This window comes from Elephas maximus, chromosome 7 (assembly GCF_024166365.1).
Source record: "Elephas maximus indicus isolate mEleMax1 chromosome 7, mEleMax1 primary haplotype, whole genome shotgun sequence".
Lineage (NCBI taxonomy): Eukaryota > Metazoa > Chordata > Mammalia > Proboscidea > Elephantidae > Elephas > Elephas maximus.
Genome location: NC_064825.1, coordinates 63,293,193 through 63,437,371, shown reverse-complemented (window position 1 = coordinate 63,437,371; position 144,179 = coordinate 63,293,193). Strand labels below are relative to the sequence as shown.

The 144,179-nt window shown below is 44.8% G+C and overlaps 2 protein-coding genes across 7 annotated transcripts; one reads left to right on the top strand and one right to left on the bottom strand.

The window, feature by feature from the left end:
- The first annotated feature begins 56,687 nt into the window (after positions 1–56,687).
- Positions 56,688–99,768, top strand: RIC3 (RIC3 acetylcholine receptor chaperone). 6 transcript variants are annotated; one of them, XR_007518200.1, is made up of 6 exons: positions 56,688–56,838; positions 75,020–75,246; positions 76,267–76,342; positions 80,131–80,224; positions 81,017–81,097; positions 85,487–87,730. XR_007518200.1 is itself a non-coding variant. In XM_049890298.1 (6 exons), the coding sequence occupies exons 1-6, from the start codon at positions 56,715–56,717 to the stop codon at positions 94,948–94,950; spliced, it is 1,104 nt and encodes a 367-aa protein (XP_049746255.1). In that variant the 5' UTR covers positions 56,688–56,714; the 3' UTR covers positions 94,951–99,768. The 6 variants fall into 6 exon arrangements, 5 of the variants coding, with proteins under 5 accessions (XP_049746255.1, XP_049746254.1, XP_049746258.1 ...); XM_049890298.1 differs by lacking the exons at positions 81,017–81,097; positions 85,487–87,730 and adding exons at positions 88,316–88,461; positions 94,514–99,768; XM_049890297.1 differs by lacking the exons at positions 81,017–81,097; positions 85,487–87,730 and adding exons at positions 88,313–88,461; positions 94,514–99,768.
- A 4,108-nt stretch (positions 99,769–103,876) lies between these two features.
- Positions 103,877–126,335, bottom strand: TUB (TUB bipartite transcription factor). Its single transcript, XM_049890296.1, has 12 exons — positions 125,993–126,335; positions 116,178–116,229; positions 115,542–115,704; positions 111,892–112,035; positions 110,450–110,617; positions 109,259–109,380; positions 108,650–108,847; positions 108,247–108,359; positions 107,219–107,336; positions 105,388–105,486; positions 104,994–105,165; positions 103,877–104,517 (listed from the first exon to the last, which is right to left on the bottom strand). The coding sequence occupies exons 1-12, from the start codon at positions 126,028–126,030 to the stop codon at positions 104,384–104,386; spliced, it is 1,521 nt and encodes a 506-aa protein (XP_049746253.1). The 5' UTR covers positions 126,031–126,335; the 3' UTR covers positions 103,877–104,383.
- Between the last annotated feature and the right edge of the window lie 17,844 nt (positions 126,336–144,179).

Below are 144,179 nucleotides of genomic sequence, written 5' to 3'. Positions count from 1 at the left end.
TCACAGGCTCTCCCCACTCTGTGCAGACCTCCCAGAGAGCTTAGGGAGGCTGAGCCTGGAGGAAGCTGCAGCAGGACGGGCCCAGGCTGGCAGGGCTGGGCTGCGACAAGCATTGAGGAGGAAGGAGAAAGGGAAAACTAGTCCGGAGTGGTGAGCACCAGCCCTATAATCCCACCCCACCCCCAAGTCCTAAGAGAGGTCATTGCCTCTCCTTGAGGTTTGAACTCTCCCTGTGGAAAGGAAAAACCAGGCCAAGGCTGCCTTCCAGAGCAGGGCTCTCAGAGCTCTCCGTGGTCCTAAAGTTTCTGAGCCGGAGACCTTTCTGCTCATGATCAGAGGCACAAAGTGGAAGGGACGGTGAAAGGTCCCTCCAAGTATAACAATTGGCCTCTCCGGACAATGGGAGTGACCTTCTCACTACCTCCAGAAGCAGTTCAACTCTACAAAGTAAAGTCTTTGCCCAGACCCTTCTATCTGACTCCTGGGAATGACGCTTGACACTGCCCACCAAAAACACACACAGAAAGAAGGGGAGCCAGTAGCTAGCCTGTTAGTCATAACTCAGTGTCTTAGTTAGAAGTACAAATTCATGGTGCCAGCTCCAGAGGAAGGCTTTCTGGCTCTGTCAGCTCTGGGGGAAGGTCTTTGTCATCAACCTTCCTCTGATCTAGGAGCTTCTCAGCCCAGGAACCCCAAGTCCAAAGGATGCACTCTGCTCCTAGCTCTTCTTGCTTGGTGGTGCTGAGGTCCCTCTCCTGTCTACATCTCTCTTTTATATCTCAAAAGAGATTGACTCAAGATACAACCTAATCCTGTAGATTGTGTAATGCCTCTAACCTTGCCTCATTAACATAACAGAGGTTAGGATTTACAACACATAGGAAAATTACATCAGATCACAAAATGGAGGACAACCACACAATACTGGGAATCATGGCTTAGCCAAATTGACACATATTTTGGGGAGATGCAGTTCAAGTCATAACACGCAGTGTGGTCAGTGTTATGACAGAGCTCCAAACAGGGTTTTCAGGGAGGAGGAAGAGAAGATGATTGTCATGGATTGAATTGTGTCCCCCAAAAATATGTGTCAACTTGGTTAGGCCACAATTCCCAGTATTGTGTGGTTGTCCTCCATTTTGTGATTGTAATTTTATGTTAAAGAGGATTAGGGTGGGACTGTAACACCCTTACTAAGGTCATATCCCAAAGGGAGTTTCCCTGAGGTATGGACTGCACCACCTTTTATCTTACAAGAGATAAAAAGAAAGGGAAGCAAGCAGAGAGTGGGCGACCTCATACTACCAAGAAAGCAGTGCCAGGAGCAGAGCATGTCCTTTGGACCAGGAGTCCCTGCATGGAGAAGCTCCTAGTCCAGGGGAAGATTGATGAGAAGGCACAGAGAGAGAAAGCCTTCCCCTGGAGCTGACACTCTGAATCTGGAGTTTTAGCCTACTTCATTGTGAAGAAACAAATTTCTCTTTGTTAAAACCATCCACTTGTGGTATTTCTGTTACAGCAGCCCTACATGACCAAGACAGTGACTAACCTGCCTGAGTGAGAAGGGAAAACTTTCAGAGAGAAGAGGACACTTGAGCATGTCAAGAAGTTGGGACCGAATGGGAAAAGGCCCAGAAATGGGGAAGAGTGGGGCTTGGTTGGTGAGTGGCCTCATAGCTCCATGTGCCCAAAACACAGAAAGCAAAGGCCCTGGCGGAGAGCCTGTTGGCAGAGGCTCTTGTGTAGGCTTGGGAGACTGGCCTTTATCCTCAAGGCAACAGGGAAATGTCAAAGCTTTGTAAGTGGAATAAGGACATGATCAGATCTGCACTTTTTGAAGGACCACTCTGGGATTATATAAAGGGTGAATCAGAGGGAGTAGACACCAGGGGCGGGAACAGATCAGACGCCAGGGGTGGAGACACCTGCAGTTCCAATTGCCCAGGTGAGGAATGATTTTGGCCTGACTTGCTTTTCATGAGCCCCTGCTGGACATTTTTCATTTTTATATCCATTCAAAAAGCATATACTAGACCCTCCTGGGGATACAGAGATGAAATGTTCCTACTCAGCCATAGCTTCCAAGGTCTACTTTTTCCCTTTTCAGAAAATCCAGCCTGCCAGATCTTCTAGGAACTTTTACCCATTCTCTGCTCCTAGGGGATTTCTAGAGAAGAAAATGGTTGAAGAAAAGGTGCTTACATTGGGTAAATAATTTCTTAGGAGATTAGATGAATTGTGGCCACCTCCTCGGCACCCCCACTACTAGGGAAGATATTTGGGGATTTGGGGCTCATACAGAAATGAATTGAGAACAACACCAACATCCCTGATGGCTCAGATGGGGGAATTTTCTGTGAATGGAGTCCCCTCTGTAATGAAAATAGGTGTCTTGGTTATCTAGTGCCACTATAACAGAAGTACCACAAGTGGATGGTTTCAACAAACAGAAGTTTATTTTCTCACAGTCTAGCAGGCTAGAAGTTCAAATTCAGGGCGTCAGCTACAGGGACATGCTTTCTCTCTCTGTTGGATCTGGTGGAAGGTCCTTGTCATCAATCTTTCCCTGGTCAAGGAGCTTCTCAGTGCAGGGACCTCAGGTCCAAATGATGTGCTTTGCTCCTGGCGCTGCTTTCTTGGTGGCATGAGGTCCACATGTCTCTTTGGTGGCTTCTCTCATTTATATCTCAAAAAGATTGGTTTAAGACACCATCTAATCTTGTAGATTGAGTCCTGCCTCATTAATATAACTGCTGCTAATCCCATTTCATCACATCATGGAGACAGGATTTACAACACATAGGAAAATCACATCAGATGACAAAATGGTGGACAATTCACACAATACTGGAAATCACGGCCCAGCCAAGTTAACAGATATTTTGGGGAGACACAATTCAACCTGTAACAATAGGATCTGGAATGAGGCAAGCACTTCCTTAGCATAAAAATTCCAGGTCATAATTACTAAAAAGAAGCAAAAATCATGTTAGTAGGAGAGATGTGTATTCCTCTGGTGACAGTCAGCTTTGAGGCAGTGGTGAAGTTCTCTTAGGTAAATTCAGGAGAAAGTATTGCATCTATGTCTCATTGAGAAATAGAGTCAAAGCATGAACATCTTCCTCTCACAGGAACTAGGGAATATCTACTGAGACACCCTCTGTGGTGATCATTTGGTTGACACCCCAATCACCATTCCACCAGATGATTAATCTAACTCAAAACGGTGTATTCTGGCACCTACTATTGGTATGGGGTAAGTACATAGCCAAGTTGTCCTGGTCATACTAAGGAAAGGACTAATATTGTATGCCTGGAGAAGAGGTTTTCTGGATATGAATAAGGAAATATGTAGCCCCATTTGCCATTTATAGTCATCTTATGACCACAAGTGGAAAGCAGCCTTAGAATGAAGTTGATGCCAAGAAAGGCAGAATGGAGGAATGGAGAAGCCTGGGTTCTTTTTTTTTTTTTTAACTGTACTTTAGATGAAGGTTTACAAAACAAACCAATTTCTCATTAAACAGTACACATTTTGTTTTATGACATTGGTTAACAACCCCACAACATGTCAACACTCTCCCTTCTCAGCCTCGGGTTCCGCATTACCAGCTTTTCTGTTACCTCCTGCCTTCTAGTCCTTGCCCCAGGGCTGGTGTGCCCCTTTAGTCTTGTTTTGTGTTTTGGACCTGTCTAATCTTTGGCTGAAGGGTGAAACTCAGGAGTGACTTCATTACTCAGCTGAAAGGGTGTCCAGGGGCCATATTTTCAGGGTTTCTCCAGTCTCTGTCAGGCCAGCAAGTCTAGTCGTTCTTTCTGAGTTAGAATTTTGTTCTTCATTTTTTTCCAGCTCTGTCTGGGGCCGTCTATTGTGATCTCTGTCAGAGCAGTCAGTGGTGGTAGGTGGGCACCATCTAGTTGTACTGGACTCAGTCTGCTGGAGGAAGCCTGGGTTCTTGATGGCTTCATTAATATGCTGCCAATACATGCTTAGGCCTCACCCTACCTCTGGACATCTTTATTGTTTAAGTCACTTTGAGTTAGATGTTTCTGTCACTTGCAGCTCAAAGAATATTAATACACCCTCCAAAGGCCTAAATGGTTAAGTCTTATGCCCCTTGGTGTGGTACAAGTGAATGTCTTGGCTACATAAAATCACACTCCTTGATCTTACAATTCTCTGTATTGATTTGGGGTGTTTGGTTGAACCCCTCAGTAGAAGAACTGCTTACATCCCCATCTGTTGGAGTTGATCATGTATTAGGCCTAGGGAAGACAGGCATGGTGGCACACAGATAAAGGGGCAGTGCTTTCTCTTTCATCCTCAGACGGGGCCCTGGACCTGCCTTTGGGTAACACTGCCCAGAAAGGATTCTGGACAACAGACAGCTCCTCAACCTGGGGAGACCAAGGGCCAATTACTTGATTTTCCTCTCAAGAGAATACATGACCCTGCACTCACCTCACCTGATGGCCAGAAAGGAGGGCCTTACACAGCACAGGAGGAGTGGCTATTCTCTCCACATCTAGCACAATATTCATGCCCATCTGTGGCTGCATCTTCACCCCCTCCCTGACCATGTTGCTTGAGAGGAGGAGCCATGCACATATAGGTAGTAACTGGGGGTGCTGGGGCTAGAGACTGGGTGAGGCCCAAGGGCAATGCCCCAAGGGACCAACTGGCTGGGAGGCAAAAGCTGGAAGCCACCATTTTCTAGAAAAACGGTAGTGTGTAGAGTGCAACCTGCCCTAGTTCCAAGGCACAGACTGGCCAGGACTGCAGGAGCCATCAAAGCTGTTCTCCCTCCCTTCCCCTGTCTTGGACACATGAAAAGGGCTTTGATGCCCCACGCTGGTTGCTTTGATATCCAGCTTTGCCCACTAAAAGTTCTTTTCCTGTCAATGCTCTGTTTCTCCCCTGTGACCCTTTCCTTGTCTTCCTATTTCTCTGCCTACCCCTCTCCCTACTTTTCAGTCTCTTTCTCCCTTTGGCCTCTCCCTCTCTCTTTCCTTCCCAGGCTCTAAGTAGCTAAGATACTTTTCTCAAGAAAAATCTGAGTCACCCTGTGTGAGATGGTTGGGCTCAGTAGAGAGGCTGCCCATCCCACACTCTCGTTTTTCAGAAAGGACATGGGCCTTTTGCTACTTGGATGTTCACAGGTGGTCCTGCCTACAGGTAAAATGGGAGCCTATATCTGTGACCTGGGGGACTCACTCAGGCCCCAATATATCACCCAACCCATCTGCCTGGAGTGTGAAATGCTGCATTTATTAGTCAAGCCACTGGGAGCCACATGTGCCAGCTACTTCATATGTATCAGTGAGCCTCACACATTTCCTTGGAAGGACCCTGATTATCCAAGAAGAGGGAGCCTTGGAAGAGTGTGATCTGCCATAGACACAAGAATTTTCTTAAGTCTCATGTTTTGTCTTAGAAATTCACATGCATCTTTGTATTCCAGTCCATAATATCTTTTTAAAGTGTGCTTCTTATTGAAGTATAACATATACAAAAGTGCTCAAATCATAAACATTCAGCTCAATGAATTTTCAGAGAACACATCTCATAACCAGCACCCAGACAAAGAAAAGGAATATTGTCAACATCACAGAAGCTTCCCAGTGCCCCCTTCCAATCAATAACCCCCATCGAGAACTTCTATCCTGCCAGCCCATCATATGTTCTTTTCAAAATATGTGTTTTGAATTCCTTTTTACTTAGTTGAACTGTTGCTTGAAGAAACCCCAGCACACCAATGGGTACCCAAGTTGGGGAAGAACGAGAGCTCTCCTTGCTTAATCTTCCCAACAACCTCATGAGATGAGGACTAACGTGATTATTACCACTTTACAGTTAAGGAATCCGATGTTCAGGGGGATGTGACTTGTCCAAGGCCCCAGACCCATGATGAATCATGGTGAATCATGGATTTGAGACCCCTGAAGCTCTGTCCATGGTGGGATTCCCTGGGGGATAGGGACTTGCTTGCTGGAGCCTGAGTTGTTCCATCTGATGAAGGGATTCCTGTTGGGATTCCTGAGAGCACCCTCTTGCCACAGTGGAGTAGGAAGGTACAGAGGACAAGGAGATAGGCCTTAAGCAATACTAACTCCCAGAAGTGGGCCATGGGAATGAGGGCAGGATTCCAGGCAGCCTGGCTGAGCTGGCTGAGCTAGCCAGTGGGCCAGTGGTACCCTGAGAAGAGGTGAGCTTAATCCATTAAACCAAGTATAACCTTTGTCTTCCCAGATCCCTAAGCAAACACGCGTTTGGTCCCTTCCTGTGGGCAGAGGTGAGCAGGGCATGCTGTGGCTCCTGAGTGTGGCTGAGTGACCTTGAGCAGGTCTCTTCCTCTCTGCAAGTCCCCTTCCTCTTTGCAAAATAAGAAACTGGAAGGGATGTCCCCAAAAGACCCAAGGTGCAGTTCTGAACTCCCCCCCACCCCACAGGAAGACCAGCAGGAAGCACTCTGCCAGTGCTGGGTCACACCTGTAGAGCAGGACTCACGTGGTCTAGCAGGGTAGAGCCAGGTCTGTGAAGCCTCACTGACCTGTTGGCTTGAGGCCTCCCTCTCTCACACCCTTAAACCCTCAAGGAGGGCTCCAGTTATCAGCTCACTCAGTGGGATCAGAGGCTGAGTGACCCCTCAGCTCACTTTCATAGCTTTTTCACCTGGTGGGGATGCCCATGACAGTCTGTCTGTCTGCTGGGACTTTATTCCATCCCAGAGGAAAGATGATGTGCTCCCAGCCGGTGTCTACAGAGGAAAACACAAAAACTCCTTCCTGTCTCATCTGCGTGCTCAGAAAAGGCCTCAGAATTCTTCTTTTTGAGCACAAGCAGCAGGATAGGGACAGGGAAGAGGGCAGGAAGAGGTGGCTTAATAAAAAATCCCAATAAAGCTGTGCAGCCCCTGGTGACCAGGGGCAGGTCCTGGGCAAAAGCCTTTCCTAGACCCACCCACTGTGGGGCCCTGACTAATATTTCTGGAGCCTCAGCCTGCCCCTGGCTTCATTAGCAATGCTGAAGGGGCTGAGGGGGCCAACCGGCTCCCCAGTGCTGTCTGATAATATTGCTGAGCGGCCCATGCTGACCCCACCCCAACACACACTCCCCCCGTTCCAAGCCCTCTGCTTAGGAATGGGTTTGATTCAATCAGCCATTTGCCTGTGGGACCGTCTGGGTCAACTTATTATGGGCAGATGCCAACTCCAGGGAGCCAGGAAGCCCTGGCATGGAATTTGGAGCAACGACTTATTAAAGAGCAGCAGAGAGGTACTGCAAGGGGAGTTCTGGTCCCCCTGAGCAACCCAGACCCTGGGTAGGCTCCAGGTAGGGAAGGCCAAGGTTAGGTAGTAGAGGATGGGACCCCAGGCAGAGCCAGCAGAGAGGGCCCCTCTACTGGTCAGAGCTCCTCCTAGGTAGCTCAGAGCTGGCCTCCCTCCATCGAGAGCTCTGGGTAAGACAAGCTCAGGCCTTGTTCTCTCTACCTACCCTCAACATAAAGCACAATGTGTGAAAGAGTTTGGGCTGAGAAAAGCTAAGTCTGACCAGTTTAAAGACAGCTGGACAAAGGCTGGTGTGGGCTGCCCGGAGTGCCTGGGCCCTCAGCTGCCTACAAAAGCAAGGAAAAAGGAGTGCGGACTTTGCAGTTTAGCTTAAAAAACAAACCTGTGAAACAGAGCCAGCCCCCCTCCTTCCTCCTCACTCCAGCATCAGCAGGAGGGGCTGAAAACATTTGTTCAGAGAGAAGGGAGGGGGGAAACCCTAAGTGCTTCTGCTTCCCTTTTTTTGCCAAATCATGCAGAAGATGCTGGCAGCTGCAAAGATTCAATTATGCACAATGCGAAAAATCATTTACAAAAATAATGGCACTCGAAAAAAATGGCCTCTCCAGAAATGGCGTGGAACAATAAATCCGTTAATTAGCTAATTAATATTCAATTGGGGTCAGTGGGCTTAATAGAACCTTTCTTGGAGACCCAAGAAATTCTAAACTGCCGCGAGGCGCCTGCCCACTGCCATTATCTGGGGCGAGCAGGCCCTTATCGGGCTGCCAGCTGTCCCCGAACAATGAGGGCCCTTATCAGCTAGGGCAGCAGCCCTCGCCACTTGCTCAGGCTCCCCTCCGCCCAGAGAAGCACACAGCCTCTTGGTAATTGATATATGGCGCAGCTTTGTCTGGGGCTGTTTGCTCTGCTGGTATTTAAGGTACTGCAGGCCCCCTGATTGATTGCCATTGGCCAAGTTGCTGCCGTCAATGACAACCTGTCAAGGAGGGGCCAGCCAATGGCAAGTGAACACTCTGGATGCTCTGGCCTTCTGGGCCAGGCTGGATGCCCAACATGTGGCAACATTGCCACCTTGGGTTTGGCTTGAGTTTTGTTGCCCCCGCCCCCAAGTGGAAACTTGAGCCCTCATAGGCTTGGGCATTTGAGCGGATGGCCAGGGTCCCCTGTCCTGCTTTGCTCTCCGTTAGGTCTTTTTCTTAGGAAAAGTGCAGTCCATGGACTTGAAGCATCCTTCACCTGGGAGCTTGTTAGAAACATAAATTCTTGGGTCCTACCTTCGCTCTTTTGAATTTGAATCTCTGAGGATGGGGCCCAGGAATCTATGTTTTCTCAAGTTCTCTAGATGATTCTGGTGCATACTAAAGTTTGAAAAGTGGTTAAGAATATCAGGGTTCTCACCCTTGGCTGTCTTAGAATTGCTTGGGAATGCAGGAGAATTAAATATATAAATTCCTGGGTCTTGCGGTATAGAGTCACTTTTTCCTCACCCACTGAAGTGTGCAAGGCACTCTGGAGACACTAGAAATGGATAAGAAAGAGGTAGGGAAATAGGCTGCCTCAGTCATGGCCCATAGGGGATCCCATTAAGTATGCAACAAGGCTGCACATGTCCTACAGTGTAGACAAGCTTTGGTTATATGTGGTGTAGACTCCAGAAATCCATTTTGGAGCCACTCGGTGTTCATAATGTATTTTCAATAAAAACAGTGTTTCACATGGGGGAGATGGGTTCCCAGGCTAGCCCCTAGAAACTGTGAGACCCAAAACAAAGATGAGTCTCAGTACATTTCCTTAGCTCTTGGCCCTGCCATGATGAGGTAAGGAGGAGAAGGAAATAGAGAAGGGCAAGGAAGAAGAGGATAGAGGGGTACCTTTGCTATTTTCTTTCCAGGGCTCGAAGCACAGGTTAGGCTTGGCCAGTTTCTGAGTGAACAAAGTTTCTTTGGTATTCTGCATTCCTGTCTTGCCTCTATATTCTCTTTTCACCTCCCGCCCCATCCCATTCCCTATCAGGTAGGGCTCAGAGTCCCGTAGCTCTGCCTTTTCCCTGCTTTCCCCTAACCCAGACCCACCTGTCCAGAGTTGCAAGTACTCAGGGACCAGCTCGGTCACGTCCTCACATGTGAGTGAGCAACCCTGATTCACTGAGGTAGAAGGGCTCTTGTGGGGTCTGGACTTGGAGTTAGCCTAGGATGAGGCAGGTAGGGAGAGACCCCCCCTTCTCTCAGGTGTTTCTCTCAGGTGCTGGGTGGGAGTTAGTCAAGCAATAAGAACAAGGAGGACATAGGTTAGGGGGCAAATGATGGCATAACTCAACCCAACCTCAGTACCCCTGATCCAACACAGTAGTGGGAAGGACTCTGCAGATCATGGAGCTTGGTGATAGGGACCCAGGGCTGTGCTCCTACTAGAGTCAGGGCCAGGTTCAGGGAGGTCTGGGCATCAGCAGGCAGCAGAACCCAAGCCACAGGTGCCATGGGAAGAGCTGGCAGGGCAAAGCTGGTCTAAACAAGCAGCAGCTCTAAGCTTAGGAGGTTGGTGTCCTGGGCAGGTGAACCAGCAGGGCCTTGTACTCCATAAACAAGTTAAGATGAAGTCGTTAGCCCTGGGATCCAAGGCAAAGGCCAGAAGTGATACTAAGTGAGACCAGAGTGAGGGGCTAGAGCTATTAAAGTTCTTCCTGCCTCCTGGACCACATTGAGGTCAAAGGTGGGGTCAAGTGGCCTGCAAGAAAAGAGGGAAACAAGGCCAGGGAAGCAATAACTGGATGATGGGATCAGTTCTTTTGTTTCTGCTTCAATAAGCAGCAAAAGCTCAATGTACTGCTCCTCCTGGGCCATTTACTTCATTGGGAACTGGGGCCTTCAGTGCCCTAATGTGTGCATGGGGGGATAAGCAGGCATTTGTAGAGCTACCCTGGGCTTCAGTAGTCCTAGTGGTGCAGCAGTTAAGAGCTTGGCTGCTAACCAAAAGTCAGCAGTTCGAATCCACTAGCTGCTCCTTGGAAAGCCTATGTGACAATTCTACTCTGTCCTATAGGGTCACTATGAGTCGGAATCAACTTGGTGGCAATGGGTTTGGTTTTTGATTTGGTCCTGGGCTTCAGGGGAGGCTTAGCCACATGGTCCAACTGGTGTGGGCTGTTGAAATCAGCAACAATCAGCATGAGAAGGAGCATAGGTGATGCTACTGGGTCTCAACCAGGATCCTTTCATCTGCGCCCTTCCTGGGGTTCTCGGTGCATCAAAGGCAAGTATCCATAATGTGTCACTCTGCTAATTAAATAACTGCCATTTTGATGTGTTAACAAGCCCTAATGAAAAAAATGACCTGTCAATATGCAAAACTATTGACTTGTGAACCCATGGGTTAGCCCAGGCTGTAAGCAGTTAGCTTCTCAAGCTGCCTAAGCATCAAAAATATTCCCTTCCGTCTCCCACATGTGTGCATGCATGTGATTTTTGCCCTCATGATGTTTCTTGATCCCTCAAAGAGCAGATCTACTCCTTTAGACAACTTGGGTTTGGCTTATCTCACAGAACCTCAGGACTGGAGGGCAAAGATTTTGTCATCTGGACTAGAGTTCCCTTTGGGCTGTGATTGTGTGACCCCATGTTGGGGGTACAGCCCCACACAAGCTGGTGCAAGAGGAAGATACCCCAGTCTTCCTTTCCCAGATCAGATCTGCTCTGGTTATGTTTTAGGATGCCATGAGATGTTGGCACTCCTTGAAGTAGCTTCCCCAGCTGGCTGTTGGTGGAGAGATAGAGAGACAGTGAGAGGGAGCAACAACAGAGAGAGACATTGAGAGGCAGAGCCAGACTTAGGAGAAAGAACCTTGAGAGAAGGAGAGCTCTAATCATTGGTCGAATTATTGGGAACTCTCCTTTAGCCGCCACAGAGACATCCTGTGTCTATGACAACAGTTGCCGGGGTAGGGGTGGAAGCAGGCTGGAGCCCTGGAGGTCTCTCTAACTCCAAATCCCCATTCTGACCATTCTGTCTCTGGTTTGCTGTGAGCCCGAAGTAGGCTCTCCCTTGGACAGGGAAAGGGTTGAACTTACTCCCAATTCTCTTTGCCACTTTAGCTTGAAACACCGGCCTGTTGGAACACTCAGACCAGTGTCCATTCCAATTTTATAGATAAGGAAACCAAGATTTGGAGTGTAACAGCTACCCAAGTACACACTCCACACGAGTCCAGTGCTGGGCCAGGTCCACAAACCTAGGACCGGCCTGGCCCTCGCTTTTTCATCTTAGCTGTCTGCTCACTACCCACCCCTCTCATGCCCTACACCTGACTGCTTCCATTTTATGGGGTCCAGGCCCTCTCACCAAGGGAAAGAAAGTTTCTGCTAACCTGAAAACATGCCATAGGAACAGGAGGCCCCAAGTACGCCTGTGGAGTTTGGAGCTCCTTCAACTTCACGACTAATTGCAGAGAGGCAGTGGGCGGGCTCTTGGCAAGCGATTAGCTGTCCCACTGCATGAATAATTTGCATAGAAAATGCTTTATTTTGGCAATCTATTAAAGGGCCCACAGTGCTGCGGCTTATCTCAGTCTCACAGCAAGGAGAAGGGTTGGCTATCTCGTTAAGTTCTGTTGATGCATAACAATTTGAAATGGGCACAAGCTAGTATGACATTTAAAGATGCCTTCACTTAATTATATTACACAAACATGGGGTTGTTTATCCTTGGGAATAAAGTCTTTTTGAAGTCAAAGTTGGCATGTGCATAAAGGAGGGCATTTTAACTGATTTTTCAAAAGGGGACTTCCTCACTTCAAACTTGGGGGAGGGAGTTGCATTTCTCTAGGGCCTCGTAACACAGAGGTTCTGTGGCTGAGATGCTGGCTTTGAGATTGGTTCTCTTGTTCTTTTTCTTTGGGGGTGGCCCACAGTTTGGCACTTAATACAAAACCGTGGAGAGAAAAGCTTATTAGAGCAAGGAAAAGAGCCTCGCTGTGTGACCTTGGGTGAGCCCCTCCCCTTCTCTGGGCTTCCATTGCCTCAGGTGCAACATGTGGGGGTGGCGCTTTCTTGCCATAAGGTAATGACTGTCAATCCACATCGTATCTTTGCTTTCTCTTTGCCACTGGTTTCATTGACTCTGTAAATAAAAATACAGCCTCTTTGTTAAAAGCCAAAGAGAATTCAGGGTCTCCATCCCACTCTAAGGACCGGAAGGATGCTGGAGGAGGGAGATGAGGAAAAATAGGTGCAGGTGCACCAAGTGTTGGTATCTTTTTGCTCTGCCAAGTGAGGAGGTTCAGGAGACTGCAGATCTAGCAGTCTTGGCTCACTTTCTTGAAAACTGGGAACTGGGTCCTGGCTGGACGAAATGCAAAGAGAGCCCCAGGTGCATTAAGGAAACCCAGGAAGCCCTGAGAAACCTACTTTTCCCATAAGGTGCTCATGGAAAAGCTGACAAATGCTAGCTAGCTCTTCACCTGGGCTTTGCAGCAGAGGCCAATGCTGTCATGGGAGGAGCTCTAGACACAGGGTCAGGCCGCCTGGGTTCTGGCAAGGCCTTTGATGTTTCCTGTGAAAGAGCTACCATTCACAGAAAAACATACAGCTGGAAGGAGGGCTTTGTCCAATACCCTGGATTCCAGGCTCTGTTCTTCTGGATTAAAGTTTTCTGGTAAACAAACTCTCATCCCACCTCTCACTCCCCTTCCTGACCCTGGAGGGCTGAGGACTGCACTCTCTTCAGCCTATAAGTCATGTATTCCTGCTTCTACCTCTTCTTGGCACTTACAAAAACATCTGTGATTAATGGATACATTATCTGTGATTAATAACAGAGACCATTCTCATTCTATTATGATTTCTTATAAATAAAACTCTCTATTAAAATAATTGAAAGAATATTAATTAGTATTAATGATTAACTTTAACACCACTTTGAATAAGACCTAAAGAAATGCCAACTCCTAGACACAATTAAGTAGCTCCTTGACTAGTCTTTAATGGTTATCAGTCACTGCCTGCTCTGCATGGCTAAAACTAATGCACTGAGAAAATCCAACACCTCTACAACAAAAAGACAAATAATTCAATTACAAAACGGGCAAAGAAAATGAACAGACACTTCAGCAAAGAAGACATTCTAGTGGCCAAAAGACACATGAGGAAACGCTCGCAATCACTAGCCATTAGAGAAATGCAAACCAAAACCACAATGAGATACCATCTCACCCCAGCATTACTGGCACGAATCAAAAAAAAGAGGAAATAACAAATGTTGACGAGAATGTGGGGAGATTAGCGCTCTTATGCACTGCTGGTGGGAATGCAAAATGATACAACCATTTTGGAAAATGATATGGCACTTCCTTAGAAAGCTAGAAATAGGAATACCATATGATCTAGAAATCCCACTCCTAGGAATATATTGTAGAGAAATAAGAGTCATCATATGAATAGACATATGCACACCCGTGTTCACTGCAGCATTGTTCACAATAGCAAAAAGATGGAAACAACCTAGATGCTCATCAACAGAGGAATGGATAAACAAACTGTGGTATATACACACAATGGGGTCTTACACAACAATAAAGAACAACGACAAATCTGTGAAGCATCTCATAACATGGATGAATCTGGAGGGCATTATGCTGAGTGAAATAAGTCAATCACAAAAGGATAAATATTGTATAAGACCACTACTGCAAAAACTCATGTAAAGGTTTACACACAAAAAGAAACAATCTTTGATGGTTATGAGGGAGGAGAGGGATGGGGATGGAAAAACACTAAGTAGACAGTAGATAAATGGTAACTTTGGTGAAGGGTAAGATGGTACACAATACTGGGGATGCGAGCACAGCTTGTATAAGGCAAGGTCATGGAGGCTCAACAAACATATCCAAACTCCCTGAGGGGCCAAATTGCTGGGCTGAGGGCTGCGGGTACCATGGCCTCAGGGAACGTCTAGCTCAACTGGCATAACATAGTTTATAAAGAAAATATTCTACTCTGTACTTTGGTGAGTAGTGTCTGGGGTCTTAAAAGCCTGTGAGCGCAATCATTGGCCATTAAAGAAATGCAAATAAAAACTACAATGAGATTCCATCGCACACCAACAAGGCTGGCATTAATCCAAAAAACACAAAATAGTCAATGCTGTAGAGGTTGTGGAGAGACTGGAACCTAGTACACTGTTGGTGGGAATGTAAAATGGTACAGCCACTTTGGAAATTGATTTGGTGCTTCCTTAAAAAGCTAGAAATAGAACTACCATACAATCCAGGAATCCCACTCCTTAGAATATATCCTAGAGAAATAAGAGCCTTTACACGAACAGATATATGCACATCCATGTTCATTGCAGCACTGTTTACAATAGCAAAAAGGTGGAAGCAACCATCAATGAATGAATGGATAAATAAATTATGGTATATTCACACAACGGAATACTACGCGTAGATAAAGAACAATAATGAATCTGTGAAACATTTCATAACAAGGAGGAATCTGGAAGGCATTATGCTGAGTGAAATTAGTCACAAAAGGACTAACATTGTATGAGACCACCATTATAAGAACTTGAGAAATAGTTTAAACAGAGAAGAAAATATTCTTTGATGGTTACGAGAGTGGGGAAGGAAGGTGGGAGGGGGTATTCACTACTTAGGTAGTAGAAAAGAACTATTTTAGGTGAAGGGAAAGACAACACACAATAAAGGAGAGGTCAGCACAACTGGACTAAACCAAAAGCAAATAAGTTTCCTGAATAAACTGAATGCTTCGAAGGCCAGCATAGCAGGGGCGGGTGTTTGGGGACCATGGTTTCAGGGAACATCTAGGTCAATTGGCATAATAAAATCTATTAAGAAAACATTCAGCATCCCACTTTGGAGAGAGTGGTGTCTGGGGTCTTAAATGATAGCAAGCGGCTATCTGAGATGCATCAATTGGCCTGAACTCACCTGGAGCAAAGGTGAATGAAGAACACCAAAGACACAAGGTAATTATGAGCTCAAGAGACAGAAAGGGCCACATAAACCAGAGACTAATTCAGCCTGAGAACAGAAGAACTAGATGGTACCCGGCTACAACCATGACTGCCCTGACAGGGAACACAACAGAGAACCCCTGAGGGAGCAGGAGAGCAATGGGGTGCAGACCTCAAATTCTCATGAAAAGACCAGACTTAATGGTTTGACTGAGACTAGAAGGACCCCGGAGGTCATGGTGCCCAGACCTGTTAGCCCAAGACAGGAACTATTCCCAAAGCCAACTCTTCAGACAGGGATTGGACTGGACTATGGGACAGAAAATGATATTGGTGAGGAGTGAGGTTCTTGGATCAAGCAGACACATGCGACTATGTGGGCATCTCCATTCTGGAGGGGAGATGAGAGAGTAAAGGGGATAAGAAGCTGGCTGAATGGACATGAAAATAGAGAGTGGAGAGGAGTGTGCTGTCTCATTGGGGGAGAGCAATTAGAGTATATAGCAACGTGTATATAAATTTTTGTACGAGAGACTGACTTGATTTGTAAACTTTCACTTAAAGCACAATAAAACTTAATAAAAGAAAAAAGCCTGTGAGCGGTCGTCTAGGATATTCTACTGGTCTTACCCCTTGGGGATCAAGGAAGAATGAAGGAAACTAAAGATACAAGGGAAAGATTAGTCCAAAGGACTAATGGACCACATCTACCACGATCTCCACCAGACTGAGCCCAGTACAACTAGATGGTGCCCGGCTACCACCACTGACTGCTCTGACAGGGATCACAATAGACAGTACCAGACAGAGCTGGAGAAAAATGTAGAACCAAATTCTAACTCAAAAAGAAAGACAAGACTTGCTGGCCTGACAGAGTCTGGAGAAACCCTGAAAGTATGGCCCCTGGGCACCCTTTCAGCTCAGTAATGAAGCTATTCCTGAGGTTCACCCTTCAGCCAAAGAGTAGACAGGCCCATGAAACAAAAGGAGACCAGAGGGGCACTGGGGCAAGGACTAGAAGGCAGGAGGGGATAGGAAAGAGGGTAATAGGGAACCCACGGTTGAGAAGGGAGAGTGTTACATGTCGTGGGGTTGTTAACCAATATCATAAAACAGTATGTGAACTAACTGTTTAATAAGAAACTAGTTCTGTAAACCTTCATCTAAAGTACAATAAAAAAAATAAATAAATAAAACTAACCCACTGAGTATGAGAACCTTGAATCAAAACCTTCCCAGTGGTGCTTGAAGGAGGTTCCTTTCCAAATGTGAGCACTCAACAAACAGTTGAGGTGAGAGAACTCACTGTTAGGCTTGTGCCACCTGGATAATAAGAAGCAAAGCCACCACTTACCAAGCAGATGTTCTGTACCAGGCCATGTTAAGTTAACCATATTAAAATTGGTGGCTTTGTAGTTAAAAAAAATGGCCAAATGGCGGCAATTTCATTTAGTTTAAAGTAAGATTATCTCATTTAATCCTTACCATATACCTTTACTGGTGTCACTCCTTCTATATTATGGACGAGGAAAATGAGGCACAGATAAATTAAGTAATTTATCCAAATTACAGAGCAAGTAAGTGGGGCCAGGTGCTATCTTTTGAATACCAGGAGCTCTGACTCCATAGCTATCCAGCCCTGACACTTTACTTTTTACCAAAATGTTCCCATAAGTATTTTACCTGTTTGAATCAATAAACGTGGTTAAACTGAACCTGAACAATCACGCACTAAATTAAAGTTTATTAAATAAATGGGTGAATAAGTGATTGGTTACAGAGGGACCGGAGGCTCCGCAGTATCAGAATGGTGTATAGAAAGAGGCTGACTGGACATTGCTGAGCCATTGAACACCTGGCTCAAGGCTTTTCCCGTTCTCCCCTCCCAATCTGACTCCCCAACACACTAGGTTAGTTCTCAGAGACAAAGGTGGGGGCCACACATAGTTAGGAGGGGTATGCGGAGAAAAAAGACATCATTCCAGAAGCAACATGGCTGCTAAGGCAGAGCACTAGGATAGTAGGTCATTTTAGAGGAGGAAGAGCAGAACCACTGTGCCATGAACTACCATTGCTCAGCTGGGAGAAGTAGAATGTTCCTGGCTCTGGAATTCCACCCTCCAGTCCAGCTGCAAACAGGCTGTAAAATGTCCATCAAGATCAGAGTCCTCATGCCACATCCATTACTTCCTGAGCTCTTGGTGTTCTTTCCCTCTGATCCCCAGGGCTGTTCTCCAGGTCCACACCAAATCTGCCCTCTCACAACCACCCGATTCTGCAGCTTCTTCTCTTCCCTGTAACACTGTCCTATAAAGATGCCCAGGAGAATGAGGTTGGGCATCCTCTATGGCCAGCTGTGGAGGGAAGGAAACACCAAGTAGGCACTGGGACATCAGTATATCAGTTCAACAGCTCCCCTCTCCTCATAGTTTCGTTCATGGTATGAGTTAGTGGGTTGGACTTTAATTTATGTATTTATCAATTGCTTGTCAAACATAACTAAGAAATTGAAAACTATAAAATGATACATAGAGAGACAATAATTATAGCTGCCCTACTGAATAACTTCCAATAACAAGAAATGGATGTTGTTAGCATAATTGCTGCTTTCAGCTTTGCATTAAGTAGTTTTTCCAAGAGGGAGTGATTGATTAGCAGATGCTGATGCTGCACATCTGCCTCCCTTTGGGTAGCCAGCCACACTGCACACACTAATGGGAACAGCAGCTCAAAGTGACAGGAGTACGTAGGCGCTTGGTAAGGTTGGAGACTTCAGATTCCAGGCTCTTTCTTTTCTTAGGCCCAGAGGGATGGGTGGATGGGTGCAGATGAAGGAGCAGCTTGAAGCTTCTGGGGGACAGTAGGTGATGAAGAATCTCACCCTCTTCAGGCCTAAGACCACCAGATCTGGATCACTACCAAGGGCCTTCCATTCAATGACTTACTTAACTATGTACTGCTTTTGCTGGAACCATGGAGCTACAGAGAATAATCCCACACACACATTGCCCTCAAGGAGCTTGCATGTTTTGCCTGGTTAAGATCTTATCTTGGATGCCACGTTTGAGGTCACTGTCATCACAGTTCTATCCCCACACACCAAACTGTATGGTCTGAAAGGCTCTTTCAACTCATTAGCTCATTTAATCCTTGCAACAATTCTAAGGGTGTTGCTGAGAGAAGAAGTGAGGCTATTGAGGACTTCTGCCTTCCTTCCTGGCCCTATCCGGCTCGTTGACACATGCACTGAGCTGTCCATGGTGCCAAGGCTCTGCTTTCTCTTTCTGGGTTGTGACAGCCAGACTGGGGATGGAAGGGAGGGAGAGAGGGCAGAGCCTGGTTATTATGACAGGGTGCCTTCCACATCCAGGATTTCCTGCAGGACAGTGCTTGGCACACAGTAGAATCTCAGTGAACATTTGTTGAATGAACGGTGAATGATTCAGGATATTTATATAGGTCTGGGACTATCTAGAAGATGACTTTCTAATTGTTGGTTTCTTCTATCAAGATGAGGCTATTTTTCCCCAGCTTCATGAAGACTCATGACCTTTGAGTGGGCCCCAAAGATCAGGAATGTACTCTGTTTTTTTGTACCACACTGCCTCAATCCTGGCAGAACTAGAGTTCTCTTCTCCCTCCAGCCCATTCCAGGAGGTAAAGAGCTTACATGGGAGTGGCTGTGGACTAGGAATTAAACACCTGTATCCAGGTCTCTTCATCATCACTACTTGTTGAGCTATGAAAGGTCACCTATCCTTGGGGCCTCAGTTTTCCTTATCTGGAAAGTGGGAAAGTTAGGGTGCTGAGTGGGCCCTCTTTATAGATATTGAAGGCTCCCAACCACTATGATGGCTAAAAGAGTATATTCTGGAGGTCATAAGTTTCAGAGAGGCATTGACAACTAAGAATTTCATGTCATACAAATTGTAAGTATAAAAACAAGGACACTTAGTGAAAAAGAAGCTCCAGGTTTTTTTTTTTTCTCCCACTCTACACCCAGTTGAGCACATATCTAAGAGCATTAGATCTGTATACGAAGCTTAAAGAGCAGTTTCACATGTTTCTGCCCCCAAGAGTTCCCTTGGACTGTGCTCAGGTCCCTTCCCTGGTCACATTTTCCCTGGCTGCAGTGGAACCTCATTACCAGAGTTGGTGGTGTATGATAGATTGAAAAGTGGCTGCAAATTATTCTTCCCCTACTATCTGCCCTTTTGCAATGTGACTTGCAGCATTTCCCATCAAGAGCCTTTTGCTCACCCCTTGAATCTAGGCTGCTGTTGTGACTTGCTGGCTGGTATGATATGGCAGAAGAGGTATGCAAATTCTGAACCTGGGCCAAAAGAGGCCTTGCACACTTCCATTCACTTTCTTCAAAACTTCAGCTGCCATGTGAACAAATCTGGGCTAGCTTGCTGGCTGATCAGAGACATGTAGTTCAGTTGCCCTTATTCTCCCAACAACCTTACGAGGGTTGACAGCCAGTCGATCTCCAGAAGCAGAACTGTCAGCCATGAGAGTGATGCCATACTGGATTATCCAGCCCTCAGCTGAGCCTCCAGCTGAAGGCAGACATATGAACAAGCTTAACCCAGGTCAATTAAACCAGGCTCAGATCAGCAGAACCACCCAAGCAACCCATGGACTCATGAGCAATAACAACTGCTTGTTGTTTTAAGCCACTAATTTGAGGGAAGGTTGGTGTGTTATGCACCATAAGCTAACTGATACAGGGTAGAGTGGAGAAGAAATAAGAAATGTGTTGTCCTAAGCACTAAAAATATGTGCTAGACTTGTTAACCATGGTACTTGACACACCACAATGCCACTGCTATCCTGACAAAGTCACCAGCCCTTTCTCCCTTCCTCTGGGATGATGCAGCCCTGCACCAGGTGCCAAGGAGAGTAGATGTGGTTTCAGCCCCTTCTTCCCCCCCGCAAAGCCAGGCGCCCTTGTGCAGAACAAAACTTCTTCAACTGTTAGTAGCCTACTTGAAGATCCAGAGTGTCTGAAACTACTCCCTCTAGGCATCAAGGTGTTGGACTATGCAATTTCCTAACACAGCTAGTTGGGCAAGAACTTGGTATCTGACCAGGAGATGGCAAATCACAATTCTTGCTTTTAGAAATTTGAATGATAAAATTTGGGTGAAATCAGTTAATAGCAGGAGGTGAAAGTAAAAAGATGCATCCAGAAAGGCCTTGCAGCAGAGTATGGGGTCCTGATGAGCAATAGAGGGTGAACCTATGCAGACATACCATGCCATCCCTCTGTGGCAAAGACTCGAAAAAACTAAGTAAAACAGATACAAATGGCAATTCTGGAACCCTAAACATCAAATGAAGGAATAAAGAACTAGATAAAACACTGAATGGAAAAAGAAAGTAACATGCTACAACATCACCATCATGAAGCACAGCCAGCAATGATCCTGGACAGGGAGTATGGGAAGGAATTTCACAGAGCTCCCAACAAGAGACAGAGCACCCAAAAGCAAGAAAAACATGCTTCCCCCCCCCTTCTAGTGAGTTAAAGCAAGAACCCCCCTCATCCTGGTAGCCCCCACCTCTGGGGTCCACAATATGAGCCCCCCCAGACCTACCCCAACCCCCCCACCATGTTTTTTTTCTTTCCTTTCTTCCTTTTCTTTCTCCATCCTACCTAGCCTCATACATCACCTACCCCCTTCCCATCAGCTCCCAAAGCACTGATGCAGCTAGAGAGCCACCAAACTGCCACCACCACAGGTCTGCCCCACCCCTACCTGCCAGCTACCCTGTTATTTTTCTTCTTTCTCTCTTTTCTTTTCTTTCTCCCTCCCACCTAGCCCTGTACACCACCTCCCCTCTTTCCCATCATCCCCCACCACACTGCTACAGTTAGAACATCCTCAGTACTCAGGCCCACCACCACACTGAGCCCACACTATCCCTTCCCTCCTGCCACTCAACCAGCTGCTGGATGATAGGAAGTGAGCCCATAACACTTCTCATCAACACTCCTACCCATCTGGTAAGGGGCTATGAATGCTCCCACACTGCTGGACCACCATCAGGAGGCAGACAGCACCCATCCAGCCTGCCTCAGCCACCTCACCAAACCAGTGTACAGTGAAGCAGGCTCACCTTGCCTGCTGCTGCCCGGCCCACCTGGACAAGGTGGTGATAGCTATTGTTCCCATAGATGAGCAAGCAGCCCTGACATATCAAACCAAAACAAAAAATCAGGACAAAACAAACAAAAATACAATCAATAAATAAAGAAAATTCCTTAATGTCTCAGAGACAGCAGACAATATCAAAACATACAAAAAGCAGGGCAAGACAGCTCCAGTCAGTGACCAAAATAAAGGATCAGCTAACCTTTTGGTAGAAGAAAAGGCAGTGGGACCACCTGATAAGGATTTCAAAAAACTAATCTTTAGGGCTTTCCAAGAGATTAGGAAAGAGATCAAGGAAAACACAAACAAAACCACGGAAAAAATAGATAAAATCATGGAAAGCACAGACAAAACCAAAACACAGACAAGATCAAGGAAGACACAGAGAAAGGAATAGAAAAATTCAGGAAAATAATACAAGAACAAAATGTCAAAATAAATAATTAGAAATCATAGACAAACAGCAACTAGAAATCCAAAAGACAAATAACAAAATTCTGAGAAATGGACAACTCAATAGGTTTTAAGAGAAAATTTGAAACAATGGAAGACAGTATCAGCAAGATTGAAGACAAATCCATGGATGCCACTTTGAGGAAAAAATCAGATAAAAGAATGAAGAAAACCCAAGAATTGTGTGGGACACAGTCAAAAGCAAAAATTTGTGCATGACTGGAGCTCCAGAACGGGGGGAGGGGGGAGGATGGAAAACACAGAGAAGATTTGCTAGCAGAAAACTTCCCAAATATCATGCAAGACAAAAAGCTGACCATCTAAGAAGCTCAACAAAACCCATATAGGATGGACCCCAAAAGAAAGTCGCCAATGCATATTCATAATCACATTTCCAAAACCAAAGACAAAGAAAGAATCTGAGAGTAGCTCAAGAAAAACAAAAGTCATTTACAAAGGGGAAATAATAAGACTAAACTCTGATTACTCAGCAAAAACTATGTAGGTAAAAAGGCAATGAGATGACATACATAGAACCTTGAAAGAAAAAAAGATGCCAACCAAGAATAATACTTCCTGCAAATACAATGGCAAAATTAGGACATTTCCCAACAAACAGAAATTAAAGGAATTCATAAAAACCAAACCAAACTTACAAGAAATATTAAAGGGAGTCCTTCAGTTACTGAACCAACAAAATCAGACAACTGGAGTTTAGGACACAGGACAACATCAGCCAGATGCCAACCTAGGTAAACCAAAACCAAACCTGTTGCTATTGAGTCAGTTCTGACTCATGGAAACCCTATACGACAGAGTAGAACTGCCCTATAGGTTTCCAAGGAGCTGCTGGTAGATTTGAACTGCTGATCTTCTGGTTAGCAGATGAATGCTTAACCACTGGGCCACCAGGGCTCCAACCTAGGGAAAGAACTCTTGATAACAAAACAAAGCTAAAAGACTTAAAACAGGGAAACAGAAATGTTAATGTGTAAATAACAACAATGTCAAAACAATCAAAGGGGAATAAACAGTGTAGGTATAAAACTTTCAAATGGAGAGGAAGTCAAGGCGATATCAGGTAACACAAAAGACTGGTTCAAACTTAGGAAGATAAGGGTAAATTTCAAGATAACCACAAAGAAACTTAACAAACCTACTCATAAGAATAAAAAAGAAGAGAAACAAAGTCTCAGAAAACAAAAAATCTATAATCAGGAAAGAAATGAAAAGAAAAGCCACTAACAAAAGGAACTCAGTACAGGAAAGTAAGAGGAACAAAGAAAATGTCAGCACCACAAAAAAGAACATAACAGTATGAAGGCAATAAACTCATACCTATCGATAATCATACTGAATATAACTGTCTTAAGAGCTCCCATAAAGAGACAGAGAGTGGCAGAATGGATTAAAAAAAGATACGATCCATCAATATGCTATTTACAAGAGACACACCTTAGATACAAAGACTTAAATAAATTAAAAATCAAAGGATGGAAAAATATATATCAAGCAAAGCATAACCAAAAAAGAGAAGTGGCAATATTAATCTTAGATAAAAGAGACTTTAAGTTAAACTTCACCATGGAACACAAAGAAGGACATTATATAATGATTAAAGGGACAATCCACCAAGAACACACAACCTTAATAAATATATACACACCCAATGACAAGGCTCCAAAATATATAAAACAATATAGACGGTCCCACAATAATACTAGGAGAGTTCAACACACCACTCTCAGTAAAGGGCAGAGCATTTAGAAAGAAGCTCAACAAAGATACAGAAGATCTAAAGGCCAAAATCAACTAACTTGACCTCATAGAAATATATAGAACACTCCACCCAACAGCAGCAAAATACACATTCTTTTCCAATGCACATGGAACATTCTCCAGAAAAGACCACATTTTAGTCCACAAAGCAACCCTCAATAAAACCCAAAACATCAAAGTAATACAAAGCATTCTCTCTGATCACAATGGCATAAAAGTAGAAATCAATAACACGAAGAGCAAGGAAAAGAATCAAATACATGGAAACTGAATAATACCTTGTTTAAAAACTGGGAAATAGAAGAAATCAAAGAGGAAATAAAAAAAAGTTTTTAGAATCAAATGAGAATGAAAACACATCATAACAAAACCTTTAGGACACAGCAAAGGCAGTGCTCTGAGGTCAATTTATAGCAATCAATGCACACATAAAAAAAGAAAAATAGACCAAAATTTCCATTACAACTCAAACAAATAGAAAGAGAACAGCAAAAGAAGCCCACAGGCATCAAAGGAAGGAAATAATAACGATTAGACCAGAAATAAATGAAATAGAGAACAGAAAAACAACAGAAAGAGTCAACGAGACCAAAATTTGGTTCTTTGAAGAGATAACAAAACTGAAAAACTATTGGCCAAACTGACAAAAGAAAAACATGAGAGGTAGTAAATAACCCAAATAAGAAATGAAATGGGGGCCATTACAACAGACTCAACTGAAATAAAAAGAATCATAACAGAATACTACGAAAAATTGTACTCCAACAAATTTGAGAAACTGGAGGAAATGGACAAACTTCTAGAAACATATTATCTACCTAAACTAACACAAACTGAGATAGAAAATCTGAACAGACCCATAACAAGAGAAGAGATTTAAGAAGTAGTAAAAAAAAAAAAAACTTACAACAACAACAACAACAACGCCCTAGCCTGGACGGTTTCACGGGAGAATTCTACCAAACATTCATTTGAACATTCACACCAGTACTACTCAAACTATTTCAGAACAAAGAAAAGAAAAGAATACTCCCGAATTAATTTTATGAAGCCAGCATAACCCTGATACCAAAGCTAGGCAGAGACACCACAAAAAAAGAGAAAATTACAGACCAATCTCTCTTATGAATACAGATGCAAAAATTCTCACCAAAATTCCAGCCAACAGAATTCAGCATCATATCAAAAAAATAATACGCCACAACCAAGTAGGATTCATACTAGGTATGCGACGATAGTTCAACATTAGAAAATCAATCAACATAATCCACCACATAAATAGAACAAAAGGAAAGAATCTCATGATCATTTCAATTGATACAGAAAAGACATTCGACAAAGTCCAGCACTGATTCCTGATAAAAACTCCCAGTAAAATAGGAATAGAAGGGAAATTCCTCAACATAATAAAGGGCATCTACACAAAACCAATATCCAACATCATTCTCAATGGAGAGAGGCTGAAAGCATTCTCCCTGAGAATGGGAACATGACAAGAATGCCTTTTCTCACCACTCCTATTTAATACTGTGGTGGAAATTCTAGCTAAAGCAACAAGACAAGAAAAAGAAATAAAGGGTATCCAAATTGGAAAGGAAGAAGTAAAACTATTCTTATTCACAGATGATATGATTCTATATGTAGAGAACCCCAAAGATTCCACAAGAAAACTACTGGAACTAATAGAAAGATTCAGCAGCGTAGCAGGATACAAGGTCAACATACAAAAATCAGTTGGATTCCCATATGCCAACAAAGGGAACTTCAGGAAGGAAATCAGGAAAACAATACCGTTTATAACAGCCCTTAAAAAGAGAAAATATTCAGGAATAAATCTAACCAGTGACATAAAAGATCTATACAAAGAAAACTGCAAAACACTATTACAAGAAACCCAAAAAGACCTACACAAATGGAAAAACATACCCTGCTCATGAATAGGAAGATTCAGCATTGTAAAAAGCTCAGTTCTACCCAAAGTGATCTATATATATAATGCAATCCTAATCCAAATACCAACAGCATTCTTTAACGAGATGGGAAAACTAATCACCAACTTTGTATGGCAAGGAAGGAGGCCCCAGATAAACAAAGAAAAAGAACCAAGAAAGAGGCCTCATACTACCTGATCTCAGAAACTACTATACAGCCACAGTAGTTACAACAGCCTGGTACTGGTACAACAATAGACACATAGACCAGTGGAATAGAATCGAGAACCCAGATGTAAATCCATCCACCTATGGTCAGCTGATCTTTGACAAAGGACCAAAGTCCACTAAACCATTAAATGGGGAAAAGACAGTCTTTTTAATAAATGGTGCTGGCAAAACTGGATGTCCACTTGTAAAAAAAAAAAAAAAATGGACCCATACCTCACACCATACACAAAAACTAACTCAAAATAGATCAAAGAGCTAAATATAAAATCTAAAACTATAATGATCATGGAAAGAAAAATAGGAACACTAGGGACCCTAATACATTCATAAATACAATACAAACCAAAACTAACACCAGAAGATAAACTAAATCACTGGGACTTCCTAAAAATTAGTACTTATGCTCATCAAAAGACTTCACCAAAAGAGTAAAAAAAGAACCTTCAGACTGGGAAAAAAATTGGTCTAATCTCTAAAACATATAAAATACTTCAACACTTCAACTGCAAAAGGACAAATAATCCAATTAAAAAATGGGCAAAGGATATGCACAGACACTTCACCAAAGAAGACATTCAGGCAGCTAACAAACACTTGAGGAAATGCTCAAGATCATTAGCCATTAGAGAAATGCAAATCAAAACTATAATGAGATACCATCTCACCCTACATTACAGGCACTATCAAAAAAACAGAAAATAACAAATGTTGGAGAGGTTGCAGGGAGATTGGAACTCTTATGCACTGCTGGTGGGAATGAAAAATGGGACAACCACTGTAGAAAACAATATGGTGCTTCCTTAAAAATTTAGAAAGAGAAATGCCATATGATTCGGCACTCCCACTCCTAGGAATATATCCTAGAGAAATAAGAGCCATCACAAGAATAGACATGTGCACACTCATGTTCATTGCAGCATTATTCACAATAGCAAAAAGATGGAAATAACCTAAGTGCCCATTGACAGACGAATGGATAAATTATGATACATACACACAGTGGAACGCTACTCAACTATAAAGAACAATGATGAATCCGTGATCCATCTCACAACATAGATGAAGGGCATTATGCTGAGTGAAATAAGTCAATCACAAAAGAACAAATACTGTATGAGATCAAGAAAAGGCTTACGCACAGAAAAAAACAATCTTTGATGGTTATGGGCAGGGGGCGGGGGAGTCACTAACTAATTAGTCCAAAAAAGCCAAACTAAACCTGTTGCCGTCGATTCTATTTCGGCTCATAGCGACCCTATAGGACAGAGCGGAACTGCCCCACAGGGTTTCCAAGGAGTGCCTGGTGGATTTGAACTGCTGACCTTTAGGTTGGCAGCCGTAACTTTTAACCACTATGCCATAGTAGACAAGTGTTAACTTTAGTGAAGGGAAAGGAAACACACAATATTCTTTGTGGATCAACCCAACACAGGCAGAACTTATCCTTGGAGCCCAGAGTCCAGCTCAGAACCAATTTCAGAGCCGGAATCCAGCAGTCACAAAAGCTAGTCTCCCCGGAGCCCCGCGGGGCAGTGGCCACTATGAGACACTGCATGACCAACCTTCTACCTCCCACCTCAGCAGTGCAGGCAGAAGGCTGCCCTTTTCCCTCAGCCTTGGTCCCACAGTCTTGGCCTCAGGAGGCCTTACACCTGCCCTGGAACCAAGGGTCCGACCCCAGCCAGGCCTATGTCTGAACCCAATCCTCTAATGTGCTACCCTTTCCACCCCCTTCCTCCATATTTACCAGGCAGTATCCACCAAGAGCAGAGCAGCTTCTGTCTGGTGGGGCTCATCCAATTCTCCCACAACTGATAAGTAACCAGTTACCGTCAAATTGATTCCATAGGTCCTACTAAAATTCTCATTCTACAGAAGAAGATACTGAGGTTCACGAAAGAAATAATATACCCCAAGTCAAGTCTGTTTCCACAGCCCAGACTGTTTATGTTATGCTGCTGAAGGAAAAAGGAGGTCTGGAGGCTTCCCCAGAGGAGCAGTGCCTGGTGGCCGCTGAGGGCAGGTAGAGGTTGGAGTGACTCTTCTCGGCCACGCTAGCCCATTGGTATCAGGTGTCCTGTCTGCTGCTTCCCCTCCATGCTAACTAGTGCAGATAACGCAGCTCAAACCAGACGTCCTGAATCCCAGACTGGAAAGGGGCCAGACTACACCTCTGGAATTCATACTCCAGGCTGGGGACCAGCCCAGGGCTCTGGGTGGTGAAGCCACAAGGGCTCGGCTGTCTGCTGCTCTGGGCGCAATTCTTCGGGGCACTGAGACAGACATATGGAGTTTTGCCTAGCAGAGGGAACCCAGCCAGTTGAGGCTGAACTGGGTGAGGGGCTGCAGAGAACAGGCTCAGGGCCCACATGACCCACCCTTGCTGCTGACCTACTGTTGCTGCAGAGACAGGGTGCAGCAGAATGGAGAAAGCTACCCAAAGTTGGGAACAGCCCTACAGCAACAGAGCTGGCTACACAGGAGCGGGCTTCCCCTGTGTGGCCAATCCTGACACTTCCCAGGCCCACAGAAAGCCTAAGCCTTGAATGAGGGCACAGTGGACCCTGGGAGAAGTCACCACGGGCCCCAGCCTCCCCTTAGCAGTTCATGAGAGCAGTCGGTGATTCTTCAGCAGGATAGATGATTGCTTATCTGGTCATCAGCAACTTTTATAAGAAGGACAGTTGTCCCCTGCCTGCTCTCCAGCCTTCAAACTCTCCCAGTGGTTTCCATACGTACACTGCCATCTGCTGGGCAGACGGGGGAATGATAAAGAGGCTGCACTGAGTTTAGGCCCCAGCCAATAGTCATGTCCTCAGCCCCAGCTAGAAAGCGCCTACCCTCCCTCCTTGTCTTCCTGCTTCCTCTGCCTTCCAAGACTTCCTGTACATCACCTTGGGGTACCAAATCTCTCTCTGCCTTGGGTTCCTCTCTCCCAACACCCCACTTTAGATGGTGCTCTTTGAGGGCAGACCCAGGCCCACCCTGCCCTAGGTATTCAGCACAGGGGCTCGAGATGTGTTTGCTAAGGGCTGGAGCAGGAGGGATGTGGGGTACATGGGTCCTCTAGCAGGAGATGATGCCTGTACCCTCTGTCATGCAGGGCCAGGCCAAGGAGGAGAAAGGTGGTCACAGGGCCCAACCCATTATAGGTCTGGAGGGGACACTACGTGGATACGCTGCTCCCAATCTGCCCAAGCTGCCAGCCCAGGAAGCCAGGCCCACTCCTGAGCTAGGTGCACTGAGGCAGGGGGATTCTCATTTGTCTCTAAACAATAGCAAGACTGGGCCACAAGAGCTCCTACTTGCAAGCTCCGGGAGCAAGTCGGGGAAGTCAGAGCCACCTAGCAAAGCATCAGAGAGAAAAGAGCTCTTTGAGATCTCCTGTCAAAACCTCCACTTTGTACATGAGAATACTGAGGCCCCAAAACGGTGCATTTCATTGACCCTTCTGATGAAGAGGAATGATGAAAGCACATTCTAGAAGGACCTAGAGGACATCTAGTCTAACCCCTTCACTTATAGATGGGGAAACCAAGGCCTGGAAGGTAGCAGGAGAGAGGGAGGGATGCTGACCTGCTAGAGGTTATAATACCTGTCCTGTGCTGATTCTGTGTACTCAACTGCCCCAGTGTGAAGAGGTCAGCTCCTAATATAGGTTCTACTTGAAGACAGGAGGGCTCCAGGGAAGCGGGGAGGCTGCCCAGCCTTTGGTGTGGAAAATCGCTGAGACAGCAGCTACTGGCTGCTCTGTCCTGCTGTGATGTTTCTTCCATTTCCCTCACCGCTCAGAGCAGGGCCAAGGTAGGAGGCTTATTTATTCCTGCGCTTTTATTTACTCATCTTTTATTCATTCACATCCTGACAATGTATATCACTTATGTTATAAATCATATGTATTCCCATACTCCCTCTTAAGCAAAAGGCCTAAGAATACAGATTGCTCCAAAGCTGTGAAAACGGTGGCGGTGGTGGTGGCACTGTGTCTCCATCCTCCCATGGAGCTCACAATAGGCCACAGACAGCCCTCATTATGCCAAGCTGAGGGCTGAGACCACCTAAAGACACTCCCCCCAAACTGCTCCTCAGCGCAACATGTACTGCTGATCCTCAATAGAGGAGGCATGGGAAGGTAGGGAGGCTGTGCAGGGAAACCTGAGGATGGCAGTCTTCCCACAACCCCTCCCTCAGCTGGCCAGGTAGAGCTAGGTTGGGGCACCAGCTGCCTGAAGTCATCTGAAGGAGGGCAGCCAAATCCAAGCTAGTCTACAGGAAAATCTCAAGCTAGAAACCAGAGAGAAAGATTGCCAATACCAAGACCAAAGGAGAGGAAGCAGATTCATGAATGAAGGATGGAACCAAGAATCGGTAACCGGGTGTGGCATGGCACTCAAGAAGAAGTAAGTCAGGGACAAATGTGGCAGGCCCGGGAGGCACTTGGTGGGCAGTCACAGTTTGCATTTATAGACTTATAGGCTGACTTAAGTGGGGTGGAAACGCCTGGAGTTCTGGACAGACTGTGATTTCAAGAACTGGGCTGAGCAGATGTATCCTGTAGCTGTGAGACTCAGCAAAGGGAAACCAGTACATATATCTCTGAGAAGGAAAAAAGGACATTTTTAAACTTCTGGATATGTCTAAAGCTATACTTAAGGGAAGAGTCATAGCCTCAAATGTGAGATAGTAACTAATAGCTGCCATAACAAACAAACCCCCAAATCTCAGTGGCTGAACACAATAAAGATTACTTCTTGTTCTTGTTAAATGCCTACTTAAGTTACTCAGAGATGCAGGCTGTTGGAGGCTCTACCACCTTATAGTTGTGCCATCTAGAACACATGGCCCACAAAACTGCAGCAAAAAGGGAAGGAACTGAATGGAGGAAATATACTAGCATTTCGCATTCCCAGAAGAGAGGTATATCATTTCTTTTGACAGTCCACTGGCTAGAATTAGTCACATGGCCAAAGCGATACATGAGATATAGAGAAGCAGCACACGTGCATCCAGTCAGCACTACCTATCTCGGCTGCACGTTGAAGATTAGACAAGAAGTAATGAAATAAATCACTTAAGCACCTATCTGGACAACAAACAAATAACAAAAACCTCCTAAGAAAGGCAGTAATAATGAGTTAATAATGAAAATAGGAATTAATTCATTAAGAAATGCTTATTAATTAGCTGATCCAATTGATAAAAATTCTAAAATAAGATGGATAAATTGCTAGTTAATCTAGTTAAGAAAAGAGGAAAGACGCACAAATACATAAAACAGGAGTCTGAAAGGGGAAATAACCTACATTAACTTTTTTATTTTATTGTGTTTTAGGTCAGAGTTTACAGCTCAAGTTAATTTCTCATTCAAAAGTTTATACACACGTTGTTCTGAGACATTGGTTGCAATCCCTATAGTGTGACAACATGTTCCCCCTTTCTACCCTGGGTTCCCTGTGTCCATTTGTCTGATTCCTGTCCCTCCCTGCCTTCTAGTGTTGCTTTTGGACATCATAAATATGTAGAAGTTAAAATAATTAAAAAAATTTTACAACTCCATGTGAAATTATTTCTTGGAAAGTATTATCACTAAAATTGACTAAAATGTTAATAATCATGGAAGATACTGAGAAAGTGGTCAAAGAGATGATTCTCTGGTCCATACACAGATGCACACACAAAGTTGCACAAGTAAATTCTTTCGGACCTCTCAGGAACAAATATTTCTGGGGTTGAACTATTGCAGTACATAAAAAAGGGAAATTTCGAGGTTATTTCTTACAAAGATAGTAAAATATTGATAGCAAAGCTTGACAAGGTACACAAATACACTTGTGAATAACAAGGCAAAAATCCTAAATATTAGCAAATGGAATTTAGCAGCACATTTTTAGATACTACATAAATAGCAAATGAAATTCACACTAGAACTTCAAGAGTGATTCAGAATTAGGACAGGTATGAATATAATTTACCATATTAATATGATTAGATAAACATGCTCAAGCTGAAAGTTAGCAACATACTTAACAGTGAAACATTAAAATCATTTCTACCAACAGCAGGCATAAGATCAGGATATACTCCAACACTACTATTATTTAACTGTTGTGTAGTTATTGATCAATACAAGTAGCCAAGAGAAATAAACACAAGATATAAAACTGGAAAGCGAGAACAAAATTATGATTATCTATAAGTGGTATGAAAAATCCAAACAATTCAATGGAAAAAAAAGTATGGTAAATGACAATTTAGAAAACTGATATGCAAAATCAGACTTTTCTTGTGTAAAAAATAACAAGTTATAGACGGTACCTGCCTACCACCAACGACCACTCTGACAGGGACCACAGCAGAGGGTTCCGGACAGAATGGAAGAAAAATGTAGAACAGAAGTCGAATACACAAAAAAAGACCAGAATTACTGGTCTGACAGAGACTAGAGGAACCCCTGAGACTATGGCCCCCGAACACCCTGCTAACTCAAAACCAAAGCCACTCCCAAAGTCCATCTTTCAGCCAAAGCTTAGACAGACCTACATAACAAAAAATAGGACACATGAGGAACATGCTTCTTAGTTCAATCAAATATACAAGACCAAGTGGACAACTCCCGCCCAAAAGCAACACTAGAAGGCAGAAGCGGACAGGAACCAAACAAATGGACACAGGGAGCCCAGGGTGAAAAGGGGGGACATGCTGTCACATTGTAGGGATTGCAACCAATATCACAAAACAACATGTGTATAAATTTTTGAATGAGAAATTAATGAGCTATAAACTTTGACCTAAAACAATAAAATAAAATTAAAAGTTAAAAAAATAGCGAGTTAGAAAATAATATGGGAAAAAAATCACATTCACAATAGCAACAACAGAAATACATTTAGGAAAAAGTGTTCAGAACCTATAAATTTCAAGAGGCAGAACAAGGGGTTACTGCGTGGTTTAAAATCAGGAAAGCTGCGTGCCAGGGTTGTATCCTTTCACTATAATTGTACAATCTGTATGCTGAGCAAACAATGTAAGAACCTGGACTATGTGAAGCACTCAGCACCAGAATTGGAGGAAGACTCATTAACAACATGTGATGTGCAGATGACACAACTTTGCTTGCTGAAAGGAAAGGTTACTTCTTGTTCAACGAGAACTTAAAGCACTTACTGATGATGGCTAAAGACTACAGCCTTCAGTATGGAATACACCTCAACATAAAGAAAACAAAAATCCTCACAACTGGAACAATAAGCAACATCCCGATAAAGGGAGAAAACATTGAAGTTGTCAAGGATTTCATTTTACTTGGATCCATGGTCAACACCCATGGAAACAGAAGTCAAGAAGTCAAACAACGTATTGCATTGGGCAAATTTGCTGCAAAACACCATTTTAAATTACTAAAAAGCAAAAATGTCACTTTGAGGACTAAGGTGTACCTGACCTAAGCCATGGTAATTTTAGTTGCCTTATATCCATGCATAAACATGGACAATGAATAAGGAAGACCAAAGAAGAATTGATGCATATGAATTATGGTGTTGGCAAAGAATATTGAATATACCATGGACTGCCAGAAGAATGAACAAATCTGTTTTGGAATAAGAACAACCAGAATGCTCCTTAGAAGGCAGGATGGTAAGACTTAATGTCACATAACTTGGACATGTTATCATGAAGGACCACATAATGGTTAAGATTGCGTGTCAACTTGGCTGGGCCATGATTCTCAGTGTTTATATGTGATAACCCCCACGATGGGATCTGCTGTGAGTAGCCAATCAGTTGAAAGGGACTTTCTTTGGGCATATGGCCTGCATCCGAATATAAGTGGATGTTCTGGCTTTTGCCTGCCCTGGATCCTGCAGCTGCCTCCTGTTTGTCTGACCTCTGGTTCTTGGGACTTGAGCTAGCAGCTTACCTGCCGATCTTGGGATTTGTCGATCTTCACAGCCTGTGAACAAGAGCATTGCTCTCTGACCGGCCAATCTTAGATTCGCCAGCCCCTGCAGCTACATCAATTAGGAGAAGCCTCTATCCTGATCCACCAACTAGAGATGTTCCAGCTTCTACAATCCTATGAGCTGTTTCCTTGATATAAATCTCTCTTTATATATATTTACGCACTTTACTGGTTTTGCTTCTCTAGAGAACCCAGCCTAATACAGACCAGTACCTGGAGAAGGACATCATGCTTGGTAAAGCAGAGGGTCAGCGAAAAAGAGAAAGAGCTTCAACGAGATGGATTGACACAGTAGCTGCAAAAATGGGCTCAGACATAGCACTGCTCGCGAGGTTGGTGCAGAACTGGGCAGCATTTCATTCTGTTGTACATAGGGTCTCTATGAGTCAGAACTGACTCAACAGCACCTCTCCGCTCTCTTGATTCCTTCCACCTTCTCTCCTTCCTCTTGCTCTTCTGTCTTGCATCCTCCTCTCATCCTTCTTCCTGTTCTCCTGTTCCTCTCCTTCCATGGAACTAAGGGTGGTACCTTATTTGACTGTCAAGTGTGTGGCAAATACTTTTCCTTAGTTTCTCTTTTGTCTTCAGTTATGGTGGATTTTTACAGAGGAGATTTTGCCTTGTATGTAGCTTAATTTATAAGCCTTTTCCTTTAGATTTTGGGGTTCTATTTTATGTTATGATTCTATTTCTGCATTTATGTCTGATCCGGCTGGAATTTACTTTGCTAAATGAATGAGGCAGAAATCCTGCTTCCTTTTTTTCATGCCTTCTCCTAACTCCCCCTTTTCCCCCCACCAAAAAAAAAAAAAAAGACTAGCTAGTGACCTGGCACCACTGTTGTTGTTGGTTGTCAGGCGCTGTTGAGTTGGTTCTGACTCATAGCTATGTACAATAGAACAAAACACTGCCGGGTCCTGAGCCATCGTCACAAATATTGTTATGCTTGAGCCCATCTCAGTTGGTATTCTGTTAATTCCCAGAGCCTTGTTTTCCATCAGTGCCTTCAGTGCAGCTTGGACTTCTTCCTTCAATACCATCAGTTCATAATCATATGCTGCCTCTGAAATGGCTGAACGTTGACCAATTCTTTTTGGTACAGTGTCTCTGTGTATTCTTTCTGTCTTCTTTTGATGCTTCCTGTGTTGTTAAATATTTTGCTCATAGAATCCTTCAATATTGCAACCAGAGGCTTGAATTTTTTCTTCAGTTCCTTCAGCTTGAGGAACACTGAGTGTGTTCTTCCCTTTGGTTTTCTAACTCCAGGTTTTTGCACATTTCATTGTTATATTTTAGCTTGTCTTTTTGAGCCACCATTTGAAATCTTCTGTTTACCTCTTTTACTTCATAATTTCTTCCATTCACTTTAGCTACTCTGTATTTAACAGCCAGTCTCACAGTCTCTTCTGACATCTATTTTGGTCTTTTCTTTCTTTCCTATCTTTTTAATGACCTTTTACTTTCTTCATGTATGATGTCCTTGATGTCATCTCACAGCTTGTCTGGTCTTCAGTAATTCGTGTTCAATGCATCAAATCTATTCTTGAGATGGTCCCTAAATTCAGGTGAGATATAGTCAAGTTTGTACTTTGGCTCTCTTGGACTTGTTTAAATTTTGTTCAGCTTCAACTTAATCCTGCCTATGAGCAATTGATGGTCTGTTCTGCAGTCAGCCCTTGGCATTGTTCTGACTAATGATATTGAACTTCTCTATCATCTCTTTCCACAGATGTAGTCAATATGATTCTTGCCTCCTCAAAGTAGGAAAAAAAAAAAAAAACATTGCCGTGGAGTCGATTCCGACTCATAGTGACCCTATAGGACAGAGTAGACCTCCCCCACAGGGTTTCCAAGGGACAGTTGGTGAATTTGAACTGTCGGGGTTTTAGTTAGCAGCTGAGCTCTTAACCACTGCACCACCAGGGTCAACCCTAATGACATGAATGGAGTAAAACTTTCAAGACTTTCATTTGCTGATGTAGTATGACTCAAAATGAGAAGAAACAGCTGCAAACATCCATTGGTAATTGAAACATGGACTGTATGAAGTATGAATGAGGGAAGATTGGAAGTTGTTAAAAATGACACGGAACATTTGAAGATCAATATCCTAGGCATTAGTGAACTGAAATGGACTGGCTTTGGCCATTTTGAATCGGAAAATCATATGGTCTACTATGCTATGTAACAGTGCCATAGGGGTGGTATCTGACCTCCTGTAGTTTCACAAAGGGGAAGGAGAATCAAGAGCAACAGTCCAAGACTGATTCTGATGAGGCGGAGGTCAGGCATGCCTCCTCTCTGCAGCATCTTTACCAGTTCTGACACCAACTGTCCCCCCCACAGCACTCTCTACTTCTCTGCTGGGTTCAATAATTCATTGCAATGGCCACACAAAACTCACAGATAATACTCACGATTATGGGGTTTGTTAGGAGAGTAACAGGTTATAATTCAGGTTCAGGAACACTCAGGATACAGTTCTTCCATCAGGACAGCATCTTTTCGGCCATGCTCACAGGCACACCTCTCTCTGGCCCCTCGACCTCTGCGCCTGGTCAGACAAGTGTTACAAAGCTCTTTTAGCTCTGCCAATACGTGCCCTGAGGTACCCCACTCCGCCAGTAAGCTTTGGCCTGGAGGTGCTTACCTCTAGCTCCATGGGTCAGCAAAACTAGCTCCACCGAGTCCCTGGAGACACCTTGCTCCTCCAGCAGGTCTTCTGCCCAAAGGAACTCAGCTTTTTCACTCCTTGGGCTGTGAAGCCCATTGCACTGTCTCCTGCCAGTCTCTCCTGTCACCATTTCTCTGCCAACATTTCTTGCCATCTTCAGTGTTACAGCTGTCTCTGGTCTCCTTGTTCCAGGAGCTTCTCAGCGCAGGGACCCCAGTTCCAAAGGGCACACTCTGCTCTTGGCTGTTATTCCTTGATGGTGGTGAGATCCTCTCTCTGCTTTGAATTGGCTCTCTTTTAAACCCAGGGGGATGACAAAACTGACCAATCCCCTTGATAGGCCACAACTGCCTTATTTGCACAGTCCCACCCAATCACTTAGGTGGGAGTTATAAGAGTGTGGCGAGAAAGGCCACACAAAAGCGATCCATTGCACGGTGGCCAGGAATGACAAATTGTAGAGGAATGGCATCACATTAATCATCAAAAAGAACATTTCAAGATCTATCAAGGCATTAGCATTTGTTAAAGCCCCCAGATGATTCTAATGTGCAGCCAGGGTATGATAGCAACCAGAACTCAGGACAGAAAAAAGCCACAGGCATAGAGAGGACTCTTCCTTTAGATATGTAGTTTGACATGGAAGAAGAGCAGGGCAGATAGGCTTGAAATAGAGATGATACCAACACACCATTTTAACTGTCTACCACCTAGAATCCTAGTCAGAGATGAGGTAGTATGAAGGAGGAGCATAAATGAAGGTCACAAGATCATAATACGAGGAACCTGTGAATTTAAGAACCTTGCTGTGATCCTTACAGGTCTCTTGAAAGCTGAAGAGTGATGAAGGATAAGCAACCATGGCAGGTGAAATAGCAGATTGGTTCAGAGGCTGTTTGCAACTACTAGCTTGAATTGAAGCTGTGAACCGTCTTAGCTCGCTCTTCTCCCTTCTCCCCACACTATTCTTCCAGGAACAGCCCATTCCATTTAAACATGAGAACCAATCAGCTGGAAGCTGCCTAGGACCTTAGCAAAGGGCATGGAGGGGTAGGGGACATAAGCCAAAGACTGATGAAGAATGTACATTTCAAGAGGAATTATGCAAGCAGACAAAGGAAGGATTCAGACAAAAAAATTTCCACAGCATTTATTAAATTACAGATCATACAATCTCTTTCTAAAGAAAAGTATAGAAAAGAGATACAAGGGCATAGAGAAGAGCAAAATAAAGCAAAAAAAAAAAAAAAGAGAGAGAGAGAATATTATAGAGATTAACCTTACGTTAGAAGCTGCATATAAAAACATAGCCAGGATCTTCACAGTCAGAATTAAGGAAATCATACAAGAGAAAATGAGAGAAAAATGAAAGTATATACATGATTATGAAGAAGTTAATAGATAAAGAAGACTAAGGAATTCAATATCTATAACTGGTGTTTCTTAATAAAAGAATACCCCCAATGAAAATAAATACTATCTACCTATCTATATTTCAGTGATTTATCTTTTTTCTTTTTAGGTCTACCTGTACATATGCACAAAGATATCTGAAATAATGCAAATCAAGAGTTAGAGATGGTTGTTTCTGGGTAGTAGAGCTTGTATCCTGCATTGTTTTTAATAATAAACATGTATTTGTTTTATAAAAAACAAAATTGTTTTTTATAAAAAAGAAAGTAAAACAATTTAAACTATCAATGGTTTTGAAAAACCAAAAGTTAAAAGTAACTGTATACAAAAATTAACTTAAAATGGATCACAGATCTGAATGTAAAATGTAAAACTATGAAACTCATAGGAGAGACTCTTCTTGACCCTGGGTTAGGAAAAGAGTTCCTAGACATGATAGCAAATGCACAATTCATAAAAGAAAATATTGATAAATTGGACATCATCAAAATCAAGTTTTTCTCTACAAAAGACACTGTTAAGAGAATAAAAGATAAGCCACAGATTAGGAAAAAATATTTATAAATCATATACCAAACAAGTGATCTGCATCCAGGATATACAAAGAACTCTCAAAACTCAACCATTAAAAAAAAAAAAAAAACTAATTTTTAAACAGTGGGCAAAAGTTTTAAAAAAGTGCTTCATCAAAGAAAATATACTGATGATAAGTACATGAAAAGATGCTTGACATCATTAGTCATTAGATAAATGCAAACTAAAACCGCAAATGAGATACCAGTAAACACATATAAGAATGGCTAAAATTTAAAATAACAACCAAACCTGACAGTACCAAGTACTGCTGAGGATGTGGAGCAACTAGAACGCTCTTAACTCCTGGTAGGAATGCAAAATGACACAACCACTCTGGAAAACAGTGTGGAAATTTCTTAAAGAGCAAAACATACCTTTACCTATGTTCAGAAATCCCACTTCTTTGTATTTACCCCAGAGAAATGAAAACTTATGTCCACACAAAAAACTCTACACAAATGTTTATAACAATAATACCCAAAACTGGAAACAACCCAAAAGTCCTTCAATGCATGAATAGATAAATAAACTGTGCTATAACTACATAACTACATAATAGAATACCACTGAGAAATAAAAAGCAATTAACTATTGCTACACACAACAACTTGGATGAATCTCAAATGCATTACACTAAATTAAAGAATCTGGTCTCAAAAGATTAAACATGTATGATTCCATTTTATAAGACATTCTGGAAAAGGCAAACATATAGGAACAGATAGAGCCGTAGTTACCACAAATTGTGAAGAGACGGGCAGAATACCATGCTGCAGCAGATGGAAATTCTTTGGAATGTTGGAATTTTTCTGCATCCTGTCTGTAGTGATGATTATAAGAAGTGTAAAAACTCAGAAAAAAAATAAATTTTAGTATTGCAAGTTTAAAACCTTTTAAAAAAAAACTACACATTAATTCTGAATAAACTGAATGCTTTGAAGGCCAGTGTAGCAGGGGCAGGGGTCCGGGGACCATGGTTTCAGGGGACATCTAAGTCAATTGGCATAATAAAATCTATTAAGAAAACATTCTGCACCCCACTGGCGTCTGGGGTCTTAAACGCTAGCAAGCAGCCATCTAAGATGCATCAATTTGTCTCAACCCACCTGGATCAAAGGAGAATGAAGAACACAAAGGATACAAGGTGATTACGAGCCCAAGAGACAGAAAGGGCCACATGAACCAGAGACTACATCATCCTGAGACCAGAAGAACTAGATGGTGCCTGGCTACAACCGATGACTGCCCTGACAGGGAACACAACAGAGAACCCCTGAGGAAGCAGGAGACCAGTGGGATGCAGACCCCAGATTCTTGTAAAAAGACCAGACTTAATGGTCTGACTGAGACTGGAAGGACCCCGGTGGTCATGGCCCCCAGACCTTCTGTTGCCCCAGGACAGGAACCATTCCTAAAGCCAACTCTTCAGACATGGATTGGACTGGACAATGGGTTGCAGAGGGATGCTGGTGAGGAGTGAGCTTCTTGGATCAGGTGGACACTTGAGACTATGTTGGCATCTCCTGCCTGGAGGGGAGATGAGAAGGTGGAGGGGGTTAGAAGCTGGCGAAATGGACATGAAAAGAGAGAGTGGAGGGAGAGAGCGGGCTGTCTCATTATGGGGAGAGTAATTGGGAGTGCGTAGCAAGGTGTATATGGGTTTTTGTGTGAGAGACTGACTTGATTTGTAAACTTTCACTTAAAGCACAATAAAAATTATAAAAAAAACAAAACTACACATTAAGCTTTCCACACTAAAAAGTTTCTTGGTGCAAACGGAAATTTATAATAACTCACAAAGTGGGGTTAAAAAAAAAAACACACAGTTGCAATGGAGGCGACCCTATATGACACAGTAGACCGCCCCATAGGGTTCCAAGGCTGTAGCGTAAACTCTTTACAGAAGCAGACTGCCACATCTTTCTCCCATGGAGAAGTCAGTGGGTTCAAACCCCTGACCTTTCAGTTAGCAGCTGAGTGCTTAACCACTGCACCACCAGGGATCCTTAGGAAGTGGGGGAGAAGAGACAGGATATAGAAAGATGCTTGAGTCTACAGGTTGCCAAGACTTCATAAAGACATGAGACTGTATCCTTGTGGTGATACCAGTTTATTCATTTGTGTAGCCGATTTAGTTTTGATAAGAAAAACAACAACAACAAAATTAAAACAAGACTATCCAAAGTATCACAATTCTTAAACTTAACTTGCAAATAAATACAAAATAATTACCATTTCAAAAAAAAAAAAAACACTGAAAGCCAGGCTATTGAGGGGAGTTTCTGCTACTTATCAGCTTTGGCACTCAACTCATTTCTGCCGTTTGTTTTCGACACATACTGTTGAGAAAATCCAGATACCCAGAGATATGCAGTGAAAATGGTAACATTTTAAGTTCACCTTGCAACCTCAGGATAACCTTCAATTAATCTATTTCAGAAGCTTGAAAGAGAACAGTAGAAAAGTTTTTTTTTTCCAATAGTGAATCACCGAAATGATCTAATTGCTTATCCTAAGTGTCATATATTCCTTACTATAAGTAAAGAATCACAAATGAAGAACTCCTAATTTATAATACCCTTTTATGGATACATTTATAAGAAATGCAAATATATTCACAGAAATGGCAGAAGAATCTTTATTCTCGAATTGTATTTAAAAATGAGTTAATCTAACAGTACTAGTTAACATATCAGGAATTGCCAATATATTAAAATTTAAGATATACTGCATTTGAGTGTCTGTTTTATTCTTGAAATAGTTTAAGAAACTGAAAACAAGATTCAAAACAGATATTGAAGGAAGCTCTGCAGCATCTAAGTTTCTACAGAACACCATTTAAAAACCACCCAGTGACAGCACCATAAACACCATCTAAGCCTAACATGAGAACGTGGATGATCAATCGTCCAATGTAAACCTGTTCCCACTTAATTTGTCATTTGTGGTTTTCAACTACTACATAGTATACACGTAAACTTATTTCCAATCATTTGAGGAGCTTTTTCAAAGCACTTTGTCTGTAGAATCTAGACATTGTCAGCTTCATTCATCCGCTCAATGAATATTTATTGAAGCCCATCATGTGCCAGGTACTGTTCTAGGCACTGGAGATGCAGAAGGGTGCGAAACAGACAAAAATCCCTGTCCTCATGCAGTTTATATTCTAAAAGGAAGAGACAGGCAATAAACAAAAGTAAGCTTTAACCAGAAAAACAAACCCGTTGCTGTCAAGTTGATTCGGACTCTTAGTGACCCTAAAGGATAGAGCAGAACTGCCCCATAGAGTTTCTGAGGAGTGCCTGGTGAATTCGAACTGCTAACCTTCTCGTTAGCAGCCGTAGCTCTTAACCACTACGCCACCAAGTTTTCCAAAGTAAGCTTTAAAAAAAAAAAAATTTTTTTTTTTCTTTAGAAGGTGATAAATGCAATGGAAGAAAATAAAGCAGGACAGGAGGATAAGAGATGTTATATCTTACATAGGTTGGTCAGTGAAAGTCTGAACTGAGAAAGGTGATATTTGAGCAAAGACTTGAATGAGTTGAGCGATGAGCCATACAGATATTTGAGGCAAGAGCATCCCTGGCAGAAGACACAAGTGTAAATGCTTAGGATGCTTCCCAGGCATGTCTGAGTGACAGTAAAGAGGCCAATGGGGCTGGAGCTGGAAGCAAAGAGATAGTAACAGGAGATGAGCTCAGTAAGGTAAGGATAGTTACAAGCCTTGGCTGCTTTGGGACCCCCGGCTCAATGACAGCTAACAACAGGGACCGTATAATAGCAGGATTGTCATGGATTGAATTGTGTCCCCTTAAAATACCTGTCAATTTGGCTAGGTCATGATTCCCAGTATTGTATGATTATCTACCATTTTGTTATCTGATGTGATTTTCCTATGTGTTGTAAATCCTATCACTATGTTGTAATGAGATGGATTAGTGGCAGTGATATTGATGATATCTACAAGATTAGATAGTGTCTTAAGCCAATCTCCTTTGAGATATAAAAGAGAGAAGCAAGCAGAGACATGGGGACCTCATACCACCAAGAAAGCAGTGCTAGGAACAGAGTGTGTCCTTTGGACCTGAGGTTTCTGGGCTGAGATGCTCCCAGACCAGGAAAAGATTGATGAGAAGGACCTTCCTCCAGAGCCAACAGAGAGAGAAAGCCTTCCCCTGGAGGTGACACCCTAAATTTGGACTTGTAGCCTACTAGACTGTGCGGGAATAAATTCCTCTTTGTTAAAGCCATCCACTTGTGGTATTTCTGTTATAGCAGCACCAGCTGACTAAGACAAGGCTCTAAGCTCTCTTCTTGCTCCTTTCCTTTCAAGGATCACTTTCTTCCAGTGTATTTGGGAAAAGCAGCCTTTGTCTCAAGAGCATCCTTGACCTGGACACGCTTTACCTCTCCGCTTTCATTGTTTCTAGTGGCCCTGGCAGTAGGGATTAGCGTTCTCTACTGATTCCATGCTGCTACTACCACCCTGACCTTATAAGAGGGGAGCTCCTTGCTCCAAGCAGGGGCATAGTCCCCTCTCTTACTCCTTTGCACCACTGACTCAGCCCACTGTACGTTAGACTTTTCTAAAGACTGGAAGAAACCATAAGGGGAATACAGTACAGGAGGAACCCTTCACTGAAAGTCATTTCCAACCAGCCGTCTCCCATCATGGGAAGTTCTTTCCTGCCTGACTCTCTATTGGGCTCAGCTCCTCCACAAACCACAGGTCTTCAAACCCTGTCCTCCCTTTCCCAGGCCCTAGGCTGACAGATTCCTATCTCTAGGCCACCAGAGGAAGTCCCCAAATGTAACAACATAACAACCTCTCATTGCAGGAAAATATCATTTTATTTATTCCGGAAGGCCCCTTAGTCTTCTTTGTCTCAACCCCTGCTCAGTCCAGAAGACCCTCTGGGCCTTGCCTTTTTATAACCAAAAGGTTCATGGAGGCCTTTTCCTTTTGCCAAGATGAAGTCCTCTGCTATCCTAGAATGCAGAACACCTGCTGGCAACTTCTCTAAAAACAGCAACATTTTGCTCCTATATTTAATACAATTAAAAACTACTATGTGATATGGAAAACATAAACTAGGAGTCACATGACTTCTTCACTGCACACTAGGCTTCCTGGAGTGTGACTCACGGACCAAACAGCAGGCTCCAATTCAGCCAAGGAGGGCCTATGTAGCTATTAGGAATCCTGGGTACAGTGCCTAGAGCATACCATACTTTCAGGGCCCCACAAAAAAGTTTTGAAGTCTTTTAAAATCAGAAGGAAAAATGAATTTTTAGATCAAGGAAATGTTTTAACATATAATGTTAACATATTTGCCTTTTTGCAGTCATAATATATAATTTTAATTTTTGTTTGTTTGTTATGGATGCTGAGGTCCATGAAGGCAAAAGTCCCGACTCTTGGAAGTCCTTATGTGGCCCTTCAGCCAGGCAGAGCCTGCCATGACTTGAATCTACTGGCTCATTCCCACTGGCAGTCTGTTTATGTCACTTGCTAACAAAATCATAGCAGAATCAAGGTGACCTTTAAGCAACATAGAATAATTTTTAATTGCCCATTTTTAGTGATCAGTAAGAAGAAAGGAGATAGTAAGGCTATAGTTATTATGTAAATATCTCTAAGAGAGAAGGTGGACATCAACTGAAACAAGTTTTGAAAAAGACAAAATGGGAGACCTAAAATAGATTTAAACTGACTTCTTTTGTGACTTTTTTCTAGGCCCTAAGTCCTTGCTCTACAACCCCTTCTGGAAACAGGTTAAATGTTGAATAATAATTATATGTCCTTAATAATAATCTTAAAAAACTTGTTGCTATCGAGTCAATTCTGACTCATAGCTACCCTCTAGGACAGAGTAGAACTGCCGCATAGTGTTTCCAAGGAGCACCTGATGGATTCGAACTGACAACCTTTATGTTTAGCAGGTGCAGCTCTTAATCACTATGCCACCAAGGCTTCCAAATAATAATATTAGTAGCATTTAATATGAGGCAGGCTCTATTCTAACTTCTTTGTACACAAACTCAATTTTCGTAAGAGTAATACTTTCATTTGCAAGAGGTAGAAATCCAGTTCAAACTAGCTTCACACACACAAAAATGGGAGGAATTTATTGAGTCACATAGCTGGGAAGGATTTGAGGCAGCTCAGAGATTCTGAGGATGAGAAGGAGCAAGGAGAGTCTTGGGGTCAAAACCAGGATTCAGCACCATCAGAACCACTCACCATTCATCTCTGCATCAACATCTCTGCTGGTTGCTGCTGGTCTATAGAAAGGCCTTCTCAATATGGTGGAAAAAATAAAAAAATAGTAACCTAGAAACCCCAACTTGCATCTATCTTAGTTTGGGCTCCCACCAAAGCAGATTCTGAGGCAAGAATTTGGGTGTTCTACATTATTTGGACCAACCCCTGTCTCTCAGTTTTTTTATACCACGATAGCTTGCATGTTGCTATGATGTTAGAAGCTATGCTACCAGTATTTCAAATACCAAGGGGGTCACTCATGGTGTACAGATTTCAGTGGAGCTTCCAGACTAAGATAGACTAGGAAGAAAGACCCAGCAATCTACTTTCAAAAATTAACTAATGAAAATCCTATAGATCACAACAGAACATTGTCCGATTTAGTGCTGGAAAATGAGTCCCCTAGGTTGGAAGGCACTCAAAATACACATTAACCTCTACAAAGGACTACAGTATACCAATAATTGTGAAGATGGTGCAGGACCAGGCAATGTTTCGTTTGTTGTAGATGGGGTCACCATGAGTTGGAGCCAACCTGATGGCAGCTAACAACAACAACAATAAACATTATTTGGAAGGTGATCCCAAGAAGCATCAAGGGAGTGAGGTTATGAGAGAAGAAAGGAAAGGGAAGTCGAAAGGGGTGTGTTAGTGAGTGGGTTACAGCTGTAACAACTAAAGCTCAATCCCACTAATCTGCCTCTGAAAGGATGTGTGGAGCACTCCTCAGCACTGTCATCCCAAAAGCAAGGAAGCTGAAGTATTTATCTACCAACTCCCTACCTCACTGTTTGAGAGTTGCTCTGGGTGCAGTAACTGTTGGATACTTCTGGACTGTCCCCAGGGTAAGCCTAGCTTGCTCCCAAGGCCAGAGAAGGGCCTAGACAGAGAGACACAGGAGCCCAACTTGTGACAGGAACTGTCTGCAGATGACCTCCAGGGTGGACGAGAGGGCACTAACAGCACCCACTACAACTCTATCCAGCATCATGAGCCACAAAGCAGCATGGAGCTGCTTCTCCTCCAGTTCCAGATCCAGGAAGCCCAGCCAAGGACCCTGCTCTAGCAGGCTTAGGTCAATGCCAGTCTTAGTCATCTAGTGCTGCTATAACAGAAATACCACAAGTGGATGGCTTTAACAAAGAGAAATTAGTTTTCTCACAGTCTAGTAGGCTAGAAGTCCAAATTCAGGGAGTCAGCTCCAGGGGAAGGCTTTCTCTCTATCGGCTATGGAGGAAGGTCCTTGTCATCAATTTTCCCCCGGGACTAGGAGCATCTCTGCACAGGAACCCTGGGTCCAAAGGACGCGCTCTGCTCCCGACACTGCTTTCTTGGTGGTGTGAGGTCCTCAACTCTCTGCTTGCTTTCCTTTCCTTTTATCTCTTGTAAAATAAGAGGCAGTGCAGGCCACACTCCAGGGAAACTCCCTTTACATTGGATCAGGGATGTGACCTTAGTAAGGGTGTTACGATCCCACCCTAATCCTCTTTAACATAAAATTACAATCAGAAAATGGAGGACAACCACACGATACTGGGAATCACGGCCTAACCAAGTTGACACATATTCTGGGGGGATACAATTCAATCCATGACACCCACCATGGACTAATCATAGGTCCAGAGGAGTTGTTAGAAGAAAGAAGGTGCCTCTAGTCTTTTCCTCCTCTCTCTTCAGTAACTAAAACCCACTTTCCCCACTGAAGTACTGAGTCTTAAGGAGAAGGGGAAAGACTGGCCTTGCTCTGCTCAGCAATGAGGACACTGGCAGACACAAAGCTGCCTGGTTTTCCAAGTTTCCACCAACTTGATCCCCCTGCAGAAAGAAAACAGTCATTATCAAAAAGCCAATTGTCATTCCGCCTCTTTAGAAAAATTCCCATTAAAGATAAAACAAATTTTAATTAGATTAAGTATCCAATTACTGTAATTACATTTTTTAAAAATTCACATCATGAAGATGACCCTTTTAAAAAGGGTTACAGGAATAATTAGTGTATTCATATTAACCAAAATGTATTGGATAATATTTATACCCAGAAGACAAAGTACATTACACACATTTCACCTTTGGGGAAAGCTTGCAAATGTTTTGGCAGTGGCATGAATATTTATAGGCAACAGTGTGCTTTAGCAAGATTATGTGAGGAAGCATTTAAATGCTCACCAATTTTAACCCAGGGGTAAAGTATACAGAAAATGTAGTGCAGAGATTATGGATATGCAAAATGTGACTTAAGCGGGGAATTTCTATCAGTTTGCTTAATTAATTGGAGCTGAACACTATTTCCTCATTCAAAGCAGAAAGGCCCAAGGTATCCAACTGTGACTTCTCTCTGCTCTCTGTCCGCCAGGGGCAAGCGAAGAGAGGCGGGTAGGAAAGCCACTGTAAGGACGTTCTCACCTTGCTAATCACCACCAGGAAGCCTCCGTCCCTATACTCCCTACCCCTTGCCCATCCAGCCCCAGTTGGATAAAGTTTTAGGATGAGGAATATAGGCCTTCCAGAGGCTTCCTCCCTAAAGGCTTTCTTCTGAAACTATCTTTTCTTTTCTGATTCCAGGTTTCTTTCTGCAGGCGGACCTTTGAGCTGTGTGCAGTTACTGCTGCTATTTCTTTCTCACACATGATTGCCTTCCAGGCTTCACCACATTTGCTAGCTCAGTGGGAGGAAAACAGCATGGAGTTCGCAGTCTCCATTTCACAGATGAGAAAACTGGGGCCCTGAGAGGCAAAAGGCTTTGTGTAAGACCGCAAAGTGGCAGACGTAAGACTTCATTGTTGTTAGTTACTGTCAAGTCAGCTCTGACTCATGGTGACCTTATGTACAACAGAATGAAACGCTGCCCAGTCCTGTGCCATCTTTACAATTATTGGTATGTTTAAGTCCATTGTTGAGGCTATTACGTCAATCCATTTGAGAGTTTCCCTCATTTTCACTGACCCTCTACTTTACTAAGCATGATGTCCTTCTCTAACGATTGGTCTTTTCTGATGACATGTCCAAAGTAAGCAAGAAAAAATCACACCATTCTTGCTTCTAAGGATGTAAGACTAGAACTCAGTTATTTGTAAAGAATTCTTATCTGGGATGAGGCCCAAAGACCTATGTTGGGTTAGTCTGGGGACTGGTAGGGTGCAAACTGCCCGTTTAGGGCCAGTGGGACTCTCTGTAATTCTATTCATATCCCCTTTTCTGGCATAAGGATGTATTTTGATGACCTGTGGGCATTCATGGGCAAAGTGTCTACCCAATGTCCATCAGAACAAGGACTGCGGTAGATGAGCTGTATTCTTGGGAATAAAGCAGAAGTGGGAGAACAGCAGGAGGCACGCTGGGCTTCAGGCACCACCCAGAGGTTGCTGGAAGACAAAGACTGGACTTTGAATCTGTTGTGACGGTGGGACCTTTGTTTTGCCAGGGCAAGATTTCTGTTCCCCATTTGCATTTCTACAGATGGATAAGCAGGCAAATTTGACGGTAGGCAGGACTGAAGGGTGCGTCTTGTAGGGAAAGCAGGTGTTTAATTCTGCAACTGTATCATGGGATGGGAGGGAGGTGAGGAACATGCCCAGAGACAAAGCACCCTGTGGGTGTAGGGAACAGACATGTGGCTGAGCGCCTGGGGCAAAGTGAGAGAGGAAACAGTGGAGTGAGGGTAAGCCAAGCAGGAGCCTGGGGCTGGGCACTAAACCTGTTGCCATTGGGTCAATTGCAAGTCATAGCAACACTATAGGACAGAATAGAACTGCCCCCATAGAGTTTCCAAGGAGCAGCTATTGGATTCAAATTGCCAACCTTTTGGTTAGCAGCTCAATGCTTAACCACTGCGCCACGAGGGCTGGGTACAGGAAGACCATATGTCCTAACTCTCCACTTCACAGTTCAAAGGGTAGCAGTCTTGCCTTTCAGTCTCCTCTGCTGCAGCCTTATCACTCCTCACCAGGACTATTGTATGAACCCCTAATTAGCCTCACCTTCTCCTGTCCTCCCTGCTGCCCCAGAGTAACCTTTTCTCAACACACATCTGACATTCCTCTCTTCTGCTTACAACTCTTTGATGTTTCCTCATTACCTTCAGGATAAAAATTCACCAGTTCTGCCTGGCTTCCTACCCATTCTTCCTCTTTCTGGGCTGCAGTAGCATTCCCCAAATGAACTGTGACTATTAAGCCTTTGCTCAATCTGTGCCCTCAGCCTGAATACAGGCACATGAGGAACTGAAGGAAGAAGGAGAGGAAAGACAAAGGAGAACTCAGGCAAGTTATCTGGAAGAGGAAGAAGGCCATCCATACAGGAAATGAAAATAAGGTAGGAGAGAAGGAGGAAAAAGGAGAAAGCAGAGGAAAGAGAGAGAGGATCATGAAGAGAGCAGACATGAAACAGTAGCCGTCTCATAAACTGTCCTGCCTGCAGGCTCCCAGGTCCTACCTCCCAAGGAGATCTCATATTTAGAAGGAATTAAAGAAACAGCTGTTGATTCAACCCTAGGAGAAGTTTACTCCATAATTATTCATAAGTACATGCCCTGGAATTTTCTTTTCCTCAGCCTTCATTCCATCCCACAAGAATTCAGTCAGTGCCCTAATAAAGAAATTTTGATTTATGGTTGATTTCATGGTCAGACCAAGTCTCTCAACTCACAATGATAAATGCTCTGGGGCACTTCCCCACAGGCTATCAGGTGGGAAAAGGACATCTAACCAAAAGGAAGCAACAGATTTTTTAAACCCAGCAAACAGAGGCTCTAGCTGTTAACTTTTAAAGACTATGTCCTCATTACTGCTCAAAGAAGGGGCAGACTGGCAGGGACAGTGTAAGGCGATGGAGAGAATCCTGGTCTGGGTGTCAGGAGATCTCCTGGTGCAGCCACTAATTATCAATGTGATCCAGGGCAAGTCCCTTCCCCTCTGCAGGCCTCGGTTTTCCCTTTGGTCCAATAAGAAGAGGGCTGAGCTAACTGATCTCTAAGGGCCTCTCCACTCTAACTTCCCCACCCACCTTCAGTCTTCTAGCAGTCTTGTACGCTGCCAGGCTTGGGGGATGCTTTGTGGGGGGAGGGGGGGAGGGCGGGCAGGAATGCGTTCCTTGGAGGACGTTCCTATCTTCATGGAGAGAATAGGTGGGCCCTGGTTATCTTTAAGCCCAAAAGGGAGCACCTTTGCCAAGCCGGAGTGGTTTACGAGCAGCAATTTTTCCCTTTCCAAACCTTCACCACACTTAAGAAGTCATCCTCCATTCTGCCCTTTCTTAGAAAATGGTGTGACCATATCCCTTACCAAGAAGACTGAGGCAATGAGAAATGAGCTCTCTTAATTTGCTGTCCCTACATGACTCCTTTTATGTGTGCCTGAATTTACTCCTATCTCCTTTAATCCAAGCTGATCCTTAGCCTTGTGTCCCAGATGTCTGTCCTTCATGTCTGCTCTGGAATCTGGGACCTGATCCAACACTGGTCCCCACTGATCCCATAGTTCCCAGCTCCCCCTTTCTGGTGTTTAACCCCTAAATGCATAAACATGCTCAAGCTCTTCCTTGTTTAGAAAAGAACAACTGCCCACTCAACCCTCAGACATCTTCAAGTTATCACGGTACATTTTGTCATTTCTTTACATGCAAGCTCCATATAGAATGGATTGTATTTGCCATCTCTACTTCCTTGTCGTTTTCTCCTTTTCTACACTAAACTCATCAGACTTCAGATCTCAGTTCTCCACTGATATCTTCTTGGAAAACTGAGCCTTCACTTCAGAGATAGGATCTGAGTTTTTCAAGAGGTCTTGAATCATAGTGTGCTCTCGGCTCCACAACATTACCAGCCAACAGAGAGAGTAGCCATCCCAGGAACCACCCAAGCTTCCCTAGCTCCTTGAGCTGCCTAATAGCTCTGTCCCCCTGAGGAGGCCCCTGTCTCCTCCAGGCTCACACCCCCCCGGGCTACAATATTGAATATACTGCCAGAAAAATACTCCGGACTATAACTTTGCATTTTCACCTTTCCTTATGCTATTTCCAGGACTAATGTGATCATGATCCCTACCGTGATGTGACTGATTACTTGTGTGTGGCCTTTCTAGCCATGGCATTGTAACTCCTACCTAAGTGACTGGGCGGGACCATGTGATAGGGTAATTGTGGCCCACCAAAGGGATTGGTCAATTTTGCCATTCCACTGCATTTGAAATAAGCAAGCCAGCATGTCCTTTGTACCAGGGATCCCTGTACTGAGAAGCTCCTGGAAGCAGAGACAGAGAGAAATAGAACAGTAACTCTGAAGATAGTGAGAAGCGGTGGCAGGAGAGACCCGGCAGCAGGAGATGGTGTGGTGGGCTTCCTGACCCACAGAGAGAGAAAACTGAATGCCTTTGGGGAGAGGCCTAAGGCCAGGGAGAAGTATGCCTTCAAGCACTGCTTGGAAGCAGCTGCCCTTATGGAAGACCTGTATCCTGAGTGTTCCTGAGCCTGAATTGTAACTGTGAACTCTGTGTGACCATTGCAATGAATTATCAAACCCAGTAGAGAAGTAGAGAGTGCTGTGGGAGGGAAGGATGGTGTCAGAATTGGTAAAGATGGTGAAGAGAGGAAGCTTGTCTGACCTCCACCTCATGGGGGTCAGCCTTGCATGGTTGATCTTGGTTCTCTTTCCCCCTTGTAGGGTAGGAGGAGGTCAGACACCACCCCCATGCTGTTTTTACACCTACCTAAAAAAGAAAAAAACTTTTTTTTTTTATTTACCTTGGTCGCCATCAGATGTTTTCAAGCCTCCCAAATCTTCCATCTTCACGTATCCACTCACCCCCATACTGCTCAGTAGATATTTTAATTTTACTCCATCTCCTATCCCTTCCTGACTCCCCAAGCCTTACACTTACTGTGCCCTCTGGACTCAAGGTCTGTCATCAGAAAAACTCCTACAACCTCTACTTCTTTGAAGTTTCTCTTACTTTCTTATTCTAATAGAAATTGAGTTGTCCCCTCAGGGCCCTGCTTCCCTTGCAGTTCTCCCTTGCACTATCTAGTACTGTAACCGCTAGCCATATGTGGCTATTTAGCCCTTGAAATTCGACTAGTGCTACTCATACTGAGATAATAATGTTTTTAATATATTTGACTAAATAAAATATATTGTAGGAATTTTAAAATATTATCTCTCCATTGCAGAGATCAGTTAGCTCAGCCCTCTTATTATTGGACCAAAGGAAAAACTGAGGCCTGCAGAAGGAAAGGGACTTGCCCTGGATCACCCTGACAATTACTGGCTGCACCTGGATTGAAACCCAGATCTCCCTACTCCCAGACCAAGATTCTCTCCACCACCTCACACTTTCCCTGTTCACCACCTCTTCCCTTGCAGAGGTGTCTGGAGAAAGTAAATAAGAGTTATTTTTCTTCCCACAGCTCAAGGCCTGTGGATGGGGTAAATCTCCAACTTGTTACCCATTGCAACTTTCAAATTGTTTCTTCCTCCTCTTCCTTTAAAAACCACAGATCCTTAGAAGTGCTTATTGTGTGCTGCTCATTACACCCTTTGTTTATGTCACCTCACACCTTCCAGTAACTTCTCACTTATTGAAGATTTTAACACCTGGATTATTATTTTCCTTTCCATCCCATTTCTGTTCTGATACTTGGCAAATTCAACATATTGGTGTAACCTAGATTTCCACTGTGGCCTCTTAGCACTTTACAGCAGCACTCTTGTAAATGCCATCTTCTCCCAGAATTCACTTATTGTTGATGGGTTGATGACTTCCACATCTATTTCCAGCCCGAATATCTCTCCTGGGCTCCAAACCCTCATATCCAACTGGATATCTCCACATGGATATTTCATAGAACCTTAAACTCAACTAATCTAAGTCTGAACTCATCATTTTCCCCACAAACCTGATTCTTCTCTTATCAGAATCTTGGTATATGGCACAGTGTTTACCTGGTCACCAAGCAAGAATTCTGGGAGTCATCCAGATTCTTCTGCATCTCTCAGAGGCCCAATCCCATCAGTCACCACCTTCCCAAGCTGTGCCTGTTGTCCATGAGTCCAGACCTTCTCTGATTCAACCCTTCCAAAGAGTAAAAGTGGTAGTTACAAGGGCATATTCTAAGGTAACCATGCCTAGGTTTAAATCATAGCTTCCAGTTTATGTTATGTTGGCAAATTACTTAAGCTTTCTGTGCTTTAGCTTTCTCCTCTGTAAAACAGGGCTATAATAATAGTGCTTACCTTGTAAAGTTGTTGGGAGAATCAACTGAGTTAAAATATGTAAGATGCCTGACAGAGCTGTTGTTATTACGTACCATTGAGTTGATTCCAACTCATAGTGACCCCATATTGACGCCATGTGACAGAGCAGAACTGCCTCATAAGATTTTCTTGTCATAATCTTTATGGAAGCAGATCACCAGGTCTTTCTCCCACAGAGCAACCAGATGGGTTTGAACTACCAACTTTTTGGTCAGCAGCAGAACACTTAACCATTTCCGCCATCAGGGCTCCTTTTGGCACATAGTGAGGACTCAATAATTTTTAGTGATGCCCATGATGTCAATCTATATTTATGCCTTTTCCCAAGAAAGGTGATCCCATCAAATTCAGAAATTATCAAACAACGTCATTAACATCGCACTCAAGTAAAATATTGCTGCAGATCATTCAAAAGCGGCTGCAGCATCATGTCAACAGGGAACTGCCAGAAATTCAAGCCAGATTCAGAAGAGGACATGCAACTAGGAATATCATTGCTGATGTCATGTGGATCCTGGCTGAAAGCAGAGAATACCAGAAAGATGTTTACCTGTGTTTTACTGACTATGCAAAGGCACTCGACTGTGTGGATCATAACAAATTATGGATAACATTGCAAAGAAAGGGAATTCCAGAACACTTAATTGTGCTCATGAGGAACCTGTTCATAGATCAAGAGGCAGTTGTTCAAACAGAACACGGGGATACTGCGTGGTTTAAACTCAGGAAAGGTGTTGTATTCTTTAACCATCCCTATTCAAACTGTTTTTTTTTTTTTTTATTCAAACTGTATGCTGAGCAAATAATACCAGAAGCTGGACTATATGTAGAAGAACAGGACTTCAGCATTGGCGGGAGACTCATTAACAACCTGTGTTATGCAGATGACACATCCTTGCTTGCTGAAAGTGAAGAGGACTTGAAACATTTACTGATGAAGATCAAAGACCACAGCCTTCAGTATGGATTACATCTCAAGATAAAGAAAACAAAAATCCTCCCAACTGGACCAGTAAGCAACATCATGATAAATGGAGAAAAAATTGAAGTTGTCAAGGATTTCATTTTACTTGGATCCACAATCAGTACCCATGGAAGCAGATTTCAAGAAATCAAGACACATTGCATTGGGCAAACCTGCTGCAAAAGATCTCTTTAAAGTGTTGAAAAGCAAAGATGTCACCTTGAAGACCAAGGTCGCCTGACCCACATCATAGTGTTTTCAATCACCTCCTATGCATGTGAAAGCTGGATGATGAATAAAGAAGACCGAAGAAGAATTGACGCTTTTGAACTGTGGTGTTGGAGAATACTGAATATACCATGGACCGCCAAAAGAATGAACAAATCTGTCTTGGAAGAAGTAAAACCAGAATGCTCCTCTGAAGCAAGGATGGTGAGACTACATCTCACATACTTTGGACATGTTGTCGGGAGGGATCAATCCCTGGAGAAGGACATCATGCTTGGCAAAGTAGAGGGCCAGCGAAAAAGAGGAAGACCTTCAATGAGATGGATTGACACAGTGGCTGCAACAATGGGCTTAAGCATAGCAACGATTGGGAAGATGGTGCAGAACCAGGCAGTGTTTCATTCTGTTGTACACAGGGTGGCTATGAGTTGGAACTGACTTGATGGCACCTAACAACAACAAATGAGATCGATGATGATGATGCCTGAGTAATGTCAGTAGGGGCAAGCTGGATGCATGAATTGATGAATGAGATTTGGAGAATATCCAACTCTTTCTTAACCAGAATTTCAACCAGTCCTTTTTTGACCTCACTCCACACCCCTGACTTTAAAGAGACCAATTGCCTCCAATTACAGGTGGTCCCCAACTTACAACAGGGTTCCATTCCAACAACTCCATCATAAGTCAGTTCTGATGTAAGTCGAATACCTCTTTCTGTTTTTTAATTTTCATTATTATTGTCCTTTATTATCAGTATTTTTATAAATCTGACTTTTGTCTTTGGTGGTTGACATGAGAATGATAACATCAGCAAATTACACGCTGCAGTATTGTATGCAGTACATGTTACTAACAATAATATGTACAACAGAAAAAGGATGGTTCTAAGTGTGGTTCGCTGTAAACTTGAAAACGTTGTAAGTTGAGGACTACCTGTAGTTTGTTTCTTATAGGCTTTTCGTATGTAGGCACTTTGCTTTCTCTACTGTACATCTGCACTGTCCAATATGGTAGCCACTAGCCAAATGTGGCTACTGAACCCTTGAAATGTGACTAGTGCTATACATGTTGAATTGATAATATTTTGGATATATTGGGCAAAATGAAGTGCATTATTAAAATTAACATCACCTGTTTCTTTCTACTTTCTAAGAAAGAAACTACTAAAATTCTTAGATTACATGTAGCTGACATTATATTTCTTTTGGACGTTGGTGCTATGCATCTTACAAAATTCTGACATTTCTTGTCTGCTGTCATGTTTCTCCCATTCTCTTTAATCTTGTGGCTTATACACTTTAACTGTTTTTCCACTTTCGTAAGGTGTCAGGAGAAAGCAAAGATAAATGCATGTGCCTCATTTTTTTTTTTTTCATCTGTCATAGCTAAGCTTTTCACAATCTAGCTACAGCTCTTCTTTGTAGTCTCATCACTTTGTGTCCTGTCACCAACTACATGGCCCAGCCAAAGTGAATTACTGATGGTTTTCTGAACACACCAAGAAGCTTCAAGTTTTCATGCTCTTGCTTTGTTTCCTTTTTCTTGAATACCCTTTAACCCCTCACACCTGTCTGCCTCATAAGTTACTCATTCTTCAAAAACTAACTCAAATTTCACCTCCTGTAAGGAGCTTTTTTCTGACTCCTCCTTTCAGTTGAGCTGACTACTCCAGAGTCTAGTGTATGTCCTGCATTTTCTTGCTTGGATACCTCTCTACCCCATAAATGAACCCATCTGATTGATTAGGCCCTCTAGTGCCAAGTTTGTTAAATGAATGAATAAAGTCAGTAACAAAGAACTGTGAGGATACACAGGAACGAGAGGCTGACTGAAAAAGTTTCATGAGGGTAGTATTTTTAAGCTGTTCGTCAGAGACATTTCTGACAGGTGGAGATAGTGTCAAGAATTTTCCAGGCAGAGGGAACAGGACGAGATAAGTTTCTCTGAAAGCCAGGAATACACTAGGGAAATAGCAAATGATCCAGCATGGGTAGAGCACTGGTTAGGCCAGATTATGTAGGGCCTTGAGGTCATGGGAATGATTTTGACCCTTGTTCTGAGGACAATGAAGAGTTATTGACGGAATTTATGCAGAGGAGAGCGATAATTCTGCTGGAGTTTTAAAATTATCCCCTCTGACTGCAGATGGAGAATGGATGTGAGAGGCAAGAATGGAAGCTGGAAGACCAGTGAGTTGGTTGCAGCCATCAGGCAATTGCTGGCGGCGGTCTAGGGGTGGGCCTAGGAGTAGATGTTGATACGGTGGCTGTTAGGTGGGGATGGAGAGAAGAGGTTGGCGGTAGGCTGCACAGGACAGATGGAGGTGGAGAGTAAAGCAGGAGGAGTTTCTAGTTTGTGCAAACTGGAAGACGAGAGTACCACTTCCTGTGACCAGTAACGAGAGAGGACCAGGTCAAATCCCGACGCGAGCTGAAGTGCGGACGCCTCGCGCAGCTTGTCCCTCGCGCGGCGCCGTCGCGCGCCCCGCGGTTCTGTCGGCGGCAGCCGCCGGCGCCGAGGTTCCAGTTCCGCTTCCGGCTGGAGCCTGCCACCTGCGGCGACGGCGAGCGGCCATGGCGTACTCCACAGTACAGAGGGTGGCCCTGGCCTCGGGGCTCGTCCTGGCTGTGTCGCTGCTGCTGCCTAAGGCTTTCTTGTCCCGCGGAAAGCGGCAGGAGCCGCCGCCGGCGCCCGAAGGTAAGAGCGGGCGGCCCGGCCGGGGCCATCTCGAGGTGGGGCCACCCACTTGGGAGCTGCCCGGCGTGGCCTCCCAGGGCTGCGCATCTAACCCCGGCGAGGAGAACGAAGGACGCTGCTGAGGGACGGGGACTCTGGGCTCTCCGGTCCCCACCTAGGTATCCGCCAAACGGGCAAGAGTGCGGACGGGACGTTTGGGTGCTGCCAAGGCCCACGGGTTCCCTGGGCATCGGCGGGCGGCGGGCAGCTCCGCCGGGCACCGGGTCCCTCCTGAGGTCCTGCCGCAGGCAAGGACCAGGAATCTAGACCTACGTGCCTGGGTAGCCTTGCACAGACCCATTTGAGTTTTGCTCGCAGTCCCTTCCTTTTCTGGTTTAACTCATCTTGTTCAGCAGCTGTTGAAGTGCTTTGAGTCAGGAAGCCTCCCAGTTGGGTTCCTCTCTTAGGATTTCCGTGTGCTTTCTGTCGTGCGTTAGTATGAAATAAGATCAGTTTGAATTGGTATTTTTAACCTGAATCCGTTGTGTACTTTCAGCTTGGTGTAGGGCACTCACTGCTCTGGGCTGTTTTTGTAGCTTTTAAAATATAACTTGAAGGTTTTGGATACCCAAATTTTAGTTACTGAGGTCGAGATGAACAAATTGTTCTGTTCCCCTTACTTAAGCTGTATCACTTTGTTAATCCTTTATTAGTGGTATGATGTATGTGGTGTTTAAAATTCTAATCTGTCACTGCATGGAGCGGGGGGAGGGGAGGGAGTTACAGAAAGAGTGAGTGTAAAGGCCTGGGTGCCAAAGGCTGGGAGAAGGAACTAGAAGAATTTTCTAGAGATCATGAAGTTCTATTGGTAATTTTCTCCTGTAAATTCCGTCTGTAATATCCTTGAGACATTGCCTTAGAGTCTCTGAAACCTTCTACTGGCGTTCAGCACGTTGCTTGCTGGACAGCTCCTTTTGAACTTTTACTTCTCTCTAACTTTTGCATACTGGCTGTACTTTTACTCTCTTTTGCATTATAGATTGTAAGTACCATAAATGCAAAGTACTAAGCTCTAGGGGTGGAGGGAAGATTGAACACAAAATTCTGTTTACAGAATTTGCATCTAATCTTTAAGCTTGTAAAACTATCAACCTGGAAGAGACTTCTAAAAAATCTTTGCGTGTTTGGTCTCTCTCTCTCTCTTTTTTAATTTTTGTCTTATTACAAAATCCAAAAGTCTTTACTCCCTTTGTCTAATGATATTGTCTGCCTTGAAGAAGAGTAAATTAATGATGACCCTAAGCAGTGAAGATTCTTCTAAAAGGTTTTTATGGAGTTGAATTTCCATTATGCTGAATTCTCCTGAACTAGTGCTATTGAATGTGAGTGGGAGACACTCTTCTGGATGTTGTAGAGAGTACAGAGTGGAGATTGGACATGGTTCTTTCCCTTGAAGACTCAAGTGCTGGTATTCAGTGTTCTCATCTTAGGATCTTTGCACATCCTGTACTCTTTATTCCTGAAGTGCTCTTCCCTCAGCTTCCTTCTCATGGTTCAAATTTCAGCTCAAATGTAACCTCAGCAGACTTTCCCTGCTGACTCCACGGAAAATAACCCTCTTTCCACTCCCATCATTATCTGTTCCATCATGTTACTTTATTTTCTCCATTGCAGGTATCACTACATGAAATTTTCTTATTTGTTTACTTGTTTATTTTTTGTCTTGACTTTCTAGAATGCAAGCTCTACGAGGGCAGGGGCTTTGTCTTTCTAGATTACCACTGTATTTCCACCTGGCATATAATAGGCAATAGATACTTTTGAATTAATTGATTAAAATTATGAAGCTACTAATATCAGTGTATATTTTCTTTTTGGATTACAAGTTATTGAAGTGGTATATTCTAAGCAAACACTTACCTTAAACAATATATCACAGTAATTGAAATTTGCTAACTTTTTTTTCCATCTTCTTGCGTACAATTTAATGATTTCTGTGTACAGTTCCCACAGCTTGTATTCTCTCCTTGTAAAACAAATTATGTTAACAAAACTTTGTATTTGTATAATATTTTAACATTTCCCTTGTACTTTTAATCTGTAGATCTTTTTTTATTTTTTAAAATTGTGGTAAATGTGTATGTAACAAAACATTTGCCATTTCAACATTCTTTGCACGTACAATTCAGTGACATTAATTATGTTTGTCATGCTATTCAACTATCACCTTTATCTGTTTCCAGGTTTTTCCAAAATTTAAAAAAAATTTTTCTTGTGGTGTAAGTGAAAGTTTACAAATCAAGTCAGCCTCTTATACAAAAATTTGTACGCATCTTGCCATATACTCCTAATTGCTCTCCCCCTAATGGGATAGTGCATCCCTTTCCTCCACTCTCTTTTCGTGTACATTTGGCCAGCTTCTGACCCCCTCTGCCCTCCCATCTCCCCTCCAGACAGGAGATGCCAACATAGGCTCATGTGTCTACTTAATGCAAGAAGCTCACTCTTCACCAGTATCATTTTCTATCCCATTGTCCAGTCCAATCCCTGTCTGAAGAGTTGGCTTTGGGAATGGCTCCTGTCCTGGGCCAACAGAAGGTCTGGGGGCCATGACCACCAGTGTCCTTCTAGCCTCAGTCTGACCATTAAGTCTGGTCTTTTTATGAGGATTTGGGGTCTGCATCCCACTGCTCTCCTGCTCCCTTAGGGGTTCTCTTTGCGTTCCCTGTCAGTACAGTCATTGGTTGTAGCCTGGCACCATCTAGCTCTTCTGGTCTCAGGCTGATGTAGTCTCTGGCTTTTGTGGCCCTTCCTGTCTCTTGGGCTCGTAATTACCTTGTGTCCTTGGTGTTCTTCATTCTCCTTTGCTCCAGGTGGGCAGAGACCAATTGATGAATCTTAGATGGCTGTTTGCTAGTGTTTAAGACCCCAGACGCCTCTCTCTAAGGTGGGATGCAGAATGTTTTCTTAATAGATTTTACTATGCCAGTTGACTTATATGTCCCGTGCTCCCCAAACATCTGCCCCCGCTACACTGGCCTTTGAAGCATTCAGTTTATTCCAGAAGCTTCTTTGCCTTTTGTTTAGTCCAGTTGTGCTGACCTCGCCTGTAATGTGTGTTGTCTTTCTCGTCACCTAAAGTAGTTCTTATCTACCATGTAATTAGTGAACACCCTTCTTCCACCCTCCCTTCCTCCCCCCTCTCGTGACCATCAAAGAATATTTTCTGCTCTGTTTAAACTATTTCTTGAGTTTTTATAATAGTGATCTTTTACAATATTTGTCCTTTTGCAACTGACTAATTTCGCTCAGCATAATGCCTTCCAGATTCCTCCACGTTATGAAATGTTTCACAGATTCATCATTGTTCTTTATTGATGCGTAGTATTCCATTGTGTGAATATATCATAATTTATTTATCCATTCAGCTGTTGGTGGGCACCTTGGTTGCTTCCATCTTTTTGCTATTGCAAACAGCGCTGCAGTGAACATGGGTGTGAGTATATCTGTTCGTGTAAAGGTCGAGCACTTTTTTAGTCTTAATTTATTTTTGTGATTTTCCTGTCTGGATTGACCTCCGATTGCTCTGTCCAATGTTCTAGTCTTGGGTTGATAGCTGTTATTACTGATTTTCTAACCAAAGAACTCCCTTAGTATTTCTTATCATTTTGGTTTAGTTTTTACGAATTCTCTAAGCTTCTGTTTGTCTGGAAATGTCCTAATTTCACCTTCATATTTGAGAGACAGTTTTGCTGGTTATATGATTCTTGGCTGGCAATTTTTTTCCTTCAATGCTTTATATAAGTCATCACGTTGCCTTCTTGCCTGCATGGTTTCTGCCGAGCAGTCCGAGGTTATTCTTACTGACTCTCCTTTATAGGTGACTTTTTGTTTATCCCTAGCTGCTCTTAAAATTCTCTCTTTATCTTTGGTTTTGGCAAGTTTGATTATAATATGTCTTGGTGACTTTCTTTTAAAATCTACCTCATGTGGAGTTGGATGAGCATCTTGGATAGATCTCTTCTCATCTTTCACTGTATCTGGTAAGTTTTCTGCCAACAAATCTTCAACAATTCTGTCTGTATTTTCTGTTATACCTCCCTGTTCTGATACTCCGATCACTTGTAGGTTATTTCTCTTGATAGAGTTCCACATGATTCTTAAGGTTTCTTCACTTTTTAAAATTCTTTAATCTGATTTTTTTTCAAATATATTGGTGCCAAGTGCTTTATCTTCAAGTTCACAAATTCTGCCTTCCAATTGCTCAATTCTGCTCCTCTGACTTTCTATTGAGTTGTCTAATTCTGTAATTTTATTGTTATTCTTCTGAATTTCTGATTGCTGTCCATCTATGGATTTTTCCAGCTTATTAAATTTTTCATTATGTTCCTGAATAACCTTTTTAATTTCTTCAACTGTTTTATCTTTGTGTTCCTTGGCTTGTTCTGCGTATTGCCTGATTTCCTTCCTGATGTCTTGGAGCATTCTGTATATTAATATTTTGTATTCTGCATCTGATAATTCCAGGAATGCACTTGCATCTAGAAGATCCCTGGATTCTTTGTTTTGAGAGCATGTTGAAGTGACCATGTCTGTTTCTTTATGTGATTTGGTATTGACTGTTGTCTCCGAGCCATCTATAAGTTATTATATTAGTTTATTTTATGTTTGTTTACTGTATCCTAGCTTCTTGCTTTGTTTCATTTTGATATGCCCAAATGGGTTGCTTGAATGAGCTAGCTTGATTTTTTTCACTTTTGAAGCTCTGACTTCTATCACCAAATGGTTAGAGCTGTTATAAGGTATATCAGTCTAGGAGTCCATTCACTTTTCTTGTATGGATTCAACTCAGGTGTCCAGGTAGCTGGTCATCAAGTGTGTGGTACAGGCTCTGTCCTACAGAGTTAGAGGGGCAGGGGTGATTGGTGTATCTGATTGCAGCAGGGGGTAACACTCTGAACAAGGCAGGAGGCTGAGAATCGTCCCCCAAGTGACTCTGGGGGAAGCGTGTTCATCTTCCCTAGAGCATACAGGTGGGTGAGTTCTACAGATGGACCTTGGGCACCCAGTGCTTTTGGTTGTGAGGACTGGGAGGTACCAGTTATCCCTGGACTCCTGTTGTGGGTAGCTGGGTGACCTGAGTGGAGCCACCAGTCCTTAGGCCCCTGGTGTCGGTAGGTGAGGACCCTGTTTAATAGGCAAAGTGGTGTCCATCATCAAACACCAACCTCTTCACCACACAGCTGAAACAGTTGCAGTCTGCCAACAAGGGCCTATTCTGATGAAATAGGCCCACACAGGTCCACGCAGGGGGGAAATGTCTTCAAAGTCCACGGACCATTTATGCCTGGACAGGAGCCTCTTCTGTCCTGAGCTCCCGAGGTTAGTGGAGCTGGCAAATTATCTCTTCCCGCAATTGCAAATTTATTCCTTCTCCAAGGCCGGGAGAATGGCTCTAAGCACTCAGTTGGGACTATCCCAGCCCCAGGGAAATCAACAGCCTCTGAAGCTGGCTTGGGGGTGGCTGTGTGGTAAAATATACGCAAGTACTTAGCTTTTGCTGAGAGCACTGTTCTTCTCTGGTTCTAGAGGTGTAAGTAGGCTGTGTGGCTGGCGCCTTCTGCCTCAGGAAACTGCGGCTGAATGCTACCACCAGCCCACTGCAGCTGCTCCCGGGAATGGTGCCTGAGGGATCCTGGCAATTCAGGTCCAGCAACTCTTCTCCGCTTCTGAACCGACTCCCCCACCCTCTGCCTCTCAGTCCATTTTCCAACTTTGCCTTTGATGTTCAGGGCTCCTAGCTTGTCATAAATATAATCATTTCACTTGTTTGTTTGGGTCTTTGTTGGAAGAGGGATCGCCGGAAGCATCTGGTTCTTCTGCCATCTTGGCCCTGCCTCTGAAATTTCCTAACTTTTTAAAGCAGTGAATGGATCCAAACCATTTTTGGGTTACATATCCCTTGAGCTTCTGATGAAGGTTATGGATTTGCTCCCTAGGAATATGTACATGTTATTTATTTATACACCCAAAATTTGAGTATCACTTCAGAGGATTCACAGAACCAGAAACCTCTGCTTTGAAGAAAATGGCAGCCCTAATTACCTGAAAATTCTTAAAATTGTGTGTCATTGTAGGTTCCATTTCTGCCCGTTGAAGAGTGTAAAACGAGCACAATCATTTTGCTACATGACAGTCTATAAGATTGTCTTTTAACAAATATTTATGATGTACCTTTTTATATAGTCTATACAAAGTGTACAGACACTGTAGATTCCAAGAAAAATGAGCCATATTCCTGCTTTGACACACCCACAGTGTAGTTGAGAGAAAAAAGACATATCAACAAATAAATGTTAGTCGCAAGTACTGATCTACTTGCGGAATGAGGAGACACACGGGTAAAATGGTCAGCTTTATTGGGGGCTCAAGAATGGTCTCACAGAGAAAGTACCTCTTTTTTTGGTAACAGCTTTATTGACATTTAGTTCACATATCATACAATTTACCCATTTAAAGTTTACTTTTGGTGGTTTTTAGCATATTCATGGATTTTTGCAGTCATCACTACAGTCAATTTTAGAACAATTTCACCATCCAGAAAAGAGACACTGTACCCTTACCTATCACTCACCAACCCCCCCTCCACTCCTGGGCAACTGCTTATCTATTTTCTGTCTCTACAGATTTGCCTGTTTTTGACATTTCATAAAAGTGGAGTCATACAATATATGGTCTTCTGTGACTAGCTTCTTTCACTTAGCATAATGTTCTTAAGATTTATCCATGTTGTAACATGTATCAATACTCCATTCCTTTTTATGGCTGAATAATATTCCACTGTTTGGATATATCACATTTCATTTATTCATTTATCAGTTGATGGGCATTTGGGTTATTTCTACCTTTTAACTCTTAACATTTATGTTCAAGTTTTTGTGTCAACATATGTTTTCATTTCTCTTGGGTTTGGAAAACATGAACATTTTAGTGTGGCAGGAACTAAGAGTGGAATTTCTGGGTAATATGATAATGGTGACTCTATATTTAACTTTTCGAGAAACAGACTATTTTCCAAAGTGGCTGCACCACTTTACATTCCTGTTAGCAGTGTATGAGGGTTCCATTTTCTCCACATTCACACCAACACTTGTTCTTAAAGAGCTCAGGCTGCTAACCAATAGGTGGCAGTTCAAATCCTCCAGCTGTTCCTTTGGAAACTCTGTGGGGGCAGTTCTACTCTGTCCTATAGGGTCACAATATAAGTTGGAACTGACTTGAAGACAACAGTTTTTTTTTTTTTAGTGATATCTCATTATGGCTGTATTTGCATTTCCTCGATGACTAATAATGTTGAGCATCTTGTGCTAATTGGCCATTTGTGTATCTTCTTTGGAGAAATGACTTCATATTCTTTGCCCATTTTTAAATAGGGTTATTTGTCTTTCATTACTTGTAAGAGTTCTATACGTCTCTAAATACTGGGGAATTGCTTTAGATTTTTCATATTTTACTTGCTGACCTTACAGTATATTAGAAATTCTACGCTTTTTTTGTATAGGAGCTGCTCATCTAGGTTTTGTCCATTTTACACTGTTTGGGAACCAAATATATCTCTGTTGCATTTTATCTTTTTGAATTGGCCCAAAACTCCAGCCTCTTGAAGTTTTTTCAGAACATTCATTTTTCCATCCAGTATTTTTTTTTAAAACCATTTTTCTCAACTATATTCATTCTCGATTTAAAAAAAGAATTTTTTTTTTTTTTTGTTATGGACATTTTCAAACAATAAAAAATAGAGAAGTAGTAAAAGTGAGCCTACATCACCTTGCCTCAACAACTATCAATACATGGTCAACATTGTGTCACAGATATCCCCACTTACTTTTTCCTCCATATACTGGCTTATTTTGAAGCAAATCCCAGACACTGTATCATTTAATTCTTAAATACTTTAGTATGCATCTCTGAAAAAATAAGGATTCTCCTTAAAGCATAATTATAATACCATTATCCCATTTAAAAATCAGTAATTTCTTAATGTCATTAAATATCCAGTCAGTGTTCAAATTTCTCCCATTGTCTCATAATTTTTTTCACAGTTTCACTCATTCATTGAGACCTTGTATGTAGAGTCATTCAGCCAGCTGCCATTTGAATGCTCTACTCTGCCTTATTCTGTCATCATGGTCTGCCTGCTTCTCCTACTCCCTTTGGTCTATTCTCAGCATAACAGCCACAGTGGTCCTATTAGAGCATAAGTCAAATCATGTCTGTATTCTCAAAACCCTACAATGGCTTCCTGGATCACTCAGATTAAAAGCCAAAGTCTGCACATAACCTAAAAGGCCTTATCTCTCCCCCTTTCCTTCTTCTGTTCCCTCTTTCTCACTTTACTTTGGTTCCACTGGGTTCCCCCTTGCTGTTCTTTGAACATGCCAGGCTCGCCTTCACCTTAGGGCCTTTGCATTTCCTCTTTCCTCTGATTGAAATGCTCTTCCCTTGGTTATCAATGTGCCTTATTCCTTTATCTTTTTCAGGTCTTCTTCACTCAAATGATATCTCCTGATGCTTTATCTGGCCACTTCAGCTAAAATCTTAACTTCCCCCAAACATGTCTGTCTTAGTTTCCTAGAGTGGAATTGCTGGGTCATATGGTAATTCTGTTTTTAACTTTTTGAGAAACTGCCAAACTGTTTTCCATAGGGACTGCATCATTTTACATTCCAATCAGCAATGCACCAGGATTCCAGGTCTCAACATCCTCGTCAACACTTATTACTTTGTTTTTCTGATAATAGCCATCCTAATGAGTATGAGGTGGTATCTCATTGTGGTTTTGATTTGCACAATGATTAAGTGCTCAGCTGCTAACCAAAAGATTGACAGTTTGAACCCATATGCCACTTGCTCTGCAGAGGATGATGTGGCAGACTGCTTCCATAAAGATTACAGCCTTAGAAACCCTGTGAAGCAGTTCTGCCTTGTCCTGTAGGGTTGCTGTGAGTTGGAGTTGACTCAGTGGCAGTGGGTTTGAATGGCCAACAACCTCGATCATCTTCTCGTGTGCTTATTGGCCATTTGTATATCTTCTTTAGAGAAATGTCTGTTCAACTACTTTGCCCATTTTTAATTGTCTTTTTTGTTATTGAGTTATTTAATCTGTAATCCTTGTGACAACCCTGAGAAGTAGACATTATTATACCCATTTTACGGATGAAGAAAATTAGCTCTGACAAGGTTAATTTAACCTCCACTTAAATAGTTGGAGGCATAGCCAAGATCTTAACTAATAACTGACTTAAAAGATGTTATTCAGTGTACTTCACTTTGTTTCCCCCTGTGTAACACAGCTTCTTGTCATCATTGGGAACCATTAAAAGCTTTTGACCAGATAAATGGCAAAACCGTTTAGAGTTACACCTTAGGTAGATTATTCTGTTTACAAAACAATAATAGCTAACATGTATTGAGGTTATGGTCCAGGCCCTGTGCTAAGCAACTTAGACACACAGTTATCTCTTTTAGTAATATATAGAATGAATTGGGAGTGGAGAGTTTGCTAAAAGACAACTAGCAGAAAACATCAAAGCAGTGAACAGCAAAGTGGTTTTAGGTAGGAGGGGATTGTCACAAAATAGGGCTCTTGGAGGAGATTGGTGGGGAAGATACAGCAAGAGCTGTTTTCCTGGCCTCTACTTTAAGCAATGCTGAATTAAATATAGTCTCTATAACTTCCTCAGTACTTAGAGAGAAGCTTACATATTTTAAGAAACTGGCCCATTAAGACCTTTTGGACTGCGGTAATCAGAAATATAAACACATCTGGTTCTTTATTGATTTATTTGCTCTAAGAATGAAATGCTGCAGATGGTTTAATGTTGCTTTCAGAAAGCTCTTTTGTTAACAGTGCTAGAGTTCTTGTTTTTAGCCTTATGGGATGGTTATTTATAAGGGAAAGTAGAGCTTTACTCTGTAAGAGCCATTAAGTTTTTTTAGTCAAGCTTAAATGATATCCTAAGTGAAATTTTAATAATTAAATAAACCTAATATGGGGAAAGCTTTCAATAAACAATTAGGATTTAGTCAAGTTCCATTTTATAGAATACTGAAGTACATACGGAGATAGTCAATACAGCTATTTTCTACTTTGAAAAGCCTGCGATTTTAATGTTCTGGTATACTTACTGTTCTGATCTCTTTAGCTGTTTTATTTATTTTTTTAAGCACAAACTTAAAAAAAAAAAAAACACAAATCCTGCTTGTACTGTAGCTATAAAGCAGAAATTTTATAATAGTGAAAAACTGGAAATAACCTAAGTATCCATCAGCTGGAGAATGGGTAAATAAATTGTGATGTAGTCATACAATGAGATACTACATAGCAGTTTGAATGAATGAGCTAGTTACATGTATTAATATGGTTGCATTTTTTAGCCAAAATATTAATCCTTATCCAGAAAAAAGGTAGAAGAGGGAAGTTGCAGAGGCATAAGTAGTGTGATACCAAAAACCAAACCTGTTGCCATTGAGTTGATTCCAACTCACGGTGACCTCTGTGTTACTAAGTAAAATTGCCCCATAGGTTTTTCTTGACTGTACATGAATTGGAATCAACTTGACAGCAGTGGATTTAATCTTTACAGAAGCAGATTGTCAGGCCTTTCTTCTGTGTTGCCACTGGGTAGGTCTGAACCACCAACCTTTAGTATAGTAGTTGAGTGCAAACAGTTTTAATATACTCAAGACAATACTGTATATTGTTTATGGATGCATACTTTATATAGTAAAACTCTAAAAGCATGAATTGTAATGATAAACACCAAATTCAGAGTTGTGGCTGTTTCAGAGAGGGTGAGGGAAGAGTACACAAAGGGCTTCCGTTGTATCTGGGTGGTCGCTATACAAGTGCTTATATATTATCATCTATACTTTTATTTACACTTGGAGTATTTCATAATTTAGGAAATTATTTTTAAAAATCATTTCAACTAGAAATTTTCAAATATTTTACAATTATTGTGTTAACTTTTAAGACATTCTGGGCTATTCAGTTCTAAGACACATGGTGTTACCAAGATCCAAAAGGTGAGGTTGCTCCTTGTTTAGGCCAACTAATTAACTTTATGAAAAGAAAAATCTCTTCCAAATTCAGCCTCTGACCTCACCCTACCATCTCAAGTGTAGCCTTGGTGACGGGTGAACAGAGATTATAGATCTCAAGCCTAAAGATCTAAGAAAATAAATCTACAAAGAAAAGAAATGCAAGAGAGGAGCAGGTTTTGGAGGGTGAAAACGAGTTTCGTTTTAGGTTTGAGGTGATAGACGTATAAAAGGACGTATATACTGATGAGAGTTAGAGATAAGGGACAAGAATTTGGGGGAAAGTTTAGACTAGTGTTATAAATGTTGGAAATGACAACAGTTGCCTTGAGGATGAGTCAGTTTGCCAAGGGAGAAAGGAATGAACAGAGGCCGAGACAAAAATCTTGGGAGGAGAGGATTAAAGAAGAACAGTGAAAGAGACTGAAAAGGACTAGACAGAAGGACTAGACAGTGGGAAAAGAAGAGCGTAGGAGAGTGACATAGAGATTAAGACTTACTCGGATTAATCCAATATTTATTGAATGACTACTTTGTTATCACTTTCTGTGTTGCAGAGAAATCATAGAGTGAGAACTGAATAAATGCCATTGGATTTGATGGTGAAGTTACAGTTACTATGTTGTTTTAACTAAACTCGTTGACTGTAAACTGAACACAGGGACTCTGTTTTATCTGTCATTTTAATTTCAGAGTCTGGCATAGTGCCTGGCCAGACTAGTAAGTGTTCATTAGCAAATATATGAACTATCGGGCTGAATATAAAATGCTCAGATTTCTCCTTAGATATAGAACATATTTTTACCACTCAGCGTATCTGTTCCGATTGCTCTTTAAATCCCTCTCCTACCTTTGAAAGTAGTTTTCTCTACTTTCTGAACAACTCTTTGATTCCAGTCTCCAATCTGGTTCGTGTATTTGTCTTTATTAATATACTCTTTTTAATCAATTTAATTTAATCAGCATCTCTTTATAACTTCTTTTTAGTCCATTCTGATCAACCTCTTTTTAAATTCAGTTTCATCAACTTAATCAATTCTAAGAGGCTTTTCCACTTCTTTCCATGTATGTTCATTCAGTGTTGCTTTTTGAAATGCTATACTGTACTTCCTTTCTTACTCTAATGACTCATTATCTTTTTGATTATAGACGTGTTAGTGGTTGTGAAGTGGTATGTCATTGTGGTTTTGACATGTAATTCCTTAATGGCTAATGACATTGTGCATCTTTTCATGTGCTTATTGGCAATTTGTGTATCTTCTTTAGAGAAATGTTTATTCAGATCCTTTGCCCATTTTTAATTTGCTCCTTAGACTGAAGTGCACTGATTTTTCCTTCTGCCAATTCACATCTGCTATTGAGCCCCTCAAGTGGATTTTTCATTTGTTGTTATACTTTTCAGCTCCTGTATTTCTGTATAGTTGTTTTTAAAAATTTCTGTGTTGAAATTCTTGTTTTATTCCTCTGTCATTTTCCTGATATCCTTTAGTTTTTGTCCACATTTTCCTTTACCTCTTTGAACATATTTAGTACTGTTGTTTTAAAGTCTTTGTCTAGTATGTCCGTTATTTGTCCTTCCTCAAGGATGGTTTAAGTTATTTTATTTTGGTCTTTTGATAGACCATTCTTACCTGTTTCTCCTTATGCCTTGTGATTATTTTGTTGAAACTGGGACACTTAACTATTATACTGTGGTAACTATGGAACTCAGCGTCTTCACCTTCCCCAGGATTTGCTTGTTTTCATCTATTATTATTGTTACTATTATCATCATCATTTTTAGTTGTTTAAGGCGGTAGTTGTCTGCTTCAACACCAGGCTCCCCACCTGGGCACACCAGCTGTAGCCACTCCAACACCAGATTCCCTGTCTGGGTACACCACTGTGGTCGTTTCAGCACCAGATTCCCTCCTTGGATGTGCTGGCTGCTTCAGCTGCCCCAAGGTAGTTGTGCCAAGCCAGGGAGGGGGTAGGCCACCCACAGGTGGAGAATCAGTGTTTTCGTGCTATTTGTATGTCACTGTTTTCTTGATTTAAAGTTTTCTTAGATGCACTAACCCTTTGACTGGTTTCCACAGCTCTGAGACTGTTGAGTCCATCGATTTCTGCTTTTTTTTTTTTTCAGGTTTTGTTGTCAGGGGATGGGAGCATACTAATGCTTACACCACCATCTTGCTTTGCCTCCTCACTTAATTTTAATTAGCTCTGTCATCTAGGTAGCTTAGAACTTCTTCTCAAGCCTAATAACTACAGTCCAATTAAATTTCCCCTGAATGCAACATCAGCATCTGGAAGTTAATGTTTCAAAATGTATGTTCAGTTGTCTTAGTTATCTAGTGCTGCTTTAACAGAAATACCACAAACAAATTTATTCTCTCTCAGTTTAGGAGGCTGGAAGCCTGAATTCAGGGCACCAGCTCTAGGGGAAGGCTTTCGCTCTGTGTCGGCTCTGAGGGAAGGTCCTTGTCATCAATCTTCCCCAGATCTAGGAGCTTCTCAGCGCAGGGACCTCAGGTCCAAAGGACATACTCCACTCCTGGCTCTTCTTTCTTGGCGGTATGAAGTCCTCTCTGCTTGCTTCTACCTCTCTCTTTTTTTTTTTAAATCTCTTTCAAGATAAAAGGTGATGCAGGCCACACCCCAGGAAAACTCCCCATACATGGATCAGGCATGTGACCTGAGTAAGGGTGTTGCATCCCACCCTAATCCTGTTTAATATAACCTAATCTTGTTTCATGAACCACAGGCAGAGATTAGGCTGTACAACACATAGCAAAATTACATCAAATCACAATATGGAGGACAACCACACAATACTGGGAATCATGGCCTAGCCAAGTTGACACATATTTTGGGGGAAAACAATTCAATCCATGACATCAGTCTTCCCCTAACCCTAAGCCTAGGTTCTCAGTTTCCTCCTTGTCTTCTCTTAGTATCTTAAACTCCTGAACTTGGAGTTTTTTGACTCCTCCTTCATTATCGGAGCCCTGGTCACGTAGTGGTTAAAAATTCAGTTGCTAACCAAAAGATTTGCAGTTCACATCTACCAGCCGCTCCTTGGAAACCCTATGGGGGCATTTCTACTCTGTCCTGTAGGGTCGCTATGAGTCAGAATTGACTCAACAGCAATGGTTTTTGTTTGTTTCCTTCATTAGCTCTATATTCTATTCAATATTAAATACTATTCAATATTAAATACTGCTGGTAATTACATAGCTCTTGGACCTATTCTTTCCATTTTATATCTATAACCACCATCTCCTCAGGCCCTTGCATCTCAGAACTGGATTACTATAATAGCCCTCTTGCTGATTTGCCATACCCTAGTTTCTGTTTATGTTAGGTCCTATACTGAACTTTTATATTAATCTCTTTCAAACATCTTTTTTATTAAGTCATTCCCTTGATCCAAGGCCTACAGTATCAGATTCATGCACTGTAGGTTAGCATTTAGACTCCTCACCACCTCTACTTCACTTTCCTTATTTCTTGTTACTTTAATAAATTGAGCAAACTAATTTGGTAGTTAAAAAAAACCAAAACCAAACCCAGTGCCGTCGAGTAGACTCCAACTCATAGCGACCCTATAGGACAGAGTAGAACTGCCCCATAGAGTTTCCAAGGAGCTCCTGGTGGATTCGAACTGCCGACCCTTTGGTTAGCAGTTGTAGCCTCGTTTAATGTTTTCTTTGTTCTCATTTCTTTCGATAGCACGTTCATCTTTCCTCCCGGTTTGTCTTTGCTCCTGTGCTATTCTGATTCTCTCATTCCTTCAATAATTGATCCTATCTGACTACTGTCTCTCTCTCTCTCTCTTTTTTTTTTTTTTTTTTTTGATGCACTGCTTCTGAAAAGCATTGTTCCATGTGGGAACTGCTGTTTCTATTTTGTTTTGGGCTCTCCTCCTTTCCTACCTGCAGCACAGAGTCCCGATTGAACTGAGTATCCAATAAATCTTCCTGACTGACAGATCTATAAATGTTGGAGAAGAGGATATGTGTAATGTTTAGTATCATCATCATTCTTCTATTTTAGAAATGTAAAATAGTGCCTTTTATGTCATTGTGGTTTTAATTATTTATTTATTTATTTTTTTGTTTTATGCCAGGTCTTAGTAACATTGTTTTCAGTACAGTAAAATGAACTTCAACAATATATTACTATAAATATTAAAGAAAGTTTATGGAGTACTAACCACCTGATATTTCAGATTCTCTCAAGAGAAAGGTTAGCTTCCTGGATGCTGGCTAGGCTTTTTTGGAAGTGCATAATAGCTTTAAAGCCAGTATATACCATTTAATATATTAATATGCTTGACAATTTAAAAGAGACATAGTCACTAGCAACCAGAATAAGAGGTGGTGACCTGGTTTCCTCCTTCTCTTTTCTGAATCTATGCTTCCGTTGCAGATCTACTTTTAAAAAGAAGCGTTTCATAATTTCCGTGTCATCCATAGTCAATACTGGGAGGCAAAGGAAGATTATTGGAAGGTAGCTCGGCTGAGGGAGCATAAAAGGTAGAAGGCAGCTTCCAGCCCCAGTGACTAGCTGCCTTACTTCCCTGCCTGCCATTCTAAATATGATGTGGCAGTCTCTAGCTGTTCACCAAACCCATGTTTCTTCCTTTTGGGTCCACAACTAGACTACGTTTCACAGTAAGAAAGAAGCAGCCTCTTATTTCTTCCCTCAGGAGCAGAGAGTTGACTTAAAGATATTCCTCAGTTCGTAGCATATTAACATCATTCTGCAAGGTTGCTTTCTCATTTTATTCTTTTATTTTTAACCCTTTGGCACCAGTCCACATGCCCATTCCCTTCCTTGCTCATGTGTACCCATTTTAATCTGTTTATGTGCTTATACTTATGTGTTTAAGGAGCCCTGGTGGTGTAGAGGTAACCTGCTACCAAAAGGTTGATGGTTCAAACCCACCAGCTGCTCCGTGGGAGAAAAGACCTGGTGATCTGCTCCTGTAAAGATTTCAGCCTAGGAAACACTATGGGGCAGTTCTACCCTGTTCTATAGGGTCACTTTGCATCAGAATCAACTCAACGACGCACAACCACCAGCACTACCTACTTGTTTGCGTGAAAAATATGTAGTATAGTTACATATGTCCTCAGCATACATAATGTTTGCTTATTTTCTTAGTCGTTGCAGTGGTTTTTAAGATGTATTCATGTTGCTGTAGGAATATCTAAAAACTACATAGAATTACATATTTCTATTCACCCTATTTAAATTTTCCAATCCTCCAGTTATAGAAATCAAAATTACTTCAAGCTCGTTGCTACATCACTGTAGCTAACATTATCACACAGATCTATAAAGACTGTAAATAAGATATATACAGCTTTATTTGAGAATTTCTCTGGGATTTATCCAGAGTGAGATCACTGGATCACAGAGCATATACATCCTTTATGTCATTAAGTGCAGCCACATTAGTTAGCAGAATGGCTGTATCTTAACCACAGTACGTGAGAGCTTTTGCCTCCGGACATCCTTGTTAACACCAGTTTAATTTTTGCCCTTCTGATGGGTATAAAGTAGTATCCTGTTGTCTTAATTTTATTCCTTTAAATTGGATAATCTCTTTATATATTCATTAGCCACTTAGGCTTCCCCTCTGTGAGCTCCCTACTCATATCTTTTGGCCGTTTTTCTGTTGGATTTCCTGTGATGTTCATATTGAATTGTAGGAATTCCTTGTATATTCTAGATATTGAATCCCTTGTCAGTTTTAGATGTTGCAAAATCTTTTCCTCATTTGTCATTTATCTTAACTCTGCTCATGGTGTTTTTTAATCAAATAGAAATCCGTAATTTTGCTAAACTCAAATCCAACAATTTTTTGTTTTATAATTTGCATTTTTAGAGCCTTATTTATGAAGTCTTTCTGCTTTTTAGTGTTTTGTGCTCTACGGTGTTACCTCCCAGTGGTTTTATGATATAAGTCTGTTTACCTGGCCCTCTGAAGATGTGTCTTTCCTTTTTTTCTCAATTATATCTCTCAGGAGCCTTGGCATTTGGTGTTAATGTTTGGCTGCTCCTGATGGAGGTAAAAAAAAAAAAAAAAGTTAAAAAAAAAAGCCCTGCTGTTCAATTCACAAAGTTGGGTCCCTGTGACCCTGTTCGTAGTACATGAATCCTGTCTGCTCAGCCATAGCTGATTGGGAAGGGATTCATACCTAACTGACTATACAAAATCTTCCTCCCAGGAATTTGGAATTAAGGCTAAGTGATACTAACCAGTCTCTGCTGATCTTGTGATGGTCATGCAAAGTGAGAAGTTTGAGGTTGACTGTCTTCCATAAAGATTTGTAGAAATGGTCTACAGAGAAAGGAGAATGAAGATGTGCACAGAGAAACAGAAAAAAGCCATATGGCCACACAGAGAGAGTGAGAGAGTAGCTGTCCTGGTTCCTGATGACTTTTCAGTTTCTAGTTCTATTCTCTCCTGAGACCAGACTGCATTTCCTTATATGTATTAGTTAGACGTGGCTAACTGCTGTAACAGATAAGACTCCAAAGTGTATAATGGCCCTAACACAATAGAAGTTTATTTCTCACATAAACAGTTCCGGATGGTTCTAAGTGGATGGGGTGGCAGTAGTGGGGGGCTCTGTGCCCCATAGTTATTCAGGAACCCAGGCTGATGGAGGCTCTGCTGTTTTTAACACAGGGCTTCCAAGGTCTCTCTGGGTGTCAGCATCCAGGCTGCAGAAGGGACATGAACATGGATTTTAATACATAGGGGGTTTATTAGGCCAGGCCTTGAACCAGCACATTCATTTGTCACATTCATTTGGCTGAAACTGAATCCCATGACCACATTTAACTGTACGAGAGGCTGTGAAATGTCGTATAGTTGTGGACCAAAAAGGAAGAAGAATGGGTTTGGTGAACGGTGAGAGACTGCCACATCACATTTAGAATCAGTTTAATACCTCTGTAGTCTTATAATCAAGTTCCTGGTTTTTCTTAAACTTGCTTTGAGTTGGCTTCTGTTATTTGTACCTTGTTGCACAAACTATTTTCATGATAATGATATTTAAAATAGTAGAAGAAATAGAGACAGATCATTTTATTTTCTCAGGAAAACTGGGTCGATTTCCACCCATGATGCATCATCACCAGGCGCCCTCCGATGGCCAGACCCCTGGGGCTCGATTCCAGAGGTCTCACCTTGCAGAGGCATTTGCAAAGGCCAAAGGAGCAGGTGGAGGCCCTGGAGGAGGAGGTACTGGAAGAGGCTTGATGGGGCAGATTATTCCAATCTATGGTTTTGGGATTTTCTTATACATACTGTACATTCTGTTTAAGGTAAGTGGAATCATCTTGGTCGTATTATAGCATTGAAAATCTTAGATCATCCAAAACTCATTGTCTGCATTAAAACCCTTCGTAGTTCATAACCCTCTCTCAAATCCATCATCTCTTTAAACCTTGCCTCCTCTTTGTGAGGTGCTTAGGACAGATATTATCTCAGTTTTACAGATGAGAAGAATCTTTCCTTAGAGTTTAAGTGATTTGCCCAGAACTGACAACTAAAAGGGTAGAACCAGGACTTGAACCTGGATCTTCTAGTTCCTAATTCAGTGAATGTTCAAGTTTAAAGACAGAAAAAAAATTTTTTTTTTAGTATCTTTGCCAGCTGAAAAGTTGTAAAGATGTAAGAGCAGCTTTGTTATTAGGATTGGCTGCTGTGAAGCCAAATAATGACTATATCAACACGACTTTGTCCCCTTAACCCCACAAGTATGAGGTGCTGTTTTTAACATCATTTCCAGGAATTCTCCTGAGGCAGAACTATCATGTCCTGCAATTAAGCCTGATATTTCCCAGCTTTGGGGAGACATGATTTGGATTCTTTAGAAGCAGACCCTGGATTAAGCTCTACCTCCAGGCAGGCTTTTGCAGGTCATGGGCCTAATGCACTGTGTGGTGGAGGCAGAAGCTTCACTTTGCTCTCCTAACAAGAGTAAGAGGTATGTTCCTTGTTGCCCTGGAATTCTGCAGGTAGCCTGTGTCAACTCTACAAGAATGCTCCTAGGGGCCGCGCATTTCCATCTAGTTGAGCATGGGCAAGGCAGGTGACCTGTAGGGAGATTTTTTTTCTCCTGTGCCTTGATAAATTTTTTACTTGGAGTCCATCTCATCTTTTGGTGGGTTTTTTTTTTTTTTTTTTTTTTTGAGATGCTTCTCTAGTGTTGCTAATTGATTTGTTACTTAATTTTTGTCTCTCAACCTTTCTTTTTTTTTTTTTTTCATTTAATATGAGGGGTTCCATGACTTTGAGGTTCTGAGCTGCTGTTGATGTCCTGTACCTGCTTCAATTCTCAGCTCTCAAAGGGGAAAACGACTGCCGAGGATCGGAAATGCTCTACTGCCATACCTGGAAGCTCCCACCGGAAAATTAGTAAGTGCCCCTCCTCAGTATATTCACAAGTGTTATTGAGTAAGACAGCTGTAAGTACAGCCAGAGGGACAATCTTTGGGGATGACATAAAAGCATTTCTCAAAAGCTACTCCAAATAAATCTGGTGCCATTTTTATCTTAACTCTGGGAATTCTCAAAAGTTTCCATACTGATGTTAGGCTTTTAAGGGGAAGATAGTTATAAAAACTACAAAACCACCAGTTCACTTTTTTATATATTAACAAATTAATATTTCTCATTTGAAATGGGTTTCTTCTCATTTTCATACTGCAGAGTACTGGTACCAAATATCTTTATTTCACAAAGAGGAAAACTGAGGCAGAGAAATCAAGTCATGCCAAAATGAGTTATCAGATTTAGGAACAGAGTTTAACACTTCTGACTCTTGGAACATAGTCATGAAATATTTATTAACCATGTAGAATATGCTGTGCTCCCTGGGAAAATGAAAATGCATAAGGCATGGCTCTTTCCTCTAAGAATTTATATTCTAGGGTGGCTAAAAAAAAAAAAAATTCAGGATAAATAACTTGTTAACTACCTAGAACAATGAGACACCATCTCACCCTGGCAATAATGGTACTGATCAAAAAACAGAAAACAATAAAAGCTGGTGAGGTTGTGGGGAGATTGGAAAATGAAAATACAACCACTATGGAAAATAGTGTGGCACTTCCTTAAAAACCTAGAAATAGAAATACCCTATGATCCAGCAATCCCACTCCTAGGTATATATCCTAGAAAAATAAGAGCCGTAAAATGAACAGACATGTGCATACCCATGTTCATTGCAGCATTATTCAAAAGGCAAAAAGATGTAAACAACCTAAATGCTCATTAAGAGATGAATGAATAAACAAACTGTGGTACATACACACAATGGAATACTATACAACAGTAAATAATAATGATGAATTCACAAAACATTTCTCAACATGGGTGAATCTGAGTGAAGTATGCTGAGTGAAGTAAATCAATCACAGAAGGACAAATATTGTATGAAACCACTGTTATAAAAAGCCAAGAATAGATTTACACACAGAAAGAAACATTCTTTGATGTTTATCAGGGATGGGAGGGAGACAGAGGGAGAATCACTAACTAGATAGTAGACAAGTGTTAATTCTGGTGAAAGGAAAAGTAATACACAGTATGGGAGAAGTCAGCACAATGTGACCAAGGCAAAGGAAGACACTGAGGGGTATGTAAGAATAAAGGGCAGTTACAGTAAATGCTATAACATATACAACCCTGCAAACAACAGTAATAACAAACATTGATTTGTGAGTCGATACATAGGCAAATATGTATGCTAAATTGGTGAGGGAGGTCGTATGGGAGTATACCTCGTACATATATAGGTATGGTTGTGGATATTTCTACATACATATATGTAAATGCTGCATGTATACTCATATGTATAATAGAGCACATGAGGGCACAGTTATAGAAACTACTTAGACATCAGAACTGAACTACTGGACTTGAAGGCTAAAGATCATAGTCTTGGGGGACATCTAGGTCAACTGGCGAAACACAGTTCATAAAGATAATGTTCTACATCTTAGTCTGGTAAGTAGCACCTGGTGTCTTAAAAGTTTGCAAATGGCCAACTAAGAGGCAATTATTGGTCTCTTCCTGTCTGGAACAAAGGAGAATGAAGAGAGAACTGAAGACTCAAGGAAACAATTAGACCAAAGGACTAATGGCCCACATGAACCACAGCCTGCTCTAACCTGAAACCAGAAGAGCTAGATGTTGTACCTGGGTGCCACTGTAGACTGCTCTGACCAGGATCACAATAGAAGGTCTTGGTTAGAATGTAGAACAAAATTCAGATTCTAAAAAAAAACAGACTTACTGGTCTGAAAGACACTGAAGAAACCCCCAAGACTATTGCCCTAAGACGCTTTCTAACATGAAATGGAGGACACTCTCAGAGGCCATCTTTCAGACAAAGAATAAATGGGACTATAAAATAAACAATATACCCATAAAGAATGTGCTCCATAGAACAATCAACGGTATGAGACCAAAAGGGCAACATTTGGCTAAAATCAAAGATGAAAAGGCAAAGAGGGACAGGGAAACCTGAGGAATGGAAAAAGGGAACCCAGGGAAGAAATGGGGCAAGTGCTGACACATTGTGGGGATTGCAGCCAATGTCATGGGACAATTTGTGTACCAATCATTGATTGGAAAATCTGCTATGTAAACTTTAACCTAGAGCACAGTAAAATGTTTAAAAAATAAAAAAGTTACCTACCTAGAAAGAAGGGACTTAGCATTTTAAGAAATCATATCCAAGTAGTAGCTGTGGAGGAGAGCCCATCACAAATGATCAGGTGATAGGATGGTTTGAGTAAGACATGAGAAGGTAAACCTGAGGTCTTGAGCTTATGGAGAATTTGAGGAATGTCCATGTAGGACAGCTGTGGGAAAGACATCCTCACAAGTAGGTAGGTTATGGCCAGATGGTTGGAAACCTTGGAGGCTAAACTACTTTATCCTGTGGATAATGAAGCCTCATCAGAAGTTTTTAAAAGCAGGACATCAAAATGAAGTGTGGCTGAGTCACCGAAGCATCTTGCTTTTTGGATTTCTTCTTGGATCTTCTATGGAAATAGACATATCCCAGTCATATTCTGTGTCCTTTTTGGAAATCTTAAATATTTAAGAAACCCTTTAAGAAAGCTGTTCTTAATTGAGATAGTGTCTAACCAACAGTGATAGTAAATGCATTAGTAAAAGAGTTCGGACCCTGTAAAGAGAGGCAGATTCTGTATCATGTCATATAATGCAATTAGAACAAAGTAAATCAAATGAATTCCTGAGAGCAGATGTTTTAATAATAATCGTGGCAATGGAATTATATCAGCTTCTCATCCTTCAATTTTGAATTGTGCAGAAAATAAAAATAACCTGAGTACTTACATGGTGCAGTCCTCTAAACGCTTTACAAGTGTTGACTAAGTGGTAAAAGTATGTTCTACTAGAGGGCCTTTAAAATATTACATTTTACAATGACCCTCTAAGTGTATCTAAGTAGAAGTGTTCTCAGGTTTAAAACTTAAAAACTAGGTTATCTGCATAATGAAGATTTTATTTTCCTACCGTCTTAAAGTTCATTTCATGTACTGATTTATTTATTTTTTCCAATAGATAATTGTGCTCCATACTACCCTTGTTAAGAAGACTGCTTCTGGGAGGCAGGGTTACACCAAGCATGTCCCCTCTTGACCTGAGATGAGAGGGGTGGAAGACCTTGGGGAAGGAGGTCTCAGCCCTAGTTCAGGATTTCTTCTGTGTAAAACATTACCTGCCAAATATGTCTTCACACCTTAGGTGTGGGTGAAATATTGCTCATTTCAGGGTCTTAACTCCTTTCTAAAGTACCTTATAGGTTTGGTACCTTACCCTCAAATGTCATTAGGATCAGTAAGCGTACGTTTTATCTTCTGCATTTCTTCTGGGGTGACTTTGTAAGGGTGTGTTTTCACTCTAGGTATTTTCTTTAGCTGATCCTGCTGGATTGCTGTGTGTTAGAGGGAGTGATTTGTTCATCAGTTACTAAACATGTTCTATAGGTATCTGTGCCCAGACTTTAGTACCCTTTTCATCTTGATTGGATTAGCTGGAGAAACTCTGTCTCTTCTCTGAGTCTCAGAACCGGCCTGGATTATTGTAGACTGTCAGAACCAGCTGGTTTCAGAAAAGGGCTTAGGGAGTTGTCAGAGTTGGTTCTCAGATTGCTACTTATTTTTCAGCCAATTTTGAGCTTGCTCAACTGCAAGAAAAACTGAAGGAGACAGAGGAAGCCATGGAAAAATTAATCAACAGAGTGGGACCTAATGGTGAGAGGTAGGTTTTCAAACCATTTCCCATTTAGAGAGTCAACTCAAAATTTTGCTTTTCTTTGATTTATGGGCCACTGATTTTCATCTCATATAATTGTCAGTTTATTTGTCTTTTATGTATCGTTTCTCATATAACATTACCATTTTCATACTATAAGCAACCTCAGTTTTTCAAGAGAAAAAGCTAGGTTCCATGTTGTGCAAATTATTGAGTAAAATATATGAGAGTAAAATATGCAGTTTCTGAAACCTCATCTTAATGCTTATGTAAAAATGGAAATATGAGAAAGGTTTTTAATATATCTAAAAGAACTTTTCAGACATAAGATAGCTTTTACTTGTGAGCAGTCTTAAATCAACGTACATATTTAAGTAATGAAGCCTCCTGAGAGGTCAGTATTGTGCCATGCATGTCTGATATTAAGCACAATACCCACCCCAAGGGTACAAAGACTAAGGAAATGATCTAGGAATCAGAATGGAGGCATCCTCATTTCTGTCTTATGGTCAGCAAAATTTCCCTCCTGGAGAAACATGTCCGGTGCCAGTGATTCACCTCCCAGAATATGGTACAGCCTGAGGGGAGTAGTGAAGGTGCAGCCTCTGACAGCAAACCACCCTGACAGGCTTGTCGATTATGCATGCAGGACTATAGATGCTGGCATGGATTGCTGGAATGTAAGCTCTTGGAGGACAGATTTGGTCTGTTTTGTTTACTGTGTTCACATAGTAGGTACTAAGTAAATACTTGTTGGCGTAAGAGTAGATTCTCACTTTTTTTTTTTTTTTCAATCAGTAATTCACTTTATTGATGCCCACTCCAGGCTAGGAAGGCCAAGGGCTATACAAGAGAACCAGATTCAGTCCATGCCTGAAGGTCAGTCTTGCAGGGAGCAGGGGAAGGGTGGACACACAGACACACAGACACAGATCTGGCATCTGGAGGGAGGGCACACAGCCTCACGCAGGGGCACTCTGGGTACAGGTAGTCATGGAAGGCTTCCTAGAGAAGGGCTCATGCGGGGAAGCAAGGGGCAAGGCAGCCATCAGAACCTTCACCTTTTGTACATCTGTAGGCAGTGAGCCCAGGGTGAGTGTGAAGGGGCTGGCAGGCAGCAGGGTGTCCCTCTCACCTCACTATACCCTAGGGGCTGAGCCATAACCCCCACCCCTCATTCTTGGCCTGTCCTTTGCCTTCTGCCAAATGGGCCCTTTCCGGGGATCCAACTCTTGTTTTCAAGGCTTCCCTGAGACAATCCATATACATACATTCATATTAGAAGAGTAAATCATGGCTGTCTTAGTCATCTAGTGCTGCTATAACAGAAATACAAGTGGATGGCTTTAACAAAGAGAAATTTATTCTCTCACAGTCTAGTAGGCTCCAAGTCCAAATTCAGGGCGTCAACTCCAGGGGAAGGCTTTCTTTCTTGTTGGCTCTGGAGGAAGGTCTTTGTCATCAATCTTGCCTTGGTCTGGGAGCATCTCAGCACAGGAACCTCAGGTCCAAAGGACGCACACTGTTCCCGGTGCTGCTTTCTTGGTGGTATGAGGTATCCCCCCTCTCTGCTCTCTTCCCTTTCCTTTTTATCTCTTGAGAGATAAAAGGTGGTGCAGGCCACATCCTGGGGAAACTCCCTTTACATTGGATCGGGGATGTGACCTAGGTAAGGGTGGTATTACAACCCTACCCTAATCCTCTTTAACATAAAATTACAGTCACAAAATGGAGGACAACCACACAGTACTGGAAATCATAGCCTAACCAAGTTTAACACATATTTTGGGGGGACACAATTCAATCCATGACAATAGCCATTCCTTGTTTAGACTCCTCTCTTCAGTTCCTGACTGGTACATTCAGGGCCTACTGGCCATGTCTCATAGATTATCCTCATCAAACAATAATTATTTCTCTAATGAATGGATGTCCAAAATGGAACTCATCTACACCCAGCTGAACCTATTCTATCTTAATATTCCCTACCTCAGCAAATGGCTCCACCGTCTGTTTGGTTATCCAATGTAGAAATTAGATGTCATCCTTAATTCACGCTTTCCTTCACTTCTCATATCTCTTCTAACACCATGTCTTGTCATTTCTACGTAATAAGTCTGTCTCTCTGCAAAAGACTGTAAATTCCATGAGGGTCAGGGATTATCCTTCTTATTCCCAGGGCCTAGCATAGGCCCATCCAAAACCAAACCAAACTCAATTGCCATGAAGTCGATTCCAACTCGTAGTAACGCTATAGGACAGAGTAGAACTGCCCCATAGAGTTTCCAGGGAGCACCTGGTGGATTCAAACTGCCAACATTTTGGTTAGCAGCCATAGCTCTTAACCACTATGCCACCAGGGTTTCTGCACAGGTCCATAAAAAAAAACCTCTAAAAGAGTATTAGTTGAAATGAATGAAAGAATGACTGAGGGAGTATCTTAGTCATCTAGTGCTGCTATAACAGAAATTCTACAAGTGGATGGCTTTAACAAAGACGAATTTATTCTCTCACAGTTTAGGAAGCTAGAAGTCTGAATTCAAGGCATCAGCTCCAAGGGAAGCCTCTCCCTCTCTCTCAGCTCTGGGGGAAGGTCATTGTCATCAATCTTCACCTTGTCTTGGAGTTTCTCAGCACAGGGACCCTGGGTCCAAAGAATGTGCTCCATTCCCGGTATTTCTTTCTTGGTGGCATGAGGTATCACTCCTCTCTGCTTACTTCTCTCTTTTATATCTCAGAAGAGATTGGCTCTCGAGATACAACTTAAAACCTGTAGATTGAATCTTGCCTCATTAAGATAACTGCCTCTAATCCTGCCTCATTAACATCATAGAGCCCAGGACTTACAACGTGTAGGATAATCACATCAGATCACAAAATGGAGGACAACCACACAATACTAGGATCATAGCCTAGCCAAATTGACACACATTTTTAGGGGACACAGTTCAATCTGTAATAGGAAGTGGATGCTTTTACTTTTGACATTGGTCAGAACTACTTCATATGGTTTCCTTTTCTCTGATTTTGCTTCCCTTCAATCCACTTTCTAAACAGATGAGTTATGTCTTTGTTTTAGCCCTTCAGTAGGTCCTTGTTGCTCTTGATAAAGTCCAGAATCCTTAACATGGCTTACATAGTCTTGAATGACCTGATCCTGCATACTTCTTTTGCTTTATCTTTCTCCATCCCTCTCTCTCTGTCTCTAGTCCAACCACACTGACTACTTGCTGTTCCTTTAAAATACTTGTCAACTTTTGCATCTAGGACTTTTTGTATACTTTTCTCCTTTGCCTGGGGTGCTTTTTCTTTCCCACCACACACACTTATTTTAACTCTTGCTTGTCTTACAAGTCTCAACGTCCAAAACCCAAAACCAAAGCCAGTGCCGTCGAGTCGATTCCGACTCATAGTGACCCTGTAGAACAGAGTAGAACTGCCCCATAGAGTTTCCAAGGAGCACCTGCCAGATACGAGCTGCTGACCCCTTGGTTAGCAGCCATAGCATTTAACCACTACGCCACCAGGGTTTCCAGTCTCAACGTAGACATCACTTTTTATCAGAGTCCTTCCCTGAACTCACAAAATTTGGTTAGGTGCTCTTCCTGTGTGCTCTCACACCATTTGGGTTTGCTTGGTATTGTATATACATCGTATTACTTTCTGATCTTCTGTTACCTTTTCTATATTCCCTGATGCCTGTTACCTTCTTGAGGGCAGGGAATTTTGTTTAAATTTGTATTCCTAGTGTTGGCACATTTACAATGTCAGTACATATTAAAAGAACGAATGATGCTTTAGCAATAATAAGAGTATTTTCTTTGGTACGTGTTTTCATTTACTCTATGCAGCCCTGAATGTTTGTCTACAGCAGGTATTTTTTTCTGTACAAAGAACTGCCATCTCAGAGAGGTAAAGCGTACTCCAGGAAGGTGTATTAGTTTTCTATGGCTACTGAAACAAATTATCACAAACTTGGTGACTTAAAACAACACAAATTTATGAGGAGAGATGAGGGGATGGATGGTTTTACCCTAACATTTAAACTACAAATAAAAGAAGGATTGGTTCCCCAAAGGAAGACTACAGTGAAAGAGAAAAAGATGAGTTGGAGATTTACAGCCCAGGCTGGAAGAAATTTATGGCATTAACCAAGATATAAACACATAAGAGGAGAAAGAAGATAAAGCTTTGAAATAGGGATCATGAGTTCATCTTTGAATATAGTTGAGGTACTACCAAAACATCCATGTGTAATATACAATAGCAACAGGAAATTTGAGTCTTTAGGTCAGAACAAAGGATGTAGGTTTAGAAGTCATTTGGCTGGAGATGAACAATAAGGGCCATGGGGAAAGATGAGATCACCAAACCTTTGTGGCATATCATTCTGTACTATAGTGGCCTGCAGTCTTGCCTTGATGGTCTGAATTCTTTTCTGTGAATGATGGTGGTGGAATCTGTCTCATTCTCTCTGATTTCAACTCTTAGAACTTGACAACTCCTCTGGGTTTGTAGCATTCAGAAGTCTGGTGAGGTTATCTCCCAACCGTGACCTTTTATTTTTCTGACATCTTGGACTCTTCCGTATCTAATCTCACCTGGCCTGCCTTATTCATGCGGCTGCTTAGGATTCTTCATCAACTGGACCTAGTTTTGAAGGGTGAATTTAAGATTGACCTCAAGGCAGTGGCAAGTCTTCCAGGCGAAAATTGCTCAGTATAGATAACTGGAGTTATGAGGTTGGCCTCTCTGAAAAGTCAAGATGAGAAGTAGAGATGGGGCATTGTCTCTGTGTAGGTGATGGCTTAATTCGTGATATTGGGTTAGCTTCCTGAGGGCATGCTTGTAACAATGGAGGGATTACAGTCCTAGGGCTGACTCTTTGAGGAAACCATGTTTTAGGAGATGGGAGGAGGAAAGTGAGCTAGCATCAGAGATAAAAGGAATGGTTAAAGAAATAGGAAGAATGCAAACGTCACAATAGCCAAGGAAGGAGGAAGTTTCAAGGAGAGGATGTCCACAGTGTAGAGAGGTGAGGAAGACTGAAATGCAAGAAAAAGAGCCCCCAACTTGAGAGTAAAGTGGTTATTGATGATTTTCACAAGTTTTGGTAAAATGATGTGATGGAAGCCAGAATTCAGGGAGGTGGGAGAAAATGGATGGCAAAGAAATGGGGACCAATCAAACTAAAATGTTTATTGAGTGCTTACAATGTTTATGGTACTGTGCCTATACTGTTGTGAACTCATTATCACTGCCCTCCAGGAGTATTGCACCAAGTTGAGACAATAAGGAATCTATGAAAACGTTCATTGCAGTAAATTCAGAAGATGTCAGAAGGTGGGCCATGATTAATTGCTTAATGCATGATGCAGACAGTAACAATATGAACACTAGTTCAGCGTTGAGAGGATGTTTTAGTTTGAAATTCTCTGAGAAAGCTTCTCTTGTCTGTCCCTGCTTCTCCTACCCTAGCAGCCAGCTATCCCTCTTTTAGTTAAGGCCTTCTAATTTTCCATAGTAACCAGAGAATCAAGACCGTTTCATTCAGTAAAGATCAGAATGACCTGCATACAGTCCAGAGAAATAACATGTGCAGCCCAAGGACAAGAGCTCTATAAAAAGCACATATGCTCTTCTCGCTGGGGGTGACCTAGTCTGCCCTAGACATGTCCTACAAATTGGGTTGTTTTAATAGTAAGGATTTGGGGTTATGTGGACCAGACAAGCAGTTGTGGCGAGTCAGGACTCCTGTCCTGATGGGAAGAATAGTGCTGTAAGGGGCTGCAGTATGCTTCCACAGGTTTAAACAATACAAATTAACTATTGTGGTATACACACAGGTTTTTCACTAGAATCTCACATTCATCCAGTCAGAGCCAAAACACATAAGACATTCCAAGAGCGTTAGCACACGGAAAGTAGCTAGCAAACGGTAAGTGGAAATCAATGTTCACTCTTAAATAACGGTTTCACGATGGAAGGTCAAGGTTTACTCACTGGGTGGGCATGCCTTAGGTATCAGCAGGTGCTCTGCCCCCTTCACTTCTGCTTCAGCTCTGATCCAACAGCATCAGGACAGCCCTGGGCCAGCATCATGACAACTCTTGAAGCAGAACTACTCTAAGGGCAGCCCCTATGTGAGGTGCACCCAGACTCGTCAGGCAGGCCCCACACCCCCGCACTGTGGGCAGAGTTTCTGTAGCTGCCTGGCTGCTTCTGGCTGCCCAGTCTGCTCATGGTCTCCACTGCTTCCAGTGTGCTGTAGCTGCCCTAAGCCGTTACAGTTCTCCGCCCACTCTTCTCCAACTGCTCTGCTTCCACTTCTCTGTTCAGAAGATGCTGGCTTCTGCTTTCTCCAGCCTCTGCCTCCATTTCTCCTAGCTCTGCCTTCTACCGAGTCCAAGGTTTCTGCTATTACTGGTGCTTGTCTCTTCTGAAGAATTTTCTAATCTCTAATCTCCTTGGCTGACATCTCCACCCTAGGACAAGGATTGGGAAGAAGCGGGGTGTTCTTCAGCACAGAGTTTCCGTGTCCCCAAGGGATGTGTTCACCTCTCCTGTTAGAGCAGAACGTTCACACTCTTCAACCCAGGAAGCTGCCATGAACCTCTGTCTTCCCAGGGCTTTATTGGCCTCAGCACCCGCCCCCTGAAGCTTAGTCAGCATCAGGCCCCCAGGTGATCCCTCTTAGTCAGGTTGGCCCCTACTCACTGGTCTCAGATGTGGCCTTCCTCTCAGAACCAGGACCAGAAGGCCAAATAAATGTCCATTGCAGAGGGATTCCATACTTCCCAGGGGCCCTAGAAGCATAGGATTTTAGCTGAATGTGGAACACCAGGCTTCTTCAGGTCATGACTTTGAGGCTATTTGGTGTGGAAGAAGCAGAGCATGTAGTGTTTTTGTTTTCTTCCCACTGAATTGTGTGGAAATGTTGTACCTTCACTTTCCTCAGATACCATTTGACGTTAGAGGGAGAAACACTTTTTCCCCCTGGTTAGTCATTAAGGCTAAAAGTATTTGTTGGGCTGACCATAAAAAGAATGCAAGCTTGGGACTGGCTGGTTAGAAAAATAGATGGCACCTCACAAGGCAGGTACAGAATGTGTCATTTTTCCTTCACGAGTGTTATATTGCCTTAGAATGCTTTGGGTTTTTAATAGGAGAATAAGTAGCCTGTTAAATCCTGCCACTAGATAAACCTGGTCCCAAAGCAGATAATTCTCAGTCCTCTGAGTAGGGCCTTGTTTGCTTATCAGCATGATGCAATACTTCTCTCTCCAAGAAAATAATTATAAATGAGCCTCATCTTATTTTTGCAGAGCCACAATAAAAAGCTATGTGGCTTTACCCAGAACCACATAGCCAAGTGGGGACTCGAACCCAGGTTTTCTAAACTGGAACTTGAGCACTGTGTTTCAAGAATTGCACAGAATGCTATCAGAAGTCAGGAGACTAGTTTTTGTTGTAGTGCTAGATTAATTAATTAGCAATATGAATAAATCCATAATTTCCCCTTTCTAGGCCTCAGTTTCCCTACTTCCTCTGAATGAGATGATTGAGTTGTCAGAATGATCCAGCTCTGAAATTTTCAGATTTATGCTTATTCCTGTACGAGTAGATTAAACCTGGTAATTCTAAAGTTGGCCTAGTAGCATATTTTTCCCTGGTTGCAGCTAATGGTCCCCCACATTTTCTTTTGATGACCTTGCTTCAGAGAAAAGTGGTTTGTAGTAATGTGAGCAACAATGAAATTGCTTGGAGTTTAGAGAATCAGGGCAGTGAGGAGGAACTAGACTGAAAGCTGAGACATCTAGGTCTAATGCCAGCACTGACGTTAACTCGTTATGGGGCCTTGGGCAATCACTTAATCTATTCTGGGCCTTAGTTTTCCCATTTGTGAAATCGAGTTTTGAACTAACATCTCTAAGATTTCATCCCAACTATGCAGCTCTAGGATCAAATCCTAGAATAATTATCCTTGGCCATTGGACTTCCTATTCTAGGATCTAGACAGGTCCTAGTGATGTTTAATATCCATTGCCTAGGAGTGTATACCACTAAATGGCTGGATTGTCTGGTATTTCTAAGCAGAGCACAGACTGTGACTTCTGACCAAGAGAAGCGGTTGTTACATCAGCTCCGAGAAATCACCAGGGTCATGAAAGGAGGAAAATTTGTTGACAGACCCACTCCAGAGAAAGAAGCTGAGGAGGCCCCTTACATGGAAGACTGGGAAGGTAAACAGTGTTTTCTCATTTCTTTGTTAGTTGTTGGGACAGACAAGAGATCTTACATTTTTTTTTTTTAAATCAGCTTTACTATTGAGATATAATGTATATACAATAAAATTCATCAATTTTAAGTATACAGTTGAATGGATTTTGGCAAGTGTGTAGAGTTGTGTAATCACACCACAATCATGACCTAGAACATTTCCATCACCCCAAAAAGTTCCCTCCCCTTTGCAATTAATCCCTTCCCTCCACCCCTGGTAATAACTGAACTGCTTTCTGTTCCCGTAGTTTCTGTATAAATGGATCATACTGGATACCCTCTTTTGTTTCTGGTTTATTGGATTTAGCATAATCCTTTTGAGATTTTTGTGTGCTATTGCACGTGTCAGGAGTGTTTTTGTTTTGTTTTTGATCTTGCTTAGTAGTACAGTCCATAATGCTCATTTGGGAAATGTCCGACTGACTGCGTATAGGTCCGTGATCCCATAAGGTGATAACAGAGTTCAGAAATCCCAATCAGATAATGGGACGCAGCAGACGTAACCAGACGTAGCAAACCCAACAGCTTCCTGCACATAACATGTGTATCTCATGTCTCTTGTACAGAAAGTGATTGTGCTGCCAGGCATGTAATGGTACAGTACATGTGTATCCTATACATAACATACATGTCTTCATAGTCATAGTAAACACCTGCGTTATTGGGTTATGTATATACTATACTGTACTTTCTATCATTTGTTTAATGTGAACTTTCCCTACTTAGAAATAAAAAGTTTACTGTACAACAGTGTATGCTTTGACTCATGGGCAACAGCATCTAATCTCGTTTATCATGCATCTCTTGAGTGTTGTAGCATTATTCCTCTAGTTTTCTTTCGAAAATGTTACCGCAATGTGCATCATGGATCCCAAATGCTGTAAAACCAGTGCTAGTGATAGTTGCAGCAACAGGCAAAGGAGAAGTATCGATTTGGAAATGAAACAAAAGGTATCCCGTATAACTTTGTTAAGTATGTAGTATGGTGTTCGCACAACGTCTGAATCACGTAATGTTCTATTTCATGGAATGTATTGTGGACGTTAAGCAACACATGATTGTATTCTGTTATGTTGGATATACCACAATTTGTTTATCTGTTCACCAGTTGAGGAAAATTGGGGTGTTTCTAGCTTAAAGCTATTATGAATCGAGCTGCTATGAATTTTACATAGAAGGCTTCAGACATATGTTTGTAGTATATACCCATGGGCATATACCTCGGAGTGAGATTTCTGGGTTTTATGATAAGTGTATGTTTAACGTTATTAGAAACTGTCAGCCTGCTTTCCAAAGTGGCTGTACCATGTTGCCCTCCACCTGCAATGTATGAAAATTCCAGTTACTCCAGATCCTTGCTAGCACTTGGTATTGTTAGTCTTTATAATTTTAGCCATTCTAGTAAGTGTGTAGTGGTATCTCAGTTGTGACTTATACTTTGCATATCCCAAATGACTAATGATGTTGAACATTTTTTCATGTGCTTTTTTTTGCCATCTCTATTTTTGGTGAAGGGTTTGTCCAAACTGCCTATTTTTTAACTGGCTTAGTTGTCTTCTTATTGAGTTCCAAGTGTTCTTTATGTATTTTGGATACAAGTCCTTTATCAGATATGTATTTTGCAAGTGTTTTCTCCTCATCTGTAGCTTTCCTTTTCATTTTCTTAAAAGCTTCTTTCCAAAAGCAGAAGTTTTTAATTTTGATGAAGTCTAGTATATCATTTTTTTTCTTTTTATGGTTCATGTTTTTTGTGTTCTGTTTAAGAAACCTTTGCCTAGCCCAAGCCTTGTTCAGTTTTTCTCCTCATTTTTTTCTAGAAATTTTATAGGAGCCCTGGTGGTACAGTGGGTAAAGTGATCAACTGCTAACCAGAAGGTTGGTGTTTGAAACCACCAGCGGCTCCTCGAGAGAAAGATCTGGCAGTCTGCTTCTGTAAACAGCCTTGGAAACCCTATGGGGTCACTATGAGTTGGAATTGACTCGATGGCAGTCGATTTTTTATGGCTTTAGCTCTTATATTTAGGCCTATGATCCATTTCAGGTTAATTTTTATGTATGGTGTGAGATCAACACAGAATTCTTTTTATTCCTTTATTCATTTCCAGTTGTTCCAGATCCTTTTGTTGCATTTAATTACCTTGGTGCATTGGCTGGAATCAGTCATGTGGGTCTGTACCGGACTCTCCATTCTGTTCATCAATCTATATGTCTGTTTACACTAATACCCCACTATCTTGACTACTGTAGTTTTCTATTAATTCAGATAGTGCAGGTTCTCCAACTTTGTTCTTTTTTTTCCCCAAAATTATTTTGGCTAGTTCTAGATCCTTCACATTTATCAGTGTGTTCATTTCCACCAAAAAAAAAAAAAAAAAAAACCTGATGGGATTTTGATTGGCGTTGCATTGAATCTGAAGATCAGTCTGGGAGAACTGACATCTTAATAATATTGAATCTTCCAATCCATGAACATATACCTTTCCATTTATTTCTCTCAGCAATTGTAGTTTTCAGTATATAGCTCTTACACATATTTTGTGAATGTATTCCTAAATAACTCATATTTTTGATGCTACTTATAAAAGTGGTATTTTTATTTATATTTAATTTTTTGTTGCTATGATAGAGAAATACAATTTAATTCTCATTATGACCTTGTATCCTGTGGCCTTGCTAAACTAATTCTGGTAGCATTTTAATTTTTTTAGCTTGCTTAGGATTTTCTGCATAGATGATCAAATTGTGAATAAAGACAATTTTTACTTCTTCCTTTCTAATCTATATGCCTTTTGTTATTATTTTATTGCCTTATTGCACCGGCTAGAACCTCTAGCACAACGTTAAATAGAAGTGGTAAGAGCAAACATCCTGAATTTCTGGTACTAGGAGAAAGCATTCAGACATTCTCCGTTAGTACGATGTGAGAGGTTTTTCATGAATGCCCTGTTTCAGGTTGAGGAAGCTTTCTTCTATTCTTACTTTGCTGAGAGTTTTTAATCATAAATGGGGGTTGAACTTTTGTCAGTTTTTTTAATTAACTGGGATTACCATGTTTTTCTGTTCTGATCTGTTAAAATGGTGAATTACACTGATTGACTTTCGAATGTTAAAACAGCCTTGCATTCCTGGGATAAACCATACCTAGTCAATTTGCTAAGGATTTTTTATGTCTGTGTTTATGAGAGATACTGGTCTGTGGTTTTCATTCCTTGTAATGTCTTTGCTTTTTATTTCAGGGTAATGCTGGCCTTATAAAATGCTTTGGAATGTGTTTTCTCTTCTGTTTTCTGGAAGAGTTTGTGTAAAATTGGTTTATTTCTTCCTTTCATTGTCTACATAGAAGAATTCCTCATCGTGGTTTTGTAATACACTAATCTGGTTTTCAGCCATGTCCGTTTCAATCTATTTTCTTCTTCTGTTGAATTTCGAAATTTTCTTGTACTCATTATGACTTTCTATTTATGGATACCTCTTTCTTCCTGCTTTCTCCATTTTTATTCAAGCCTGGTTAGGCTTTGTCAATATAAAAAAAAAAAACCATATATAGGTCCTCCTAAAAAAACAAAAAAAAAATTTTTTTTTGTAAGTATTATCAGGAGTATCAATTTTAAGTTGATTAAGATTTAACTTCCATTTCCTGCAACATATTAGGGCTCTTTGTGTAATTTGCTTAGTTTGGTCCCTGTTTCAAATTGCTGATTTCCTCATAGGGCCAGTACATTTTTGTTGCTTGTTCATGTTTTGTTTTTGTGTTTTTAAACTATTGTGTATTAGGTGAAAGTTTATAGAGCAAATTAGTTTCCTGTTTGATAATTTGTACGTGAAGTATTCCATAACATTGCTTTCATTCCCCACAATGTGTCAGTACTCTCTTCATTTCTGTCCTAGGTTTCCTGTTACCTTTCATCCTGATTTTCTATCCCTTCTTGCCTTCTCATTTTTGCTTTTGGGCAGATGTTGCTCTTTCGATCTCATATATTTGAGTGTTCTAAGGAGGATGTTCCTCTTGTGTGTTATTGTTTATTTTATGGGCCTGTCTGTGGTTTGGCTGGAAGGTGGTCTCCAGGAATGGCTTCAGTTCCAGTTGCTTGCTTATGTTTTTAATGAAGCTCTTGAGTAGTAATCACCAATGTTGGCTGATATGGGCTACCTTAGCAGTTGTGTAGGTCACTATTTGATTTTCCTCAGTGGGCCTCACCCTCTTAAACCAAAGCAGATATCCGCGGAGGTCCAAGAGCAAGTTTTGCCCTTGGTGTGGTAAGAAGGCAGGGACATGGCGGCAAATGGACTTAAGTGTTCATTCAGTGGCTAGGAGTTAATGAGCAAGCAGGCTTCCCCAGCCCCTGCCCTTGACCGAAGAGGCTGTAAAGGCCTTGGTTAGCTAAGCCCTATTTTACCTAGCATTTTGTCCACAGTAAATTAAACCCAGGAATGAATACTGCATTGGCAAGATTTTTACATACTACTGTTCAGTGCTGGTGAGAGTATAAAAAGATGGACAGTTTTTACATCACTGATAGGATTGAAAATTTATACCCCTTTTTTGGAAAGTAATTTGGCGGAGTGTAAAAAGGCTTTTAAAATGCTCATTCCCTTTGGTCTAGTTTTCATATTTCTAGAAGTCTGTCTTAAAGAAATAGAGGACATGAATTTATATTCAGAGATCTTAATTGCAATGTTATTTATAATAGGGGAAAATTGGAAAGACTCTAAATGTCTTAAGAGGAATGGCAAATCATGTAATTATGTTGTAGCTATATGATGGACTATTTTGCAGCAAATTTTCAAATGGCTAATGACATGGAGAAATGCTCATGATACAATGTTGAATGAAAAAACCACAGAACAACATTTTCTATGGAGTGTGATCCTTCCTTATTAAAAAAAAAAAGGAAAAGGAAATGTTCATACATGGTAAAAAGGTCAGGAGTAAATACAAATTATTATCAGTGGTGGGATTCTGGGTGACTTGCTTTCTCTTTCTTGAACTTGTCTGTATTTTACATATATTCTACAATGAGTCTGTATAACTTTCATAATCAGGAAAAACAGTAAGTGTTGTGAAAATGTGTCCCCAAACCCGGCACTACAAAGACCCCTACCTTTCCTAATTTGTAGGCAGAAAGTGGTTTGTGTTAGGACTAAATTTGCCAATTATCATAATGTGCACATGGGTTTGGAATTCTCCAGCTTTTCACATTGTGTAGTGAGCACGCCGGCCGCTGCCAGCATTGGCATATGAGCTCCAGAGCAGCCCATCTGCCGCTCAGGCGTGGCTTGGCTGACACAGATTTCTTTCTTTTTTTAATTTGTCAACATTTTCTCTCTACTCATTATCATAGCTGGGATTCAGTACCAGTATTACTCATTTTGTTTACCAGTTTATTTTTTGTTCCATTTTGTGAAGACGAAGAAGCCAACAATGGGAATTCTGTCTCCTGAAAATGGAGTGCCTGTCCTTCGGGATTTTGGGCATGTCTTGCTAAAGTGCTGTTTCTGACACTTGCAAGCCATTTCAATTGTTTTGATAAGTAGAAGGCTTCATGGTGTATTTTTCAAAGAGCTTAGTGTTCCTTTCCTCCCTCCTTCCTCCTACCCCTGGGATGACTTGGAAATGGTTCCGAATAGAAATTATAAACAGTAGCCTTGAGCTGTGCTTTCTCCATCTGGTATTTGGTGCATGTTTTTTGAACTGAAGCACATGTCGTTTATTTAATCTTCATCAGCGCTGCAGAAGCATGTGGCGTCAGACTTACGCTGTGCCCCAAGCACCCTGCGCTTAAGAAGGGATTTTCATCTGAACTGGTTTGTATTTCAAAGAGCGCCGGGATGGTCAGCCAGATTGCTAAGAATTTGCTCAAGTGAAACTTAGGAACTGTTAGAATTGTCTCAGAGATTCCCGGAATGAATTTGTTAGGATAGGATGGCTGCTGCCTGAGAATCCTCTTTGAGTCGACACTTTGTTTTTTTTGAAGAGACACTCCTTGTAAGACTTTGTGCTACTTCTCTTTCTAGGTTACCCTGAAGAGACTTACCCAGTTTATGACCTTTCAGACAGCATCAAGCGTAGGCAAGAAACAATCCTGGTGGATTACCCTGACCCAGAAGAGCCTTCTGCTGAAGAAATAGCCGAAAGAATGGAAGTGCTAGAAGAAGAATCAGACCATTTGGGTTGGGAAAGTCGGCCCGCTGATCCCCGAGCCCAGGAAGATAATTCTGTTACTTGGTGTGACCCAAAGGCAGAAATATGTTCCTGCTGTTTCTGTGAAGAAGAGGATCCCGCTGTCTTGGCAGAGAATGCTGGATTCAGTGCAGATAACTACAGTGAGCAAGAGGAAGCCACCAAAGAGGGGGGGCCCCAAGACGTCAGAGAGGAAGGCTTGGGCATCAGTGCTGCTAGAGCACATACAGGTGGCATGCTGAGGAAGCGGAACCTCCAGAGTTTAGAATGAAAGCAGCCAGTTTGGTGAAGTATCCACTACTCTAGCCCCAAGGTGACCTTTCTCTCCTCTCAGATTTCATCCTTGGCCCTGTGCCCTATACTTCATTCTCTGTGTTTAAATATCATAGCTATCAGGCCACTACCATGGATATCATGTATCTTCCTGGTGCTCACACACCTGTCACCTTGTAAAACATCATAGAGATTAATTAGTGTGAACATAAGACAACTTCACTCTTCTCTTCCTGCCTTTTCCCCAGCAGAGAAGTTGACCCATGGAGTAATTACGTTTGGTCTGTTGTAATTACAGATGGGGACCACTCAGGGGCAAAGGTCTGACTCTTCCTGCTAGGAGTAACAGATGGTTTACCTGTGAAGGAACATCAGTGTACAGATGATGAGGACTTAAGGTTACAAGAGTGAAGATTTCAGGGTCTAAGATGCCTTATCGTTTGGGCCTTGAGCAGGTTAGTGGCCCCCTGGGGAGAAGAGCACATTTTGTTTGTGGGGATGATGGGCCCAGAGCACGGTAAGACTGTTCTCGGACTTGAAGCATCTTCCTCACACCTACAGCCTTTCTAGGTGCACTGATGCTGCCTCAAACACCCAGAGTAGCAGAAGACTCCTGCTGACCTTAGAATGAGCCCAGAGGCCTGTCTAGGTGACTGTTTTGCCCGGATATTCTCAGGCTCTCTAGCTTCCTTTATTTCTGCCCTGCTTAACAGAACTGCCAAACCCAGAAGCACCTTTGTACTTTTCAGTGGCCAGAGGAAGTTTTAGATTGAGACTTCAGAGCCTGCCCTGCAAAGCCAAGGTTTGAGGCTATAGGAAGGCCTGCCCAATGGTTGTAGTCCTGCCATGAGCTACTCAGAAGGCCATGAAGCCGGCAACAAGGACGAGGACCCCTACCCTTACAGAGAGTCCTTGCCTAGAAGCTATTTCTTAATGTTGTGCCATCCGGGAAATTTGTCCTTACACCACATGGACTGAAACAAAGACTGAACTTGTTACAAAGTGCCAGCCCAATAGGAAAGTTGCAGACAACCAGTACAGCAGTGCACAGGGGAGGAAACCATTTGTTCTATATTTGGATAGCTGAATCTTTTGAGAGAGCTGGGGAAAGTAAGAGGTAGATTAGGCTGGGGTGGATTTTGACCAAGCTAAAGGCCTCATCGCCTAAACTGCCATCTGTTACATGTCTTCATGTGAATTCTAACAAGGATGAGTGAATTCATAGTTTACATGCAAGGCCTGACAGTTATAAAGAAGGCCTATTCCCCTGAGGACATTCCCAATCATAAAACGTGGAAGACTTCAAAGTTAAGAAATTATGTAAAGGTAGTTCTTAGTGGCTTTTAGAGTTCCATCGTACCTGGCCTGAATAAGATGCCGGGAAAGAGTTCAAATCGCGCATATAAGCAACAGGCCGCTCTTTGGAAGATACGGGATCATATTAAGATAATGTGTCAGCTACTACTAGATATTTCTTGTCAGGTAATTGAACTGCAGAGAAATGTCACTGCAGACTGTCTCTGCAAAGTATATTGCATCTGCCTTTGGTGTGGAACATGTTCACATTGTAAAGAATGCAGTTTAAAATGTATGAAGACAATCTAGACGTAATGCTAAAGGTAAAGTAGTGCAGCTGCTCTTTGCTCTTCTGATTCATTGCTTTCCACACTACTTTCCTTCATTCACTGGGAGCAGTTGCTTATGAAGACAGCTCTATGTCCCTGTTCAAAGGTTGAAAGTTTTTTTTTTTTTTTTGCCTTAGGATATGACTCCCTTATTAGAAGTAACTAGTGCTGTGTCTTTGTAGCCTCTTCATTCATTTGCTGAGTACTAGAATGAAGGATTTAATTCCTGCACTCAAACTCAATTTAACATGGGAGCCTGACAGGTAAAATGAGCTGTGAAATAAGAGGCAGAGTCATATGGGCTTAAGATCGTGAATTCTACAGGCAAAGAAATTTGGGCCCTGATCCCATCCCTGCCCATTCTAGCTGTGGGATCGTGGGTCAGCTCCTTAAACCCTCTGAGCCTTGGCTTTGTCATCTATAAAGTAGGGGTAATAATGATTATCCCTATTATTATTAATTATGAAGATTAAATAATTAGTACATGCAAAACAGTATTGGTCCTATTTCATACATGGTAACCACTCAATAAATGGTAGCTGTTTTATTTTTATTATGTAAAGTTTCAGGCTGTAATTGAGATACGGGCCCCAAACTACAGGAGCACAAAAGAGCATTTGCAAGAATACTTCACAGAGAAGGTGGGGCTTGAAGCATGCTAAGAATTTCTCCAGTTGGGCAAGGAAGGGAAAGGACGTTCTTGGCAAAAGAGTGGCACTGGAAAAAGCAACAAGGTATGAAAAAGAAGGTATGTTCAAGTATTTTGATGAGGCTGGGATGTACAGTGTCACATAAGTGTTTATTTTGAATGTTAATCTTTGGAAAAAAATGCCAGAAGTTCTAAGTCCCTCACGATGGCTCTTGCTGCCCTGTCTCTTGGTTGGTTTATATATCAGGAATGTAATTTATATATCAGGAATGCTGATGTACTTTTTGACCATTTCAGATTAGACAATTCTTTTTGGATTTTCCAGAACTATTTTATCCTTCAGGGAAAACAAAGATGTGGTTACATACAACCCAGGGTGACAAAAATCATGGGACTGGGTTTTGTTTGGCAATACCTGCTCTTTCTTCATGGCCTTCATTTCTCAGAACTGGTCTGGGCCATAAACTTGACCAGTCCCCTGGCACTGGGCTGAGGTAAACTTTGGGCACTGTGACAGAGCATGCAGTCATACTTCGGGGCACAGATTATCCTAGGAAACCACTGGACCATCAGCTTGGCACATCAGGTGGGTGGCCCAGCCAGGAGATCCTCTTTCCTGGTCATGACAGGACTACAAGGAAAGCGTAATGTTAGCTTCATGACTAGTGAATGGTGAGCTCTAGAAGCTGGGCCCAGGGAGGTGTGCTGAGGAGCAGAGGCATATTTGGTCTCCAGAAGAGATGACCTGTGAGAACCATTCTCTGCACCATCTATTGTTTGGGTGACCAAGTAACTTATGGTCTAACCTGAGACAGTTTGGGAGAAGGGAGCTTTAATAATAATTATGCCAAGTCAATAGGTGTAAACCAGCACTGTCCTGGATATATGATTACCCTGTCCGTAGCCATGTAAAAGATTTGTCTTCAACCTGTCCACTAACAAATAAAAACAAGCAAAACAAAACCAAACCCTCTTTACTTTTTAGTAATGTCCTGATTACATATGCTATTTCCCACAGGAGCTAGGCCATGGTTCAGGTAGGAATTGCTCTTGGTCATGTAAAAACTCTAAATCTGGAGGAAATAAACAAACTCTACTTATTACCACACTCTTAACCCAGACTATTTCTATTCTAAAGAAAATACTTCAGCTACCCAGCAACATTGAGAAAAAACATAAATGACGTACCCATGATTCTGGCTTGACCATTTTTATACAAATCTAAAATGTACTTACCTTTCCCCATTTTCTTATATAAAATAAAAAGAACAAATGTCTCCCCTTTCATGGTTCATTTCTTAATATCTCCAGGCACCATTTTTCTCATTTATAAATTGGAACTAATAACCCACCTTGCAGGGCTGTTAGAATGAAATGAGATACTGTTTGTAAAGGTCAAGCATGAGGGAGGTGTTCAAAGACAGCTGTCACCAGCAGCATCTCAGTCTGTACATCAACTCCTGTGCTGCTGTGTCACACCTGGCACCTTCCAAGGCCACCCAGACTGCCAGGAATGGCCCAGGATATAGGGCTCTGCAGCCTTTTGGTAATTTTAGTTTTGACCTCCTCCCTCAGCATCAGACCACTAGCTCTCATGTCTGCTTCACAGCCACAACTGCAACCTCTCATCCTCTTGACTTCAGTTCTGCCAAGGGCCAAAAAAAAAAAAAAAAAAAAAATGTCCAAGCATGTTTAAGTCCTGTTCACATGGGTCAGGCTCTGAGTAGGGCCAGAGGAATCAAGTGGCTGGGTCTTTGTGTTATGTCTGCCACTTGGGCCATTTCTACTTTTTTTCAGCTCTACAGCCCTGTTGTGTTCCTAAAGGCCAGGCCCATAGTGGGATACATAGGAACCAATAGGCTGTTCCTCTATTTGGCACTAAACAAACAAACAAACAAAAAAAACCTTGTTGCCGTTGAGTCGATTCTGACTCATAGCGACCCTATAGGACAGAGCAGAACTGCCCCATAGGGTTTCCAAGGAGCAGCTGGTAGATTCAATCTGCCAACTTTTTGGTTAACAGCTCTCAACCACTATGCCAGCAGAGCTCCCTAGTTCACCCAGCTGACCCTAAAGAGGATCACTCTAACTTAAGTACCTTCAAACCTCACCGTTTTCCCAGCCCTTCCCAGCTTCTGGGTGTCGTTCTAACCATCTATAAACTTGAAGAGCACAGCTAGAGGGAATGCGATTTTGACCTACTTACCATTGATTCTAAACAAGCTGTGATCCCCATGTTACCACCACCCACCTACCCACCCCTGAGACTCCTAGGACAGAAACTTTAGGAAAGTTTTCCATAGGAAACTTTATGCGTAGGAAAAAACTTTAGGAGGAAACATGCTTTTCTCCTATGGGGGAGAGGAAAAAAAAAAGGGTACACAGCAGTGTTGAAACAATTCAAGTTTAATTTGTTGGTATATGTTTTGTACTCAGACAAACACCAAATTCTACAACATACATAACGTCAACATGGGAAAATACCAAGTTTGTCATTGCACGTACCAATAAATAAATACATTTGCTCCAGAATACCAAAGAGTTTATTCAAAAAGTCACTTAATAAAAGCAGTTTTGCAAGTTTGTCTAAAACTCCAGATAATTTTGAGCAAAAATAAAATGTCTGACGACTTGAAAATAGGAAAAGACAATCTTGTGCAAATAGACATACACATTCTAGGCATTATGAAAACTGGCTAAGTGTGTCTTCCCAGCAAGAGAGGCATCACCCATCCTGACCAAATCCCCTTTGTCACAAATGCAGGATTAAAGAGGCAGAGTCAGGCTTCCCTTTCTAAGTCACTCCAAGTTGCCCTGTAGGAAACTCGATCTCAGCCTAATCTCCAGCTCCGCCTGGACCTTGGTAGGGGGAGAGAGGAACAGTAGAACAGAGGAGAAGGGTGTGATGTCTTTCTTAGAAAAGAAAAAAGGCACAATGATGAGCTAGAAAAAGTAGTGGTGAAAGCAAGGATTAACTTTCATTCACCCTGAATCCTACTGCAGCTTTCTAGACCAACCTCCTCCTTTTGCAGATGAGAAAATAGACCTCGAAAGATTACATGGTTTGCTGAAAATCACATGGCTAGTAAGTGGAGTAGTGCTTTCTCTAAGACCAACTTGCCTCTCAACTTGGTGCAAAATTTAAAAAATTAAACCTATCCCAATACTTCTGCTCTTCCCCTCCCCTGTATCCTGAGATGGCAGAAAATTGCAAACTGGAGGTACGTAAGAACAGGTGGCCAATAAATTCAAACAAGATCCCATCCCTTGGTCTGTTCCTGGGGGCTGCCACAGGCCTATAAACCAGGGTCCAGGGCAGGGGAGTCAGGCTCCAGGCACAGTGCTGGGCCCCACAAGAAAGCAGACTCACTGGAGCTCTCTGGAAAAGTGTGCTCTCAGGGCCACCTGGCAGATCACACAAGGTGTTGCAGCTGGGGCGAGAAGGCCTGGCAAGCAGGGAGGGCCAGTATTATGCAGTGAGGGAAAACCAGGGACTCCAGGAGGTGGAATTTGTGCTTGCATTACAGCCATGAATATGGCTCTCCCAGCGTCTCCCTTAGCTGAAACCCCATTGTGAGCGATACATGGGCCTTTCAGTTTGAAGTCACCACTGCTGCACGTTGTTTACAACTACCTCTCAGGTAAATGCCCTGCTTTTCCAGAGTGAAGAAAACTGCTGCTTCTACAATGTTGTTGCCTTTCTTTTCACTGATGGAGGCAGGTTCCAAAGGTTCTCTTCTAGCCTGTGATGACCACACCCTGGCTTCCAACACCTGTCCTCACCACGGGTCTGGACCTTACGTGCTTCCTCGAACTTGTGTCTTGATTTTTAAGGCACATTCACTAGATTATGTTCAAATTCATCCAAAACCGTGCATGTGACACACGGATTTCTTTAGGTAATTCAGAGTGGAAAGTGAAAAACTAACAACTTTCTTGGATGATGCACTCCCAATCAGAACCCTGGGAAAACAAGCTGGTACTTTCCCAGATAAACTTTCTGTTCAAAGAGCATGAAATGAATGAACAAAATCTACAGGGGATCATAACTACATCCTTATTCCTTTCCTTCTCATCCTTAGAAATATGATATTAAGAAACCTCAGTTGATTGTTTACAGATTGCCCTTTTCCCCAAGTACACACAGACACGCAAACAGACACACACAAATGGACACAGAGCACCTTGAAGCCAGAAGAAAAGCTAGAATTGTAGAAGAGTTGGGGGAGTGAACTTTGCCACTCTGCAGAAGAACCGTTTTGGGGGAGAGGGTGTAGAGTTTTGGGCTGCAGCCCCAGGAAGAGCTACAGAGCCAGGAGTAGTTACAGAGAAGCTGCCTAAGGTGCTGGTCGCCCAACACCCTTAGGGACTGCTTATTCAGTCACCAAGTTCCCTGCCCAACCAAGGATGGTCTGGGCAGAGGCTGTGGCGGGCAAGGACTTTTGCTGTAGGAGAGGCTGAGCGCAGGTGGTCTCCAGGGCCCCATAAGCTTTAGGAGTCTTTGGCCCCATGGCTGCAGGGCCAATGGTCAAGGAAAACCAGTGTCATCAGGAATAGTCTTAAGAGCAGAACTTGCTAGGTTGGGTCTCGAGCAGGTGACAAAGCTGCTCCTGCTCATGACTCAATACGCAACAGAGGATTTTGTTGCTGATGTTACCCTCCTCCAAGTCCATGCTGGAGAGCCCAGGATCCACATTTCCTGTCCCTAACGTGTACCAAAATATCCAGCCAACCCCCTCTTCTGTTTTCTAGAGGAAAAGCAAAGACCAAGAGTTTTCCATTGTGCTTCTGATTTTTCCTACTACGAGGATCCTCCTTCCACTAGGATCCAGAATCAGTCCATTCTACCTTAAAATTCTAGACCCAGAGAAACAGCTTGCCTAGACCTTGGAAATCACCGAGTTTCCACCAGCTTACATGTCAGCAGGTCTCTTCTCATTGAAGTCAGGGAAGGAGGGCCAAACTAGGACTGTGGAAAGGAGGAGGGCACTACAGAATTTCAGTAGGGAATGGATCAGTCCCAGCACAGAACTTCTAGTGTCCTCAAAATGGCCCCCAAGAGTTGTCTAGAAACTAGACCACGTTTTTTTAAAAAGCTAGATAACTGGAGAAGTCTCTCTCAGAGAACTCTGTCTGTGATGTGAGCAGATCCATGCAAGCATAGGTGTGCCTTGCTTAAAGCAATCAACACAGCAAGACCTGGATTACAAAGACAGAAAAGCATACTACACTTCCATTTAAGGAGTTAAACAGCTCCTTCACCTACAGGGTCTCACATATTTAAAATACGATTTTTTTTTTTTTAATCAATTGCTACTTAACCTTCCCAAGCACATCTGCTCTAAAACAAGGTCCAACTCCTGCTTGCTTCCCACTGACTTCTGACCTCCATCTGGGCAAGAAGACTCTTCCAGGGCAAATGATAAACAAGCAAGAGCTTAGAAGACCCAGGCCTGTAGGGTGGACGATGCCGTCCAAGGAGAAGTATGGCAGTGGACGGAGAGATCAGGCTCAGCCCTGCAACAGGCACACCTTATCTACCACATCTAGGCAGAGAGACATGCAGCAGGCTCTCTAAGGTCTGCTCGCCGCTGCCGAGCAACTCTCGCGGAGGGGCCAGCCACAAGCCAATCCTGATCAGACTGACGTGCAAAAAGCCCAATTTCCTACTGAAATGATTTCAGTTTTACACGTGAACTCTGACATTTCTAAGTCTCCTCAATCAGGGAAAGGGGGAGAGGGCATGCAGAACGGGCCCCAGGAGAGCTGAAGATAACCAGTTTCACGGGGGGTGACAGTGGTAACAACGAAAACAAGGGAGCTTAAGGTTCTGAACTCTGCCACTAACCAGCTAGGTGACCCTGGGCAAGTCCCATTTTCTGGGTGTGATTTGCCTGAAATGATGGGGTTGTACTAGTTGATTTCTAAGAGTTCTGTCACATCTAACCTTTTGTGATCCTAAAATACTCCCTGCTTCTCACCCTGTCCCATTGCCACCCAAAAAGAACTACACACAGAAACCCTATCACCTTCAAAAGCCACACCCTGAAGCCCTCACCAACCATGACCTAGGCTGACAGCAGTGGGAGCTGAATCGCAGGCAAGAGCACCCGGACTAGGTCTTTCCAGAGAGAGATTCTTGGAGCATGTCATGGCTTAGGATGGCCCTTTCCCATTAAGAGCCCTAGGCCTGCTTTGCCGTGTGCAGACTGGGGCTAGTGGCTGGGACCTCACCCATGTTTCCTGGGTGTGGCTGGGACTGCCCAGCAGGGTGTTCCTGGGGCAGGACCCCGGGAGCTTGTTCCCTGTGCTTCCTGCATGCTGAGCCTCTGTCCTGCATGCCCCATCCACTGAGACATCTGACCTTGAGTGCTGTTTCCCAGTGCCCCTGCCAGTGCAGAGCAAACCTGGAGAAACCAAGCGAACTCGAACCCTAGGCTCCCAGCTAGTTCCCACAGCCCAGAGACAGCGAGGCCTGTGTGATCCTGGCAAGGTCCTACCACTCACCGTCCCTCTGAGCCCACACCCTGTCACTATGATCCTAACTTCTCCTGGGCCTGGCTGGGACTTTCTGAAGTTAGGGGGCTTTCTGCAGTTGTAAGGGGCCTGCCTGGCCTCTTGAATTGCTCAGAGCCTCAACACCTGGCAGGAAACCAAAGAGCCAAGCCTGGCCACCGAGCCCTTTGCTATGTAAAGTTGATGTGCCCTACACACACACACACACGCACATACACACACACAGTGCCCCTCATTGTTGGGGCACCTGCTGTCATCTGACTCCTGGGCTGAGTGGATGGCTGGGCCACAGCAGCCCTGCATTGTGCTTCCTCTCCCTCACCCTCACCCTGCCTTCTCAGCTGAAGAGGTTGCCAGGCTTGGCAAACACGACTGCAGCAGGATGCTAACCCAGGAGAGGGTGGGAGGGGGGACTGATCATGGGGCACGGAGGAATTCACTCTGGTCCCTTCATCCCACCCACCCACTCACTCCCACTCCCCTGCCTCAGCTGCAGGGGCAGAGGAGCCTGCTCCGAGCCAAAGATTCATCTGGCAGGAGGCCTATGTACAGAGGGTAGGCAGGGCTGTCTCCACAGGCAGGCAGGCAGGCAGGCAAGCTCCACTTCAGGCCGAGTAACCGCAAAGGGCACGAGGAAGCCTCTACTCGCAGGCCAGCTTGCTGTCGAAGCTGGACAGGGCAATAGCAAAGGCCTGCAGCGCACACAGCGGGTAGTTGTAATCCATGGTGAACACATCCTCTGCTACCCGTCCAAACTGCATCACGATGTAATCGGCTGGGGCCAGGCACAAGCATGGCCAGGGACAGACAGAGAAAAACAGGGCAGAGTAGGGATGGTGGAGATAGGGACAGACAGACACCCAAACCACACGAGGGAAGGGAAAGCAAGAAGCCCCGATGCCAAGGGAATCCCAAAGGAGGGAAAACACAGTCCAATTGGTAGACATGACAGGACAGACGCAGTAGATGGCAAAGGAGAAAGATGTGTACAGACACCAGAAGACAGGGAAGAAGAGGAAAAGTCCACTCAAAAGGGGTTCCCGGGCCTGAGATTCTGCTGAGTGCAGACTCTAGGGCCAGGGCTCCAAAGAAGGTTCTTCCAGAGCCACCCAACCATTATGGTTAGAAAGCACATCTAATCTAAGCCGTGCAGCCTCCTTCCCTAAGATCTGGCCTATATGGGCAGGGTTAGGTGAGCTGAACTTGGAGCTAAGGGCCCCAGGTATCACGAGTTGGGGCAGAAACACTCACGGTCATTGCCATGGATGATCTGGAAGTTCTTCACGGAGGCCTGTGTGACGCGCCCATGGAAGTTGAGTACATAGGACTGTGTGTCATCATTCCAGACAGGTGTCTTGTTTTGCAGCTCGATGATAGTTTCCGTGTTCTTGTTCTGCCAACGTGCTAGTAGTGTCTCATGCTCCTGGGAGAGCAGCCTCACCTAAGCCCAGCCCAGGCCTTGGCACCATGACCACCCCAAAGAGGGATCTGTCCCGGGGATGGGGATCCTTAGATTTCCCTGGGCCTCCAGAGCGTCTCACATTGTATCTCCTACACATACATATACCAGCTGGAGTTCTGCCCTCAGAAGCTCATGCAGAGCCTAGGATGATGGGGAACGGGGGAGGGTCGGGCAGAGACTCACGTTGCGGGGCCGGATGGAGACTCTCTCGTGAACCATGTTCATGCCTGGGACAATGACACTCATCTTCCGTGGCCCCTTGAAGCCTAAGACGTTTGTCTCCTGGGAAATAGAGAACTCAGTTCTTTATTCGAGTTACCTCAGGGAGGCTTGCCCTGCCCTCCTTCCTAAAATCTCACACACACCTTGACACTTCATATCCCCCTTCCCACCTTTATTTTTATTAGCACTGATCAGAGAGAAAGCCTACTCACCTGCTGGAGAAAATGAGGTGGAAAAGAAAATAACGATGAGCTAGTTTTCAACATCTCTGCTTGAATGTGTAATCTAACATCTCTAACTCGGCATGTCCAGCTCCTAGATGTCCACTCTGCCCAAACTAGCTCTTTATGGTCTTTCTTGCTTCAGTTAATGGCAACTCAATTCTTCCATTTACTCTGGCAAAATGTGTGAAGCCATCTTGATTCCTCTCTCACCCCACTTCTAATCTGCCAGCTCTACCTTCAAATTATATCCAGAATTTGACCACTTTTCACTACCATCTCTCACCAAAATCACTGTCATAGCCTTTAACTGTACTCCTAGTCTTTGTCATTGGCCCCAGCCCCTTCTCCCCACCATCTGTTCTTAACAGCAGCAAATGGCCCTGTTAAAATATATGTCAGATCATTTTTCTCCTCCTTTGCTTCCACCTTACCCAGAGCAAACGTAGAAGATGCTCCTTTGACTCCAAGGCCTTACACGATACAGCCTCCATTTCCTCACTCTCCTCGCCACTGACGCCCCTGCACCACACTCTTACCTCGCTGTTCTGACAGGGCCAGCTGCCATTCAGGACTCCTGCACTCGCTGCTCCCTCCCTCTGCCTCGCCCCTTCCCCCCTATCTACACACTGGCTCTCACTTCCTGCTGCTCTTCACTCAAGGGTTACCTCAGGGAGGCCCGCCCTGCCCTCCCTTCAAAAATCTCACGCACACCTTGACACTTCATATCCCCGTTTCCACCTTTATTTTTACCTTCTTAGCATTTACCAGGACATTCTTTTACTTATATGTCTGTTTTATAAATTGTCTCCCCCACTAGGGGTAAGTTCCATAAGGGTAGAAATTTATTACATCTGTTTTGTTCACTACCGTATCCTCAGTGCCTCAAACAGTACCTGGAATATACAGTTGGGGCTCGGTATTTGCTGAATAAAATTCAGGCTGCCTCCTCAAAGTTGACCAGCAGGTGGCACCATTGGCTCATACGAAATAGCTGGATTTCTAATGGGCCCCAAGAAACACCCAGGCTCACTCAGGCTGGAAGGCCACCAAACCCTTGTTTTTAAAAAGAAACTGAGGTTCAGCAATGTGGAGAAACGCCCCATACTTATATTCCAGTTTGGTCATTTATGAGCTGTGTGACATTGGCAAGTGACCCAACCGCTGAGCTTCAGTTTCCTCAGATATATGATAAAGAAAATAGGATCTAGTTCTTAGGCTGTCATGAGCATTCAGTAAGATGATTATGCAAAGGGGCTTGTAATCCACGCAGGGCCTGGCATACTGGAGGAATGATGTGAGGGATGCACGGACAAGAACCCAGGCAGCCCGCTTCCTTTCCAGGAGGTCCCTGGGCTGGACTGCATAGGGCTAGACCTGGTTCCTGGACCTCCCAGTCAGGTGGTCTGAGCCTTAAAGATAGGAGGAGAGGACAGGCAGGGACCACACCAGAGAGGGCTGCCCCTGTCCACTCAGCCTTGTCTACCCACCAAGATAGATGGGACAGTCCCCACATCAGGCAGCCAGTCCTAGGTTTCACGTCTAACTTGGAGATCAGAGACAGGACTCACGTAGCACACAGCTGCCAGCTCCTGACGCAAAGTTCCACTTTCCAAAGTAGAGGATGATGTCTTCTGAGGGTTGACTCCATTGTCATAAACAGTGAACTTGGTGCCCATAAGGTTGGACCTGAAGGAAAGACAAAATCAGTAGAGGTCATGCATTCTCTGCCCCAGGGCGGGGAGCAGCTCATGGTCTGTCCTATGAGAAGCCTGAGCAGCATTCTGGGGTGGGCCAGTGGGCACAATGCTCACTGAATCCACATCTTTGAAGGTGCTTCATGGGCAGAAGGTCTAGACCTGCTCTGAGTTGACTCAAAGAGCATCTCGGTCTCAGTGAGGGAAATTCAGGAAGGTAAATCTGGGTTCCACAGGTTTCCCTGGGAGAACAGTAGTGCCCCCCTCATGGAGGTGAGCAATCAGAATGGCATTTGGCAAGGCCATAGAGGGGATTCAGCACCCAGTGGGGAGTGGATGAGATGATCGCCCCTGTCCCATCCGGCCTGTGAGTCTTGGTCCAGCCTCATCTCGCTTTAGTTCCACCTTTAGCTCCTTACCTCTAAGCTTTATTTATACTCCCCCAACCTGGTACTCTATTCCTCAGCAAACCCTACATCCTCCTTGAGGCCCAGCTCAGAGCCTCCCCCCATCCCCACCCCAAGGTTGCCATGAGTCTTCTCTCAAGGGCCCACTCTCAGCCCTGCCCCATGCACAGATCATGGAGGCAAGGCAGCTCTTCCACGGTGGCCTAAATCATCAATGACATCCTGGGGTTTGATCTGTCGCTCTTGGTGAGTTTGCTCCCTCCCAGCTGCCTGACAGCAATCTAGAGTACGAGGTGTGAGACCCAGCTCCAAGTCTGGCTCTAGACTGGGCATAGGCCTTCATTATGGTTGGATCTGATGGACAGAGAGGATCTTGGGAGAGGATCCTGAGACTCTGACCTAGGTCTCCTTCAGGGGCAGGAGATGCCTTCTACCAAGAACCCGCCCCCACCCTTCCCTTCCACCCCCATCTGCTTCCTGGGGGAGTGCTGGTACCGCAGTTTCCCGATGTAGCTGTCCCCTCCTCGAGACAAGTCTGTTGGGTCCACAGAGATGAGGTAATTGGAAGTTTTACTCTTCTTTCTCTTCCTTCCCGCCAGGAGGAACACCTTGGGGAGTGGAGCAAGGTCATGTTCCAGACCCAGTTTCTGGTCTGCACACAATCATGGGTGCCACTCATACACCCATGCTCACCCAAGTGACTCTCCCTTGCTTCAGCTCCCAAACGCATGTATGTACACACACACGTATGCACTGGCAGACACAAAGGTACGCACTGACCAGGCATGGAGGCTTTCATCTCTCTGGGGAACAGAAAGGTCATCCGTGGCTTCTAGTCACCTTCCAGCCCCTAGGACAAGCCTGCCCAGGTGAGACGGCAGGCCCAGGCCAACCTCACCTTCTTTCCATCCTCACGGTCCATGTGCAGAAAGTAGGTGGGGTACATCCCCCGGTCCATCCCCTTCTTGTCCCGCGTAATGCGGCACTTGATGGTGATACCCTGGGGGGCTGGCCTCAGTGCGAACTCCTCAAGATCCTGGACCTCAACATCCACTGGTGGCTCTGGGGCTGTTGGGCTAGGGGCTGAGGCTGCCTCCTACAGGGTGGAGAGTAGGAGTCTGAGCCCCAGGGACTCTGAGCAGCTGAAACTGGTGGTCTGGGATCCATGGTGGGGAAGACAGGGAGGGATCTCCTGGATGTAGGCCTGCCCATCCTGGGGTCTGGGGCTACCGTCCCCACCCTTCCCTCACCCTCAGCAGTCCTGGGAGCAGGGCAGGGTTGTGAGCAGATTCTCAGAGGTCATCCTGTGCAACTTTGGCTCCCCCACCCTCCTGGTATGGCCGAAGAGGGTGGGGTGCAGGGTGGAAAGGAAGGGAAGCCTGGGCCAGAGAAGCTCTTGATAGGCCTCTGGGTCCAGCCCCTGGCTCCAGGAAAGCCAACTCCCCATCATTTCTTCACACACCCACTCCACTTCCAACATGGATGACCAGGAGAGCTCCTAACTCACCCTGATGGACTTCCTGCTAGTGGCAGAGCTGGGGCGGGTGTTGCTGTTTAGCTGAGAGGAGCTGGAGCTGTTCTCATCCTCATCCTCCTCTTCCTCGTCAAAGCTCATGCTGCTGGAGATGCCTGGGCCAGGCAAAGGAGCAGAAAGGGAGGAGTGAGGAGGAGTCTACCCCAGAAATATACATGGTCACATGTACATACCCAACAGACATTCACAGATGCTGGCTCACATGTGCCCAGACACACACGTACACACACAGAGCCATATGTATACACATATTTTAGCACACAGCTATCCAGATACATAAGGACACACCCATTCTCCCATGTATACCCATAGGCTGGGGATGGTCAAGATCCTCATGATATGCCCCCCACCCCAACCACCCAGCTTCAGCTAGGTCACTCCCACAGCCCTCTCCTCTCTACAGTTACACTGCCCTCATCTCCCGTGTATCAAGGCCTACACTGAGGTGACCCTGCACTGGGAACCTCCTATTTCTAACCTCAAGCCTACGAGAGGCCTTGGCTGGCAGAGGCATGGAATCTGCTTGGGAAAAGGCCCAACTCCTTCCTCACCCTGGCATGCAGGGCCCGCTGACTCCTCATTGGGACCTTTGTCTGCCTTGTTCTCTCCATCTGGAATGCCATCTCCATCTTCACGTTGCCTCAACAGCCCTGTCTCTAGGAGGCCTTCCCTGATCAGATTCCTTAGAATGTGGGTGGCACTGTCAGGCTTCTTTCCCTCTGCCACCCACACCAGGGGCTCCCTAGGGCAGGGCTCACGGTGGGGCAACCGTTAGGGCAGCAGGTTTCCAAGGAGGATCTTCCCTGCTTCTTGGCCTCCTGACCCTGCTCCCCCCAGCCTAGCAGGCACATGGGAACTCTTTGCAAAGGGAGCTTTTTCTGTGGAACTGAGGGGAAAGGACATCTGCCGTCAAACCTAGGCCTCCCTGGGGGCAGGAGATAAAGGTGGGCTGGGCTGTGGAATGGTTACTCCAGTTCACACTGCTTTCCCTCAACATGGCCTGGTCAGGGGCCCTGCCCAAAAGCTCCTCATTTGTCTCCAAGTATGCCTCCTACCACTGCCAGGGGGCTGGACCACACACAGGAAGACCCTACTCCTACAGAAGGGTGTATCTGGGAACCCGGGGCTGTGCTTTGGGGGTCACTGGGCCCCCACGGGGCTCACCCTTCCTCTGCATCGTTCCACGGAGGTCCTGCCCGCTGGGTGGTGTGCCCCCACCAGCTGCCGTCTCCCCTGCATCCTGGGCGTGGTCTGACTGGCCCACAGTCAGGATCTGCACCGGGCCTCGGGCCTCAGACTTGTCTTCTGCCAGTGCTGCTGGCCCGCCGGTGCCTGCAGGCCATGGACACTCCTGAGTCCCGTCCAGGGGGGTGGGGGAGGGTCTGTGCCTGCCTTCTCAGAAGTCCACGAAGGATGAGGGATGAGAGGGGGGCCCTCTGCAAAACTTTATTTGTAAAACTGAGTTTTAAAAACTAACAACTGTTTTCAGCCTATTAATGACCAAATTTTTTAAGCTATGAAGGGATGTGAGCTTCATTTCTTTGGCTGTTCCCCAAATTAACTGCTGAGGGTTGGTTTGAAATGCCTCCCATCCCTAAGGCAGACAGCTGTCATCTAAAGAACCAAATGCTCAATGGAGAAAACAAGATGGAGAACAAGGATCAATCCAGACCGTAGCTGAGGCCAACGATCTTTCATAGACATGGCCAGATGCAAGTTCTCAATGCCAGTGCTCTCTCTCTCTCAGAGACAAGCACACACACAACACAGTAATTCACACACACCATTAAAACGGTCCACACATATGGGCCATCTTGAAAAAGACTGAGGTTGACATACACTTGCCTTCCCAAGTGGGTTACCTCCCACCCATGTCTACCTTCCTGTCCAAGTTGCCACATCTTCAGTAACAGAACCAAGGCGGGGACCACACATGTGCCGGCCACCCTGGTTGGGTAGGCTATGCCCAGAATGCTACCGTCAGCTCCAGAAGCCTGCAGACCCTGACACACCATTGTCCATCTGTGACCCAAAGCCTGGATATCACTGCCCCTGAACAAGGCTTGAGAAAATGGGATGTCTGACCAGCAGAGGCAGGACTCAGGGCAGGGCCACAGCCCGTGTCCTTGATCTCTGGGGGTCTTTTCTGGAGAGAGGAGTAGAAGAACAGACTGGTCTGTGGGCCCAGAGAATAGAATCAGGACTAGGGTGGGAACAGAGGGAAGCCACATCATGAGGAATAGTGCACACTACACAAGAATAGGGCAGATTGCCTGGGAAGAGGAGAGGCCACCTGATGGGAGCGTCCTGGCCCAGGCTGGTGAGACCCTTGTGGGCTCAGGGTGGAGGGCACTCAGGTTAAGAACGGGGTCTGGGCCACAGCGGAGCTGGACTTCACCTTCTGATGGTATGGAGGGCCTGCCCACACCTACAGGTCAGTCCACACACCCTCAGTTAGACAAGGCCTGTGAGCCAGCTGTATGAGACCCTGCATGCCAGTCAGGGTCTTCACTGAGGCCACCCTCCCTGTCCCTCACCTCCAAGTCTGGGGAGATAGTCTTCCCACAACCCTACAGTGGGGAGGGCTGTAGAGAAGGCAAGCTAACCTTTGTGCTTCGCCTTCTTCTCCTTTTTAGAGGCCCCACCCTGGCCCCCTGCTGCAGCTGCTGCCTTGCTTCTTTTGGCTGAGGCTGGTGCTATTGGGTGGGCAGCTCCCAGCTGCACACTGGCAAGTGAGTCGGCCTCTTGAACTGCTCAGGAGAGAAACCAAGACAGAGAGAGAGAGGTGGTCACTGGGTGAGACCACAGCTCCAACACAAATATGTTTTTCAGCACAGTATTTCCCAGTCCCTTCCCCAAGCTCCCAGGGCCTCTGGACCACCTCCCTGACCCACAAAGCCAGGGCCCCACTCATCTCTACAAGGCCAACGTGCCCAGGGTAGGCCTGAGGTGGGAGAAGGTGGGAGTTCCAGCTCAGTCAGATACAGTTAAAAGTCTAGCTCAGACCAGGACCAACCAAGACACAGGCAATCAAAGCTCTCGGCCAACAAGCTGTTCTGAGCTTGGGTGGCGGGAGGCAGAGTGTGAGAATGTGGGCCATCCAAGACAGTGGATGAAGACAGAAAAGGCTCCATCTCCTGAAAGAAACCATAAGCAGAGCAAGCAAGCACTCTGGGGACCCTGCCCAAGGCCCTCATGGGATGAGACCATGGGAGCCTGAGGTGGGAGAGCGCCCTGAGAAAGGAATAAACTGTTGGTGTAAAAGGAGTTATAGAATCATAGCTGGTGGCCCCAAATCCTGCACACATCGGAACTGCACAAATCTGCTCAGAAATCTTCAGTGCCTTCTGGTTGCTTTAAGACAAAGACCAGCATTCCCCTGTACATCTGGCTCCTCCATTTCCCTTTCCCTTGGCCTACCTCACACTCCCTGACCCCAGGTGCCACAAGTGCCAGCCACCCAGGCTCTGTCAGTGCCTTGCACATCCTGGACTCCCTCTTGCCCCAGGGCTCATATGCCACCTGTTACCATTGCCTAAACTGCCCTTACTACGCCCATTGTCTGATTAACTCCCACTCATCCTGCAAATTTCAGCTCTGCTGTCACTTCCTCAGGGAGCCTTCCCTGACATCTCCAGTCTGAAAATGAGATCTCTGTCACCCACTCAGAGAACCTGTGACCATCTGTGTTTAAGTCTCTGTCCCCTCCTGGACTGTAAGGTCCAGGAGGAAGTAGAGACCACGCCTGTGTGTGCTCACGCTGGGACCCCAGCCTCTAATCCCGGGCCTGACACACAGTAGGCCCCAATAAATGTTAGCAAAATGAATTAACTCATAATATGAATGAGCAGGGCCAGTGGGTAGCAGTCAACGCATGTTTACTGGGGTAAACCATCAGTGCTGATTTATAGCAAACTCCCTTAGCTTCCTCTGGAAATAATCCCTTTGTATTTCACACCACGAACCAGCAGAGGGCAGAGCAGAAGGCAGCTAATGCTGCAGGAGGTGTGGTGGCGGTGGTAAGGGTGGACTTGAAATCGCCAAGCCCCACGTCAGTCAGCTACGTGTGCAGCGGCCTCCCCAGGGCTTTGGGGGCTGAGATCACCACTGTGGGCTGGACAAAGACCGAGCCACGTGTACCTCTCAGAAGCCCTGATGTCACAAGTTCAAATGTCCTCTGTAGGAAGGGCCCCTGGAGACAGGCCTGGTCTGCAACGTCATCAGGGGACAGTAATCCCTGCTTTTGGACTCTGGGACATACCACGGCAGCTTCAATTTTTCAAAGCCCTGAGGCTGAGAGAATTTTCCTCATCTTAAAGGGGAAGAAACAGACCCAGAGAGAATAAGTGACTTGCCCACAGTCACACAGTGAGCAGGTGACCGGCAGAGATATGACCAGAAACTGTCTTTGGCCTTCTGGTCATCCACCTCCCCAGGGGTGCTACTTCTCTTACTGTGTTCTTTCTGCAGCCTGACACTGCCCCGGCACAGAGCCTGTGTTCAAGAAACGCCTGCCAAAATAACTGAACATCAGTGAGATGTCTGCCTCTGGCACAAATGAGCAGGGTCAAAAGTCATGGGAGTAGGCTTCTACTCCACACACAGCCTCAGACGGTCAGGTGCCAGGTAGGGCAGAGCTGCATGGGGCGTGATGCCCACACGGCGGCAGGCTGGCTCCACAGGACCCAGAACAGCTGGAGCCTTCTCTGCTGAGACAGCACTCACAGAGGAGGGGGCTGCCAGGAAAGAGTGGAGCCAGGGGCCAGTTCTGAGAGGAGCAGCTGGGACTGCCTCTCTGAGACACAGAGTTGGGCTGAGGTCCCTATCCTCCTCTTCTGAAGGGCCTCTCAGATGAAGTACAGACATACCAGGTGCTCAGCTGAGGTACATGTAGGGGAATTACCATGAAAGAGCTTTTTATCAGGCAGGCAACACAATATGGTAGAAAGACCCTTTGGAGTCTGACAGGCTTGGGTTCAAATTCCAGCCCTGTCGCTCACCAGTAGTAAACCATGGGCAAGTCACTGAACCCCTCAGAGTCCATCTCCCTGTGGATCATGCGGAGATAATCAGTTACTGTGTGGATTAACTCAGACAATGCAGGTAAAGTGCCTGGCACCCTGCTTAGTCAGCCCTTGGGAAATGCCCAAAGGCACCTTTTATTATTAGAAACAAGATGGATTTCCTCAGAGGGTGTGAGCATACACAGGGGGAACTGAGCTCCAATGGCGTGCCAAGCCACAGACTGGGCAGTAGATGAGTAAGATTCAATCGCTGCCCAAGGGCTGGGCTAGTGCAACAGAGAGAAGAGGAACCTGAGATGCTATGAGGCAGAAGAATGGGGAAGTCCCAGGAGCTAGATGAAAAAGGTCAGCCCTCAAGTGAAGCAGCTACCAGTAGTTCAATGTGGCTGGGGGCTCCAGGTCATCAGGAAGCCAAAGGAGAGGAGCATCAGGGTGGGTTCTAACTGCCATCTTCCTAACAGTGATTTGATGGAGCAGTGGCCTGGGTTAACAGCACCAGCAGGGGGCAGTGGTGACTGAGACTGAGTGGAGTCCCTCTTTCATGTTGAGACCAAAGCTCTTTCTGGCCTTGGATATTCTGACCCTAACCTAAGCTGGAGGGAGGTCCCAAGCCCAGGGATGCAACAAAGGCATCCGCTTCCCAGGATTAGCTGCAGAGAACTGCCCCCAAGTGGGCTCTGCTGAGAACTGGAGTGTGTAAGGAAGGAAGGCTACTGGTCAACACGCTCTAAAGGAGCCATGAGCCAGGGATGGGGACCCGCAGGCCAGAGCCAGACCAACTGAGGGTACAGAAAGTCCATAGGGGGAAGGTAACAGGCACTTGTCACAAGGGACACTTGTCGGTATGCGGAAGGATGAGAGGGGCTCCTCTCAGGAGGTAGAATATTGGTGGGGGGCGTCGTCTCAGGAGGCCAGACTCTGTTCTGAAGCACTGCCTCCTGTTCTTACTGAAATGCAATGGATCAAAAACCTGGATTCGCAAAGTTTTAACTTTCCAGCTCCAACACCTGATTCAGGGGCCCAGACTACAGGTCCCACTGGCCCGCTCAGTTGTCCACTGGGGCTCAGAACCAGGACTAGCAGGAGCTTTCCTCCTCGGTACCAGCTGGGCACAGACTGACAGGTACAGGAACTCCTGAGGGCCTCCCCAGAGCAGTAGTGGGGATAGAGTCGCACTGCGGGGCTTCCCCAGGTTGGCTCACTGGGGCCAGTGGGCAGCAGACAGGGGGTACCTTGGTAGCTGGTGCTGCCACTGCTGCTGAGGTAGGACTCTACCAAAGGGGCCTGCTCCTCCGACTGCCGGGCCCGCCGGCTCCGGGGCCGCCCATCGGCGTTGGCCTGCACCATCAGGGGCTCCTGGCGCTTCTTCTTTTGCTTCTGCTCCAGCAGGGCCCGCTATAAAGGCACAGGGAGGCACAAAAGTTAGTGAGCCCTGAGAGGGTGGCAACCAGCCTCTGAGACCAGGCAGGAGCTCCCAGAGCGGGACCAGGCAGAGAGCCCTGCTCGGTCAGCTGGGTTCTAGAGGTCACACCTACTCTGGACCAAGGCCCCATGTAACCTGGTTTCCCAAGACTCAGCGTCCAGGAAAGGGAGGTAAAGCTCAGCCAGGAGGTGCCCTGGCATGATCACACACTTCGACTGTGGTCACCCTGGGGGCCTGCCCAGCACAGGCCCCGTGTACCGTGTACTGTGGCAGGGCTAATGCTGGGCTGGTAATGGAGAGAGTGTGCCTCTCTTTTTCCAGGCGAGTCCCCTCTCCCCATCAGGCAGGATCGCCCTTGGGGACAGGGACAGTCCCTCCCCTCTGCTCAAACCCCAGCCAGGATCCCAGTGCTGACGGCCCTTCCCTCCACCCTGGCCTCACTTACCTGCCGGTCAAGCTTCTGCTGTCTGAGGCTGCTGCCCTCATCATCTAAGACACTGCAGAAGAGACAAGGGTATTCAGAGCCTGCTCACAAGGTGCCAGGCTATCGTCCAGGGCCTGTCCCGAGCACACTGGGGTCCTTTAATCCCCCACCACCACGGCTCCTGGGCCAAAGTGAGCCTGCCTGGCAGAGGCTGCCATCTGAGAACCAGCTCCAGACAAGAGGGTTTAAGCTGTATTTCTACCATTTGGGGAGCTTATCCTCTGCTAGGATCCCTGCTGTCCTTGAAAGACTTCCCACCCAACCCGGACCCAGTAAATACAGGCTGAGACCCTCCCCGTGGGCCCCTGAGCAAGGCATGGCCTGATTGAGATTCCAGAGAACCCATGCAGAAGCATCACCACAGCCAGGCTTCAAACCTAGTGGCCTGCTCCCTCCAGCCCCCTGCCAGGCAGCTCTTTCGCTCCTTTCCATCCTCTCCCTGTCAGCTCCTGGCTCTCCAGGTGGCAGAGAGCAGGTATCACCCAGCCTACTCCCCTTCCCACTTAAAGAGAGCTGAGGCTTCCCTTCTCATCTGGGAGGGTAAGGCTAAGACCAGTCCCTCGGGCAGGGCTAAGCTGGGTGGGAATGTCTGCAGGCAGCTCGGCACGTCAAAGCACAGGAGGCAGGTCTGCCACATGCAGCTCAGCAACCAGCCAGGTGGTGCAAGTGGCACCAGGGCAGCAAGCCCTTAAGTTCCACATCTTGAGCCTCATCTCATCCAGACTGGCTCTGCCACCCAGGAAGGCTGAGCACAAGCAGGGAGATGGTCACTCAGACGGCTTAGCTTTTTCCCAGTCTAAGGCATGTGTGTGAGGGCCAGGCCCAAATTCAGTCAAAGCCAAGGTCAGGACAGCTGCATGGGGTGGAGCTGGAGCCTGAGGATCGGAGCTCTGGGAACCCCCAGGCCCAGTTATACATCTGTGGGTGTCTGCACGGGCACACCCAGGTGCATTACACGGTTGTGTGAGCCTGTATGAAGTATATGAAGATATCTCGTGGGTGTGTACACGTGGGGAAAAGGGCTGCCCAAATGTCTGAGCACGTCTATCTACATGTGGGTACACGTACCTGGGTACAGACACATGCAAACACCTGTGGAAGAAGTGGACATACTTGTGTGAAGGTGAGTAGAGGTGTATATATGGGGGAAAAAAAGATAAGGTCAAATCACCAGAGGACAAGAAGAAGCCATTCCATCTCCTCCTGACAGCAGAAGCCCTTTCTAGCTGGAACAATCATTGACTTAGAAAGTCCCTTGAGCTCTTCCAAACTACTTAGTATCTCTGTGTACGGAGGGTATCAGCCAGAGGGTGTGAGAGTCAATGGATCAAAGGCAGTCCACCACCCAACCTGTGGCTTCACATACCCACCTCCCTTCCACAAATTATGAGTATATATATTTTTGACTGGCAGCTGTCTCAACCACTTGACATCTGGAAGGCCTTTTCTGGTCCCCATAAGCTACTCTTTACCCCAGAAGAGCCTAACAGTGATTTGGGTTCATGCACAGAACAGCCTCACGCACCAAACCCTCAGCTGCCTGAAGCAGGGACATCACTGCTCAGCAGACATGCCTCTGAGCCAAGCCCTCAGTCTGCTTAAGACAGCCCACCGGCCCAAGAGGGTATGGCTGCATCTGGGGCTCCCCGGGGGCAATGCTAGGGCCCAAGGGTAGGTAATCAGCTCCCTAAAAATGAGAGCTGGCTGCAAAGGTGAATGCCCCATCACTGAGGGCATGTGCCACTGACTGGAGGACTGAAGAAGAATGGGTTAAGGCACTAGGGTAAACAAGATGCCCAAGCAACCCTCCAGGTCTGAGAGCCTACAACTCTTCCACCTGTCTTGACACTTCAAGTCCAATGGCCTGACTGAATAACACAATGGCAGAGTATCTGATCACAGACCAGCTTCAAAGGGGAGGGTCCTTCAGACAGTCCCCAAACACCACTGTCCACCACAGTCTGGCTGCTGCTACAGTACACACTCACCCATTACCTCCAGGAGATGAATGAGAAATGCAGCCTGGGCCCTGCACAATGGAACCTGTGGGCAGAGCAACAGGGCCTGAAATGCAACCAGACTCCACCTGCCAAGCTCTGTGCATGCACACAGGGAAGCCCGAGGAAGGGGTGCTTTTCTATAATTCTCACAATCTTACAAGTGGTGGCGTGGCCCCAGGAGCCCTGAGTGACTGCCACAAGATTCAGTCTTCCCTTCACACCAGCAAGAGAGGCCATTTCACAGCTTTCTGGGATTTCATGAGCCACTTGCACTGTCGGGGGACAGTGCCAGGGACGGACAGTCATCTGGGTCATCTCTGGCACCATGCTTGGCTGAGCAGGACAAAGAAGATGACTTCCACGGTGCTGACACTAATACCTATGGTCATTTGGAAAAGGGGCCACCTAGCTGAGAGATAAGACTCACGCCAGCAAAGCCACCTCCAGAATGGCTGGGTCACAGTGGCCGCTCAACTGACAAAAGGGAGTTCCAACCCTGATGGCCTCACTGCCCAGTGCCCCCCGATGTCCTTATCCATGCATGGGGGACGCTTTGCTACCATAGGCCACTGTCCCACTGCCATGGACTTCCCCCATAGTTTCCATGAAAGCAGCACTACTTCCTCTTCCTCTGTCCCCAATTCCAGTCCCTGAAAAGCTACAGGCTTCAGGAACACTAATCACCAGGTAAGATTACAGGTAGAGTGGACTCAACCACCGGTCTTCAGAGAAAGATGAATGAATATGAGAGTTAGACTTCTGAAAAGAAATTCCAGAAACCTCAGATACCCTGGAAGTGCCTAGAAGACCACCTACCACCTCACTCAGCACCAGGCATGCTCCAGCAGCTAGGAGGACTGGAGTTTGCAGGGCTGGGGGCGGCAGACGGGGAGAAACAACACGTGCCTAGGGGATAAAATGTGCCTGGCTGGGCAAGACTCATCCCAGAGGGCCTCCAATAAATGCACCTCATGCAGGCTCTGGGAGTGTGTAACAACCGTATGGAATAAAGCAGGGGTGTGGTAAAGCAGTGCTCCTAAGAGAGCCGCAACCAGCTGCAACTGCACAGCATGACCGACAACCATCCCAGGTGACCAACACCCTATCAGTGATGAGCGTGTACTGGTGGGTGTTTCTGGCTAACGACAGTGCATCCAGAACACACAACATCTGTCTCTGGTGAGCAACAAAGAATTCCCTGCGAACTGGCAGCGTGCTGTGGAGAAGAGTGACAGCTACAGTGGCTGTCTCTAGAGAGAGCAGAACTACAAGCTCCTCTCATCCTCAGCAAGCCTGGCTCCTGTTTCTCCCTACCCCAGATGGCCCTGCCTCCTCACCTCCACTTTAGCACCATTCCTAGGGCACCATCCTCTCTCACCAGCACTTCCCCATCCTGCCTCTTTCTGAGGCACAGTTCTAGGCAGCACTAAACGATAACCATGCAAGGAGGTTGTAATGGCTTTTTAATGGCTCCTGCTCCCATTATGGAATCACTGCCAAGCCCAGACTGCCAGCTGCAGCCCCGCCAGGAGGTGCAGACAAGAGACAGACACTGACCGACGGGGCTTCCAGGCTGACCCTGGCAGCTCCTTCATTACGGCTGTCTCCTGCTGAAGGCCAGACCAGGGAGGCCCAGTGAAGTACAAGCCACTGACTCAGGAGGGTCTGCAGCATCCACCAATCCAGCCACTGTGCCCAGGATCAATGAGGTGGCAACTTTACCCTCCATGGGGGCAGCCCCTCCACATCCACTTCCCCAAGGCAAAAAAACCAGGTGCTATCAAGCTGACTCCAGCTCATGGCGACCCCATGAGTGTCAGGGTAGAACTGTGTTCCACAGGGTTTTCATTGGCTTAGTTTTCAGAAGTAGATCATCAGGCCTTTCTTCCAAGAAGCGTCTGGGTAGACTCAAAATTCCAACCTTTCAGCTGTCGACCAAGTGAGCAACCTTTTGTACCACCCACGGACTCCCTCCCCCAAGGCAACCAACAGACTTTTGGGGAGTGAACCATGATGGACAACAAGGGGGACGGGTGCAGGGGGCACTTCTCCCAAGGGCTGGAAAAGCCATGGACATGGTGAATATATTTAGGCCAGTTTTCCCTCCCTTTCGTAGAGTCTACCTTACATGCTGCAGCTAATCCACCAGAGCTTTAGCCAGGGGGTCGGGACAATCCAGGGACAGACCCAATCTCTGGACATATTCTTCATACCCACCTCACCTTCCTTCCTTCCTGCCCTTATTCTTTTCTCCCAGTCACGATGGGGGCTATGCCTGCTGGACTGTGGAAATCAGATGGAAGTGGCCTATCAGGGTACCTGGATGCAACCCCATGCAGTGCTCAATGCCAGACCCCCAGCCAGTCCAGATCTGTGGCTTCCATTGCCTTGGGCTGCTTGGGATGAAGGAGGAACATGGTGGCGTGGGAATGGGGGCAGCTCCAGATGACAGAAGAGTCCCAGCCTCCCAGGACGGGCAGTCTCCATTACAGCTAATGGGTTCCAAACTTACCAGGCTCATTAAAACTGCTAGGGGCACTCAGGCCTGACCTGGGAATTCAGAAGACACCCCAGAGTCATCAACTCCCATCCTCACCTCTCCCTCTCTTTTAATGCAAAAGCTACAGGAGATTCTAATGCTTGGTCCTGCAAATAGAGACCTATAGAGCCACAGCTGGTGATCTCTAAGGAACAGAAGGGGACTTAGGGAGGTGCCATCAGACTGGAGAAGCCCTGGTGGTGCAGTAGTTAAGAGCTACAGCTGCTAACCAAAAGGTCAGCAGTTCGAATCCACCAGCAGCTCCCTGGAAACCCTATGGGGCAGTTCTACTCTGTCCTGTAGGATCACTAAGAGTTGGAATAGACTTGATGGCAATGGGTTTTTTTTTTTTTCCTGATCAGACTAGAAGATTGTAAATGCAGCCTTGATGTCCAGATGGGGGAAGAGAATACATGCAGTTTGAAGGGCAGTAAGTCCAATGTGGACCCTAGATGAGACTGTGGAAGGGGTTAGTAGAGGGGTGGTTTGAAAGACTAGAAGACTCGGTAATTCCCAGGAGCAAGTTCAGGCTCAAAGCAAGTCATGGCACACTGTCCTTAGGTCCATCAGAAAAAATGGGGAGAACACTACAGCCAGGCTTCCACATGGAATCTCATGTGATGGTAACTTATGGGCAAGATGCATCAATGTAAATAGCATGCCAGTCCAATGAGAAAAACTAGAAACCATTCAAAAAACCCTACCCAAGTTTCTTGAACAATGAGTGGAGGCCACAGTCAAGGAAGGTTTCCAGCACCATGCTTCTCTTGCTTAACGTGTTTATTGATGACTTGAAGACAACGCAGGCCTCTCAGTAAACTTTCAGCAAAATGAGCGAGATAAATTGTTGGCTAAGACAACGTGGATTCAGAAGACCAAGTCCTACATATGGATCCCAATATCCAGTTCTTCCCCACACAAGCAGAATTTGGGGAGATGGGGCTTGATATCAGCCTGATGAAAGACTCTGGGAGTTTTGTTTACAGACGGCTCCGACTAGTCAGTGCGGCGAAGCCATGCCACATGACGGTGAGGGCTTAAATAAGCAGAGGTCTAGAGCAAGAAGTAAGGACCTCACTCTGCTTGGTGCTGGACAGGCCACACCCAGGACATTGTATGCAGTTCCACACTGGAGAAGGCAGAGACCAATCTTAGGTCATCCAGAGGGTTTCCTCTATTCACGGACCCTCTTTTCTTTTTATGTATCCTATTCCCATTTTATTCCCATATTCTTCTCTCTCAACCTTGTTTCTTGCTCCTGTCATCCCAGGCAACAGCAAGAAGACACTCTGCAGGGGGCTTGGGATGGGAGCAGAGGATGATTTGCTGGGGGTTCAGGATCAGAGGTTCTGTTCACTTTCCTTGTGGCCAGAGGTGAAGCAGTGGACAAAGGAGTCCAGGGCACCTCTGAGGCTAAACCCAGAGGCAGAACTGAAAGAGTCCCCCTCCCCCATCTTAATCAGGGGTCATATTGCTCCCCACAAAGCAAACTGAGGAAGGGGTGAGAGGATTCTAATAACGGCCAAGAGGAGGGGGAACCAGAGACACATGTAGACTCAACCAAAGGAAGAACTTTCTAACAGTCACAACCACCTGATGTAGACAGGAGTGAACTCTCCGTTGTTGGAAGCACACAAGCAAAGGCAGATGGAAGGCCTCTTGGCAGGGATGCTACAGAGGGCATTGACTCAGAGGACTAGATGGCCTTTAAGGGCACTTCCAGCCAAAGATTCCTGTTCTATGATCTAGAGGAGCCATGCTTTTCAAACAGTGTTCCGGGAAGCCCAGTGAGGATCTAGTCCAGATGGGAGAGTGCTGTGTCCCTCAGGCGTGCCGAGAGCCCCAATGTGGGGTCAGGAAAGCCGAGGAAGCCCCAAAGGCTGCCTGGGGAAGCCACTTTGATTCAATATATTGGGTACCTTGTCTCTGCTGGGCCATGCTGGGGACACAGTCAGGAACCAGAACAGGTCCTTGCTCCCTCCCAAGGAGCTCACAGCTCAGTGATGGCAACATTAGGCAATGGCTGCAGACAAGAGCACTGAGGGCAGGGCCTCTATCACTCCCCAGCACCGCTCCTCCAACACACCTGTGGGCCATGCTCCTTCCTCACTCTCAAGCCTCCACCTTCAACTTATCAAAGGTTGCAAAGTCAGACATGAGAGGCATTTAATACTCGAGAACACAAGTAAAAAGAAAACTGGCAGAAATAGAAATTATTATCAGTAATAACAAGAAAAAAATAAAAGGCAAAAAATTGTCCCCATTATTAAACTTTATAAACAAAATGGCTCCCTTCTAAGTCAAAATCTGAGATTAATCCCTTATCATTATATCCTGAGCCAGAATTACTCATAAGGTTATTATCACCAACTGTCATTGTTTTTTTTTTGTCATTGTATCAAAGAAAATCAAGGAATGCAAGGTGCAACCATCACAGAGGGAGCCAAAGCAGCAGCCCCACCAGACAGCCAACAAGCAATCTACTGACCTCTCTCCCCGAAACCAAATGCCACTTTCCAGCTCTGACATGCTGTGACGTTAGGGGAACCCCACACCAGTCACAGCACATGCCCGCCCGTGCCTCCCTCCGCCACCTGCCAGTTAAATGCCTGGCCTGTCTTCTGCCCCAGTTTTCTCTACCATCAGACAGGCATGTGGCTTTGACTGCAATCAGTAGCCCAGTTCCTGCCAGAGGCGGCTGAATCTCTCCCCCTCCGCCCAGGCCCTCCATCCTAGAAGTCCATACCCCAAGTCCAGTGCCTTCCTGGGCACAGTGCATACCTGGAAAGACCCTTGCAGGGCAGGGCAAAGTAAGAGGGATGTGGCTAGCCACCCACCTTCCCTATCATAGAACAAAAAGAGAAGAGGAGAGGGGCCATAGGCAAGGGTGTCGGCAAAGGCCATAAGCTACTTCTCAGGGCCAGGCTTTCAGGGTGGCAGGATCCTGTGCTTCAGGCAGAGTATGTGGGCCCAAGAAAGGAGTAAGAGGGGCCTGGGCCAGGGGAAGTGCCAAATCACTCTGCAGAATGCCAGTGCCCTGGGCACTTATGGAGGACACGGCTATTTCCCAGACACAATCCCCACCTCTTTGGCACCCCCTTCCTGGGGCAAACTTAAGTCTCCCCAGTTTGAACTAGATTTTCTCTAGGATTTATGTACTAACTCTACAAGTTGCTTCAGTTCTTGGATCTCTGGGAGAGGCTTCCTTGAACCGTGATCTGGCCTGGCCCAGAGCCCAGTTTGCCAGGTTCTAAAAGGACCATCATCTCCACAGCTCCTTTCTCAGTCTGTGGCCACTGTCTTGCCATCTCTACCTCCACACAGGTACTTCCACAGCACTGTGTGCCCCTCAGCCCAGTCGCTGCCCATGCAGCTGTGGGGCCTAGAAAACGTTCACGGTACTCCCTGTGGCTACACTGTCTTCTAAAAGGTCCTCAGCCTACATGCACCAAAAAGGCCAGGATACTCCAGGAACTACCTGTGCCCCAGGGTGAGTGGGGCAGCAGCTCTCCTGAGTCAGCACAGCCCTCTCGCCAGTCCCTGATGGAACTGTCTCCCTGTTCTATGTGACACTCTGAGGTATGACTGTGTTTGTCTGAGAAGATTCTGGGGGTGACTAGTGTGTGTGCATGTGTGTTGGGGGGGCACACAAATTCTAACCTAGGAAGCCCTGAAGCCTCCACAGGAGCTGAGATTAGAAACAATTCTCGAGAGAGGCCCTGAATTCCCAGGCCAGTGACAGAGGCCTGTTTGCAGAAGGATCTGCTTTTAACAAGCCTCAGGCGGTTGAGCTGCTTTCCATTTAGAAGGCTGTCTGGACAGACTCAGAGAAGACCTCTATCAGAATTATCTTCTGTCAGTGACTGGAAACAGGCCCCATCCCAAGAGCAGGATGTATTACGAAGGGGGCCCTGAGGATCTGATCCTGCCACCCACAGCACATGCACCTAGGCTGGCAATAAGGTAGTGGGCCTGAGCAGTCCAGCACCCTTTTTAGGAACAAGCCTCTCCAGGAGGCCTAGAGACAGCTGGGTAGCCCATGGCAACCAAAGAGCCAATGGGTGGCCAAGGAACTGGTGCTGCCATGGCGATGAGCTCCTTTCTGTGGTGAATGGAGAGAATGGAGTAGAGTGGATGGGAAAAGACCTGCACCTGTGTGAGGCCTCAGAGACCCCTCTCCCGCTCCCACGCCTTATGCTGGTAGGAAAGCCCAGCCATCTTTGGGACAAACTGCAGTGTCTGGGAAGAGGGTGGTGGGCTTCCCTGAGTAAGCTTGGGTTTTTGAGTATTTTTGTACATGTGAGGGTAGTTCTAGGTATTGTGAGTTGGTGTGTACCCAGGTACAGACCTGTTAGCAAGTAGATTACTGAATCGCTACAAAATATTGAAAGGTCGGTGGTTAGAACCCACCCAGAGACACCTTGGAAGATGGGCCTGGCGATCTGCTTCCGAAAGGTTATAGCCTTGAAAACCCTGTGCAGCAGTTCTACCCTGCACACATGGTGTCACCATGAATCAAAATCCACTCAGCTGCAACCAACACCACCACTTGACAGTGGGGAGCAGGTGGTAGGTATTGTGGCTGTGTGTGTGTATAGATATGCAGGGTGCACCTGTGTGTGCCCAAGGATAAGCATGTGTGTAGAGATGGATGCGTGTATGTGGATATGAGCACGGGAGTGCTCTTGGTTCACAGTAACTGTCTCCAGGAACCACGCTTTGAGTGTGTGAATAGAAAGCAGGAGCATCAGTGCCCACTGCGCTGACGTCCTGTGGGTGCATGCGTGCAGATGCATGGGTGTGTGTGCGCACGGCTACACGGGCGTGTGACCTGGGGTACCAGGCCTAGAAGGGGCTGGTAGCAGTGTGCGCTCCCTCCCTACACCGGCCACATGGAGCTGCGGGACCCAGCAAGGCCCACTCAGGCCCTGAGCACTGCCCTCCTTCAGCAGCCTCGGCGGATAAAGGCGGTTTCACAGTCTGCCAGATCCCCAAAGTCGGGGCAGTTAAGTCCAGCGCCTCCAACCCGTGTCCCCAGTGTTAGGAGATGAGGAGAGTGGAAGTGTCCCACGTCCCGGCCCGGCGTCCACAGTCAGCCCTGAGCCTCAAATTGAGGGGTGGTCGTTCGGGGGTGTCGGCGCCCCTGGCCCGGCGCCCTTGACCCTTAGAGTTCGAGGGTGGTCGGCCGAGCCCGCAGCCCCCGAGTTGAAGAGAAGGGGGGGCCGGAGCCTGCGTACCTGTAGGGAATCCAGTCGGAATGCGGCTTGGAAGTCATGTCTCTCGGGGGCGGGGCGGCGGCTGCGGCTCCGGAGGCCCGGGTCCGTGGGGGCCGGCGCGGGTGCCCTGCTCAGCTCCCAGGCCGCCCCGGGCCGCATCCTCCCGGGCGGGGGCGCTGGGCCCCGCCGAGGCCCGCGCTGCTAGCCAGGGACCCGGCAGCCAGCTCGGCGAGCGGCTGCCTGCGCGGCGCGGCGCCGAAGGCTAAGCGGCGGGAGTGCGCGGGGCTGCGGCGGGCGCGCGCGAGGAGGCGGGAGAGGCTGGAGCGCGGACTCCGCCGGCTCCGCGTTCCCGACACGCTCCCGGGCCACCTGCACCGCCCGGCGCCGCGCGAGGGGATGAGTCCCGCCGCGAGAACGGGAGCGCGCTGTGTCAGCGGCGGCCAGCCCCCACCCCTTTCGCCCCGCCCCGGGCGGAGACCCCACCCCTTGGCCTGCAAGGTGCTTCCGAAACGCCCCCACCTTCCCTGAAGTCGCAGGAACCTGGGTTCCACACACGTGACCACGCCGGCGCTGGCCTGTGGCTTACAGCGGTGCTGCCCCTGGGTGGGTCCCTATACCATGGAGCCTCAGTTTCCTCCTCTGTGAAACGGGGATAATTCTAACACCTACCAGGCCTACTTATCTCCGCTGAGGGATAGGAAACCGCTACTCTGATTTGGCGGCGGAGGCGGGAGGGGCGATCCACTGGAGGAAGGGCAGGTGCCAGCGCGCGCGCACACACACACACACACACGCGCGCACACACGCGCACGCGCACACACACTCTCACATGCCCCCTCTGGGATACACACACACCTCACATGCCCCCCCCACACACACAGCTCTCACATGCCCCCTCTGGGACACACATGCAGTTTTCACATGCCCCCTCTGGGACACACACACAGCTCTCACATGCCGTCTCTGGGATACACACACGCACACCTCACACGCCCACACACACACACACACACGCAGAGCTCTCACATGCCCCCTCTGAGACACACACGCAGTTTTCACATGCCCCCTCTGGGACACACACACACAGCTCTCACATGCCCCCTCTGGGACACACACACACACAGTTCTCACATGCCCCCTCTGGGACACACACACACACAGCTCTCACATGCCCCCCTGGGACACACACACACAGTTCTCACATGCCCCCTCTGGGACACACACACACACACACACACAGCTCTCACATGCCCCCTCTGGGACACACACACACAGTTCTCACATGCCCCCTATGGAACACACACACACAGCTCTCACATGCCCCTTCTGGGACACACACACACACCTCACATGCCCACACACACACACACACACAGCTCTCACATGCCCCTCTGGGACACACACACACACGCAGTTCTCACATGACCCCTCTGGGACACACACACACAGTTCTCACATGCCCCCTCTGGGACACACATACACACACACACCTCTCACATGCCCCCCTGGGACACACACACACATACACACAGTTCTCACACACCCCCTATAGGACACACACACACACACACACTCTCACATTTCCCCTCTGGGACACACACACACAGTTCTCACATGCCCCCTCTGGGACACACACACACAGCTCTTACATGTGCCCCTGGGACACACACACACAGTTCTCACATGCCCCCTCTGGGACACACACACACACAGTTCTCACATGCCCCCTCTGGGACACACACACATACACAGTTCTCACATGCCCCCTCTGGGACACACACACGCACAGCTCTCACACGCCCCCCGGGACACACACACACACACACAGTTCTCACATGCCCCCTCTAGGACACACACGCACACAGCTCTCACATGCCCCCTCTGGGGCACCTGTGCCTCTGGCACGTGTTTCCTTACAGCGGTGGAGTCCTTCCCATCTGAGCTATAGTTATCTACTGCATCCCCAGCCCTTATAAATTTATATTACTTAATCTTCACACTAATCCTGAGAGCCAAGTATTTTATCATTTCCCAGAGGGAGCTGTGTGGCATGGAATCAATTCCGACTCATAGCAACCCTATATGACAGAGTAGAACTAACCCCACAGGGTTTGCCAGGCTGTAATCTTTACAGGAGCCTAGGCTTTTCCCCTGTGGAGCCGCTGGTGGGTTTGAACTGCAAACCATTCGGTCAGCAGTTGAGTACTTAACCATTTCCCCACCCAGTGATAAAGCCTCAGAAATGCTGAGATGCCCAAGGGACATAAAGCTAGCAAGTGATGGAGCTGAAATTGACCAGGATCTGTCCTCTAAAGCCCTTTCTAGAGGCCACACTTAACAGAGATCATCTTAAATTCTCTGAGTGCGGATGAGGTCCTGGCTGTGACTAGGACCACTTTAAAGCAGGGCATGGGATGTGGAGGTAAAGAGTAGAGAATCCACAGCAGGGCTAGAGGAAACAAGGAGGAGAGACAAGCACCCAGCTAAGCAGCAAATTGAGCACCCAGGGGCCTGTTAGCATGGATGGAGCAGGTGATCATTGAGGGGCCTACTGCGAGCACAGTCCCTGCACTGCACTAGAGTGTACTTATGGGCACCCTGGTTTCAGCAGCTCCCACCCCCCATGCCAGAAGAGTGTCCATGTGGGGATCCCCTGGTGCTAAATAAACGTTATGACTGCAGGCACTGGGTGGGGCAGTGTAAGGACAGTCAGGTGGGCTGAAGGAGGGCCTTACCCTGCTGCCTGGGTCCACAGCCAGGAACCCCATTCCAGGGCTCTCCAAGCTTTTCAGCCGTGCCTTGACTTGCCCATTAACTACAAAAACAATAACCAAGATATTGGAGCATTTACTGAGCTCAGGAGCTATGGTAGTTACTATCTATATAACTCATTTAATCCCTACAACCACCCTAGAAGGTAGATACTATCATCATACCCATTTTACAGCAGAAGAAACTGAGACACAGAGAAGGCAAGGATCTTGCCCCAAATCACCCAGCTTGTTCAGTGTTGGAACTAGGATTCACACATAAGCAGTCTGGTTCCACAGTCCTTGGCCTCACCGTCCTTTCTGCCTCTCTCTCTCTCACACACGCACACACACACACACACACACACACACACACACGCTGTGACCTCTGGTCATCAGCCTCTGAGAACTATCACTCTCATGGGGACAAAGACAAAATAAAACACTTTGGAGTGGGGCTCAGGGGCAGAAAGGAGGGCTGTTTCCTTGCCTGCTGGGACGCTTGGCCTGGGCCTCTCTGCTTTTACCCCCGTCGGGCTCCCTGGAAATGCAGCAGAAAGGGATTTGTCCCAGCCTTGGAGGCCACAGCAGTGTGCCCCTGAGAGCCTTTGTCCTTCAGGACCCATGCACAGAAACCCTGCCTAGAAGCAAGAGGCCTGAACCTTTGGCCCCTGGAGGCCCAACCATTCAGACCATCCGTCCCAAAATTGCAATTAACAGCTAAGACTTCAAAGATGACTACAGCCTAGCAGATGTTTCCCTTCAAGAATCTGAGGCTGCTTTTCCCCTTTGTTCCCAAATTATCTGACACCTTACAGCAATCAGAATTAAGTTGGAAGGTCTCAGGAGCCCAGAGTAATTGAATCTGTTAAACAGACACTTTAGGTTCTGTCCTAAGGGAGCAAAATCTGGAAGCAGAATGAGATGCAGAAATAAAATGGTTTTCCATGCCTCTTCCTGTGGAGCCTGTGTGTGTGGGCGTCAGATGTGGGGAAGCCGCTGGGACTGTGTGCCAGTGTATGCACGAGCGTGAGTGTATATGTGTGTGCATGTGTATGAGTGTGTGTGCATGTGTGAGTGTGCACGTGTGAATGTGGGTGGATGTGTGTGCATAGAATGAGTACGTGTGTGTGCAGCATAAGTGTGCATGTGTGAGCGTGCTTGTGTGAACACGAGTGTGCATGTGTGAGCATGAGTGAGTGAGTGTGTGTGTGTGAGTGTGAGAGAGAGAGAGATGCCACTGCTGTCTGGTGCCATCTGCACAAGAACATTTGTTGGATGGTGTGTTGATGAGTGTGCATGGGGATCTAAGTGTGAGCTTCCCGTGAGTTCTAAGGGGTACATGAGTATCCACACACAACTCAGAACTCGTGAAGTGATTTCTTGCTCAAATGGCTTCCTGGCTGACATTTTAAGTTCATGCCCTTGGCTTCCATCAAAAAGCCACTCTGGAAAGCCATATGTAGGGTATTGTACTAGGCCATGGTTAAAATGCAACTCTGCTATACAATGACCCTTGAAGAGGGGCCCAAGTTTTTAAAATTTAGCCCCAGGAACAAGATTATCTCTACTGAAAAAGCTGTGACACACCAAGCCCAAAAGGCCTTTCTCACCACCTGTCCAAATCCTGCAAAGATGAGATATCTGCTGTGAATTTAAATTCTCCTCAATGCATTTCAGACAGTTTCTAACACAGCAATGGTTTTTGAGGAGGAATAAAGAAATGCATGGAGTCTGAAGCCCCAAACTGGCCACCCCCCCTATATACCCCCCTCAGCAAGACCAGTTTACCCAGGAGGCAGGTTAGCATTTTGGAACCTTGCCTACTTCCATGTGGAGTCTTATATTTTCTGTTTGTAATTTAACAGTTTTACTGAGTGGGGCCACCTCCAGTCAATTTTGGAAGCAAAGGGACATGAATAATGAATGAAAATCTATTCCGAATGGGCACTAATGCCCAAAACGCCCTGCCTGGTGGCTTGGCCTTGTGACCTTGCAATCTAAGGGAGGCAATTCAAATCAATCAAATATCGACTATATCTGGCTGGGCTCACGGCCGATGCAGGGCTGTGGTGGCTTTGGAAGGGAGTCAGGTTCTCAGGAAGCTTTCAGTCTGGCAGGAGAGATGGAAAATGGCTGTGCCCGGTACCAAGGTGTATATATTACTATACAGGGTCTACAAAGTGCTGAGGGGGCACAGAGGAGGAGGCAGTCAATGAATGGTACTGGAGGGGGAGGTCAGGCTAAGAGAAGTCTTCTCTGAGAATGCAAAAAGGACATTGAATTGGGCCTTGAAGAATGAGCAGGATTCTGACAGGCTGAAAAGAAAGGAAGGAGGGAAACTTAGCATTTACTGAGATTCTGCCATTGGCCAGGCACTGTGGTAGGGTCTTTACCAAAAGGTATCCCTAATAGAGAGAATGACTTGAGCAAAGGCATGAGGATATGAGAGCATATGGCAAATGCATTCAAAAATCAAGCTGCAAATTAGCATGGCTGGCCTGCAGGTGAGTGGTTTGGTGTGGCAGGATATGAGCCTAGGAAGCTAAGGTAGGGCCAGATCATATGTCACCCTGAACACCAGGCCAGGGGGTTTGGACTGTATTCTATAGACAATGGGCAACCACTAAAGGGGTTTAAACCAAGAGTAACCCACCGAGATGTACCTCTTAGGAAGATACAATTGGGAGTAATGTGGAGAAGAGAAGGGGACAAGGTTAGAGGTATTGAAAACTGTTAGGCAGCTACTGGAGAAGCCCAGGACAGAGATGATGAGGGCCTAAATCAAAGTCCAGTGCTTTTTCAAACTGTTGCACAGACATCAGGGCAAGATGGTAGCATAAGCGTGGGTGATCCACTAACCAAACCAAAAAACCAAACCCAGTGCCATCGAGTCGATTCTGACTCATAGCGACCCTACAGGACAAAGTAGAACTGCCCCATAGAGTTTCCAAGAGCGCCTGGTAGATTCAAACTGCCGGTTAGAAGCCGTAGCACTTAACCACTACGCCACCGGGGTTTCTGGTGATCCACTAAAGCGCCCTCCAAAATTCTCATTTAAATAACTGTAGAACATACAAGACCATTGCTTTATTATTGATGATTAAAGTGAGATAAATAGCCTTACAAATATCTTGAAAAATGGAGGGTAACCACTAGACAAATTAAAAAAAAAAATGCCTATTTTCCAAATAATAGCAGGAGATAACAGCAATAAAAATCTCCACAACAAAACAAAAACATAGTCTAAAGGGAACATAAAACTCAGAAAGCATGAAACAAGGTAATAGGAATAAAATCAAATATAATGGTAACGAAGTGAATGTAAATGAAGAGCCTGTGAGATTGGGTTGTTGCGATGCTATGAGTTACTTACTTAGTATGGCCCTTCTAGCCATGGTCTTTGTGACTCACACACAATGATTGAGTGGGACTATGCAAATATGGTATACAGAACATGTGATGGTCGCGGTTATGCTTCAACTTGGCTGGGGCGTGATTCCCAATATTGCATGTTTGTCCTCCATTTTATGTGTTGTGGATCCTCACCTCTATGTGTTGAGGAGGCAGGATTGGTGCAAGGTGTGTCTTGGGTCCTTGGGTTGTTGCAGCCTTGCAGGAGGGTGTGACTCAAGTCCCACCCTTAATCAAGTTACTACCTTCCCTTGGGTGTGGCCTGCATCTAAGGTATATAAGTGGATGCCCTGGTGAGGGGCTCTTTCTCTCTCTCTCTGCATCTGAATCCCACCTATGATTCCTGCTCCATTGGCCTCCAGTTTTGGGGACTTGAGCCAGTGGCCTGATGTGTGACCTGCTGATTCTGGGATTCAGCCCCGTGGGCCAGGGATGTATTGTCTGACCCGACTCGCCAGCTTCTGCAGGCTTCTGAGCCAGCAGCCTGTGGTCTAAACTGCCAGTTTGGGTTCCTCAGCCCCTGCAGCCATGAGGGTGGGGAGAAGCCTACACCTGAGCCATGGATTTCAGACTTGCCAGCCTCCATGACCGCATGAGCCATTTCCTTTGTACATATGGTTCGTGAATTCTGTGAGACATTGCAGCAAATTAGGGAGCCCAAAGACAGGAGGGAGAGTACTGAGGGGAGAGGGAACAGTTGATGTTAGAGATGATGGAGTGGTACAGCAGTTTGGAAAAGTTAGACATTTGGGACATCTTTAACCGCTGCCTCATAGAAACCAGATTTGTGCTGATCCTTATAAAATAAAATATGTCTAATTGCACATAACTACCACTTGTTGAGTGTGTGCTCTATGCCAGGCACTCTTCCACGTGCTTTAGAAAAACAAATATAGGCAACAGGATGGTGAAATGAAAAGCTTCTAGTCTAGGTCCAGCTAAGGCTTCGAGTTAACAGCACATTCCAGGGTAAGGTGAGATATCACCAAGCAGGGCTTTGAAAAGAGGTGGTGAAAACCTGTGCCTGTCCCATTAGCTGACATCCATCTCTAGTACATAAAAAATATGAGAGGGGCTGAAAATAGTTTTCTGGGGGTTTAAGAGGAATGTTAGAAAGAGTCATAGGGTCCAGTAAGCCTAAAGGGGAGAAGAAGGGTACTGTCACCTTCATCTCAAATCCAGAGAGTAGGGCTTTAGGAAGACCCCTTAAAAAACCCTTTCAGTTAACAGCTGAGTGAGTTAGTTGTTTGCACCACCCAGGGACTCCAAGGAGACCCCTAGGAGAGCTTAATATATGACTACAATGGTTTGGGGGCCACCGTGGACAAAGCATCTAATTCATGCCTGACAAATCCAAAGAGCAGGTGGAGGCTGGCTGCCCTCATGGGAGGGAGAGTGCTGCTGCCTCAGGGTCAACCTGCGCTCCTGGGCTTGTCTTTGTCAGTGCAAAGGATACACAAATGCTTCCAGTGGGCGAGTGTGTCATAATTGTCTTAGTTCCTCACCAAGAAGGCCCCTTGTCGGGGGAGGTGACGTTGGGGGAGGAGGGGAGCCACAGGATTCCCAGGGCCTAAGGAAGGACCCACAGGGTAAGCTACAGGGAGAGTATCATCCACATCAGGGGAGCTGTACAGAGAGACCCCAGTGATGGTATGGTCTCCAAAGACCCCCAGGAAGATAGAGCCCAGAGATTGTGAGCCAGCTCACCAGGGTATTAGTCAGGGGAAAGCTTTCCTGCCCCTCTCTTCTTCTTTCCCTGCTCCTTCCCTCCCTCCACCTTGAACCCTATATATGGTCAGAACTGTGGTTTGCAAGCTGGACCCTTTCCCCACAGGCAGCTGGCCTGCAGCAGACTGCGCTGGGCAGGAGGAGTTGGTGTAACTCTGAATGAAGTTTAAAGACATTTTTATAACAATTAAAAAAAAAAAAAAGCTGTAATGGAGTCGATGCTGACTCCTGGTGACCCTATGTGTTTCAGAGTAGAACTGTGCTCCATAGGGTTTTCAAGGGTATGACCCCTGGGAACCCTTGGAAGGTTTTTTTGACCCCTTGGAAGCAGATCGCTAAGCCTTTCTTCTGAGGTGCCTCTGGGTGGGTTCAAACTGCCAACCTTTCAGTTAGTAACTGAGCGCTTACTAACCACCCAGGGACTCCTTTATAACAATAGTCAAGATATATTAATTACTAACAGGACAACCTTTGGTTACCTGAAAGTGGCCAGTAAAGTTATGAGACTCTATATTTCATCCAGGTTTAAGAGGGAAAAACAAGCCCCACAGAAGAAATTTAAAGAGACTGTGGGAAACAAAAATAAGCCTGCTTTATGATTACATCTCATAAGTCATGCCTATTCAACCTAAGAGTTACACATGGCTTCTCTCATCTAGTCCTCACACCACCACCATGAGGTAGGTACTATTATTATCCCCATTTTACAGATGAAGAAATAAGAGGTTATATAACCTGCTCAGAGTCACACAGACAATAAGTGATGAAGTTCAAATTCAAACTCAGGCAGTGGAGAGTTCTAGAGCCCATAGACTTAACTACTGTGAATAGAGAAAACCCAATGATGAGAGCCTTAGCCCTCTGACTCACTGATTCTTGTTCTAGAAATCTAGCCAAAGGAAATAATACACAATACAGCCAAAAGTTTAAGCACAAAGACATTCATTGCAGTTTCATTTTTAATAGGGCAGTTGGGGGAGGAGGGCAGAGTGTCTATCAATTGGGATTTAGTTAAGTGAATAATGCAGTGTTCACAGGATGGGTCATTAAGCATCCTTTCTGGGGAATTCTAACAACCAAGGAACAGATTTCTGAGATAGGACACAATACTATAGGGAAGTATAGCATCCTATAACGGGGCTCCACGAGCTGACACACGTATGAATGTTGTTGTTGTGTGCCGTCGAGTTGATTTTGACTCATAGAGACCCTACAGGACAGAGCAGAACTGCCCCACGGGGTTTCCTAGGCTGTAATCTTACAAGAGCAGATTGCTAGGTCTTTTCTCCTGAGAAACGACTGGTGGGTTTATACCACTAACCTTTCAGTTAGCAGCTAAGCCCTTAACTACTGTGCCACCAGGGCTCCACATGTACCAATGGGCCCATAAAAAGTTACCCAGGGTGAAAAAGACACTGTCTAGTGGGCCATGTCTCAGGATGGATCATATTCTCCATTCCAGTGGGATCCTGCTTCCTTGTGCTTGGGTCTCCTCTTAGCTCCACCCTTTAGCTACTGAGACTCCCTGGTGACCCCTGAACAGCACAGACAACATCCCCACCCTCACAATGGGGAAGACAAGACAGTAAACAAACACTGCAGGTGCACAATGACTTTGGTAAATAAATCATATTTTAAAAGCCACGCAGGTTGTAATATCATTAGTCACCAAGTATAATATGACATATATTAAAAAAAACCCAACCCATTGCCATGGAGTCAATTCTGACTCACAGTGGCCCTATAGGACAGAGGAGAACTGTCACATAGGGTTTCTAAGGCTGTAAATCCTTACGGAAGCAGACTGCCACATCTCTCTCCTACATTGTGGCTGGTGGGTTTGAACTGCCGACCTTTCAGTTAGCAGCTGAGCACTTAACCACTGTGCCACTAGGGCACCTATATGACATAAAAAAAAAAAAAAAAAACACCAGTGCCGTCGAGTCGATTCTGACTCATAGTGACCCTATAGGACAGAGTAGAACTGCCCCATAGAGTTTCCAAGGAGTGCCTGGCGGATTTGAACTGCCGACCCTTTGGTTAGCAGCCATAGCACTTAACCACTATGCCACCAGGGTTTCCATATGACATATTACTGTATATTAAGCTCTGTAATTCTTATTCCGGTTATTTATCTCAGAAGGGAGCGGGGGAAGTTCAGGAAAGATGCTCAACCTTAATACCTGCTCTGCACCCAGTCTGCCCTGCTCCATTCTGAGTCTTTGCTAAGGGTTTCCTGCTCTGAGGACCTGGATGGGGGGCAGGGGGGACCCAGAGCTGAAGCACAGGCTCCCTGTCCTCTGGAAGCTTCTGTTCCTGCCAAGTCCTCTGCCCACTTTTCTACCCAACCCAGTGCCGTTGAGTCGATTCCGACGCATAGCGACCCTGTAGGACAGAGTAGAACTGCCCCATACAGTTTCCAAGGAACGCCTGGTAGATTCAAACTGCCGACCCTTTGGTTAGCAGCCGTAGCACTTAACCACTATGCCACCAGGGTTTCCCACTTCTCTACAGGGTGGTCTAAACCCAGCTCTCCAAGGAGCAGAGGCTTGGGTTATAAATAGAAATAAGGCTTCAGAGGATGAGCATTTAGGCCCCTGTACTCGGTCAGGAAAGGTTTGTTTTACAAGCTTTATTGGGTTTGCAGATAAGCAACAAGGAGTTAAGCTGATCAGGAAGGGAGAGAAAGCTCTCATTTGTTCATAATGCAGGATTTATCTAGCAGAGTCCTCTCCTTTGTCAAACAGAGAGCCATTTCCTTTATATCCTCCAGCAAAGAACATTTTATTTTGTAACCTTTCAAAAAAGCCAGTGAGTTTGCATTTTTGACCTGTTTTTTTTTTCCCCCTCATCTACGAAAGCCATGGTTACTTAAAATGTAAAATGCATTTTAAGCCATCTTACTCTGAATTCACAGACCAATCTCTCTAGCAAGAGGAATCATCCCTGAAATGCAATTTAACTTTATCTGCGAAGTTTATTACCCACCACACATCTTTTGGCTCAATGGCCCTTCTCTTTGCTGACGAGGGTTTATAAAAATATCAGACTTGAAAGACACCAGGTCACTGAGGAAAGGCACTTTATAGGATTGGAGTCAAGTCATTTTACCTTACTTACTGATTCAGTTCTCCCATCTCTGAAATGGGGATAAAAGTCCAAGACCTTCAGAGGCAGCAGGTGTAGAGAAAACACCACCAGTCCCAGGTTCTAGTCCTGGCTCTGGCACTAAATTGCTGTCTGACCTTGAGTGAGTATGTTGCCTCTTTGTGTCTCATCTGCAAAATCAGGGATGGGATGATCTCCAAGGCTCTTTCTAGCACTGACTTTCTCTGATATTTTGACTCTTTGCAACAGGGCTCTTAGGAGACAAAAGAAGGCGATTATAGTCTGCTCATCTCTGAGATGAGGATATAAATCTTGTATTTGTGGAAGAAAACACACAGCAGTGAAAAGATGCCAGACCTAGTCGGGAGAGCTGAATTCTTGCTCTCTCTGTGCTGCTAACTCACTGGTGATGCCTGCACTGGCCACTGTTTTCTCAGCTGTTAAATGGAGACAATGTGTGTCTTGCCTACTGAGGCTGAGCTGAGAACATGAACCTGTGAATGATGTGTCAAAAGTCCAAGCACCACAGAGATGTGACAACATTTAGCAGTTAGGGCTCCCACTTATCGAGCCCTCTCAGAGGGCAGGCACTGCGCTAAGCACTTACATGTATTATCTCAGTGATTGCTCACAGCAATCCTGAGGTGCTATTATGCAGAAGGAAACATAACCTCTGGGGGGTGGTCACAGCAGTAAGGATTATTCAGCCTCGACCAAAGTCTCCGCCATGGGGCTGTGGCCCATCTCAGATGAGGATGAGGACAGATGGTCTCAACTGCTGCCACCCTGCCTGGGCTCTGGGAGAGGGGAGAGGAATGCACCCACCTCAGCAGCTCCCAGCTCCAGCACTGGGAGGAGGCAGAGGTACATCCCTGTTATACTCTCAGGCCCATGAAAATTAGAATCCCTCAGATGACATGACTCCCAGGGCTGGTGGGGTTGGGTGGGGAGTATCCACCTCTTCCTTTCTCCAGTTCCAGGCTCCTTTCTGTGGCTCTTTGAGTCTCTCTCCCTGACTCCCGGACCTCATCATAGTTCAATTTCTCTCCACATCTCTGTGTCACCTACACAGTCATCGCCATCCCTGCTGCTGCAGAGCCTGTCCCTTGCTGATCCTGCCACCCTGAGGCTGGCAGGAAGTGGGTGTCCTGGAGGCAAGGGCTCAGCTCAACAGGATGAGGTCCAGGATTCTGACATGGACATCCCATGCCACTTAGCCCTGTCCCAGCCCTCAATCTCACCATGACTTCTACAGTCTCCCTGGAGACAGGGTGAACTGGGCCAGAACTCAGATTGGACCTCAGAGGTCCCCATTCCCCAGTGGGCGGGGCCCTCAGAGGCAGAATGTGTTCTTCTAGCTCAGGACACCCTCTGCTCTGCCCCCTTACCACCTGCTCCAACCACCATTCCCCAGGTCTCTTTATTGTGTCCCATACTCACATCTCAGCCCGGCTGGTTTTTATGAGCTACCTGTATGCGTTTCTCTGGTTCAACTCAACCTATTCTTAACTTTGCCCCGCCCCGCACCCTCTTGGCTCTCTGACACATTCTGGGATCCTTCCCTGAACCCCAAGCAGGACAAGTGACCAGCATTTGCTCTCATTGTTGGCCAGTGCTCTCACTCTTCTAAAGATGGCATTAGTGTCTTAGAAGTCAGGAACCCTGAGTTCTAGACTGACTAAGCCACCGGCCTCCTATAGGACTGTAGACAAGCCCTTTCCTAGTTTTCCCAGCCTCAGTGTATCAATCTATAAAATGTGGGGGGAGTGGTTGGTAGATCATTTCTGTTGTTAGGTGCTGTCAAGTCGGTTCCAACTCCTAGTGACCTTACAGGACAGAGTAGAACTGTCCCACAGGGTTTCCAAGGAACCTCTGGTGAATTTGAACTGCTGACATCCTGCTTAGCAGTCATAGTTCTTAACCACTATACCACCAGGGCTTCAGACAATTTCTAAAGCCCCTAATACTTCTACAGTTCCATTGTCTAGGGCCCCAGCTGATAATTTACATTAAAAGGACATGCATTTCCCAACTCCAACCCCCTACTTCCGTGAGAGAAGAGAGTAAAAAATACACAGACTAGACTCAGCTTCCTCTCACACCCCAAAGAGAAAGGTATGAAGAGCAGAGACCCAGCCTGAGACCCAGGCCCTGACCCAGTCACACTCACAGAAGGCAGATGGGAAGGAGAGGCAGGATGCACCATAGCACATGGATCTGAATTCCCTTCCTCCCTCCTTTTGAAAAAGAGTAGAGCTGATAAGCACATAAGAGCAACCCAATGGAAAAATAAACAGACAAGTCCCAGAAAAACTCCAAATGGCCAATAAATATGTGGAAAAATTGGCACCCCCCCCCCCCCCACACAATACAGCCCATCACCAGGTTCTGTTGATTTTAAATCCTAAGTATTTCTTCATTCAGTCCCCTTCTCACCACCTTCAGTGCCGCTACCCTCATCCAAACTGCCTCCATCTGTGGCATGGGATCTCCTGTAATGGTTCATTCTGTGGTCTCCGGAGCCAGACCCGCTGGTTTCAAAACAGGCTCTGCCACAAACTAGCTGTGTTGTCCTGGGGATTTAATAGTTAATATACGTAAAATACTAAAACAGCACCCAGCACATAGAAATCAAGATGTATTTGTGTGAGTTAGCAATTGTTACATAATGAGCTACACCCCCTTTCCCTCTGGCCCCCCTGCAGTCTGTTCTCACATGGCACTGAGAGTGATCTTTTCATAATGCAAATCTTTCATGTACCTGCTGCTTAAAATGGACTTGCCTTGGTCACAGACCAAAATTTTAAAAAAGCATCTACAAAGCCAGTCAACTTTCTGTTCTCCAGCCTTGAAAGATTAAAAAAAAAAAAACAGCCGTTGTGTCATTTTGACTCACAGCGACCCCAGGTGTGTCAGAATAGAATTGTGCTCCACAGAGTTTTCAACAGCAATGTTTCAAAAGTACATCACCAGGCGTTTCTTTCCAGGTCCCTCTGGCAGGATTCAAACCTCCAACCATCCCGTTAGCAGCAGAGTGCATCAACCATTTGTACCACCCAAGGACTCCTTCTCCAGCTATACTTGTCTGCTCTCAGACAAGCCAAGCTTTCACTCTCTCAACCTTTGCAGATGCTGTCTCCTCGATCTGGAATCTACCTGCTACCCCCAACCTCCACCAGCTCCAGGCCCTAGAGCTGAACCAGTGGTTATGGTTAGGTGGCAGTGGAATGAGGCCCAACCACCTGTATATTTTAAAAGTTCCTGAGGCAGACTGTCTTAGTTATCTAGTGCTGCTTTGCTATAACAGAAATACCACAAGTGGATGACTTTAACAAACAGAAGTTTATTCTCTCATGATCTAGTAGGCCAGAAGACCGAATTCAGGGTGCCAGCTCCAGGAGAAGGCTTTTTCTCCCTGTCGGCTCTGGAGAAAGGTTCTTGTCATCAATCTTCCCCTGGTCTAGGAGCTTCTCAGGCACAGGGACCCCAGGTCCAGAGGACGTGCTCTGCTCCCGGTGCTGCTTTCTTGGTGGTATGAGGTCCCCATGTCTCTCTGCTTGCTTCTCTCTTTTATATCTCAAAAGAGATTGGGTCAAGATACAACCAAATCTTTTAGATTGAGTCCTGTCTCATTAACATAACTGCCTCTAATCCTGCCTCATTAACAATACAGAGGTAGGATTTACAACACATAGGAAAATCACATCAGATGACAAAATGGTGGACAATCACTCAATACTGGGAAGCACGGCCTAACCAAGTTGATGCACATTTTGGGGGGCACAGTTCAATCCATAAGAGGGACACTGATGAAGAGTCATCAGTCTACTATATTAGAAAGGAGGAGTCATAATTTATATTACAATCACTCGTTGATACCCGAGGGGGACTGGTTCCAGGACCCTCACGTATTCAAAATCTGTGGACGCTCAAGTCCCTTACATAAAATGGTGTAGTATTTGCCTATAACCTACGCACATTCTCCCGTATACTTTAAATCTTCTCTAGATTACTTACAATAACTAATACAATATAAGTGCTATGTAAATAGTTGTTTCATCACAATTGAAGACTTGCTCTGGCAGGTAGCCTTTCTCTTCTATGAGTTTCTTCAGCTCTTCTGAGAATGCTGATGCTGCCTGGGCATCCGAGATGCTGTCTCCCATGATCTTGAAGTTCTTGAGGCTGTAGTGCTTTAAGTGGCTAGCCAGCCGTCCCCTACTAGCCTGAACCTCTGCTTCTCGCTCTCCCCAACTCCCTCACCCTTAGCTTTTGAGAGACTGCTATGACCACTTCATTGCTTTTTAGGAGCCATTTTTTCATGGAAACAAAAGGTGCGCACAACACAAGTGGCATGAGATGCGAAGCGAACAATGCTCAAACAAGGAGTGCTTGAGAGAGACCGAGGATTTGCAAAATGGCGGGAGGCTAAGGCAGGGGATGCCTGCACATCGCTTCATTCGAGTGGGCCTGGCACGTGGCCAATGCAAGTTTTGCTTTTCGGACCTTTTTTTTTTTTTACCGAATATTTTCCATCTGCAATTGGTTGACTCAGCAGATGCAGAACCATGAATACAAAGGGCCGACTGCACCTTCAAATGATATACTATACTGGGATCCCAAGAAAACTTAAGGGGATCAATGAGAAAACCACCATAACCAGAAAGTTCAGTAAAGCTGCCAGATAAAAAAGATAAAAAGGCAATAACATTCCTATATAAAATAATAATTTATAAAATGAAAAAGACATCTCATTTACAGTGGCAAGACTATGTAGAACACATTTAAAATAATATTAATGAGACTTATTTGTGATCCATGTGCAAAAAATTATAAACTATAATTGAGATTTGTAAAAAGAACTTGAATAAATGGAGATCCCTAGTATATTCCTACATGGTAAGAAGATTATTTTAAAGTCTATGATTCTTTTCAAATTGATTTATAGACTTCATGTAGTTCAAAGCAAAATTTCAACAGGATTCTGAAACCTGATAATGTACAGGGGTTTCTTAAACGTTCCTTTGGTAATAATTAAGGAAAGTCATCCTTATAAGGTGGTTTGTAAACACAGCTTCTATAATAAGAAAGCCAAAGTAACCACCTTGACTTGATGGTAGTATCAACCACCAGTGTCACCAAACTGTCTCACAAAGCTCTTGAGTCGGTGATAGAATTAGGTGTCCTACCCTGTACTTCTAGTGTTTTTCAGAGTAAATAGGCTAATAAAAGGTAAGTTGTTGCTTTTCAGCTAACAACTTTGGGAGAGTGGACAGCCTGTCCTGCTCCAACACTGATTTTAGGCAAATCCCCAAGCAAAAACGTGGGCTCTCCTCATTTCCTGTCCAGGCTCTCTCTGTACCAGCCCTGAGAGTCACTAAGACCCAGAGATGAATAAGACATGGCACCGGCCCGTGAAGATCACAGGTCAGTGGAGGACACACTGAACGCATACACAACAGTCGATGATCCCAGATGGAATGAAGTTGGCCCAGCAGAATGGAAGGTGCAGAGCCATAGAGACGCAGGGGAAAGAGCAATGGATTCTGGCTGAGGGATCAGGCAGGGCTTTGTAGCAGAGGTGGCACTTTAGGCTAGGGATTAAAGGACACAGAGTTTAATAATGGCAGTTGGGGTGAGGGGGCCACAGGAGGCAGGCAAGCGTTGGGGCAGGTGGTGTGGCAAGCAAGGAATGAGTGCAGGGAAGAAGGGTTTGGAGAAGTTATCTGGGGCCAGGAAAGTAAGTCTGGAACAGGGTCAGGCTGGGTGTTTGGTCCTGAATATCTTAGCAATGGGGAATTGCAGGGGCTTGACGGCACTGGGGCAATGACATGGTCCAGCCTTTTGAGGGAAGAGAGCACGAGTGGCCCTCAGAGGGAGCCTAACATGGAGAAAGGTACGCAGGGATATCAGTGAGAGGCGTCAATGTCCACATCTATCTATTTGTTCCCAAGACTGCTGAGTCCTTTGCACTATGATTTAGGCTGCTGCCCTCACACCCTGTGCTAGTTGCCCTGGCCCCACCCAGCCATGTCTGCCCTGACTTAATCTCCTCCCTCTTCTGGCCTGTCTGTTCGTAGATCCCAGGATGCCTCATGGCTCTGCCTACGACAGCCATGACACCCAGCTTCCACCACTGAGTTTCATGCCCCTGAACCTCACGATCTGAGATCATTGCTCAGCCACCCTGACATTACCCACAGGCCACAGTCTTAAACTCTGCTTAGGACAATGTTCCCTAATACCCTCCTTGTCCAAAAATACCCATTCTTCTACACCTCAGCCAAGACCCAAGGGCCCAGACCTCAACAGACATTACCGGCCTCACCCAGGTTGGTCCCTCTGACCACTGCCAGAACCTTGATTTGACAGGCACTGGATAAACTCTTGGTGCAGCTTGCCAATGACCATTAGGATGAAGACAACAGGCATGTGTACTAGGAAGCCCCAAATCTGGTCTATCCTCACAGTCATAGCCCCAAGTACAACATGGTAATGCACCCAGAAGGCCAGTCCATCAGCAGATCTCAAGCAGAGCCTGGCAGGCCAGGGACAATCATGGGCCACTAGCTTTCCCTCTCCCCTTTACCTCAGTCTTCCGCCTGAGACAAGTGATGCTCTTTTCAAACCACACTCATCACTCAGCCTCAGATCATCAGGAACTGTGTCCTTTGTGTACATGGTGACCTACTACTGAAAAACTGAGGACTGAGTAAGTCTAGAAACCCAAAACTATATTGGTTTCCCAGCCCTGGTCCAGCTCTTTGACTCAGGACAGATCGCACTATAATTCCTATGGGACAAATGATGCCCATCAGGTTCTTGAAGTCCTGCAGAAAATGCCCAATTTCACCAATCATTATGGCAATGCACATTTAAAGCAACATGCAGCACCTCTCCTGACCAATATGGCAAAACGGGGAAGAAAACAAGCAGCCACAAAATAAAAATGATAACCCTTAATATTGGAGGGCTATTTTTTTTATGGGGCAGTCATACATAATTGGTGCCATGGTAAATGGGTTCAATATTTCAACCATCTAGTAATATGCAACAAGAACTATAAAATTGCCCATGCCCTTCGACCTAGTAATTCCACTTGGGGAATGCTTCCCAGTAAAATACTAAGAAAGTAATTTGTACAAAGATATTCATAGCAGTGATATTTATAATAGCAAGAAACTGGAAAGAGCCCAAAGGTTTAGCAC

What these genes read in the sequence shown, in the direction of transcription:
- RIC3 (XM_049890297.1), top strand. Translation starts at nt 56,715, where the DNA reads ATGGCGTACTCCACAGTACAGAGGGTGGCCCTGGCCTCGGGGCTCGTC. An exon ending in TACTGTACATTCTGTTTAAG is followed by an intron (nt 75,247 to 76,266) that starts GTAAGTGGAATC and finishes TTCAATTCTCAG; the next exon opens with CTCTCAAAGGGGAAAACGAC. An exon ending in AAGCTCCCACCGGAAAATTA is followed by an intron (nt 76,343 to 80,130) that starts GTAAGTGCCCCT and finishes CTTATTTTTCAG; the next exon opens with CCAATTTTGAGCTTGCTCAA.
- TUB (XM_049890296.1), bottom strand. Translation starts at nt 126,030, where the DNA reads ATGACTTCCAAGCCGCATTCCGACTGGATTCCCTACAG. An exon ending in TGGCAGCACCAGCTACCAAG is followed by an intron (nt 112,036 to 115,541) that starts GTACCCCCTGTC and finishes TCTCCTGAGCAG; the next exon opens with TTCAAGAGGCCGACTCACTT. An exon ending in AGCTGGCAGCTGTGTGCTAC is followed by an intron (nt 105,487 to 107,218) that starts GTGAGTCCTGTC and finishes TCTATTTCCCAG; the next exon opens with GAGACAAACGTCTTAGGCTT.